The sequence below is a fragment of the Antechinus flavipes genome, chromosome 4 (assembly GCF_016432865.1).
Source record: "Antechinus flavipes isolate AdamAnt ecotype Samford, QLD, Australia chromosome 4, AdamAnt_v2, whole genome shotgun sequence".
Lineage (NCBI taxonomy): Eukaryota > Metazoa > Chordata > Mammalia > Dasyuromorphia > Dasyuridae > Antechinus > Antechinus flavipes.
In genome coordinates this window covers 8,204,808-8,340,186 of record NC_067401.1, presented here as the reverse complement: position 1 = coordinate 8,340,186, position 135,379 = coordinate 8,204,808, and the positions used below count along the sequence as shown (strand labels likewise).

Below are 135,379 nucleotides of genomic sequence, written 5' to 3'. Positions count from 1 at the left end.
AGAGTTCCCACTAATTCACTGTACAACGGTATTGGGACACACATGGAAGGAACCACAGGGCCAGGGCAACCCACGGCCCCAGCCCTGCAGAGCCCCAGATGTCCTTTCCCTCTCTGAGAGAGCATGTCCTCCCAGCACCCATCGGGCTCTCAGCGGGCCAGGTTAGGCAGGTTGCTCAATCGCCGGACTCTTCTCAGCAAGAAGTGCCTCTTCAACGGGCAGCTACGCATTCTCTTCGGCTGGGTAGTATGAATGTTCCAGCTCGGTTGGGGCGGACGCTTTTCTTTGACCCCTAAAAAGCTCAGCTCTGAGACTGTTTGTCAAGTCCAGTCCAAATACAAGAGCATGCCCTGTTCCACTTTATTTTTTCCCCGGCTTCAAAGCTCCTTCATTCAGTCTCTATCTGGTCTTAGGGTAAATTAGTTTACTTCCTATACTTGTTAAGGAATCATATGCAGGTAAGTTCCTGGAGGGGGAAAAAAGTATGAATGCTGACTTTGCTCTGGAGACAAATTCTGTCTTGCTGGCTCTGGCTAGGGAAAATCAAGGTATTTGAGCTTCCCATCCTTTCTGAATAGGGAATACCTATTTGGAGGACAGCCAGGTGGATAGTGGACAGAAGCAGACAGAAGATGCTTCCTGAGCTCAAATCTGGCCTGAGATCCTTACTAGATGTGTGACCCTGAACAAGTCACTTCATCTTGTTTCCTCAGTTTCCTCATCAGTAAAATGACCTGGAAAAGCAAATGGCAAATCATGCTAAAATCCCAAATGGAGTCAGGAGGAGAGACTCGAAACAAAAAAGGACTGACCAACAACAATATCTGTTTTGAATCTGAAGGCACTTCTGTTTTCAGGTCAATGTCTGTCTTTTACCCATGACTTTCAGCTTTTATTGAAATCTCACCAGGAGGGTCCTTCTTACACAAGAAAATACAAGGTAATTTCTGAGTGGAATAGAGAAAACCTATAGAAGAAAATATAGGAAATCTAGAAAAGCCTCAAACAAAATGTGGCACCTGCTCTGAGCTGGAAGGTTACTGAATATTCTGAGGAGAAGGTGAGAAGGAGTACCGGGAGTAAGCAATGCTAGCAACTCCATTTTAAGCTGAAGAAATCCTCCATGGGATGGATTGATTTATCTGAGATCAATGGCCAGTTAAGTAGGATAACCAGAGATTGTATCCAAACCCAAATTCTAAACCTACAAGCTAATTTTGTGTAATTTTTCTAACACTGAGGAACTGCAGCTGGGGGCAGAGGAGCTGGGATCCTTCACCAGCTCCCTTGTCCCTGAAGGGCCCTTTGCAGTGGACCCAGTCCTGTAGTCCAGTCTGGGTTCTGTTCTAGAGCTCCCGGGTAACAAGGTGGGGTTGGCAGAGAAAGCCGGAAATACTGATTAGATTTTGATACTCCCTTAGGCAAGTAGAAAAGGTCACTGATAGGAATAAGCTCAGCCTTACAGTCCCAACCCCGGTGGAAGTCTTGCGAAATCCCATCATACTGTATCCAGTCAGAAAGCCAAGTGGTGTCAAAATCCCCTATGCTGATGGGTTAGCCACTATAGTGTTCTGCTTCATAGTTCCCACCCCCACCCTGACACCCCATGCCTCATGTTGTCTCCTTGTTATAGCTAACTCTTAACCGTGCTAAGTCCCTTATAGGATTTAGAATGCCCGACACGCCCACCTCATAGTGGATTACTTTTTTTCTTGGTATTGGAACTCACTAAGAAGCTTCTCTTTTCCCTTAATTGTTTTTTTAAAAACCACACACCTTCCTTGATGCCCTCCCAAATCCATTTTGTATTTATCACTCCTCGTGTTTATTTCATCTCTTCATTTTATCCATAACCTCTTCTCATAAAGGTACAACAACAACAGCAAGATTATACGAGTATCATTTCTGATGGCTGTAACTTTCCAACAATGAGATGACTGAGGCCAGTTCCAATGGTCTTGTGATGGAGAGAGTCAGAGAGGACTGTGGGAAGTGAGTGTGAGTCACAAAGCATTCTCGCTCTTTTTGTTGTTTGCTTGCTTTTTATTTTCTTTCTCATTTTTTTCTTTTTGATCTGATTTTTCTTATGCAGCATGATAATTGTATAAATATGTATATATAATATAATATGAATTTAACATATATTTTAATATGTTTAACATATATTGCATTACTTGCCATCTGGAGGGTAGGTGGGAGAAAGAGGGGAAATTGGAACACAAGGTTTTGCGGGGGTCAATGTTGAAAAATTATCCATGCATATTTTGAAAATAAAAAGCTTTAATAAAACAAACAAACAAATAAATAAAGGCACATTTTGGCAAAGAGTAAATTCGACCCATGTCTTATGCCTATTTCAAACTAGGAATTTCTACCCCAATCCCATCATTTGTTGCCAAATCTCATCACTAGGGAACCTGGCCTCTGATAAGGGGTAGGGAGGTCATGCTCTTTTTCTCTCATGCTCTTTTTCTCTCATGCTCTTTAATTCATTAAATCCCCACTATATTATTTCAAAATTTGGGCCCAACTTCACATTGCCAATTTTCCCAAAAGAGAAAATTAAGCAAGTACTCATTATACAATATGATTCAGATATCAAATAGATATTTACAGTTATTCCTTCCATATCGTGAAGGTTAGGGGAGCAGCAACCCCATGATCTGGAAAATCTGTGTAAAATTTTTGACCCCCCCCCTTTCATACCAGAGAAGAAGTCTAAATTTTTTTCTTTTTTTGTTTATGAGATGTTTATTTTACCTTATTGTAAAATTTGGGTTGATATTATATAATACCATACATATATTTTATACATTTCTGAGTTTCTAAACTTTTCCTGCATTATCTGCTAGCTTTCATGTCTTATCTATGGCTTCCACAAACTCTCCCCAATTTCCCATTTAATTTTTTATGCCAAACTATGATATTTTGAAACCCTGATGAGGAAAGTCACAATGTAGAAGGGATAACTGTATTTCCTACACCCCAAAAGAATACTAAACATAGAACATTCACAAACCTACATTTGATCAAGACCAATTTACAACAGGATTCCAAAATGTAACTAATAACTCAAAATAAAAAGCACACACACACACACACACACACACACAAACAGAAAGCAGGAGGTATGACTGCTTATCAACAATGTTACATTTCACCTTGATTCTGCACTGTCCAAACAATTCTTGGCACATGGCTGCTGGAAAAACAGGCTTGGGCCAGTTTTTTTTTTTTGTTTTTGTTTTGTTTTTTTTTAAATGTGTCCTTTGCAGAAGCTTCAGCTGCCAACTAGCTTCTCTCATGGCACTCAGGAAGGCTCTCCAGGCCTCTTGAACTCAGGAAGGCAATTCCAAAACTGGACACATCTACCTCAAGGCTGACATTTGATCACCTGTTTAAAAAAGGAAACACAACTAAGTAAAGGCAGATGCCAGTGGGAGCAGTTGAGTCCATACTCCTTGGGGGAATAGCTCCCCCTCTTACCCCATTGTCTCTTGGAGACATTCCTTGTCACATCAGAGCATTAAATCAGCGACTGTGAGGGGAGATGCCTTGGAGTTACGAGAGTAGAGGGAGAAGAAGGGAAGGGACCCTGCCTCCCTTCCCCGCCCCCCCAGGTTTTGGACAAGTTGCCAAAACACCATCACTCAGTTACACATCAAGCTGAGCATGCTCTATACAACCCAAGTTCAGCTTTAGTCGGAAGAAATCAATCAGGCAAGAAGAGTATTCAGGTAGCTAGATCAATCATTGCTCACTTCTTGCCTGGGCAGGAGCAATGGCTTCGAAATTTGTAGCTTCTACTCTCGCTCTCCCGGACTCTCCTATTCGTATTCCACACAGCATCCAACATCATCTTCTTGCTCTGGCCAGGGCTTGATGGATTGGATGATAATTAATTAATGAAAGAGCTCTTAAGTGTTTACCATATATCATGCACAGTGTTAACCCTGAGGACACAGATCCCATTTAGCTCCAGATCCATTTGGCACATTTAGCAGCGGTAGCTGCAGATACAGTTGATGGCTGGACACTGAGATGACTCTGCTACTTCCCTGCATTTCCCTCTTGTTTCTAGGACAAAATGCAGTCAGCCTGGCACTTAACGCCTGGCTCAGTCTAGCTCTGGTGAACCTTTCCAGCTTAATTTTACCGCACTGCTGCGCCAGCCCCTGCTATCCCCGCATTTCCACCTTCCAGGATCTACTCCATCTGTCTTCCATCCTCTTCCCTTGGGAATCCTTCTGTTCCTTCAAGCCTTGGCCTTCCATGAAGACTTCCCTGGTCTCCCTCAAAGAAAATCATCCCTCTCCTTCCAAACTTCCTCCCCAATCTTTCTTGGTTTTTGTTTTGTTTTCCTGCGGCAATTGCGGTTAAGTGACTTGCCCAGGATCACACAGCTAGAAAGATTCAAAATCCTCCCTTCACCCTTTGCTCCCTCTAGGATGGTGAACAAGTCTCCTCCTATCCTGAATCTCTGGGTCCTCCCCAGAGAGACCCTCACCTCCTATTTGAGAGGTAGTACGGTATGTTGGATAGGGCGGTGGGTCAAGAGTCGGGAAGACCTGGATTTGAATCATGCCCCTGTGTGACCCAGAGCAAGCCATCTACCCTCTGTGTGCCTCATTTCCGTCATCTCCACTGGTCAGTGGTCTCCACTGAGGCTTCCTGCTGGGATGTTCTGGTTCTCCACCAGTGGAGTTCTTTCTGCTTACATGAGTGAAGGCGGGGGTCCATGTTTTCCTCATTCTGCCCACTGGGGTCTGCCTCGGCTCCTACAGGTCTCCCCAACTTCTCTGAGCCCCTCGGCCCGACTCTAAGCCTGACTCTAACCCCGACTCTAATCTGAACCTCCCAAACTTTAAATTTGGGGAAAAGATTGGGGAAACCTTTAGGAAAAGCATCCGGTGACGACCCAGTCTGTAGCAGGAGCAGAGCATCCCTCAGGCCTGAGGCTGTCTCCTCCGGCTCTGTTCCCAGGCAGCTCAGACTATGGTGGGAAGCGCTAACACTTTCACTCCCTCCCAGGCAGCGCTGACTCTCCCTGACTCCTGGGTCCTCTCCCTGACTCCTGGGTCCTCTCCCTGACTCCTGGGTCCTCTCCCTGACTCCTGGGTCCTCTCCCTGACTCCTGGGTCCTCTCCCTGACTCCTGGGTCCTCTCCCTGACCCCTGGGTCCTCTCCCTGACCCCTGGGTCCTCTCCCTGACTCCTGGGTCCTCTCGAGGACTTTCAGCCTCTTTCTAGCCCCTTTAGCCCAGAGAAGGGGGATTCACAGGATCAGGGATGGAGAGCCGAAAGGACCCATGGGGGCGCCAAAATACACCGGCTCCATTTTAGAGCTGGGATGAGGAAGCAGAAAAGTGAAGGGACCGCTGTAATAGCCCACAGAGAAAAAGGCAGGATTTGAATCCGTGCCCCTGGCAGCCTTTGGGCAGTCCCTCAAACCCCAGCATCCTTGTTTCCTGGCAAAGGCTGCCTGAACCTGAGCCCGAACCAGCAGCAGGTTTGTTAAAAGGCCTCTTGGGAGCCATTCCTGCGGGGGGGACACTCCGCACATTAGGGAGGACAGGGGGGACACGCTGCACGTTAGGGGGCACCGCATGTTGGGGGGACACCACCGGGCAGTAGGGATGGCAGCTCTCCGCTGCCTGGCCCCCGCAACCCCTCACCAGGGATGCAGGAACCGGCCGAGCCCCGACGGCTCGGGGAGCACGGGCCCTCGCCCGGGCCGGGTCTGCCTTGGAGTCTTCGGGATCCGTCTGCGGAGCCAGCGGAGGATGCGGCAAAGTCTCCTCATCCGGGCCTCCAGGAGCCGGCGGGAGGCGAGCGTGCAGTGGCCAGCCGCGGCCACCAGGTGGGGCAGTTACCCTGCGCGCAAGCGGAGGGGGTGTCGGGGCTCGGAGAGGGGGGAGGAAGGAGGGGGAGGAGCCCCGGGAGACTCGGGGGATCTGGGGGATCCGCGCGGCTTCCTGTCAGCCCTGGCCGGGCCCGCCCGCTGCGGCCTGTTGGCTTGTGAGCCCGCGTGCGTGTGAGCGTGTAAATGTGTGTGTGACAGGGAGTGTGTGAGCGTGTAAATGTGTGTGTGACAGTGTGTGTGTGTGAGAGCGTGTAAATGTGTGTGTGTGACAGTGTGAGTGTGTGTGTGAGCATGTAAATGTGTGACAGTGTGTGCCTGGGAGTGTGTGAGCGTGTAAATGTTTAAGTTTATTCTGCCCACAAGGTTGTTCGCTGATCGGTTCTGACGGCTGCGGCTCTTTCCCTCAGGGAGGGGATTCGGGCCGGGTCCTTGTGAGGGAGAGCGTCCGCCCCCAGGGAGGACTGTGGGGGCTGCGTGGGGAGCACCGCGCGCACTCCCACTTGGTCACGTGCTTGCGGCTGGTTTTCTTTCTCATTTACTTTCTTTCTTCCTATTTGACTTTTCTCCCGCAGCGCAGTCACTACAAACTGCGCCCATCGGATTTCACGTACATTTCTACCATGTTTAGCATATATTGGACTCCTCGCCACCTAGGGGAGGGCGTGGGGGAAGGGGGGAACTGGACACGGGGTTTTCGAGGGCTAAGTTAAAGAATTGTCCACGTTCTGAAAACTCGAAAAGCTCCCAAAGTTCGTTCTGCATTAGTGACTTTTTCTCCCTCCCTTTAAGTGTAGACAATGACCACTCACTCAGCCAGCCCCTCCCCCGCCCCCGACGCTGATGGAGCGCGCTTTGCCGGGCACGGAGGGGGCCGGAGACAAAATGAATCCGTCCCTGTCCTCCCAGAGCGTGCTCACATTAAAATACAAACCCACACAAAGAACCCATGGGGAGCATTTCCTCCAGACGCTCCAGGCTTGAACCTGGCCCACAAAGACAAAGTGTAATTAAATACCCTGATTACACAAAGTCTTGGCTCCAAGTACCGTTGGCAGGAGCCTCTCCCAGCTGGAGGAGATGAGTCCCGAGGCTGAGCACCTGCGGGAGGGCGGGGCTGTGAGAGCCGGGGAGAGAGCGCCTCGTCTTCTGGCTCCTCGCTTGGAGAGACACGTGGGGCTGCGGACTCTCTTCTGGGGGAGAAAGTCTGGGAAGGGAATGGCATAGAGGGGAACCGTCCCCCCCCCAGCTGGAAATCTCCCCTTTGTGTGAGAGCTGACACTGTGTGTGTGTGTCTGTCTCTGTCCCTTCCTCTGTCTCTGTCTCTCTCTGTGTCCCTGTCTCTTTCCCTCCTTCTATCTCTGTCTCTGTCCCTCCCTTTATTTCTGTCTCTGTCTCTGTATCTGTCCTTCCCTCTGTCTCTGTCTCTCTCTGTGTCCCTGTCTCTTTCCCTCCTTCTATCTCTGTCTCTGTCCCTCCCTTTATCTCTGTCTCTGTCTCTGTCCCTCCCTCTGTCTCTGTCCCTCTCTCTATCTCTGTCTCCGTCCCTCCCTCTATCTCTGTCTCTATCTCTGTCTCTGTCTCTGTCCCTGTATTTATCCCTCCCTCCATCTCTGTCTCTGTCCCTCTCTCTGTCTCTGTCCCTCCCTCTGTCTCCATCTCTGTCCTCTTGTTCCCAAGGGGACAGTTTGTTCACTGTCTGTGGCCTCGTGTATATTTTCCCATGATGTGTTTTCTCTGGTTTCTCTTTTGCTTCCCTTTGGCCCAGTCCCTTTGTTGGCTGTCTGTCGGGCAGCCTCGCTGAGGGCACTTTTTCCCACGAAGGGAGAGTGACCAGAAAAACAGCTTGAACTTAAAAAATTATTCCCACCATTCAAAGGAGCAGAGAGAGTTCAGCTTGACTGTCTGAGGAGATGAGGGTGGCCAGCCTTTGACCTCAACTTCCTGTCGAGAAGGGGAGGGGGAGGAGACTCTAGAGATCTCGCTCTTCCGTGTGTCACATTTAGACAGACCCACGAGGACCTACATAACCTACATGGGCAAAACAACATGGAGCGTCCGCCCCTTACGTATGTAAGTCTTATTTTTCTTCTTGGAGCTTGATTTTATTGGCCTTGGGAACTCCCACTAAGGAAATGCTCCCAAGCAGTTTCTAGTCCAGGAACTTGGGCCTGTTAGAAGCCAGAACTCGCCCCCGTGGTTCCAGCGAAGTCCTCCTGCCTCTTGGGTGTTGGAGAACCTCGTGGGGACCATTGTAGAGCTCTCCTTTTCAGCCGGACCAGGAGTTCCCTCTGTGAGGGCCAATCTTGGGTGTGTTTGGGCCCCTTTGAAGCAGGTCACAAGCAGGAGAACAAACCGGCCCCTCAGCTCCATGCTGGGAGGAAGGGCAGAGACATACAGGGGATCTGTGTGTGAAAAGCACTAGGAAACCCCCAGGAGCGGAGGCTTTGGAGGTAATTGCCCAGGAGCTCCCGGCCCCAGAGTTCTTCTGGGATGGTTCAACAATTGTGTTTCCTAGTCCTAGACCTAGAGGTCAGGGCTCTGTCGGGCACTGGTCAATCAAGCTAAGCCCGCGGGAGCCTCCTCCCAGGGAGCACCAGCAACGAGCCCTGGTCCGAGGAAAGACCCCAGAGCAAACATGGACGAGGGATTTTCTGCACTGTCACCTAAGAGGGCGAAGTTCCTCAGAGCCCAGACAGGAGCAAAGCTCGAAGCTTCAGCAGATTCCAGACTGAGGGTCTTTCCGAAAGCACCGAGCGCCCGGGATGGGTTCTTGGCCTGGAAATGGGTCTACGGTAAAGCAGCCTTGTCATGGACCGTCCGGCTCGGCATGAACCTCGTGCCCATCAGGGGCCTTGGGAAGGACAATCCCAGAGAAAGACCCCCAAGGCCCCTGCAGCAGTTTAATTTGTGCCCACTGACATGCGGGGTGGTTGGAGGGTTTGCCCGTGTTTATGGTAGAATGTTATATAATTATTTTTGCTTTGCCTTCGGAGGAAAGAGGGTTTTTTTCAGCTGTTGTTGAGTTAATGAAGTCAGCTGACTGACAGGTTAATAAGAAGCCCACCGTGGGGGCTCAGTGTAAGGGCTAGTAGGAGCACAGCTTCCCTACCACCTTCCTCCTCCACCCCTGGGCTACCCCCAGGATCTTGGGAATGGATGGGAGCCACTCTCCCTTCCCTACCTCCAGCCCCAGTCTCAAAAGTAGCTGCAGGAAACTAGACCTTGACCCACACTTAACACCGTACACCAAGATAAGGTCAAAATGGGTTCACAATCTAGGCATAAAGAATGAGATTATAAATAAATGAGAGGAACACAGGATAGTTTACCTCTCAGACCTGTGGAAGAGGAAGGAATTTATGACCAAAGAAGAACTAGAGATCACTATTGACCACAAAATAGAAAATTTTGATTATATCAAATTGAAAAGATTTTGTACAAACAAAACAAATGCAGACACGATTAGAAGGGAAGCAATAAACTGGGAAAACAGTCAAAGGTTCTGATAAAGGCCTCATTTCCCAAATATAGAGAGAATTGACTCTAACTTATAAGAAATCAAGCCATTCTCCAGTTGATAAATGGTCAAAGGATATGAATGGACAATTCTCAGATGAAGAAATTGAAACTATTTCTTAGCCATATGAAAAGATGCTCTGAGTCATTATTAATCAGAGAAATGCACATTAAGACAACTCGGAGATACCACTACACACCTGTCAGGCTGGCTACAATGACAGGGAAAGATAATGTGGAATGTGGGAAAACAGAGACACTGATACATTGTTGGTGGAATTGTGAACACATCCAGCCATTCTGGAGAGGAATCTGGAACTATGCCCCCAAAGTTATCAAACTGTGCATCCCCTTTGATCCAGCAGTGTTTCTACTGGGCTTATACCCCAAAGAGACACTAAAGAAGGGAAAGGGACCTGTATGTGCCAAAATGTTTGTGGCAGCCCTGCTTGTAGTGGCCAGAAACTGGAAACGGAGTGGCTGCCCATCCATTGGAGAATGGCTGAACAAATTGTGGCATATGAATGTTATGGAATATTCTTGTTCTGTAAGGAATGACCAGCAGGATGAATACAGAGAGGCCTGGATGATGCTGAGTGAAATGAACAGGACCAGGAGATCATTGTTCACAGCAACAAGAAAATTATACAGTGATGAATTCTGATGGACGTGGCCCTCTTCAACAATGAGATGAACTAAATCAGTTCCAATGGAGCAGGAATGAACTGAACCAGCTACACCCAGCAAAAGAACTCTGGGAGATGACTAAGAACCACTCCATAGAATTCCCAATCCCTCTATTTTTGTCCGCCTGCATTTTGGATTTCCTTCACAGGCTAACTGTACGCTATTTCAACGTCCAACTCTTTTTGGACAGCAAAATAACTGTTAGGACATGTATGCATATGTTGTATTTAACATATACTTTAACATATTTAACATGTATTGGTCAACCTGCCATCCGGGGGAGGGGATAGGAGGGAGGAGGGGAAAAATTGGAACAAAAGGTTTGGCAATTGTCAATGCTGTAAAATTACCCAGGCATAGAACTTCTAAATAAAAAGCTATTAAAAAAAAAAAAAAGTAGTTGCAGTCTGGTGGGAGCTCCCAGAGAAGGATGAAGGCTCCATCCTGTATCCCCATCACCCAGCTGTAATAACCACATACCCAAGACCCAGGAGCCCTTTCTTCTCGTTACTATGGAACTCTGGGAAATGCAATTTCAGCTCTGCCGGGAGGCTGCAGAAACACTCCTGTCTGTTTAATCATTCAGAGTGTCATTGGTGAGTCAAGCTCAGCTGGAGCTCCATCCTCCTGCTCTCTGGGCAGCTCTGCCCGGTCCCCTGCCTGTGTCCCAGTTGGCCCAGCTCTTTCGCTGGCCCCGGCTGCCCTTTGTGTCCGCCACCCCAAACTCTGGTGCCTTCCTTCCTCCGCATCCTACAAATCCCCCGGATTCTCCGGCTTTCCCACCCTACTACAATTCTCTGGACTTCCCCACCCTCCCTCAGGGACCGCTCCATCCTGTATCAGTGTCCTCGGGGCTCCTCTGATTGGAGGGGAGAACAACAAGTTTTCCCAGAACTCCCATTTGAGGAAGGAGCCTGGACAAGCCATCTCCTGAGTCCCCATCCAGCTGTTCTCCCTTGGGCTTTTCCACCATCTCCTCCCAGGGGAAAGTTTCCTTTAAGAACAAAGGATGAATAGCAACAACAGCAGCAGCAGCATCCCCTCCCTTCCCCCAGACTTTCCCTGGCTGTCTCCCTCCCTCCCTCTTCAGCCCTTCTGTGTCTTTCCCCATTTAGACTTTCCCCCTTTCCCCATTAGCATCTTGAAAGCAGGAACAGTCTTTCTCTAATTGTATATCCAGTGCATTGCACAGTGGCCTGAATACAGTAGGTTCTTAATAATTGCTTATCGACTGGTTATCTGGATTTGCTGTGATTATTAAAGTCTCAAAGAATGGGGAAAAGACAATATAGTTTGTGAGAAGAGTCCTAATCTTGGAGGCAAGAGACCCTAGTTGGTGACCATCAGCTAATCATTCGAACTCTGAGTCTCAGTTTACTCGTCTGTAAAATAGGTCATGGTCAGTCAGTCAGTATACATTTATTAAGCGCCTGCTTTGTGTCAGGCAGGGTACTAAGCACTGGGGTTACAAGGAAAGGTAAGGAGAAGCCAGTCCCTGTCTTTGAAGAGCTCAGTTGGGAAGTGAACATCTCACCGGGAAGGAACCTGAGAGGCCTTCTAGTCCTTCCCCCCTCCTTTACATAAGGAAGCTGAAGCCAAGGGACCCCAAGTCCCACCTGCTTTCCCAACGCCCCTTGAGGTTCTTGTTCCCCCTCCCGTGGACTCTCCCCAGTTTGTCCACGAGCTGCTTAAATCCACACCACATGGTTGTGACTGGAGTAGCCCAGCCTGACTCCCAGCTCTTATATCCCTTGTCCGGGACCCTCTGACCCAATCATGGAGCCGGAAAGCAGGTTGGAAGTTCTGGTCTCCACGGCAGCCTGCAAGAAGCCCGGCCAGCTCTCCCACTCCTGGACCTACTGAAGCCGAGTGAAGGACTCCACGGGAACCTTCGGGAAGCAAACGTGGCCCGTGAGCTCACCATAGGGGAGCAGGGGCCGAACGGTTAGGATTAGTTATTAAATTAGCACATCATTACATCCGAATGCCGGAATTATCTGGACAGCACATAGTGGTGTCTGTCTTCGATCTCGAAGGGGATCCTCCGTGGGGGAAGGCCGGGCAAAGTCACCAGCCTCCCCCTCCCCCAGAGCTGAGCCCAGAGGCAACATCCAGAGCAGGACCATGGAGATGGCCTTGGAGCAGTAGGAGACGTTGCCCTCAAACTCAGGCCTTTAACTCTCAGATGGACGGAGGCAACTCCCAATCGGTGACTGAGAAATGAGGTAGATTTACCATGTTTAACATATATTGGATTACCTGCCATCGAGGGGAGGGGGGAAGGAGAGAACGCCAGGTTCTGCAAGGGTCAATGGGGAAAATTATCCATGCGTATGTTTTGAAAATTAAAAAAAAGAAATGAGGTAGAGAAGGGGCTCTTTACTAGTCAAAAATAAATAATAATCTGGGAGTGAACTCTCAGCATTTCTGGCTGAAGGAGGAACGATTGCTATTTACGGTCATTCTCAGCCTTGAGTGCTCCAACTATGAGTAAGTAGGGCTTGGCTGGGACCCATTGTTGGCCAATGGAGTTTAAGGCTGGTCCCTAAGGAAGCAGTATGATCCCAACAGCAGTAGGTGCTTAATGAATGCTGATTGATTGCTAAATAATGGCCCCCCGGGATAAAGGGTTCAACATGTAGTCAGAGGCTTTGAGTTCCAATCATTTTCTGCCACTTACTACCTGCATGACCTTCGAGGCCCTAGGCCTCAGTTTCCCTATATGTAAAATGAAAATAAGAAAGAAAAGAGAGTCATAGAAGTATTTTTTAAAAAGACAGAAGGAAATAGAGTCTAACAAAGCAGCTTCGAGGCTAACATGAATTGATCATTTATAGATGGAAAAAACGAACAGATTCTAAAGACTCTGCCTTTAAACCCAAAGCCCTCTGGCTCTCCGTACCTAATACTAGGCCTCAGCGGCTCCATGTTTGGGTTTTGATGGCTCAGAGAGAAGGTAAGTAACGTTTCTGTTCTCCGGGTCTTCCCCTCCCAAACTGGTTCTTTTGTGAAAGCAAAGTCATTTGATTCCCAATTGCCTCAGCAATAAGAAAGAGAGAGAGAGAGAGAAAGACAGAAACAGAGACAGACAGAGACAGACAGACAGAGACAGAGACAGAGAGAGAAACAGAGACAGACAAAGACAGAACCAGAGACAGACAGAGACAGAGAGAGACAGAGAGACAGAGACAGAGAAAGACAGAGAGAGAGACAGAGACAGACAGAGAAAGGCTTCTCTGCCTCATTTCTCACCTATCCTTGCAAACTGAGACCTGTTGACGACTTTAGCTTAAAAAGACCAAGGTTCCTCCCTCCCCCGCATCCAGGGCCATGTCCAGTCGTCTTGATCTGTGTTTGGCTACTGGACCCACACGGCTCCGGAGGAGAGAATGAGGCAGATGAGCCTGCCCAGCCCTCCTCACTTAAATCCCATTTATTTGTATTAGGGCATCACGCCCTCTCCAGAAGGACCACCAGCAACAACGTGGAGATTGAGAGTTTGATGTTTAATCCTTTTTTATTCTTTATTTATGGATATATTTGTGTTTGCAAAATTCCACCCACAAAATCCTAACAAATATAAAAACCACAAATACATATTTTTTCTTTCCATTTCTTTAAAAGAGGTTGGCCCCTCTAGGTCGTCGGGATTCCCTTCCACCTCTAACCCTGATTTTGTGAAGAGAAAGTCCTCAGCATCTCCACCAACTCTTCCAGTTTGGTGTTTTCTACAATTTCCCCGGTGGTACCTCGGGCCTCGCTTAGGCTTTCTATAAAAACGTGGAGCCGGCCAAGGACTTGGCCCTCCTGAACTGACCCAGTTCAGACTCTGACCTCTGGTCTCTCCGCAAGTTGATAGTTTGGTCCTCCAGCCCCTGGGTGATGGGCAGTTATTACCCAATATACAACTATACTGAAGAATGAATAAAGTATACGCCTGACAAGTGCCGAAATTATAAGGAATTACAGATTAATTTAAAGGTGTTATTGAATTCCTAGTAACTTCTTATCATCATGCATTTTCCAATCAACTATTATTTGTAGTACTTTTATCATGTGATAAAAGTGGGGGAGGGTCTAGGAAGTTGACATTTAAAAGGGGTTCTCAGACTCCAAAAGACTGAGAATCACAGCTCGAACCCCAAATTTTTCATCTCCTTTCTACAGTGTTAATGAGCTACATTCAGAGATACAGGGCTGGGGGCAGCGAGGTGGTGCAGTGGGTAGAGCACCAGCCCTGAAGTCAGTTCAAATCTGGTCTCAGACACTTAACACTTCCTAGCTGTGTGACCCTGGGCAAGTCACTTAACTCTAATTGCCTCAGGGGAGGAAAAGCCTTTTATTTTCAAAATACAGGCAAAGACAGTTTTCAGTGTTCACCCTTACAAAACCCGGTGTTTTAAATTTTTCTTCTCTTCTTCCCCCTCTCCCCTTGACAGCAAGTAATCCATATAGGTTAAACGCGTGATTCTCTACCTACTTCTACATTCATGATGCTTCGCAAGAAAAATCAGATCAAAAGAGGAAGAAAATGGAGACGGTAAAAAACAAGCAAAAAACAACAACAAAGGTGAAAATATGACGTCGTGCTTCACATTCCGTTCCCATAGTCCTTTCTGGATGTAGTTGTCTCTCTCCATCACAAGTCTATTGGGATTGGCCTGAATCGCCTCATTTTTTTAAAAGCTTTTTATTTTAAAACATATGCATAGATAATTTTCAATATTTACCTTTGCAAAATCTTGTGTTCCAAACTCTTCTCTCCCTCCCCCTACCCCCGCCCCTAGACAGCAAGTAATCCAATGGATGTTAAACATGTGCGATTCCTCTATACATATTTCCCCAATTATGATGCACAAGAAAAATCAGATCAAAAAGATCCAAAATGAGAAAGAAAAAAAGCAAGCAAACGACAACAAAAAGAGTGAGAATGCCATGTTGTGGTCGCACTCAGTCCCCACAGGCCTCTCTCTGGGTGCGGACGCTCTCTGCATCACAAGATCATGGAACTGGCCCCAATCGGCCCATTGTTGAAAAGTCCCGTCCATCAGAATTGATCGGTGTATAATCTTGTTGTCGCCGTGCGCCGTGTTCTCTTGGTTCTGCTCATTTCACTTAGCATCAGTTCCCGTCAGTCTGAAACCCGGAACTTGTTCCGCCGTCCCCCGGCGGAGGGGCAGCCCCTCAGTTTCCACTTCGGCCACCACAAAAGGGGCCGCCACAGACATTCGTGCACCTGAATCCCCTCACTGTTGAAAACAGCAGAGTCCGTCGGAGATGATCGATGGGCTCTTTCTAGGTGGAGATCAGAAATGATGCCTCATGGAATCTGACAGTTAGACGGGACCTCAGGGGTCCTGTGGTCCGGTGCCTACACTAATGGGGGCCTCGCTCCTCCAGCCCCTGAGAGGGAACTGGCCCGGCAGCTCCTTCCGCGTTGGGACAGGGACACTGACCTTCCTGCAGCTCTTCCCGGTGGCTCCCGATTCTGCCCTCAGAGCCAAGCCTGACCTCTCCCTTTCCACTTGGTTGGTTGTTGTCCTTTGGTTCTCCAAGAGACAGAAATGGCATCACTGGGTCAGCGTTACCGTGGGCCCGACGGTGGCTGATCAGACCAACGGGAGCCACCACGGTCGGGCACAAATGGCCCCTGTGAACGTTGGGGGGGAGGGGCTCCTCACTGCACAGCTCTCATTTCTTCTGAGCTAATTCAGTTCTGCTTTGCTCAGGGCCACGCGGGCTGGTCTTGATCCCTAGGCTAAGACCCATTTCCTTCAACTGACTTTTAAATGGGAAGAACTTGCTACTCTCCATCTCCATCTGTCACTATGCTTAAACTGCCTGTCCCGGGCTTCCAGATGGGTCCGAGCAGGACAGAGTGCCCAGGGCTTGCCGCCATCTTGTGACAGGAAGCTCTGTGTCTCTGTCTCTCTCTTTTCTTGTTTTGTTGCTGAGGCAATTGGGGTTAAGTGACTTGCCCAGAGTCACACAGCCAGGAAGTGTGAAGTGTCTGAGGCCAGATTGGAACTCCGGTCCTCCTGATGTCAGGGCTGGTGCTCTAACCACTGCGCCCCCTAGCTGCCCCTAAAAAGCCATTATTAAAAGAAAATGTTAAAGAAAAAAAGAACCTATCATCCCAAAAGACAATGAAGGGGGCTCTTCTTAGGGAGGAGTTCACCGCTTCCCCTGCAGATGCTGACAAACGTGCCCTGAGCAGACCTGTGCTGCTCCTGTTCCGCGGAGCCCTTTGGCCGGCGGGCCTTTAGCGAAAGGCCCAGAAGCCACCGGGGCATGAGCCGCGGGGGGAAGGGCTGTACGGCGGGACGGCCCGCACTGGCTGCACGGGAGGGTCGGGAGCACCCCCGGTCCCTCCGGGGACGAGAAGCGTTATAAGGGATCTTTATTAAAGCGCTTTCTGGGAGGAAGGACAGCAAGGCCGCGGCTCCCTCGCTCCCTGCTTTCTTCTGCCTCCCAGAGGCCCCAGAAGCGAGTCTCGCGCCGCCTTCCGTCGCGGACAGAGGTTCCCGGGGCCTCCGTCCGGGCGCGGCTCCTTCTCTCGCGGGGCCTCCCCGGGGGACGCCGCCGGGCTCTCATCTCTGCCCCTCGGAGGGAGGACGTTCTGCTCTGTACTAGGGCCCGGATTTGGAGCCAGAGAACCTTGACCTGCCCCAGGGCTGATCTGCGAGACCTGCCCTTTGTCCAGTCGGCTCCAAGGGTGAGGGGAACAGAGGGGGGCGCCCCGGCCCCCCCAGTTCGGAAAGACCCGCGGCCTCGGCCGCTTCCCGCCCCGGTGTCCGTGGTCAAGTCATTCCACCTAAGCTTTGTCTCAAGAGCAGCCGAGGGGAGGGGGGGGAGGCGGGGGGCGTGGCCGGGGCGGGCTCCGGCGCAGGCGGCGAGGCCTCCCGTGGCCGCCAGGAGGCGCCCCTCCCCCTCCCACGCCCGGCCCCGCCCCCACGCCCGGCCCCCGGCCCGGAGGAGGCGGAGGCGGCGCCGCGGGAGCAGCGGCAGCGGCAACGGCAGCAGCGGCAGCAGCATGGCGGCGGCCCCCGGGCCTCCCCCGCCGCCGCCCCGGCCCCCGGCCGCGCCGCAGGCCCCGGCCGCGCCCGGCCCCGGTCCCGGCCCAGGCCCCGGCTCCGGCCCCGCGGGCCCCGAGGACTCGTCGGACAGCGAGCCCGAGCCCGAGCCGGGCTCCCCGCAGAAGCTGCTGCGCAAGGTGTCCACGTCCGGCCAGATCCGGCACAAGGTGAGGGCCGGGCCGGGCCGGGCCGGGGGGCTGCGGCGCGCGTCCCCTCCTCCCCCTGCTCCCGGGGCGGCGCGCGCCCCTTCCCCCTTTCCGGCATTGTCCCCCTCCCCCGTTCCCCTCCCGCTCCGCACCGCATCCCCCCTGCACCGGACTCCCCTCCCCCTCGGCACCGCATCTCCCCCCGCCCCCCCCTCCCCCTCGGCACCGCATCTCCCCCCTCACCCGCCCCCGCCCCGCGGCCAGGCCTCCTCGCCCCGAGGGCCCAGACGGAGGCCGCCCCCGGGGAGCTTATGTTCCGCCCGGGACACCCACGAGCCGCCGCGGAGGAGATAGCGGCGGCAGAGAGGGGCCCGCCCTGGCCGGGGCTGCCTCTCCCCCTGCTCCCAGGAGCGTTTGTTGGGGCCCTAGCGGGCCCACGTGCTGCCGGCCCCCTCCGAGCCCAGGGCCCGCCCGGGGGGACTTGCCCCGCTGCCCCCTCCGCCCCTCCCGGGCTCCGGCCCCTGGCCTGGCCCCCATGATAACAGGGTGCGGGCGAATGGCCTAGAGCGCCTCCGATGGGCTTGGGCAGTGGGCGCTGTTACCATCCCACTCTGGGAAGGGGGAAACTGAGGCCCAGGGCCACAAGCCGGGAGGGCGGGGGCGGATTCTGGGGCCGCCGGATGGTGCTGCGCCCCCGGTCTCCCAGGAAGGGCTCCCGGAGGGGGTGACCCTGGGCCGGGCAGGGGGTCCCACGGTGCCGGCTCCAGGGGCCCGGAGCCCAGAATTACGCAGCCCGGAGGCCCAGATGAAGGGGGCTGCTTGGGCACCCCTGCCCCGGGCGCATCTTGTCGGTGACTGACCAGCTGCCTCCCTGGCGGCCCCGGTGCTTCCACTGCAGGTTGGCTTTTCCCTGGCAAGCACTTCCCCAGGAGGCCCTTCTGGAGGCCCCCCACGGTCCCAGAGGAAGGACGGGAAGGAGGCCGGGGCATGAGGGGCTGCCGGCCCAGGGGTGAGAGGAGCGAAAACGCGGAAAGGACCAGGGTTCATTAGCAGGAATCAGATTGTTCGGGGACCTTCATCCGCAGACCTTGACCTAAATGATTGCTCGTTGATTCACTGACTTGGCCAAAGTCTCCCAAGAGACTCGGATGTTGCAGCGTCCGGAGGGCGACTCAGCCTGGACTCAGGGGATGGGATTGATTTACCTGCGCCTCCCATCTGTAAAATGGGGATGGGAACAGCCCCGGCTCCTGGGAGGGGCAGAGGAGATAAAGGCCCGGAGCTGCCAGCTGCTCTTCGGGGCGGGGCTTCCTGCCAACTGCCCCGGGGGCGCAGCCTGGCACTGGCAGCCGTTTGGGCCTTAGAGGGGACCCAGACCCTGTGAGGTGAACCCCAAGCCTCAGAAGGCTCCGATTGAGCCTTTAAAGTGCCCAGGACTCTGTCTGTGTCCCTGCCCTCAGGGAGCTTCCACTATATACAGGGGCATGTGTGGGGTAAACTCCCCGAGGGCAGGGGACATATATATATATTTATATTTATACACACACACACTCACACACTCACACACTCACACACACACTCACAGAGAGACACTTACACTCACACACACTCACACACACACACACTCACAGAGAGACACTTACACTCACACACACTCACACACACACTCGGGTCCCAGAGGGTGCCATGGGTGGCCCCCGGGCACTGCCACTGGCCAGCACCCTCTGAGAGAAGGACTTGTGCTGCCTCCAGCCCTGGGCGCCTTCCCGGGCGCCGGCCCCGTCAGCTGTTCCCACTTGGCAGCGGGGCCTGGCAGGTGTGGAGCCGAGCCCCTGAGGATGCTGCCCGCCACACCTGCTCAAGCGCGCGCTCTCGGGCCGCCTGTTGGCTCCTGAGCTGTAGAGTGTGGGAAGGAGGCAGCCCCTGTGGTCTAGCAGGGCCCTTGGGGGGGAAATGGCCAGATGCGGAGGGGGAGGGACCCCGGTTCTGGCAGATTAGTCACCGCAGCTCGTATCCGGTGACGGCCCCTAGGAGCGCGGTGTTGGTCTAAAAGCCGCCCCCGGCTGCCGAGCAGGGGGGGGAGGTTAGGAGCCCAGGGCTTCCTGGAGGGTCGGGATTTCAGCATCGCTTTCTGTTGGCAGAGCCTCGTGCGGCGAACGTTCGGCGTTCCTTAAGTGCTCGCCGTGGGTCGGGCACCGTGCTCGCCTCGGGAGTGTAAGTGTGAGCAGGGAGGGGGTCGTCGTCCTCGGGGTCACAGCTAAAGAGGGAAGTGGGCACGTAAGAGGAAGCCGGGGCACAACAGAGACAGTCTGGGGGGTGAGAGTGGCACGGGGGAGGGGGAAGTGGGTGGCCTGGGCACCTCCCCCCCGCGGGGCTCCTAGGAGGAGGCTGCTGGGAAACGCCGGTGCCCAAAGATGCCCGAGAGGAGGCAGGAAGTCAGGGAGCCTGGGGGGCCCCTCACTGGCTCACGTGGCCCGGGCCTGGGAGGCCTGGAGTCCAGAAGGCTCCTTTCACAGATTAGGAAACTGAGGCCGGCGAGGTCACTGAGGAAGGGCTGGCACCCCCGGCCGGCCAGCGCCCTTAAGGCAGCCGCCCTGTGGAGTGAATGTTGTCGGAGTAGCCAGTGATGGTCCCAAAGGGACCAAAGAAAACCTAAGAAAACCTTCGACATCGGAATGAACACCAGGGGCTCCATAGAGAGTCCTTCTCTCTCCTTCTCCGGACCAGTTGCCCGGAGCGTCCTCCCGGACTCTCACCCCAGAACCTGCAGCAGCTGTGCAGCGGAGTCCTTCCTCGGGAGCCCCTCGGCAGGGGCTGGAGGTCGCTGCCCGACTGGGCCGGACGGGCGGCTCCCCTTGCCCACCCTGCTATGTTCTGAGGCTGCCGTTAGGCTACAACCGTGGGATGGGGAGACTCTTAGAAGAATCCCAATCACAATCACCTTCTCAGGCAACGCTTATTAAGTGCCCGCTGTGTGCCCGGTTTTGGAGACTGGAGGCCGAGAAGAGCCAGTTCCCCTCACGGGGAGCTCACGTCCTGTTGGGGACGTGAGCAAGACAGACGTGTCTGCGTGTGCACACGGAGACGCGCCCAAGGGATTGTGGGAGAGTCTCTGGGAGGAGGGGGCGGCGGTCGGGCTGAGGGGGACGCCGCAGGCGGGGCAGGCGGGCGCTCCAGGAATGTCGTGAGAAAAGGCCCGTGCCCTCCCAGTCATTAGTGAAGCCGGTGGCAGCGAGCGAGGAGCAGCACGAGAGCCGTCACCGAGGAGCCGGCCGGTCCCACCAGGGGAACGGCCGCTTGGCGTCTTCTCCACGTCTTCTGCCACGTCTCTGCTTGAGATCTCGGGGAGACCAGCCCGGCTTCGATCCAGTCCGAGGCTGGGGAACCATCAGTAACCGCCTCCTGAAGTCTTCCTCCCTAGAAGGCTGAGAATCTTCCGGTCCGGCCTCCTTTACGTACCGCCTTCTCCCGAGAAGATGGCGAGCTCCTCGCAGACATGGCCTCTGTTTTGTGCCCGGCACGGTGCCTGGCACCCAGGGGGCACCTGATGTCTGCTGGCCGTGGGCGTGGCCAACCCGGGGTGTCTGCATGTCGGGCGGCTCCCCTGGGCCCCGTGGGGAAAGGAAGAGGCAATTCTGCAAATCCCGCTTATCCATGAAGGGCCCCGGATCTCCCTGCCGAGCTTCTCCTGCACAGAGGCCAGGAGGGAGCGAAGAAGCGGGATTCTGGCGGGTCCCTTTCTGAAGCCGGATAAACACGTGGGGATTGTGGGGGCTCTCCCGGGGTGTGTCTGGTGGGGCGCCCCCACGCTCCGGTTCTGTGTCCCCCGCTCCCCACCCCATCTGTGGGCAGCCGCCAAGCAAATTGGATTAACGGGTTTGAAATAGGAAAGTCCCTAATGCCTCACACGCAGTTTGTTCCGTGGGAAAGGACATAGAGTTCAGACCTGCTTCTCCAAAGTGAGAGCGTCTGATGCTCTCAGAGAGACGTTGGGGGCCGAGCCCGAAGCCCCTCCTGGGCAGCCTGGCCCCGGAGTAAAGCTCAGAGTGGTTCAGTTAGAAGATGTAGAAGTGAGGCAGAAGCTCCGGATGATTTCCTGCTATCCTCAATCACTCGGGATTCACCCTCCCCTGGCCCCACTCTCGCCAACGCTGCTCCTACCTCCCACCTCACCGTCCCTTCGGTTCAGGTTCCTTTTGTGTGTTTCCTTGTATTAGAACGGAAGCTCCTTGAGAACTGGGGCTGCCTTTTTGCTTGTGTCGTATTCTCAGTACTTAGCCCTGTGACACAAAGTAATCTCTCCCTCCCTCCCTTCCTTCCTTCTTTCCTCCCTCCCTCCCTTTCTTCCTTCCTTCCTTCCTTCCTTCCTTCCTTCCTTCCTCCTTCCTTCCTTCCTTCCTTCCTTCCTTCCTTCCTTCTTTCCTCCCTCCCTCCCTCCCTCCCTTCCTTCCTTCCTTCCTTCCTTCTTCCTTCTTTCCTCCCTCCCTCCCTCCCTCCTTTCTCCTTCCTTCCTTCCTTCCTTTCTCCTTTCCTTCCTTTTGAATCTCCTTGTCTGTGTGTCTGTTTTCCTCTAGTAGAAAGCAAACTCTCCCATGGGGCTCGTGGCCCCTTTTTCTCTGCCATGAGCTTAAAGCTTGATCTGGTCTATAAAGCGCCGCCAGCTCCGAGATTTTCAGACTTGGGAGAAGCGCTCCGCATGTGTTTTTACCCTTATCCATATTTCCTTAGAATCCGCTGTCACTTGTGTTAACAGCCCGGTGCCCAGGGCCCAAGGAGGAAGGGATAACGACCAGCAACGTGGGGAAGGGTCCGGGGGCCTCAGCTGTCAAGTGAGAAGTGGCCCAAAATGTGTCATCAAAGGGGAGGGTGAAACACACGCAAACCCGATACACGTGACAGCGCCTCAGGAAGCCCCGTATGGCAGGACGGAGGCGGGGCCCTCGCGGTGTGAGGCACACAGTGGGCGCCTCGGGAGTGCTTGCTGACTGACTGACCCAGCTCTCCCTAAGTGGGAACATTTGTAGCCCCTTCTCCAGGCTGGGAGAGGAGCTGATGCCCATGAGGCGCTTTGCAGACCTGCTGGGGCCGTGGGAACGCGGTTATTACGGTCGCGGGAGGAGCGGAGCCTCCCTTGTGACGGAACGGCTGGGGTGCCAGGCCGTAGAAAGGCGAGAACTTGGCCCAGGACCTGACCCCCCCTGCTTCGAGCGTGTAGAGCCCCAGTGCAGGCTCGTCGGGGAGAGAAGCTGCGCTTTCCCAACATTAAATCTGGGACTGCGAAGGCAGGGAGCTGCGCCATCCCCGGGCAGATCCAGACAAACCCGCGTCCCTTCGGAACCGAATCTCGGCTGGCGGCGCTTCTTTCCTGCGCCAGCGCCGTCCGGGAGCTCCCCGGGTGCTGCCGACCGCAGCCGTCACCGAAGCGGGGCCGGGAAAGCGGGCCAGAATCCGGAGCTCGGGGTATCCTCCCCGCGTCCCCCTCCCTCCTTTCTGCCCGGGGGGGCCTCTGGGCCAAAGTGGCCCCCGTGGCCTTTCACCCTCTGGAGCTGAGGCTCCCGGCATCTTCTGCCTCTGTCGTCTCCCCGGCCTGGCTGCCAATCGTGCTCCCGAAGCCCGGACGGAGGCTCCCCGGCCCAGGGAGCCTCCGGGGCTGCCCGCTGCCGCTCTGATCGAAGGCGGCCACGGGGAGCAGCCGGCACTTCCTCTCTGGGCTCGCCCTCGGCCGCCAGCTTGCAGCAGAATGGGGTGTTTAGCGGCTCTGTAGAAGCGCAGGGGGCACAGGCATGTTAGCACGTGGGTTAGTCAGCTCTGGCCTCATAATGCAGTTTGCCCCCCCGGCCCCCAATAATCCTCGTTCTCCGGACCCCTGGTCTCTGGGAGGCCCCGGCCCAGCGCGGAGCCTTTTCCGGTGCCCGAGACACTTCCCCTCTGCTCTTCCTCCCCTTCCAGCCTCCCCCGCTGCTTTCTGCTAGGAAGCCAAGTCTCCACAGTGCCCCCCCCCCATTATTTCTCACTCTGCATTTATTTTCTGTTTCCTGATCTGGGGGCGCTTTGGTTTCTCCCAAGAGAATGGGGGCGGGGACTGGTAGGTTCTTCCCCTCCCAGCCCCGAGCCCGGTCCCTGCGCCCCTGGAGGCTCTTCTGCCATGTCCTTGGATGGGTGAATGTGGCAGCCCCGGGGCAGGTGCTCTGGCGACAGCCCGGCCTGGAGGGGCAGAAAGGGAGGCGGCCGGGCCTGGGTCCAAGTCTGCCCCCTCCCCCTCACCCCCCACCCAGGCGGCCCCGGCCCGGCCCCGGGAAGCAGCATCACACTGTGGGGCAGGCGCCGCTCTGTGGGCGCTTTGCAGACACGGTCTGATGTGCTCCAGTTCCAGCTTCGGCCCCTCTGCCGGCAATCCTCCCAGCCACAGGGGGGCAGAAAAGGGGAGAGGTCAGACACCCGCAGGAACTCCAGGACTGGCCCCTGTCACTGTTGGCGGGCGCAGAGAGGAGGCCGAGCTGAAGGTTTACTCCCAGTCCTCGGGTTCCGGGTTTCAGGCCTCGGCCTCTGTCTCTCTCTGTGTCTCTGTCTCTCTCCTGTCTCTGTATCTCTCTCTCTGTCTCTCTCTGTCTCTGTGTGTGTGTGTGTGTGTCTGTCTCTTTATCTCTCTCTGTCTCTTTCTCTCTCTGTGTCTCTGTGTGTGTGTGTGTCTGTCTCTTTATCTCTCTCTCTCTCTCTGTCTGTCTGTCTCTCTGTCTCTTCTCTCTGTCTCTCTGTCTCTCTCCTGTCTCTGTATCTCTCTCTCTGTCTCTCTCCCACTATTTTATTTTCTTCCCAATTACATAGAAAACAGTTTCTGACAGTTTTAAGACTTTTCCGTCCAAATTCTAACCATTCCTCCCTCTGTCCCTCCCGGAGAGTAAGCCGTCTGTCCACGCGCAATCACGTACAGCATTTCCATGTCAGGCCGAAATCACAGAAAAGGAGAAAGTGAGGCCGGGGGCTTCTGTGCATTCAGCACCGGCTCTTTCTCTGGAGGCCGACACCCTCAGTGGGAGTTCTCGGGATTGTCTTGGATCATTCTTTTTTTTTTTATTTTATTTAATAATAACTTTATATTGACAGAACGCATGCCAGGGTAATTTTTTACAGCATTATCCCTTGCATTCACTTCTGTTCCGACTTTTCCCCTCCCTCCCTCCACCCCCTCCCCCAGATGGCAAGAGTCCTTTACATGTTGATTGGGTTACAGTATATCCTAGATACAATCTATGTGTGCAGAACCGAACAGTTCTCTTGTTGCACAGGGAGAATTGGATTCAGAAGGTAAAAATAACCCGGGAAGAAAAACAAAAATGCAAACAGTTTATATTCATTTCCCAGTGTTCTTTCTTTGGGTGTAGCTGCTTCTGTCCATTGGATCATTCACGGTCTGGTACTGCGTTCTGGTTCTTCTCGTCGGTTCGTGTGAGCTCTCCCATGGTTCCCTGAAATCCTCCTGAAGCGAGCTGGGGCCCCTTTAAGAAACTTTATTCCCTATTATCTGTGATCTTTTCAGCCCCTCAGCCCCCCAGGCCAGGGCCTGTGATTCAGTGACAAATCCCTGTCAGAAGCTTCCCTTTGAATTCCCACGGGACATCGGGCTGTCCCAGCCCCCACCAAGACACCAGTGTAACAGCTTCCCTCAGCGAAGGCCTTTGCGCCTGGCACCGCAGCTCCCTTCCCTGCCCGGACCTTCTGTCCGCTGGGAACTGCGTCCCCTGGGGCCAAACTCCATTTCCCGGCATCCGCCTCCGGCCCAGCTGATTTCTATCTACCAAGAAACTTTCGTTTTCCAGCTGATGTTGGGGAATGAGGAGGTTCCTTGGCTCCTGAAGCCCCCGACCTGCAGACGGCCGGGACAGCATCCCTCCCACTTTCATTTCTCGGCCGGTGACACTCCGTCCCCTCGTGGACCGGGCCCTTCCCCAGCTGCCGCGGCCTCTTCCTTCCCAGTTCTTTGCGGGGGCAGAAAGAGCTGCCCTGCCTATCTCTGCACCCGCAGCCTTCTTCCCTTTCCTCAGATCTCTGGGCGGGAGAGGGAGCCGGGATTGTTGGGTCAAAGGGCACACACTTTAATAACCCCTTGGGCTTAACTTTGGGAGTTTTTTAAAGAGCAAAAAGCCCTGGGGACGCTTAGGCTCCCATTTCTCCAGGTCGGCTTCCGGGGCTGGTTCTGGGATGCTGGGAAACTCCACATCCTGGCAGGTGTGTCCCTGCCTGGGGCCTCCCACCTGGGTCCCTGCCGCTCCCCTCCCCCGCCAGTCTCTCAGGTGTTCTTTGCCCCAGACCCTTCCCCTGCCCCTTCTGCCGTGTGTGGGGAGCTCTGCACACAGTAGGTGCTCAGTTGAATCCACATGGGCCGGCTCCTGCTGGGAAATAGGTCTTCCCTGGAGTTGAATCCACAAAACCCTTGTTCTGTGTCCACAGCGTTTGTTGCCGTTTGTCTGTGCAATTTGCAAAGCCCCGGGAGGGTCTGCCTTCCCGCCTTCCGGCCTTCCTAGAATTGCAAATGAGGTTCGGGGGAAGTGGCCCTTAACCTTGGGGGCCTGGCTCGGGGACACAAGATGCAGCTCCAGCTTTTCGGGGCCCACTTAGCAAGAAAGGAATTCCCGGCGGGGGGGCCTGGTAGTGCTGGGCTGGGAGAGCGGGAGCGCCTGGGGTCAGCGGAGTGTGTGCCCGAGGCTCTCCGGCCGTGCTGCTGGGAAGGGGAGGGGGCACGGCGCAGTCAGCGGTTTGGGGGTCCCTGCACCCCAGGAACTTAAGGGGGACAGAGGTCGGCCGGGGGGCGGAGCTAATGCGGGGCGGTCTGTGGATGACTGGGATAAAGGCCTTGCCGGGAAGCTGGGAGGGAGCTCTCACATGGAGGAGGACAGGCAGAGAGTGACCGTGGGGCCCATCGAGCCTGAGGTCCCCGGTGCGGCTGGGGGGGGGGGGCGCCCGCTGGGAGCACATCCGGGCTGTGGTCGGGAAGGGCTCCGAGGAACGGGAGAGTCGGGAGAAGGAAGGCCTCGGTCCCGCGAGGGCTGCCCGGGGGCTGGGGACCTTCACCCTGGGCTGTCCAATCCACTTGGCATGTATTAAGCACCTACTGTGTGCTGAGCGCTGGGATACAATTGCTAAAAGATGGCTCTTTTCTCAGGGCACCCACAGGCTTCTGGGAGAAGGGGGGACAGGCAGGAGGGCAGCACAGCGGGGACAACCAGGCCCAGCCACCGATGCCCGGGGGACAGAGCGAGGGGAGGGCCAGAACCGGCCCCACCCAGCCTCTCCCACACTTGAGGATCTCAGGCCAGTCTGAGTCTCTCAGGGTCATAAAGTTCCCCACCCTGGGGACCTGTTCCTGCCTCTTCCTCTTCCCACCTTCCTCTTCCCTCCCTCTGGCTGGAGAGGGTCCAGGTGGGACCTCGGAGAGCTCCTCCCAAACCCCCTCCCTTTTCCCCTCCTCGCCCGCTGGCGACACCCTGGGTTTCAGGCTCTCGAGCCGGTTTCCCTCCGGACTCGGCCCCTTTGGTGCCCTTAGAGTGAGCGCTTCCTGGAGCCTCTCCTGTGTCCCGGGCTTAGCCAGGTCCCAGCTTGGGCTTGCTCTTAGGCCTGCCGAGGGCTGCCCGGGGCTTCCGGGGGGGCTGGTCACGGCGGGACCTGGGCCGGGTCAGACCCATGTTCTCACGTGTCTCCCCCGACGTTACATCCCGACTGTTTTCAGTGAAAATGAAACTTCAGCGTCACCCACTTGATCAGACAGGATCCCACTCCCCCGGGGGCCTCTAGAAGGTGAGACGGCGCCTGCGGGCGCTGCCCCCCTCGAGTTGGGCTCCTGGAGAGAGGATCCGTCGGCGTCTCCCGACCCCAGGGCAGTGATTTCGCTGAAGAAGGGGGAGTGAGAGGAACGGACACTGTCCGTTGTCAGAGTGTGGAAGTGGGGGGAGGAGGAGGAGGAGGAGGATGTGGCCTGGACTTCCCCAAAGACCCAAGAGCCCGGCCCAGGGAGCTGGGCAAAGGGCCACGAAGGGACTGGGAGCCAGGGGAGCGTGAGCCGCTCGGCTCTGCATCCGCTTCCCTTTTGTTCTAGGAGCTGGTTTGGGAGCCGGAATGGCTGGTACCTGGGCCGTGGCCAGCACCCGGGGCTTCATTGTGCTGACGAGAGCTCTGGGACTCAGTTTCCTCGTCTGTACAGCGGGGGCTCAGACCAGGGGGTCCCTCGGAGCCTGTTTCTCACTGGGGCGCTTGGGGCGTCCCTCTGTGCGGCGCATTTCTCGCTCTGTGAGGCAGCCCCTCGGGGAGACCGTGGTAGACTCTGTGACTCACCCTGGTCGTGGGACTGGCAGAACCTGAGGCGGGCTCCGGGCCCGGGGCGCTCTCCCCTTCGGGGGCTCTGGGACGGGCTGCCTGAGTCCGTCAGTGCCGGGGACTCGGGGGAATTATAGGCAAGGGGAGTTTGGGGGTGTCTGGTGGAGGCCGGGCCCCTCAGCTTGCAGGTGATCCCCCCGAGAGCAGGTCAGGCTCGCGCTTGGCGCACTGTGGGCGCTGGATACGCGCTCCTCCCTTCCCCCAGACGCACGGCTCAGAGCGGGCCGCCCCTGGTGAAGAAGCTCCCGGGATTCTTTAGGGAAAAGCGCAGACCCCTTGTCTGCCTCCCTGCACAGGCCCCGGGGCCTCCTCTCGGCCTGGCCCAGCTGCTCCCCCCGGGTGCTCGGGTGCCAGGCAGCGGCCCCGGGCGTCTTTGCCCTCAGGCCGCCTCCATCCTCACGGGGCATCGATGCAGCCCCCGGCCAGTCCAAGCCCACCGCGGGGTCCGAGGGGAGGCCCTGCAGAGGGGGAGGGGAAGGGCCTGAGCTCGAATCTCTCTCAGCTGCCTCCTGGCCGTGTCCCCGCCCTCCCGGGGCTCATCGTCCTCATCTGAGGAGGAGGAGGAGGAGGAGATGAGGGCCTGGGAAGGCAGCTCTGCCTCCTGGACCCCCGGGACCAGGTCCTCGTATTGAAGGCCGAGCCCCTCGGTCTTTCACCTTCCCCCGTCGGACGCCATTTCTGCAGCCTCCCTTGCGCTCATGTCAGGTCGGCCAGGCCGGGGGTCCCCCTTCGGCCACAGAAGAGTCTCCTCCTTCCCTCTCTGGGAGCTTGTTGTTGATCCAGAAGACACAAGATGGAAATGGCCAGTTCCTGTTTCTAACTGGGCCGGACTAACCAGGCCCATAACCTGACGCGCCTGCGAGACGTCCGAGCCGCGGCCTCGGGAGTTCTCTGCTGCCGGGGTCCCTCAGAGGCCCCTGCCCGGCCCCGCCGTGAATGACACTGGCCGGAGCCGCAGCGGGAGCCGAGGTCCCAGTGCTGGGGAGGCGGCGCAGTCCCACCCAAGAGAAAGTTCAGTTCGTGCCAACGCGGCAGAAAAGGGCTGGGGGTCGTCCACCCGCCGACGCGCAGAGGCCGGGAGCGCTAAAAATGGCGCCGCAGCTCCCTGGGTCTGGGGGAGCGAGGAGGTGGGAGCAGGGACGGCGACGCAGAGAGATGGAGACAGAGATGGAGAGAGAGAGAGAGGGAGAGGAGAGAGCCTTGGGGAGCAGGGGAGAAGGCCTTGGGTTGGACTCCCAGGGGGCTTTGCTTTTTCGTCAGAAACGTGCATCTCGGAGACAGGCGAGAGCCCCAGCACGTTTCTTCCTGTGGAGAAGGGTTTTTGTTGTTTTGGGGGCGGCAGGAGGGTCTCTTTGTTGCTCCTGCTTTAAAGGAGGAGATGGAAGAGCGAGTGTGTGTGTGTGTGTGTGTGTGTGTGTGTGTACGCGCAGGCCTCTGGTGTGAGTGACCCCACAGAATTTGGGGAGCGCTGTGAGAAGGGGGGGCCACTGGAGCTCACCAGACTGGGAGGAAGAGGAAGAGAGCTGCCCACCCGCTGCCCCCTGTGGTGGGCCCAGGCCCAGGGGCTCCTCAGACCCCGGCCCCTTGGTCCTGCCCTTGGGCTCCGGGTGCCGGCTGCTGCCCAGTCTGTTTCCCAGGCGCGCTCCCTCCGTCCGGCCTCTCTCCTGGCCCTGGGTAACTGGCCCGGGCTTCCAGAGGAAGGGGGCTCCTCCTCGGCCTGATCCCGTCCTGCTCCTGGAGTTTCCCTGGCACTCCTGGGGACGCCGCAGAAAAGGGCGAGGGGCGCCAGGGCCGCCGGAAGGGAACACGGACGGGAGGCTTGGCTTTTGGCGGAGGAGCGGCTGGAGAATGAAGGGGCTCCTCGGGGAGCGGGGCAGGCCCGGCGTCATCGGTGAGAGAGACTTTGTCTCGCACCAAGAAGTAGACAAAGTGCAGAAAGACCCGAGTTCAAATTCTGAGTCTGTCACTTAGCCTGTGCCATCTTAGTTTCCTCCTCAGTAAAATGGGGGTGAGTTTTGTCACTGAGGACCGTGGGCAGATAGAGCCTGAGATGCTCTGCCCGGAGGCCCCGTTCGCCTCGTCCCCTGTCCCGTAACGTCCCTGAACCAGGCGGTTGAGGACAGGAGCAGAAGTTGTTTCTGCCTGCGGCCCCTCCGGGTTGGGGCGATGGGGGAGCCACCGTTCTGCTCCCCCCCCTCCACTGTGAGGGGTTCTGGGCATGCTGCAGCCTCGGGCCTCTGGCTCCCCTCGAACACGATGAGCCTTGGTGTTAGCGGGGGCTCCAGAGGGGCCGCACTCTGTCATGGCGTCTCATTCTCCCCGACTTCTGGCTCTGGGCCTGCCCTTGTGGGGCCCAACAGACGGGACCCAAGCGTAGTTCCTGTGCCGTGGGCCTGGCGTGAGAAATGTGGGGGGCGTGGATCCCCTCGGGGCCGGAGCCACAGACAGAGCCCAGCCCTGGGAGGTGGCCGCTAGCCAGACAACATGGAGATGGCCCGAGCAGAGCTGGGAAGCCCCAAATGTTGGCCCCTGGGGAAAGCCTCGCTTCGGCTGCCGGGACGGGGGGCAGCACGCCTCCCAGGAGCCCACCCACAGAGGGGTACCATTGGACGGGCCCCTCAACATGCTCTCAGGCCTCGGGCTCCCCCAGGCTCCACATTGTCCCCCTAAGGAGGCCGGCTCTGGGGTCCCCCCTTTTTCCAGAGCTCTGACACATCACAGAGTCCACTTGGGATGGATGAGGGAGAGGGGGTCCCCGGGTCTCCTTGGAGCCCAATCCTCCTTCCTGCTCCGATGTCCTTTCCAGCTGGGCGATGGGGGGAGGGGCCGATGGGTCCTTGGTAACGGGGTCTGTTCTTGCTGCTTCCAGACGATCATAAGAGAGGGGATGCTGATGAAGCAGACGAGTTCCTTCCAGCGCTGGAAGAGAAGGTACTTCAAACTTCGAGGACGGACGCTGTACTACGCAAAAACGGCCAAGGTGAGAGGCAGGGCCCCTGACCCCTCCCCCAACACTCCCCCCCTGTGGGCAGGGACCGGTGATCCCCGCAGTCAGAGGGCACCACTGAGTCAGGGCAGAAAGGGCAGTGACTCCCAGTGACCGGCTCGGGCTGCGAGCTCAAGGTGTGGTCGCCAGTCCCTGCTACAAACTCCTTTTTTATTCACGTGACATTTCTTAAACGGCTCCCTAGGAGAGAGGAGAAATCATGGCTCCCAATCCCCCAGAGACGGGACGTTTAGTGTCTGTTAAAAGCAGACCGAGCGTCCTGGGGTCACCAGCTTCGCCCTGAGCCTTGCCCCGGCCTTGGGGATGAGCGGGGCTTCTCCGCTCTGGGACGGGGGTCTGGGCAGTGGCTTCCCAGCCGTCCCCCATCTCGTGGCCTTGGGCTCGTGGACCCCGGTCCTACTGCCGGCAGGCCGTCTTCTCAACTTTCACGACTGATTAGAGATTTCTGGGTGTCCCCGGGCAGAGGAGATGGGGCCGGCCCCGGCCCAGGCTCCGGCAGGAAGGAGAGGGCTCGCCCGGCCCCGCGCCCCTCCCTTGGCAGGGCCTTGGACCAAAAGGAGAAGTGAGAAAAGCTGACCTGACTGTGCAGGGCCTGAGCAAGGCCTCAGTCCCCCGGCCGTGGCTCTGCTGGCCGATGGCGCCGTGGGATCCCCCCGGGAAGCAGGGAACGCTGGGCAGGCTGGGGAGCCACAAAGGTGGGGGGGCTTGAAGGGCCCACCCAGCCAGGAACCCTCCCCTGCTCCGCCCAGCATCTTCCCACTGCTCCTTCTCTGGGGCCGACAGAGCAAGTCCCGCCCTCTTCCAAGTGACAGCCCTTCAGATCCTTCCCCAAGCCCCCTCCTTTCCTGCTGAGCAGCCCCCGTCCCTCTTCCTGGGGCCTTCAGCGGGCTCTGGGGGAGCTTCAGGTGGTAACCATAGTAACCATCATACTAAGAAGCCCGGCCAGGGAGGCCCCTGGGCGCACTCACGGGCTGCAGAGCGAGCCGCCTTTTGTGCTCTGACCAGAGGAGGCCCCAGTGGGGCCCCGACCTCCCTGCCCTGCACCCTGGGCCACGTACGAAGTAGCTCGGGGAGCTCGAAGGACCCAGACAGGCGCGTCGCAGACGGGCGCCCTCTGCGGGACTCTGCCCCTTCCGGGCTGTGCCTTCCCTCCTGTCCTGTCACTTCTACCCTTCTAGCCTGGGTGTGTGGCTTAAGCTGGCTTCCTGCTCTTTTTAGGCTGCTTTTCTACCTTGGCTCCTACTGGGGGCTTCCCATCCCTGTAGCCTCAGCCAGCGCCGGGGGGGGGTGCGGCTCCAGAGTGGTTCGGGGCCTGTTTTTGGAGGAAGGCGGGGGTCGCACTTGCCCCAGAACGAGCCGTGGGGATTTTTGAGGGAGAATTGAAGGGAACGCCAGAGTTCTTGCTGTTTGATACTGAACTGAAAGAGAGCCGGGTTACGCTCGGTCGCGCTCTCTCCCCCCTTCGTCTCACAGGCTCAGATGTAATTGCATCGAGTGCAAGGAGCCTTGAAACATTGAGTCCATTTTGCTAATCAGAATCATGTCATGAATTTAAAGTGGGAAGGGCCGGCCCGGGAGCAGAGGTGCCAGAGCATGGCGGCCTCCCGAGCCGGAGACCTTGAACAAAACAGCTACGGATAGACCGGAGAGAAGGCTAATTTGAGGTTCTCTGCAGCCCTCCACGTCCAGCCGGGTCTCTTTGGGCCTTTAATTGAGGTGCATTTGAAGAATGGGAGAGTGTCCCTGGGAGAAGCCGGGCCCCTTGCCCTTGTTTGGGTGAGCTGTTAGCAGCCCCGGAGGGAGGGGCCTGGGGGCTCCCAGAGCATCCTTAGGAGGTTCTTTCGATGAGAAAAGCAGAGGGCCCACCGGCTCGGGGCGCATCCGGACTCAGGATTTCCGTCTCTCTGTTTCCAGTCGATCATCTTTGACGAAGTGGACCTCAGTGACGCGAGCGTGGCCGAATCCAGCACCAAGAATGTGAACAACAGCTTCACGGTAAGCCCCCCGCCGCCTCTTCCTGCGTCTTTGAGAGACCTTCCGGCCCCTCTGGTCGCCCTCCGGAGTCACCTTGTACTCTTTCCGGCCCCCTCTGGTGGTGAGTTCTCACCATCAGTCTGTGGCTGCCGAGGAAGCGCCCGTGCGGGAGGACATGCTCTGACTCGGGGACTGCAGGGGCCAGGTTTGGCTCGGTGTTTGTGGTGTGGTAGAGGGCCCGGCAGGAGCGGGCATGGGCTTGGGCTCGGGCTCCCAAGAGCCTCCCTACCTGCTTTGTCCCTGGGCTGCCGCCTCAGCGAAGGATCTCCTAGTTATTACCTAAGTCATTGCTTAGTTGCTTCCCCGGAGGGAGTTCTCCCCTCTCAGATGCCTCCTGTTGATCAAATAAGAAATCAAACTTGATCCTTCCTTTGATCTTCAGAATTTCTTCTTTTGCTCTGGTGGAATTGTCAGTTTGTTAGTGCCGGGTTTATAAAAACACTGGGACGTTGGTTGTGGGCTTTCCCCTCTTTACAAGTGGGAGCCAGATGTCCCCCAGGGCTGGTCCTGCAGCCTTTGTCACGTGGTTTTGTTTCCTACAGCCATAATCATTTGTTGTTGTTGTTTTTTTTTAATAACTTTTTATTGACAGAACCCATGCCAGGGTAATTTTTTACAGCATTATCCCTTGCACTCACTTCCGTTCCATTTTTCCCCTCCCTCCCTCCACCCCCTCCCTCAGATGGCAAGCAGTCCTTTACATGTTGAATAGGTTACAGTATATCCTGGATACAATATATGTGTGCAGAACCGAACAGTTCTCTTGTTGCACAGGGCATTTGTTGTTCTTTGAGTTGTTCTTTTGTTCGATGGCCTACAGAAGGTGCCCCGAGCTGACCGTATTTGGTCCCCGAGGCTTCCATCTCTTCTCGTTTCCTTTTTGCTTCTTTCCACACTGTCTTGATTTCTGAGAGAGAAATGTGGGCGTTTCCTCCGGGGCTTGTCCGTCTGCTTTTGCGCCCCACTTTTCCTTTGTGGCCTTCGAGGCTCGCTGCGCCCATGTGGTTAATGCTGATGGATCTCTTCGGCCAGGCCTGTGGGCTTTTCCCGTTTCCTGATGTGTCTTTGTGGAAGCTTTCTCTGAAATGAGGACGCAGCCCTTGAAGTAGAATCCTTCTGGAAGGGGCTGAGAGGGCGTCTGGTCCAATCCCTACATTTCATGGGTGAAGAAACCAAGGGTAGGGAAGTTGTGACAAGATTCAGATCCCACAGAGGGTGGGATTTGAACCCGAGGCCTCTCTGGGATGTGAGTTTCTTGTATGCGGCAAATTGTTGGGCTCCATTTCCGATCTCTTCTGCTTTTCCCTTTGGTTTCTTGGCCAGTTTAGTCGGTCAGCTTTCACAGTCATGATTGTTTTCCCTCCTTCAGTTCCTCTTCCATTTTTTTTGATATAGCCAGGTTCTGAGTTTGTTTTGCCTTCAGCCGCCTGATTAGCGTCCTCTCCTGGAGACGCCTCCTCCCTCCCACCTTCCGCCCAAGTCCAAAATCCTTGATCTACCCTGATTTATTACTTTTTTTTTTAACGTGCTTCCCTTGTCCATCACAGAAAAGCAGAGGGCCGCTTCTCCTCCGTCAGCCCGTTTCACTGTGTTTGAATGTTCTTTGTCAGTGGAACCCCCTTCTAAGAAATATTAATTCAGTCTTTTCTTTTTTCTCGTACTTTTTTCTTATTGTCAAGTCCAATATTTGACACCCTCCCCATCTTGGACTTTGCCTCCAAATATTCTCTCTATTTATCATCTGTGATAAGATTTCCAGAGGACTTTAGCTTTGTTTCCTCCTTTAATCAGCCTTGATTAGCGTAGGATTTGGACAGCTGCCTATCTGTTTAATCGTTTACCACTTTTTTTTCTTTCTGCCGCCATTAAAAAACCAGAGAAAAACAAACCGCTCTCTGCATAGTCTGGTATCCAAAACATAAATGAGGTTAGTCGTGCCCCCTTCGGGTGATGGGGACCATTTCTCATCCATCCTCTAGAGCCAAAGTGGATCATTGTGTTGATCAGGACTCTCAAGTCTTTATTACGTAATTGTTGTAGAGCCGATTCCCCGGCTTCTGGTCGCTTCACTCTATGTCATTTTCTAAAGATCTTCCCAGTTCTTCTGGGGCCATTCTTCTTTTCTTTTTTTAAGAGCTCAATCCTATTCTATTCCATGATTTGTTCATATGTTTTCCATTTAATGGCTGGACCAGCTTTCAGCTCCACCAACAATGTATTTGTGTGGCTATTTCCCAGAGTTTCTCCCAGTATTGATCATTTGCCATTTTTGTTGGCTAAGAATCTCTTAGACGTGCGGTGGGATCCCAGAGCAGCCCAGAATTGTGATGTTCCGGTTATGGGGAAGAGGGACACGTGGACCATCCCCCTGGATTTTTCTCACAGAAATGACCCATTCATACTCTTTGACCGTTTATAAGTTCTCCACCCCCTGTGGTGCAGAAATAATTTGTTTACACAATGTGTTTACACAGGGAGAGGAGGAGAAAGTGGCCTACTGGTCCCGTCATCAAAGCACCCAAAGTTACCTGAGCCACTCAGGACCCCAACCTCCCAGCTGAAAAGTCAGGGAGTGTTTTTCTCTCCAGACTCCACTTCAGAATGATTCCTGTTTGTTGCATTTTCCCATTGGTGTCTTCTCCAGTATTCTCTCTGTTTTGTTTTGTTTTGTTTTTTGCTGAGACAGTTGGGGTTCAGTGACTTGCCCAGGGTCACATAGCTGGAAAGTGTTAAGTGTCTGAGGTTAGATTTGAACTCAGGTCCTCCTGACTTCAGGGCTGGTGCTCTGCCCACTGTCCTACCTAGCTGTCTCTCCAATATTTTCTTTTTTTTTTAATATTTTATTTTATTTAATAATAACTTTATATTGACAGAATCCATGCCAGGGTAATTTTTTACAACATTATGCCTTGCACTCACTTCTGTTCTGATTTTTCCCCTCCCTCCCTCCACCCCCTCCCCAAGATGGCAAGCAGTCCTATATATATGTTAGATATGTTGCAGTATATCCTAGATACAATACATATTTGCAGAACCGAACAGTTCTCTTGTTGCACAGGGAGAATTGGATTCAGAAGGTAAAAATAACTCGGGAAGAAAATCAAAAATGCAAATAGTTCACATTCATTTCCCAGTATTCCTTCTTTGGGTGTAGCTGTTTCTGTCCATCATTTCTCCAATGAAACTCAGTTAAGTCTCTTTGTCAGAGAAATCCACTTCCATCAGAATACATCCTCACACAATATCGTTGTCGAAGTGTATAATGATCTCCTGGTTCTGCTCATCTCACTTAGCATCAGTCCATGTGAGTCTCTCCAGTCCTCTCTATATTCATTCTGTTGGTCATTTCTTACAGAACAATAATATTCCATAACATTCATATACCACAATTTACCAGCCATTCTCCAGTTGATGGGCATCCTTTCATTTTCCAGCTTCGGCCACTACAAACAGGGCTGCCACAAACATTTCCTCCAATATTTTCTTAATAGCCACCAGCAAAGGATGATTGTTTTTCTTTTGCTCTGCGTCTCTCTCTGTCTCTTACTCTCTCTGTGTTTTGTTCTTGTTTTTCTCTCTGCGTGTCTCTCTTTTGATTGTTTTTATTTTTAAATTATTGAACATTTCTTTTCTCTTCCATCACTCACTTCCCTCCCCCTCAATTTCAAAGTAAAACAATTGCCTCCTTACGTGGCTCTGGTGTGGATCGAAGCCCAAGCGCCCCCACCCAAGGGTTACCTTGTTATCTGCTGATTCTCCCTGGGGCGTAAGGGAGCCGGGTCCGATGGGGCGTCTCCTGGCTGCCGGGGCTGCTCCCATTGGCCCGTGCCCGGGACGCCCTGGGGCGTGGGAGGGGGGCCCTCATGCCCTGCAAGGCTCAGGAGAGACGCGGGTGAAGGTAATCCCTGGGTTTGGGGAGTTTGTAAGGGCTTGGTCTTTTTTTTTTTTTAATAGCTTTTTATTTATGAGTTCTATGCCTGGGTAATTTTTCAGCATTGACAATTGGCAATCCTTTTGTTCCAACTTTTCCCCTCCTTCTCCCCACCTCCTCCCCCAGATGGCAGCTTGACCAATACATGTTAAATATGTTAGAGTATAAGTTAAATACAATGTAAGGATACGTAGGACTTGGTCTTTTAAGAGACTGAGAGTCCTCCCGTTAGACAGATTTCGCCCCAGCTGGGGACCGGGCTGGGGCGGGGCCTGTGAGCCTGCCAGCGTCATCCAGGGCCTCCGAGCCTGGCGGGCTTTCCTGCTCTGTCCGGGCTCCCCGCCAGCGCTGGGGCCGTCCACCTGTCACCCCCCCAGTGCCCAGGAGCAGCGGCTGCTGCCAGCTTCCAGGCCCTTCTGCTCTCGGCGCTTCCTCCTGCCCCTCCTCGTTCTCCTCAGGCGCAGCCCTGAGGCTCCGTGTGCCCCTGAGACTCCCCACGAGGAGACCCTCGCTGTTAGCGGGGTCTCTAAAGGCGCTCCCTGACACGGGGGATGGGAACATTAACCCTGCGGCTGCCCTCGGGAGCCTGTGTCCGGGGGAGGGGGGCTCGTTTCCTGTAAACGTGAGGGTGGAGAGAAAGCCCCGACAGACCCGGGTCCGGACTCGCTTCCTTTGGGCCATGGCCTTGAACCCCCCGGAAGAAGCGGGCAGAAGTGAGAGGGCTTTCGGGTGCCTGGAGCCATGGGCCCTGCTCCCCTGGGGCAGCAGCCTGAGCCCGGGCCGGGCCCCAGAAGGGCGAGACAGGCCTGGAACTCACGGGCTGTGCTGACGGGGCCTGTCAGGCCAGAGCATTTTCAGAAAAGGGAGCTTGGGGAGAGGAGGCCAGTGAGAAGCTTGCTCTCTGCACCACCCCCTGCCCCCCATATTCAGGGTGGCCCCAGAGCATCGGCCCCAACCCTCCCGGGGCCCTCCCCTGGGGCCAGCCGGCCTCTGGGCAGTCAGGCTCAAAGCCCCACAGGCGGCGCAAACTCAGCCCGTGGAAGCCCCCGCTCCTCCTTCCCTGCCCGAAGGCCGCCGTCCCGCTAGTGCGGGGGGCTCTCGGTGCGCTCCGTCACCACTGACCACCACACCCCCCGGGGGCCCGCCGTGTCCCCCTCAAGGCAGAAAAACCATTTGATGGACTCGCTCTGTTCTCTCCTTCCCCCAAGAAGTGCGTCTTGGGGCCTGCGAGCAAACGGCCTGAAGGGGGCGTGCGCCCTGTGCTGCGGTGACTGCCCCCGGCCGTGCCCTCGGGCCTCGTGCTGACCACTCGGGCCCCGGCGGGTCCTCCTTTCCTCGCCAAGCCCGCTGCCGAGGACGTGGGACTCCCTGAGCTTGGGGGGCCCCGCGCAGGCACAGCCACCAGTCGGCTCGGAGCCCTTTAACCTCAGAGACCTTAACGAGGTCGCCCAACTTGGGCCCCGAAAGCCTGCCGAGGAAGGCGTGGAGCGTCCCCCCGGGAGGGACCGCCGCTCTCCTCGTGTCGCCGTGCCTTCAGGGAGTAAGAAAAAAAGCCCAGTGGGCGGCCTCGAGTTCCTTTTCCTTCCTCCTTCCCCTCCCTGAGAACCAGCCCCTGAAACCAAAGAAGAAGGGGAAAGGAAAAAATCAGCCAAACAGATCAAGCCAGAAAATCCCAGCGGCGGCCGCCGGCTCAGTGAAGAGCTGGGGGGTCTCACCCCCGGACCTCCAGGGCCAGGCCTTGCTTTGTGATCCTGAGCGGTCGCTCTTCAGGGAGTCCGTTTTTAGTGAGGTCTCCAGGATGCGTGTGGGCTTCCAGAGCATCTCGGGGGACAAAGAAAACTAAAAAAAGGAGGAAAAAACCAGTGGAATCGGTCACTGCGTTGAGGAAGTCTGGAAACGTGCCCCTGGAGGAGCCCCGCAGAGGGACAGCGGAGGCCGGAGCCGCTGGGAGCGAGCGCGCGCCCCGGGGTTGCTCCAGGAGGCAGCCAGCCCGTCACTCCCCCTCACCCGCAGCCGGGCCCTGCCCGCGCCGCTCCTGACCAGGTGTGAAACTTGGGGCCCCTGGTCCCCCCTGGCGTGGCTCTCACAGGCAGCAGGGGCTGCCACGGAGGAAGACCTCGGAATGTTCTGAAAGGAAGTCCAGCCTTCTGTGGGGTCAGACCCTCAGCCTGGAGCGGGGGGCTGCCAGTTGTTTCATTTGTGCCCGAGTCCTCAGGACCCCATTGGGTTTTCTTGACACACAGTGGGGGTCTTGCCACTTCCTCCTCGGGCTCATTTTGCAGATAAGGAAACTGAGGCACACAGAGTGATGGGGAAACATTTGATCACCTCCGCTATCGCTAGCCTGGGGTGGGGAACTTCTGCCCCTTCTCATCCACGGAGCGAGCCCCGGCAGCCCTGGGCCGTCTTCCTGGGACCCTTCCCTGGGACGTCGCACTTTCCCCTTCCTTTGGCAAAGGCCTTACCTTGGCGAGTCAGAGAAAGCCAGGGGAGGGAGGGGGGAGGCGTTCCTAAGCTTGCTGGTGTGTTTACAAAAGGGGGGGGTCGGGTTCAGAGTTGGAAGGAGCAGAAGCGGGATTTCTATCTTGAACGGCCAGAAACGGGGAGCCTGGATCCGGGCTTGGCAGGGGCTCGGGAGCGGCGGCGCCTGTGTCGGTCCTCCCTGAGCGGGGAGCCCTTCCCGGGGAGCTTCACGTTGTGAGCGCGGCCTCCCCCTCAGGGGGCTGTGAATGGCCAGTGAGAGGAGGGAAGGAGGAGCGGGGAAGGCCCGGGAAGGGCAGGGAGGCCCCCTGGCTGCCGTTCCTTGGGCGAGGGCGACCCCCACTGGAGTCAGAGCCAGTCTTTGCTGACCGGGACAGGCCCCAGACCTGGGGGACCAGGGGGCTTGGGCTCTGTCCCCGTCCTGGAGCTGGGAGCCTCGGGATTCCCACCGAGGGCCGGGCTTCTGTGGCCCTGAGGCATTCGAGGTTCGGCGGCTTTTCGGGCCTTTTTTTTTTTTTTTTAATTATTATTATTATTATTATTAGTTTATTTTATTTTACTCGGCCTTTTTTAAAAGCAGAATTCCAAGGGGTTCCCTCCGACATTCCCACCGACTCCCATCGCGCATCCACGCGCCTCTGCTCCCCGCGGAGCCTCCGGCCCGCGGCGTTTCTCACGTTCTCTCTGGACGTGTTGGGGGGCGCACGGGGCGGCGGGGCCCAGCCTGGGAGGACGTGGGAAGGAGGGTGAAGACAGCATGAGGGCAAGAGGGAGAGGAGATGGACTGGGCAGGCAGCAAGGGCAGGAGGGCATGAGTCCCTTAGTGGGCAGCAGGGCACAAGCCCCCCAGTAGGCAGAGGGGCAAGAGGGCACGAGCCCCCCGGTAGGCAGCAGGACAGAGCAGGCAGGGCTGGCGGGAGAGCCGGGACCTCTTGTTTCTCGAAGGCCGGGGACCAGCCCGGGTCCGGGCTCCTCTGGAACACTCCCTCCAAGGAGGAGCATGTGACGCTTTTGGTTGGGCTGGAGAATACAGAGGCTTTTGTTGCCTCGTCTTTGCAGGAAGCCGCCTTCAGTCCTTGAGCCTGGGGAAGGCTGGGAAGGCGTCCAGAGAGGGCGGCGAGGATGCCGGGCCCTCGGAGAGCCCCGGGGGAGGACTCGGGGAGGACTCGGGGAGGACAAAGGCTCCGATCCCCCTCCAGAGTCCGTGTCTGCCCAGCCGTGGAGCTGCAGCCTCGCGGGGGGGGGGGGCGGCCTGGAGCGCTCGGGGGTCCTGAGGACGTGAGGTAGCCCTGCTGAAGGGCCGAGCTCAGGGCCTGGCCCCGGTAGAAACACTTGCCCTTGTCCCGGCTCCTCCGAGCCCCTTTTATTGCCCCCTCCTCCCGACTTTTTATTGCCCCCTTCCCTTCCCCGCTGGAGGGGGACTTCCTGCCATTTCCCGCTGCCCGTTTATGAGAGTGGATTTTGTGCCCATGGGGAGGGGTAATTGGCCCCTTCCCTGGAGAAGCTTCTCAGAGCCTCCGGCGGCCTCTGCTGCCTTTCCTGCCTCCCAGCCTCTCCCCAGTATCTGCACAATGCGTGCTGGGTAAACACGTCCGCGGGCCAATGTACACAGCGCCTCTCAAAACAATCCCTTTCCTGCTGAGAATTCCAGGACTTTAAACCGGCCTTTTGTCGGAACTGGGGCCGTTCCCCCACACCTGGGCCGGAGGAAGGGAGGAGGGAGCGGGGGCGGGGGCCCGACCCTGTCCAGTCAGCCTCCGCGCTCTCCCCGGAGCCGGGCGCCGGCCGCTTTGGGAGAGCCATCTGGGGCCGGGGGCCGGAGGCCGGGAACCAGGGGCCGGAGGCCAGGAACCAGGGGCCGGAGGCCGTCCCCACCGGGGCACCTGTGCTAGCTGAGCCCCCTCCCCGCAAGGAGCCTCGGGCGGCAGGCTGGTTCTCGGGTACCCGCCCTTTCAGGATCTTGGCCCAGAAGCCCCCCGGGGGGTGGGGGCCCGCTGCCACGTGGGCAGAAGCCCAGCCGGACGCCTGCCTCAGGCCAGGCTGGGCCGGGACCCCCAGGGAGCCGGAGCACGACTGCGTGGACCCGAGGATCCCCTCGTCAAGGTTGGTTCTCACAAGTCTCGCCCCACAGCCCGAGGACGTTTTTCTCTTGCCTTCCTTCCTGTAAGGGCAGGGAACAGGAGGAGACGGGACGAAGGTCGGGGCTGTGAATGGGGGGTGGGGTGGGGGTGGGGGAGCGTTTTCTCATGACCTCTCCGCCTTGGGATGGCATGAATGCCCGCGTCCCAGAAGCCCCTGGGGCTCAGAACGGCAGCTGGCACCGGGCTTGTCCCAGGGCGGCCCGGCCTGCCTCCGGTCCCCGGCCCCGGACTCTCCGGACTGTAGCCGCCTCAGAGGCAGCCTTCCTTGCCAGGCCGTTCAGCCCACTCAGGACTTCTCGCACCGGAAGGACCCTCAGCTCCGTGGGCAGATCCTCCCCATTTACCAAGTGTGCCTCCTCCCCTCCCCCCCTTTCTTTCTCCCATTCGGCTGTGAGTTGTTGAGGGCTGGGACTGTCTTCACAGAGCCCAGCAAAAGGCTGAGCATACACTAAGTGCTTAATTAATGCTTACACAGTTGGTAAAAAGAGAAACAAGCATCCAACTAGGAGCCTCCAACTCCACTGTCAAGCAGCAGACGGAGTCATGTCAACAGCAGGCACTTAGTCTATGCCTACTGTATGCCCAGCCCTGGGAATTGGGATAGAGAGACAAAGATGGGAGGAGCCACTAGAGCGCATACAAGTGTGCGCCAGCCGTGCACCCACCGTGGAAGCAGGATAAGGGGAGGGACCGGAGGCCCAGACCCAGACACAGTGACCTTTGGGCAGGTGCCTCAGCCCCTTCCTGCCTCACTTTATTCATTTGTAAAGGGGGGCCAGTAGATGAGCGAGCGAGAAATGATCTTTGTGGAGTTAAGGCATTGTCCGTCACTGTTTGTTTCCCCGACAAGTGCAAGGCGCCTGTGCGAGAGGCGTTGGGGGGGGGGGGCAGAGCGCTTCCCAGGATGTGCCCGTCAGAAGGGGCCGGGGCAGGTGGGCCTGCAGCCCTGAGCCAGGGGCGCGTCTCTGCTCCTGCCGCCTCGGGCCCGGCTCCCTGCTTGGAAAGGGGAATCCCCGGGGTCCCTGCTGGCTGCGGGGCCCGGTCGCAGCGCGGTGGGGGCAGGACGTCCCCGTGGGGCATGGAGGAATGTGACCCAGCAGGAGATCGGTCGTTTTCCCAGAGCTGACGCGCGGAGCAGCGGGGCCGGGGAACATGGGAATCCCCCGAACCGCGTTTCCCAAGAGGAGCTCTGGGCCAGTGAGAGTACTTACTTCCTGACCCGCCTCATAAACCCCAGCTGCTCCGGGAGCGAAGGCCCGAGTTGGGGCATCTCAGGGCCGTTTGGGGGGCGAACCTCGTCTGTCAAACAGAAAACTGTTTAGTCCCGAGCCCAATGAGCAAGATCTCCCCTTTCCCTCGTGTTCACAGAGGTTCTTGTCTTTGGCGTAGAGTGGGGCCTTCTGGCGGGAGGGCCGTGGGCTGGGAGGGGCCGTGCCCCCCACGTTGGCGGAGCGAGCCCCGAGTCCTCCGTGGGCTCTGCTCCTCCTTCGGCCTCCTCCTGGTTTGGTCGGAGGCGCCCGGCATCCTCACCTTGCGGTTAGCCAGAGCCCCGGCCCTTCCTGTTGGCGCTGGGCACCCAGTGTTTGCCCTGCCTCTCCCCACCCGCTCTCCCCGAGACCTTCCCTGTTGGAAGGTTCTTTCCTTGAAAGAACCAGAGGCCCCTCGGGCCGGTGGGCAGGGCCGCCGGCTGCTGGGAAGGGAGGGGGACAGAGGGGGCTCTCGGGCCATAGCCGGGCACGCCCCCCCCCATGGGAACACATCCAGAGAAAGGGAAAAGTGCCTCAGCTTTGCTTTTCTCCAGCCCTTGGGGTGGGGTCAGAGGTCAGAATTTGGGGCTCATTTCAGGCCCAGACCAGCAGCCTTCCCTGCGAGGACAGAGAGAGGAGCAGGCGGGTCCGAGTGGCCCACGGAGCACTTGGGACTCGCTGGCCCTGTGTCCCTGTCCCTGCTGTCCGAGCTTGAGCCGGTAATGTCTCTCTGCCTCAGTTTCCTTCTCCCCTGACCTGGTTCCTGAGGCTTCTGGGAGCTGAGACCCAGGAAGGGGAAAGGCCTTTCCCCCGGGGCTGGGCCGCCTTCTGTGGTGAAGACTCCGGCCTGGATTGGCCATGGGACCCTGCAGCCAGGGCGGCTCCTCGGGATTTCTCGCGGGCCTTGCCCGGAGCTGGCGCGCAGCAAGCAGTCATTAAGGGAACTGACTTGCACTAGCCTGGGCTGGGGAAGACCGGGACCCTGCAGGACAGGACGGGTGGTGCTTTCAGAGGTGGACGGACAGGTGGCACAATCCGGCTTCCAGGGCCGTTCCAAGGTTTCTCTCCTTCCGGGGAATTATCTGTAGGAAAGGAGGCTGGCTGCTTTGTCTCGTTTTTTTTTTTTGTTTGTTTGTTTTTAACATAAACACCCTTTTTAGCTTTCTCTGGGCCAGGGAGTCCGAGACTTGCGTTGGGGACACACTTCTTCATAGCCCGGTGCCTCGGTTTCCCTCATTTGTTCACCAGGACTGATAAGTTCTGCTTGCGGCTTGTTCCAAGGATAAAGCATAGGTTTGGGAAGCACGGCCGCCAAGAGGGCCTTCCTGGCCCTGCAGTTCATCCTTGGTGGGGAGGGCCCCCAGACTGACGGCAGCTCCCCCCGTGGCCCAGCCTCGGCCAGTCTGACTCTGTGGGTGCCGTGCCAGCAGCTCTGCCTGCTCTTCCTGGAGAACGGGCCCGTGTCCCCACATCCCTCCACTCAGTCTCGGCAGCTTCGCTTGGGTGACGCCATCGGGCCGCCCTCGCTCTGACTCCGCTGCCTCTTCTTCCCTCCTTCATCCTTTCGTCCATGTGGGGTTTTTATCTCATTCTTACCAGGAGCCCAACAGCGTCAGGTGTCCCCGAGGCTGGGGAGAGCCGCAGAGGGGGTCTAAGGGGGCTTCTGCAGGCGGCGGTGGCAGAAGCAGGAAGCCCTGGGAGCCGCTAACTCCCCCCCAGCCTCTCGGATTCAGCCTGTCCGGGACCAGACCCCTCGTCTTTCTTCCCTTCTCCCCGGTCTCTGAGGGGGCTGCTGCCCCCATCAGGGGTTCCCTCTGGCTTCTATGGTGAAAAGCATCATGGGGCACCCTGCCCACCCATGGCCTCCCAGAAACGTGAGCGAGTTCCTATTTCGGTTCTATTTGTGCTTCTTGTTAAAGTCTTTGGTCTCATCTGAGTCACGAGCCTTCCCTGTACTTGATCACGGTCATTGAATGACACCATGCCCCCCTCCTCCCCCACCCTTGAAGGACCCACCTGACTTTGATTTCTTGGCACCAGAATTATCCATTTTATTTCCCGTGATCCTTTCTGTTTTTTCTTTGATCATAAATGCTTCCCTGACATAGATCTGACAGGTAAAATTTCCCACGCTCCCTGATTTGCTTCTGGTGTCCCCTTTTTTATTTCAATCGTGTCCCCATTTGGACTCCTGTTGGTCTGGAGCTAGTTTCTGCCGAGCTGCTTTCCCGTTTTTTAACCGTTCTCGTCAGACAGTGAGCTCTGCTTCCGAAAGCTTTGCCGGACGCTCGATTCCTGCGGTCCTTTAAGGCCGTGGTTTTTCTGTCCGATCCCTTCCTCTTCTCCGCCGCTTTCTGAGCCAGGACCAGAATGCTTTGATGATCGCTGCTCTGTGATGCGCTTTGAGGCTTTTAGGCTGTCTCCCGTCACGGTTTCCCACTGTTTCCCATGGTGTTCTGGGCCTTTCATTCTTGCAAGCAAACCGTCTTCTCTTTTATAACCCCCTCTCAGCAGCCACCTCTTTTTTGAACTCCATTCCATCCAGAGTCAGGAAAGCCCGAGTTCACATCCAGCCTCAGACACTTAGCTTTGGCCCGTCTGCCTCAGTTTCCTCACCTGGAAGATGAGACCATCTACCTCCGAGGGCCATTGTGAGGATCACTGACATCATCAGCCCTGGCTGGACCTCCAGATCACTCCCTGCCCCCACTGGGCTCCTGGCTGGCGGTCTCGGTCTTCACCCTCTGCCCCTCTCGGATTCCTGGGTTGGCCGGCCCCTTCTGGGTCCCCCCGGTGCCAGAATCCCTGGTCTGTCTGCCCAGAGCGAGCGGCCCCAGGGGGGACTTTCTGGGGGCCGTCCAGTCAGCCCAGGGGCCCTGGCCCTCCCTTCTCAGCTCAGGGCCCAACAGAGGTCTCGAGTCATGCCTTTGTCATGCTCAGAAGGCCTGCAGGGCCGAAGCAGGGGCGGGCAGCAGTCTGCCCCCCCCTCCCCCCGGGACCCCTCGGGTTCCCCTTCGCCTCATCAGCAGTGTGCTAGCCCCTCCTGCTCCCGGGGGATCTTTGCCCTCGAGGAAGCTCACCGTGCACGTGCCCCCTGGTCTCCGGGCCTGGGGGGCAGCTTCAGAGATGTGCTTCGTGGGCTTCTGCAGCACCGGAGCGGCAGGATGTGAGTAATAGGAAGTGACTGCACTTATCAGATCCCGTCCCACGCCCACTCTTAGCCACCTTCAGAAAATAGCAAACCAGGGGAGCTATATTTAGCCCAAAATCATTCTGAGCGCCTTAATCTCTTTCCCTGACTCCGTCTCTTGCTCCTGCCTCGGGCAGGGAGAGGGCCATGTGACAGTGACCTCGTTTCTTTTCTGGCGACCCCTCAGACCTACAGAACTCCGTAGGGCACTGCCGGGCTTTCCCAGCTGGGCTCGGTTCTGAGACCTTGTGGAGCGGGCGGCGGCTTCGGGGCAGAGGTGGATGGGGGAGGGAGCCATCAGGTAAGGGGGATTCTGGGCCCGAAGCCCTGTCGGCAGCCTGGGTACCAGCTGGCACCCAGAGGATTCTCCAGAGAGGCGCGTGGGGGAGGGCGAGTGCTTGGGACGCCGGTGGGGCCGGCTCCTGGGGCTGGCCCGGGGCAGACTCGTTCAGGGTAAACAGCTGCGGCGTTTCAGACTTTCCAGCTGTAGCTTCAGCCAAGCGTGGCCTCGGAGCGGTCAGATCAGTTAAGATCATTGAGGTTTTCTTTGAAGAGCTTGGGCTGTCTGCGCTTTGCCACCGGAGGAGCCCATTTCCTGCTTCCTTCACATGAATGATAGGCGAGTGTCAGATTCTGTCCCCCCCACTCAGGACGGTGGCCGGGAGGACTCCGACTCCTCGTTAGGACTTCCCTGAGGGCCCCAGGCCCATGTAACGGTGGCTGCAGGGCCCTGAGCAAGTGCCCTTTGTGGTGGGCCAGTTTCTGGCCCAGGAAGGGACCGAGACAGCCCTGGCCCCGATGCTTCCGGCGTCTGAGTCCTGGGAATCCCACGGGGACAGGGAGATGGGACAAGAGAGCTTCATGCTTGGTCTTAGGTGGCCATTCCCAAGCCCAAGAAGGCTCAGAAAGGCCATGATTCTTCAGTGGACCCGTTGGGGTGGGCAGCTAACAAGCCCCGGAAGCAGCGCTTTGGGACAGGGTCCCTTCCCAGCGGATCCTAAATTCTGCTTGTTCTGGGGGCAGGGTTCCTGGCAGCACGTGGCGGGGCCCAGGGTGGGCCGGCCCAACAGGCAGGGCATTTAGGCCTGGGAGCAGGGGAGACCTCCCTCTGGAAGCCCTTAGGTGCGAGCCAGCACCCTGCTTCCTAGCCAATCTCCCAAGCCAGCTCGTGAGGGCGCTGACACAAATGATCAAAGGCCAGGCAGGAACGTCTCAATAGGGGATGGGGTCCCCGGCCCCTCCTCCCCCCTCTCTCTGGGGAGTTGGGAAAGCTGAATTTGGGGGCTTGCTCCGCCACTCAGTCTGGCTGACCTTGTACCCTGCTGGGCCTTTGCTTCCTGGGTGCCCCCTTCCTACCTGCTCTCCTTGTATTCTTACAATGGAGAACTCTTAAGTCATTCTTCAATCGTGTCCGACTTTGGGGGCCCACTGGAGAATTTGTTTAGCCAAGATCTCGGAGTGCTGCCCATTTTACAGATGAGGACACCTGCTCAGCTAGTATCAGAGGCCAGATTTGAATTCGGGTCTTCCTGACTCCAGGCCTGCTGCTCCATCCACCAGGCCATGTGGCTGCTTTCTGTAGCTGAAGGAAATGCTCATTTCAGTCAGAGCCTGGTAAAAATAGAGGCAGGAAGTTTTTTCCATGGACACAGCTTGAGGTCTAGTCTAGGCCCCCTCCAGGGCCTCCCATCTGCCCTCTGCCCTCCCACAGTAGAAGTCGCCGCTCGAAGCGTCTGTTGGGCACCTACCATGTGTGCTGAGCCCTGTGGACTCTGAGTAGGGAAATGGGATGGACGCCCAAAGCACAAATGCATAGTGACACACAGCAGATTCACCAGAGGGAGGGAAAGCGGTTCGCTGAGCAAACCACCAGGGGAGTCTTGGTTGTTCCTTTCTGGTTCCCAGAACCTCTTAAAAAAAGATCCCCGTCCGGGCATCCAGCCAAGGGCCATTTGCCGGAGCTGCCCTCATGACTCTTCCTTTGGATCAGCCCTTTCCCCTTTCTTTTAAAAAAATATTATTGGTGCTACTTTATATATCTCATAAATATTTACCCTTTTTAAAATAATGTTTTTTTAGCATTTAAGAACTTTTGAGTTCCACATTTTCTCCCTTTTCCTTCCCAAGAGGGTTAGCGATATAGGTTATGCGTGTTCAGTTTTACAAAGCATATGCCAAATATTGTTTGTCCATTCTGGGAGCGCACCATACTAGTCATGTTGTAAGAGACACAGACTCATTGGAAAATTTAAAACATTTTCAGAAAGTGAAAAAAAGTTTGCTCCAGCTTACATTCAGACTCCATGGGTTCTTTCTCTGGAGGGGAGAGCATCTTTCCTCTCGAGTCCTCTGGGATGTCCTGGATCATGATATTGCTAAGAATAGCTAAATCGTTCGCTCTCGATCATCCTATCTCCTAGTTCTTCACTTCACTTCACTTTCCATCAGTTCACGCAAGTCTTTCTGAGTTTTTCTGCTCATCATTTCTTATAGCACAGTAATATCCCACTGCAGTCATATAGCCCATGTTCAGCTATTCCCCAATCGATGGGCATCCCCTCAGTTTCCAATATTTTGCCACTACAAAGAGAAGTGCTAAAATACTTTTGTACAAATAGGTCCTTTCCCACCCTCATCCCTTTTAATGTCTTTGTGTTTCGGTCCCATCAGAGGTATTATCGGATCAAAGGGTACTTGCAGTTTTATAGTCCTTTGGGCCTATATTGGTTCACAGTTCCACCAGCAGTACATGTGATCCAGTGTTTTCTCATCCCCTTCAACATTTATTATATTCCTTTTCTGTCATATAAGCCAACCCGGTAGTGTGAGGTGGTATCTCAGAGTTCTTTTAATTTGTATTTCTCTTATCGATAGTGAGTTAGAACATTTTTTCATGACTATAGATAGCTTTGATATCATCTTCTGAAAACCGCTGTTCAGATCCTTTGACTTTATCAATTAGGAATGACTTACGTTCTTATAAATTCAACTCAGTTCTCTGTGTATTGGAGAAAGGAGATCTTTATCAAAGAAACTTGCTATAAAAAAGGATTTTGCATCTTTTTCTTTTCCTTTTAATCTTGGTTGCATTATTTTTGTTTGTATAAAACCTTTTAAATTTAATAAAATGGAAGTTATCTGTTTTATATCTCATCACGCTACCTCTTATTTTGTCATATGTTCCTCATTTCTCCATAGATCTGGCAAGTAAGCTATTCTTTGCTCATCTAATTTGCTTATGGTATTACCCTTTATGTCTAAATCTTGTACCTATTTTTACCTTATTTTGGTGTAAGGTATGAGAGATGTTGGTTTATACCTAGTTCATACCCTACTGTTTTTCAGTTTTTCCATAAGTTTTTGTCCCAAAAGTTTAGATTCTGGGGTTTATCAAACACTACGTTATTATGGTCATTTACTATTATGACTTGTGTACTTAATCTATACCACTGAATTACAACTCTGTTTCTTAGTACCATATGGTTTTCAGCATTACCACTTTATGATAGAGTTTGAGATCTGATACCATTAGGCCACTTTCCTTCAAATTTTTTCCCCATTAATTCCCTTGATATTCTTGGCCTTTTGTTCTTCCAATTAAATTTTGTAATTATTTTTTCTAGCTCTGTAAAATAATTTTTGGTAGTTTGGTTGGTATGGTACTGAATGAGTGCACCGATTTAGAATCGCCATCTTTATTATTGTCGATAGTTTTTCAGTTGTTTAGATCTGGCTTTATTTGTGTGAAAAGTATTTTGTAATTATTTTCATAGAGTTGCTGGGTTTGTCTTGGCAGGTAGATTCTTAGGTATGTTATATTGTGGACCGTTATTTTAAGTGGAATTTCATTTTTTATCTCGTTGCTGGACTTTATTGGTAATATTTAGAAATGCTAATGATATGGGTGGCTTTATTTTTTATTCTGCCATTTTGTTAATTATTTCAACTAATTTTTAGTTTATTTTTTAAGATTCTCAAAGTACACTATCATATCATCGGCAAAGAGTGATAGTTTTGTTTCCTTGTTGCCTAATTCCTTCAGTTTCTTTTTCTTTTTTTATTGTTATAACTTGCATTTCTAATAGAACATTGAATGATAGTGGTGATAATGGGCATCCTTGCTTCACCCCTGATCTTATTGGAAAGGTTTTTAGCTTAGTCCTATTATAAATAGTGCATAAAGTACGATGATTTTTAGGTCAGGGGTGGGGAATCTTTTTTTTTTTTCTCCAAGGCCCATTTGGATATTTATAATGTCGTTTGTGGGCCATACAAAATCATTAACTTATAGAATTCAAGCAGTGGCAGGTTGTAGTACCTTTCAGCTTTTAGCTCATCATTACCTGCAATTGAATATGCAGTTTCATAGGCCTTATATGGCCAAAGATTCCCTATCCTTATTTTAGATTGATGCTACTTCAAATTGAAAAGAAAAAAGGTTTTATGTTCTCTAATGTTTTTAATAATAATGAGCGTTGTGTTTTGTCAAACCATTTTTATGTCATAAAAGGAATTTGGTAGGACTCCTTTGCCTGTTTTTCCAAATGGTTTATATGATATTGGGATGAATTGTTCTTTAAATGTTTAGTAGAATTCACCATGTGAATTTGGCCCTGAGCATTTTTTCTTAGAAAATTCATTGATGGCTTGTTTGATTTCTTTTCCTAAAATGGAAGTTATTTAAATATTATGAATTAATATTAATATTGTTTCCTCATCTCATCTGTTAGTCTGGGAAATTTATATTTTTGTAAATATCCATCCATTTCATTTAGATTGGCAGAGTTGTTGACATACAGTTGGGCAAAGTAGCTCATTATTGCTTTGAATTTCTTCATTGGTGGTAAATTCACCCTTTTCATTTTCAATTTCCATTTCATTGTTGATGCTGGTAATTTGTTTTTTCTTTTTTAAAAAAATAAATTAACCAATGGTTTATCTATTTTACTTTTTTCTTTCATAAAAATCAATTTTTAGTTTTACTTATTAGTTGAATGGTTTTCTTACTTTTAATTTTATTAGTCTCCCCTTTGATTTTCAGGATTTCCCATTTGTTGCTTAATTGGGGGTTTTTAATTTGTTCTTTCCCCAGTTTTTTTCTCATTGCATGTCCAATTCATCGAGGTGTTTTCTCTTTTTTTATTGCTGCACACTTTTAGAGATAGAAAATTTCCCATCAGTACTAATTTGGCTGTACCCTATAGATTTGGGTATATTGTCTGATTGTCATTTTCTTTAATAAAATTATTGATTGTTTTTATAACTTGTTCTATAATTGATTTCTAATTAATTTTCATCTATCTTTAAATGAATTTTTTTGCATCATAATCTGAAAAGGATACATTTAATATTTTCGATTTGATTGTGAGGTTTTTATGCACTGATACATTGTCATTTTTGTGTAGATACAATGCATTGCTAAGAAAAAGATAGATTCCTGTCCACCCCCATTCACTTTTCTAAGAGGTCTGCCCTATCTAACTTTACTAAAATTCTATTTGTCTCTTCAATTCCTTGCTTATTTTGTGTTCGACTTTCCTCTCAGAAAGAGATAAATCTAAGTTCCCACTAGTACAGTTTCATTGTCCTGTAACTCAACTATTTTTCTTCTTTAGAAATTTTGATGTTATGCCATTTGGTGCATATATATTTATTATTGATATTACTTCATTGTCTGTGGTAACTTATCTCTTAGACTTATTTTGGGGGGCAGCTAGGTGACGCAGTGGATAGAGCACCAGGACCTGTGTTCAAAATGTGATCTCAGACACTTAACACTTTCCAGCTGTGTGACCCTGGGCAAGTCACTTAACCCAATTGCCTCAAGGAAAAAATATTTTTGCTTTTGCTTTGTCTGAGATGAAGAATGCTATCTCTGATTTTTTTTTTTTTACTTCAACTGAAGCATTACTATATCCTGCCTTTACTCTCGGTGTGTCTCTCTGCTTCAAATGTATTTCTTATTGCAAGCAATATATTCTATAATATATATATCCACCATCTGCTTCTGTTTTATGGAAGAGTTCGTCCCATTCATATTCACAGTTAAGATTACTGTGGATTTCCCTCCCTGTTTTTGCTTCTCTTTATTGATGGTTTTCTCTGTCTTTCTCGGTCTCTCTCCATGTCTCTTTCTCTCTCTCTCTCCCTTCTCCACTGGATCCCCTCCATTTTTGCTTCTTTCCCCTCCTTCTTCCACATATGACAAGATTTCTCTACCCAACTGGATGTGTGGGTTATTCCCCCTTTGAATCAAATTCATTGAGAATAAGGTTCAAGCCTTGCTAAGCCCTCTCCCTTACTTCCCTCCCCTGTAATAGATCTTCCATCTCTCCTCACGCACAATAATTTACTCCCTTCTGCCTCTCTCTTCTCCCAGGGCAACCTTTTTTCTTGCCTCTTTTTATATTATCACATTAAATTCAACCTAGCCCCTTACCCTCTCTAGATGTATACTCCTAAATCCCCTTGATAGCAGTATAGTTTTTTTTAAATAACTTTTTATTGACAGAATCCATGCCAGGGTAATTTTTTACAGCATTATCCCTTGCACTCACTTCTGTTCCGATTTTTCCCCTCCCTCCCTCCACCCCTTCCCCCAGATGGCAAACAGTCCTTTACATGTTGAATAGATTGCAGTATATCCTAGATACAATATATGTGTGCAGAACTGAACAGTTCTCTTGTTGCACAGGGAGAATTGGATTCAGAAGGTATAAATAATCCGGGAAGAAAAACAAAAATGCAAGCAGTTTATATTCATTTCCCAGTGTTCTTTCTTTGGGTATAGCTGCTTCTGTCCATCTTTGATTCATTGAAACTGAATTAGCTCTCTTTATCGAAGAAATCCACTTCCATCAGAATACATCCTCATACAGTATCGTTGTTGAGGTATATAATGATCTCCTGGTTCTGCTCATTTCACTCAGCATCAGGTCGTGTAAATCTCTCCAGTCCTCTCTGTATTCATCCTGCTGGTCAATTCTTACAGAACAATCATATTCCATAACGTTCTTTTTTTTTTTTTTTTTAATTTTTTATTTAATAATTACATTATATTGACACTCGTTTCTGTTCCGATTTTTTTCCCCTCCCTCCCTCCACCCCCTCCCCTAGATGGCAAGCAGTCCTTTATATGTTGGATATGTTGCAGTATATCCTAGATACAATATATGTTTGCAGAACCGAACAGTTCTCTTGTTGCGTAGGGAGAATTGGATTCAGAAGGTATAAATAATCCGGGAAGAAAAACAAAAATGCAGATAGTTTACATTCGTTTCCCAGTGTTCTTTCTTTGGGTGTAGCTGCTTTTGTCCGTCATTTATCAATTGAAACTCAGGTCTCTTTGTCAAAGAAATCCACTTCCATCAAAATATGTCCTCATACAACATCGTTGTCGAAGTGTATAATGATCTCCTGGTTCTGCTCATTTCACTTAGCATCAGTTCATGTAAGTCTCGCCAGTCCTCTCTGTATTCATCCTGCTGGTCATTTCTTACAGAACAATAATATTCCATAACATTCATATACCACAATTTACCCAGCCATTCTCCAATTGATGGGCATCCATTCATTTTCCAGTTTCTAGCCACTACAAACAGGGCTGCTACAAACATTTTGGCACATACAGGTCCCTTTCCCTTCTTTAGTATTTCTTTGGGATATAAGCCCAATAGAAACACTGCTGGATCAGAGGGTATGCACAATTTGATAATTTTTTGGGCATAATTCCAGATTGCTCTCCAGAATGGTTGGATTCGTTCACAACTCCACCAACAATGCATTAGTGTCCCAGTTTTCCCGCATCCCCTCCAACATTCATCATTATTTTTTCCTGTCATCTTAGCCAATCTGACAGGTGTGTAGTGGTATCTCAGAGTTGGCTTAATTTGCATTTCTCTGATCAATAATGATTTGGAACACTCTTTCATATGAGTGGTAATAGTTTCAATCTCATCCTCTGAAAATTGTCTGTTCATATCCTTTGACCATTTATCAATTGGAGATTCCATAACGTTCATATACCACAATTTACCCAGCCATTCTCCAATGGATGGGTATCCATTCATTTCCCAGCTTCTGGCCACTACAAACAGGGCCGCCACAAACATTTTGGCACATACAGGTCCCTTTCCCTTCTTTAGTATCTCTTTGGGGTATAAGCCCAGTAGAAACACTGCTGGATCAAAGGGGATGCACAGTTTGATAACTTTTTGAGCATAGTTCCAAATCAATAGCAATATAATTATTAAGAGTTACAAGTACCATCTTTCCTTGCAGGAGTGTAAGCAGTTTCACCTTATTAAATAAATAACATATATTTTCTCTTTCCTCTTTACCTTTTATGCTTCTCTTGAGTCTTGCATTTGAAAATTGAATTTTCTATTTAGCTCTGGGCTTTTCATCAATTATGCTTAAAAGTCTTGTGTCTAAAAGGTTATGCTCAGTTTTGCTGCGTGGGATTGTTCCAGGCTCCTTTGCTTTCCACAGTGTTATATTCCAAGTCACCTGATCTTTTAATGTAGAAGCTACTAAATCCTGTATAATCCCGACTTTGGTTCCTCAAGATTTGAATCATTTCTTTCTGACCATTTACAATATTTTCTTTTTTATTCTGGAATTTGGCTAAAATATTCCTGGGAATGTTCATTTTCTGATGTCTTTCAGGAGGGGCTGGGTAGCTTCTTTCAGTTACTATTTTGCCTTCTGTTCCTAGGTATCAGAGAAGTTTTCCTTGATAATTCTTTGAAAAATGTTATCTAGGCTTCCAGGTGATCTATAATTCTAAAGTTATCTTTCCTGGGTTTGTTTTCCATATCAGTTGTTTTTCCAATGTCAAATTTCATATTTTCTTCTATTTTTTTTTATTCTTTTGACTTTCTGATTCCTCATTAGTTTTCACTTGCCCAGTTCTAATTTCTAAGGAATCATTTTCCTCAGTGAGCTTTTTGTACCTCCTTTTCCATTTGGCCAATTCTACTTTTATGGGGCTGTTTTCTTCAATGATTTTTGTGCATTTTTTTTTTTTTTTTGTGCTTCCTTTACCAAGCTATTGATTCTTTTTTCATGATTCTTTTGCATAACTCTCATTTAATTTCCTGGTTTTTCTTCTGTCTCTTATTTGATTTTTAAAGTCCTTTTTGAGCTCTTCTAAGGATTTATTTGGACCTGAGACCAATTCGTGTTTTTCTTTGAGTCACTGCTTTCCTCCTTTGAGCTGGTGTTTTGATCTTCCCTGTAGCCATAGGAACTTTCTGTGATTGGGGCTCTGGGTTTGTTTTGGGTTTTGTTTGTTTTCCATCCTATTTCATAACTTTTCAAGTTGGGCTCTGCTTCTTTTTTTTTTTTTTTTTTTTTTTTTTTTTACATTATCTATTTTATTGCATTTTAATTTATTTTGTTAAATTTCCCAATTACATTTTAACCTCATCCCCTCCTTCCTGAAGAGTTAGAGCTTGAGTTTGATAGTTCTTCTCTAGACTCATAAAGTTGAAACAATCATCTTACATAAGCAAAACATTCAGATATTGACCTTCTCTCTTTGGGCTGTGCCCTCTTCCCTCCCAGCGGGCCCCATCTCTCGTCAGGAGTGTCAGCTGGGCAGCAGCTTGTGAGGCTGCGGGGGGCGAGGGTGGGGCGGGGGCCCCCGAGAAGACAGTGAGTCCAAGAGCTCGAATGTGACCCCGGGCAAGTCCCTCTCCTGGCGGCCTCTTGGACTTCTTCTTCCCTTTTCTTGCACCTGTCCCATTTGGCCAGGCTGGAGCCAGGAGAGCTGACATAGAGAAACCAGGGCCAGCGCCCCTTCTGCCAGCTGGGATCGCAAAGGAAGGGGGAGGGATGGCGTAGGCACGGCGCCATGGCCTGGCACTGGGAGGCCGGGGCATCCCAGGGTTCTCAGCCTGCCAGAGCTGGGCCGGGCACAGGGACTTCTGTCAGTGGTCTTCGGGAGGCGAAGGCGGAAGATCACCAAGGGGTCACAGACAGACAGTCGCCTCGGGGAGGTTGGCGCACATGGTGCATGGACATGTGTGTGTGAGTGAGTGTGAGCGAGTGTGAGCGAGTGTGAGTTCCCTCTTTGAAACCGTTCCCATGAAAATGGGGCTCAAGCATTGCTCGCCCCCCAAAGAAGACCACCCTCTGTGCTTTGCAGACGCAGGCCGTCCTGTTCCTTACTAGAGTTCTATTTTTCTTTTTCTCCTCAGAATTTGGGAACAAGTGGGAGGGGAGGGGCTCGGGAGCGGGAGGGCAGCCACGATTGTTGTACTGGAGGAAGAGGTGGAGGCGAAGGAAGAAGGCTCCTCATTTATATGGCACCGACTGTATGCCAGGCCTTTAACTTTACAAATCTGATTTCACTGGATCCTCACAACAGCCTTGGGGGCTCTTATTATCCCCATTGGATTGTTGAGGAAACTGAGGCTGACCAGCAGCGGGCCTCGCGCGGGGCCCGGCGCTCTCCGCGCTGTCGGCAGGAGCCACGGAGGCTTCGTTGTGATGCTTGCCTTGACCGTGCGCCCCCAGGGCTCCCTGTGTTCGGGCTCTGGCCTCCTCTCGCTCGGCCGCCTGCTTGGGTTCTGCTCGTTTTCCTTCCTGTTGACGTCATTTTGGCGATCGTGGTGTCCGGCTTCTGCTGACTCTGCACCTGGCTCCTCCAGGGACTTCTCTAGAGGCTTCTCTAGGGCGTTCTCTGGGGGCTTCTTCGGGGTCTTTTCTGGGGGCTCCTTCAGGGGCTTCTCCAGGGGTTTCTCTGGGGGCTCTTCCAGGGGCTCAGGAATGGCCCTCGGCCCCCCAGGGACAGTTGACTTGAGCCTCTCGTGTGCGCCTCCCGGGGAGGCCGCCTATGGCCGTGCTCCAGATTGGGCGGGAAAGGGGGCTTTGGGGGCGGCTCCCACGTTCCCTTGGAGACGGCCAGTGGTCAGCCTCCCCCGGCAGGTGGACGGTCGCTTCCTGACGGGCCGGTGTCTGCGTCCTCTGCTGTGGGCCTGGTCCTGACCGGCTCTTGGCCGAAGGATGTAAACAGGATGCTGAATGTTTAAACTCGGATTTAATTGTGGGAAAACGGAACCAACGGTGGCAGGCCCGGCCAGGTGGGGGGGGAAGGGGGGATGCAGGAGGGCCTGCTCCCACCCAAGCCTTGTGGAGGGACACGAGCTGCTGGCGGCCCCGGGAGTCCAGGGCCTCTGTTAGAGGATGAGCAGCTTTGGCTCCTTAGCCAGAGAGGACGTCCGAGAATGGGCCCGGGAATAACGGGCCTGGGACTAACGGGCCTGGGAATAGTGGGCCTGGGATTGGTGTCCTCCGCTTGCAGCTTCCGCGCCTGGCCTCCTCTGCCAGCTCGTGCCCACACTCTGGGAGCAGCCTCTGAACACCCAGCCTGGTCCTCCCCCGCTTTTACTTGCTGACCTCCCAGCTCCCATGAGGGCCCAGATTTGGCCTTTGGGCCGAACGCCAGCTGCCTGGACGCTCCCAGAGGCTGCCCTGGCCGGGAGCCCTTTCCCAGGTGTGCTGCCCCGGCTCCGTCCTTTATAAATGGGGGTGGGGTGAGGGAGGCCCCGGAATCTCTTCTCTCCTCCGTGTGCGATCCGCGCCCCCAAAGTCCAGCTCTCACCTGGTGCCCCCCGCCACTGGTGTAGTGGACCTGGAAGTTTCCCCGTTTGGCGTTTTGAGCTTTCGGCCCCTTGTGGCCTCCAGTCCGTCTCTCACCTCTGCCCTGGCCTGGGTCCCCAAGTGGGCAGTGCCCCCCTTCCTCCTTTTGGACTCCCTGGCTTCCTTTCTGCATGAGTCTGCTCTGGGGCTGCCTCTCGCAGGGTCCGCTGTGGGGGAGGGGCCTGAGCACGCTCTTCCCCAGTGAGGTGGAACCAGAGAGGCCCCTCGAGGCAGGTCCAAGCCCGTGCCGGGTGCAGCTGGACGGGCAGAGAAGGCCACGGAGTAGAAATGAAAAGCTGGGGACTCTGGAGCCGTAATCAGACCCTGCTGTGGGGGTGAGGCGGGAGGAACACTGATGTGCCCACAATCCAGTTCCAGCTTGGGGGGAGGGGAAGGACGCCGTGCCTGCAGCCCCTGGGAGGGGCGGCCCGGCGGATGGCTTGGTGCCCGCCGTGCCCAGCGTGGCTTTTCAGCAGAGCTTTCTCTTTTACACTCATGAGTTGCAGGAGGCAGCCGCACACGGGCCCTTGCCCACCAACTTTCCCGGCGATCCAGGGGTGGGCATCCAGGATGGGCCCCCCCTTATTTTTATTGATCAGTATTATTTCCTACAGCCTGCGATTCTGTAGGTTCCGGTTCTTTGGAGGCCCGACCCAGCCCTGGCCCTCTCTCTGCTTGGCCCACAAACGCTCTCTCCCAGCCCGGGCCCGGGCCCCCAAGCCAGGGAGAGCTCCCTGCTGGGAGCGGCATCCCGGGCATGGGCTCCGCCCTCGAGTGCCCGGCTCGGATACCCCCTTCCATGGGAAGCCCCCAGGCTCCTGAGCCAACGACTCACTGACCCTGACTCCCACCCCCTCCCCCAGAGTGCCACAGTGCACGGAGCATCAGCCCAGATCCAGCCTCAGACCCCCAGCAGCTGCCTCAGTTCCTTCATCTGTAAAATGGGGACAGTGATGGCCCCTCCCTCCCAAGGTAGCTGTGAGGCTGTTTGTGAAGTGCTTGGCATAGAGCCTGGCACGAGGCTCCCGCCTCGGCTCCCCTCCCATTGTCTCTGGTGCCATGGCACAGGGGTGTCCAGGCCCCCAGAGCTCCGGGCGTCCCCACGGTGAGACCTGGCGGGCACCGCAGGCTCCTGGCATCCAGACACTGGGCAGCCAGAAAAGCTCGAAACCACCCCAGCGTGGAAGCTGGGCAGGGGAGCCGGGCTGAGCCTTCGGTGCCCAGAGCCCGCAGGGCCCTGGCTCGGGGACGGGCCAGGGGTGGAGAAGGGGGCGCTGAACGGGGAAAGGCTGCCTGCTTTGGGCAGGTTTGGTCGAGAAGTCGGTGGTGAAGGCAGAAAGCAGGAAACCTCGTGTTTCTTTGCCAGTCGGCGATAAACAGGAAAAGGAAGGAGCTCGCGGGGAAGATGGCACGCGACTAGGTCCCTGTTCGCGGCCAGCTCAGGGGCTTCACGGGGGAAGGGGGGGCAGGACTGCGTGGTTTGGAGCCCACGGACCCCGTGGGGCGGAACAGACCGCCAGAAGTTGCTCTGCTCATTGGAAGTTTCAGGGGGTTGGGTGGTTTTCCCCCTTCACAGGTCGGGGGCGGGGCAGATGGTGGGGGGAGGGGCAGGAGCATTGCTTTGGCCCACCAATTTCCCTGCAAATGCCCCCCTCCCCCCGTGGGTCTGCACATGGAACCCGAGGAGCAAGGGAGCCTCCGAGTGACCCTGAGGGACCATTTGTCCAGCTGGGGAGACGGAGCTCTGGCCCGGCCACTCGGCTCCTGAGCCTCTGTCCACCTCAGAGCCACCCCCCCACTTGCCAGGAGCGTCCGATGAGGTCACGGTGGCTGCGCGCACAGTAGGACTTGAAAGGAGCGGGTGTTGGCCTGGGAGTCTGACACCTCCCCTCCCCCCCTCCGGCCCAGTTTCCTTTTATATAAAAGAAGGGGCTGGGGGAGGGGGGTCCTTGAGGACTTGTGGCCAGAACCAAGAGCGCGTTGGGGCCTGGGGGCTGGCCCAATGAGGGACTCCAAGGCCGGGGCAGCGATGGCGCGAGCGTCCCGAGGGGCGGAGGCGGGGAGGCCCCGCCCCTTTCTGAGTAGAACTTGCGTGTTGGGGCCTCTCCGGGGCGCGGGAGGGTCCGCCCCCTCCTCCAGCCCCCCCTTACAGAGCACACAGTAGGTGCTCAGGAAGTGCTCCTTAACTATGTGGCTGCCAGAGCCTGCAAGAGAGCATCTTTCCTGGGGAAAAGCTTCCAGGTACTGAAGCTCGAGGTCCAGGTCGCCGCGCCCCCTGCCCCAGCGCTCGGTCCGGTGCTGACCGGACCCCTCTCTCCCCGCCCCCCCCCCCAGGTGATCACTCCGTGCCGCAAGCTCATCCTGTGCGCCGACAACAGGAAGGAGATGGAGGACTGGATTGCCGCCCTGAAGACCGTGCAGAACCCAGAGCACTTTGAGGTGGGAACCTCCGACCTGGCTCTGAAGGGGGCGGGGCTTCCTCGAGAGGGCGGGGAGGAGGAGGGGCCCCTCCTTGGCCCCGCCCCAGGAGCTCCTCCTCCCCCCAGGGGCTCCTCCTCCCCCAGCCCCCACCGCTCCCCAGTGACCACCTTCCTCTCCCCTGCAGTCCACCCAGTACAGCATGGACCACTTCTCGGGCATGCACAACTGGTACGCCTGCTCCCACGCCAGGCCCACCTACTGCAACGTGTGCCGGGAGGCGCTGTCGGGGGTCACGTCCCACGGGCTCTCGTGTGAAGGTGCGGCCCCAGGGGGCGCCCCGTGAGAGGGCGGGGCCGGGGAGGCTCCCCGTGAAGAGGGCGCGGCCAGGGTGGGGCCAAGGAAAGGAAGGGGCGGGGCTCCCTGAGGAGAGGGAGGGGCCGGGGGAGGGCCGCATCAGGGTCTCCCCGTGCCCCCAGCAGCCCTGGGAGGGAGGACCAACCCTTCCCCTCAGGCCCCTTAGGCTAAGAGAGGGCCGGGTTGGCCTAGGACACCGCCCTCCACCTCAGTGCCGGGCAGCCCTGCCCCCCACACACTTGGCTGCCCCCTAAAGGGCGGCGCAGTCGTCTTGCTCAGAGAGAAGGGCGGAGGTCAGACAGTGCAGGGCACCCAGAGTGGGCCAAGGCCTCCCCCAGCCCTCAGACACCCCCACCCCCGCCTGTTCCTGGCACAGGAGCCTCGGACCCCTCCCCGGCCTGGGGCTGGCCCTTCCTCCCTCCCCAAGCAGAGCCCCCGCCAGGTGGCGCCCCCGGCCCCGCTCACGCCCCCTCTGACTTCTCCCCCGCCCCCTCCCCGCAGTGTGCAAGTTCAAAGCCCACAAGCGCTGCGCCGTTCGGGCCACCAACAACTGCAAGTGGACGACCCTGGCTTCTATCGGGAAGGACATCCGGGAGGACGAGGACGGGGTAGGAGCCCGGGCGGGGGGAGGGGGAGGGGAAGGGGAGGGGGGTGCGCGTGCTGGGGCCCTCGAGGCCCCGGGGGTCCCGCGGCCCCTCTCCGAGGGGAGGCCGGGCTCCGGCCGCTGGGGCCCCAGGGCAGCCCCCTGTGCCTCCGCTTGCTCGCAGATCTCCATGCCCCACCAGTGGCTGGAAGGGAACCTCCCGGTGAGCGCCAAGTGCACGGTGTGCGAGAAGACGTGCGGCAGCGTGCTGCGGCTGCAGGACTGGCGCTGCCTCTGGTGCAAGGCCATGGTGAGCCGGGCGGGGGCGGGGCATGGGCGGGGGCGGGGCGGGGGCGGGGGCGGGGCCGGGAGGAGTGCTCCCCCCCATCTGCTGCTGAGAGCGCCAGTCACAGGCCCTTGTGACCCTCCCCCCTCGGTGCTCCCCGTCCCCGAGGCCTTTCCCTCTCCCAGGGACACGATGGCCGCCCGGCTCCGGGTGCCTGAGCCCGCCTCTTCACTCCTGCCTGCCTCAGTTTCCTCACCTGTAAACCGGCGGGTCAGGTGAGGTGGGCGTTGGAACAGACGCTGCCAGTGCGCAGCAGGCCCCGGAGCAGTGGTTGTCCCGTCCTCCTCCCCCTTGGCTCTGACTGCCGAGCTCTGCTCCCGGAGGGATGTTAACGTGGCGGTCGCCGAAAGGGGTCTCGGGATTCACCTCGTATCTTACCGATGGGGAAACTGAGGCAGGAGCACTGGAGGGAAGCTGGGGGCCGGTGGCTCTGACCTTGGGGACTCCCGGGGCGCCTCGTGTCTGCCCTGGCCCGGGACCGGCAGCGTGGCCCGGGGGCTGCCCCCGAGTGAGCCCCCGGTGGTCCTGGGAAGCGGGCAGGCCTCAAGTCAGGGACCTCCCAGAAGGACAAAGGGAGAGGTCGCGGACCTTTGGGGAGCGCCCTGGGGGGCACGGAGGGAGGCGGGCGCCGCCAGGAAGGGCCTGGAGGAAGCGGGGGGGCCACGGGGCAGACGCTCATCGGCCGTGTGACCCAGGCTGCCTCTGTGCTCCCGAGATGGGGGTAATGGTGGCACCTGGGCCGTGGGGAGGCCCAGAGGGGCTGAAAAGCCTTAAGGTGCCACCTACGTGCCAGCTGTTGTTGGCAACAGAGGAAGGGGCGCGGGGGGGGGACATGGCGAGACTTAGGCAATCCCCCCCCCCAGTGCAGAGGGGGAAGGGGCAGCCGGTCACCGACGCTGTCGTTTCAGGTCCACACGTCATGCAAGGACTCGCTCCTGGCCAAGTGCCCCCTGGGCCTGTGCAAGGTGTCCGTCATCCCCCCGACCGCCCTGAACAGCATCGACTCGGACGGTGGGTGCCGCGGCCCCGCCCCTTCCCGCTGCCCGGGTGGGCCCCAGGGGGCGGGGGAGGAGACCCAGAGACCCCCGGTGCCGCCCTGGGCCACGGCCAGCGACAGCACCTCCGCCTCTGGGGGCCCCACGGGAGGCTCCCCGGCCACAGGGCCTGGGACCGGGGCCCGTTCGGTTGTGAGTTAGGGGGAGGCTGAGAGGAGGCCGTGAGCATTCAAAGCAGGGGCCCAGAGCCTCCGAGGGCGGGCGGGGGGAGAGAAGGGGCCGGGGGCGCCAGCCCCAGAGAGACCCCCGTCCAGGGGAGAATCCGGCCCACAACTGAGACTGTTGGGAAAGCGGGAAAAGGCACTTGGGCAGAAACAGGGCGTGGGGCAGCACCCAGACGGAAGTGTCGGGGGTGGGGGGCGTCAGAAGTGGGCCTGGCAGGTCTGGGAGCAAGGGGGAGGGAGGAGACCCCCAGAGGGAGGGGCAGCCCCCTCCTCCCAGCTTGGCACAAATGACACAGGGCAGCTAAAATTAGGGCAAAGCAGGAAGAGGGGGCGGGGTCTTTGCGGATCCTAGCTGAGTTTGGAGGGGCGCGACTGGCCACGTGGGCCCCAGAGCCCCTCCCCGAGACCCGGCCAGCCCAGAGGTGCCCCCGCCCCGGGGCTCTGACCGGTTCTCTTCTTTGCCCCAGGGTTCTGGAAAGCCACGTGCCCCCCGTCCTGCACCAGCCCCCTGCTGGTCTTTGTCAACTCCAAGAGCGGAGACAACCAGGGCGTGAAGTTCCTGCGCAGATTCAAGCAGCTGCTGAACCCGGCCCAGGTCTTCGACCTCATGAACGGAGGACCCCACCTGGGGTAGGGGCGGAACGGGGGGCGAGGGCGCGGCTCCCCCCATCCTCCTCGCTCCTCCCTTCTTTCTCTCCCCCCTTGTCCCTTTCTCTCGTTCCCTCCTTTCTTTCCTCCCCTTTGTCTTCCCCCTCCCTCCTGCCCCTCACAGGGAGGGTCTCAGTTGTTCTTGTTTGCCCAAGGACACAGATGTGGAAAGGGGCAGGGGGAGCTCTGAGTCCGGAGCCCGTCCTGCTCATCCGGACCCTCCCCCGGGAGCACTCCGGTCCGGGTCCTCCGTCCTCCCTCTGGCTGAGGCTCGTGGCCCACGCTGGAAGGGGGGCCCCCTTTGGAAGGTCCGAGACCAGGATTCAGAGGAGCCCGGGCGGGGGATTGGGTCTGAAACGGCCGGGCCAGACCGGCTCTGTCCCCGGGACTCGGCCGGCAGTAATGGAGGATTCCGTGCTGGGAGACGGGCCTCTCACGGCCCGGGTCTCAGGACGACCGAGCCCGGACGTGCCCCCGAGGGGCGCCCACCCCAAGGCCGTCTGGTTCTTCTTTGCACCAGAAGTCACTGGGGTCACTGGTCTGCAGCTCTGCTCGGGCTCCTCCTTGCTCAGGTCTCAGCCCATAATTGGGGTCAAGACCCCTGTCCTTTCCCCGGATTGTGGTTTGGGGTGGGGAGCACCATTGGAGTTGATTTCTTTTTTTTGAATGGACATTTCTTTATGAATTGTGTTGGGGGAAAACCAGGAGAGCAAACAGACGGAGCTCGGCGCGCTGGGTCTCGTTCTCTCGGCACGTGAACACCTTTGCCCACCCAAGTCCGTGGGGGTTGCTTTGGGGGACACCGGGGTTTTGGACCTCAGTTTATCCTTCCTGCAGGAAGGGCCCGTTACAAGGTGTCCACCCTGAGAACCGCCCAAAGCCCGGGAGCCGGCCTCTGCTCTCAGAGGGGAGGGGGGGAGTCACCCCCTCCCCCCCGGCGTGGGCGCCAGCCCCGTGTTGGCAGGAGAGCCGGGTCTGGGCCCTCGGGCCCGTCCAGCTCTGCCTGTGACCCCTGGGTCATCGGCCCGAGTCCTCGGAGCCTCCCCCACTTCCTCCTCCATCTGCCAAGGGAAGCCTGGGGAGCAAAGGGCGTCGGGCCCCTAGGGAAGAGCTGCCCAAGTCCTTGTGACGGGGACGCCTCCTGGCAGCCGGGCATGGAAAGGACCTTGAGATTGCTTCCGTGCTGGTCTCCCTGGAGAAGCTCCCCAGGGGCAGGGGGGCGGCCAGCGGGCAGGATGGGCACCCAGGGGCAGGATGGGCACCTAGGGGCAGGGGGGCGGCCAGAGGGCACAGAGGGTACCATGGGGCAGGGGGGCGGCCAGAGGGCACAGAGGGTACCATGGGGCAGGGGGGCGGCCAGCGGGCAGGATGGGCTCTCAGCATCAGGCCAGGGAGCGTGGGGATGGCCCTTGTCCCTTGGAACCCCCATAACAGAGGACTTTCTCCCCTCCCCAGACTGCGGTTATTCCAGAAGTTCGACACTTTCCGGATCCTGGTGTGCGGCGGGGACGGCAGCGTGGGATGGGTCCTGTCTGAGATTGACAGCCTCAACCTTCACAAGCAGGTGCGTTGGGGGGTTTCCCCCCGTGGGGCAGGCGGGGCCCGGGAGCGGGGTCATGATCCCCGCCGAGCAGCTTTCTTGTCCCCTGTGCCCCCCACTTTCTTGGGCCCTTAGAGATGCCTAGAGGGAAGCTCCCAGAAATGTTTTACGGGCTTGGCTGAGAAGGGGAGGGAGCCCCGGGAGGCGGCTCAGAGCTTTGGGGAGTCCAGGGGCCCTCCCGGCGAGTCACTGCGGCGCCACCTGGCGGTGGATGTTGAGAAGTGCGCTCTGCCCATCTCGGTCCCAGGGCCTTGGGCATTGCCAGGGGCCCGGTGGGTGGCAGGTGCGCCCCCTGCCTGGGCACCCGTGAGCCTGAGACGGGCAGGGCAAGCTCGGGGCCCCAGGTTCCGGCTCCCTGAGGATCAGGGGACTCGATGGCCTTTGTTCACTAAGCGCCTACTGTGTGCTTGGCAGGGCCATGGCGCAGACGGGAGGGATGAGGGGAGGTGGGGGCTGGCACAGTCGTAGCCGGGCTCCGGGCCCAGACGCAGCCAGCCCGGGGGGCCCCAAACACGTGGGGAGCGGCTTTGACGCGAGGCCTCTGGGGTCAAACCCAGGCTCTTTAGGCCAGCTCAGGTGGGCAGCAGGGTGGGTCTGGGAGGAGCCCCCAGAGGGGCCGGGCTGTGGGCAGGAGCGGCAGGAGTGGTCAGGGGGCGGGGGGGGGCGGGCAGAGGGAGCCGCCCCCGCTCAGCTTCTCTGGGTCCTCGCGCCCCGTCCCGCGTCCCGGTGACAGCGGCTCCACCCGGCATTTAACGCGGGTCTCGTTGGTGGCAGTGCCAGCTGGGAGTGCTGCCCCTCGGCACCGGGAACGACCTGGCCCGCGTGCTGGGCTGGGGCTCCGCCTGCGACGACGACACGCAGCTCCCCCAGATCCTGGAGAAGCTGGAGCGGGCCAGCACCAAGATGCTGGACCGGTGAGTGTGGGGGGAGGGGCCGGGGCTCGCGTGGTGCTGGGGGGGCCCGTGCCCGCTCTGCTGGGGGCGCACTGCCGGGCAGACTGAGGGGTCTGGGAGCCCCCCCACCCCACGGCTGCCAGCGCTGGGTCTCGGTGCCAGGGAGAATGGGCAGGGGCGCCCCCTCCGTCCGGGAGCACTCCTGCACCAGCCGGGCCCGGGAGGCCCTCGGGGGAGGGGCGCTGCTGGGCCTCGGGGCCCTCCCCCAGAGTCACGGACCTGCCCGGGCAGAGCCGCGGCTCACCGAGTCCCTGTGGGTCCCAGGTGGAGCATCATGGTGTACGAGACCAAACTCCCCCGGCAGGCGTCGTCCTCCACGGTGACGGAAGACTTCAGTGAGGACTCGGAGGTAGCAGCCCCACCCCCACCCCCTGCTGCCATTTTGAGATGTCCTCTCCGGGCCGTCCCTCGGCTCCCTCTTTCCTCATGGAGGAGTCTCGGCCTTCAGTGGAGAGGAGTCTCGGCCTTCGGTGGGGAGGAGTCTCGGCCTTCGGTGGGGAGGAGTCTCGGCCTTCGGTGGGGAGGAGTCTCGGCCTCGTTTTCCCAGAGGGTGGGGCCGGAGGCTGAGAAGGCCGCCTTGACTGACCGAGGCCGGGGCTTCACCAGGGAGGGCGGCCCCAGTGGTCCCCAGCCTGGGGGCCCGGCTCATCCTGTCTGTGCTCCCCCCCCCCCCCCCAGGTCCAGCAGATCCTCTTCTACGAAGACTCGGTGGCCGCGCACCTGTCCAAAATCTTGACTTCGGACCAGCATTCTGTGGTCATCTCCTCCGCCAAGTACGTGCCCGAGCGCGGCCCCCGGAGGCTTCTGGGAGAGGGGCTTCTGGGCCGGGGCTCGCCCGCCTTCTCCCCCAGGCCCAGCCTCCCCTCCTCCTCTCCGCAGGGTGCTCTGTGAGACCGTGAAGGACTTTGTGGCGCGGGTGGGGAAGGCCTACGAGAAAGCCCCCGAGAGCTCCGAGGAGTCTGAGGTCATGGCCAGGAAGGTGAGCGTGGCGGGGGGCACGTGGGGGGGCAGAGGGCACAGAGCAGAGGGCACGGGCATGAGGAGGCTGGTGGGCCCACGACGAAGGGCCTGGGCACGTGGAGGCCGGCATCCTCCGTGACCTCGCAGCCTCCCCGTCGCCTCCCCGCAGTGCTCTGTGCTCAAAGAGAAGCTGGACTCGCTCCTGAAGACGTTGAACGACGAGTCCCAGGCTTCCTCGTCGCTGCCCAACCCCCCTCCCACCATCGCGGAGGAGATGGAAGATGGCGACGGCTCTGGCGGCGTCTGCGCCTCCATCGCTTCGGCCTGCCCCGCGCGGCCCCAGATCTTCCGGCCTCGGGAGCAGCTCATGCTGAGAGCCAACAGCCTGAAGAAGGCGATCCGCCAGATCATAGAACACGCAGAGAAGGGTAGCCTGCCGCCCCCTGCCCGCCCTGGGGAAGCCGGTGGGGGGGCCCTAGGGGGGACCAGGTGCGTTGGGAGGTTTCCCCCCGTGGGGCAGGCGGGGCCCGGGAGCGGGGTCATGATCCCCGCCGAGCAGCTTTCTTGTCCCCTGTGCCCCCCACTTTCTTGGGCCCTTAGAGATGCCTAGAGGGAAGCTCCCAGAAATGTTTTACGGGCTTGGCTGGGAAGGGGAGGGAGCCCCGGGAGGCGGCTCAGAGCTTTGGGGAGTCCAGGGGCCCTCCCGGCGAGTCACTGCGGCGCCACCTGGCGGTGGATGTTGAGAAGTGCGCTCTGCCCATCTCGGTCCCAAGGCCTTGGGCCTTGCCAGGGGCCCGGTGGGTGGCAGGTGCGCCCCCTGCCTGGGCACCCGTGAGCCTGAGACGGGCAGGGCAAGCTCGGGGCCCCAGGTTCCGGCTCCCTGAGGATTGGGGGACTCGATGGCCTTGGTTCACTAAGCGCCTACTGTGTGCTTGGCAGGGCCATGGCGCAGACGGGAGGGATGAGGGGAGGTGGGGGCTGGCACAGTCGTAGCCGGGCTCCGGGCCCAGACGCAGCCAGCCCGGGGGGCCCCAAACACGTGGGGGGTGGCTTTGACGCGAGGCCTCTGGGGTCAAACCCAGGCTCTTTAGGCCAGCTCAGGTGGGCAGCAGGGTGGTCTGGGAGGAGCCCCCAGAGGGGCCGGGCTGTGGGCAGGAGCGGCCGGCGTGTCAGGGGGCGGGGGGGGGGGGCAGAGGGAGCCGCCCCCGCTCAGCTTCTCTGGGTCCTCGCGCCCCGTCCCGCGTCCCGGTGACAGCAGCTCCGCCCGGCATTTAACGCTGGTCTCGTTGGTGGCAGTGCCAGCTGGGAGTGCTGCCCCTCGGCACCGGGAACGACCTGGCCCGCGTGCTGGGCTGGGGCTCCGCCTGCGACGACGACACGCAGCTCCCCCAGATCCTGGAGAAGCTGGAGCGGGCCAGCACCAAGATGCTGGACCGGTGAGTGTGGGGGGAGGGGCCGGGGCTCGCGTGGTTCTGGGGGGGCCGTGCCCGCTCTGCTGGGGGCGCACTGCCGGGCAGAGCGAGGGGTCTGGGAGCCCCCCCACCCCAAGGCTGCCAGCGCTGGGTCTCGGTGCCAGGGAGAATGGGCAGGGGCGCCCCCTCCGTCCGGGAGCACTCCTGCACCAGCCGGGCCCTGGGAGGCCCTCGGGGGAGGGGCGCTGCTGGGCCTCGGGGCCCTCCCCCAGAGTCACGGACCTGCCCGGGCAGAGCCGCGGCTCACCGAGTCCCTGTGGGTCCCAGGTGGAGCATCATGGTGTACGAGACCAAACTCCCCCGGCAGGCGTCGTCCTCCACGGTGACGGAAGACTTCAGTGAGGACTCGGAGGTAGCAGCCCCACCCCCACCCCCTGCTGCCATCTTGAGATGTCCTCTCCGGGCCGTCCCTCGGCTCCCTCTTTCCTCATGGAGGAGTCTCGGCCTTCGGTGGGGAGGAGTCTCGGCCTTCGGTGGGGAGGAGTCTCGGCCTCCGGTGGGGAGGAGTCTCGGCCTCCGGTGGGGAGGAGTCTCGGCCTCATTTTCCCAGAGGGTGGGGCCGGAGGCCGAGAAGGCCACCTTGACTGACCGAGGCCGGGGCTTCACCAGGGAGGACGGCCCCAGTGGTCCCCAGCCTGGGGGCCCGGCTCATCCTGTCTGTGCCCCCCCCCCCCCCCCAGGTCCAGCAGATCCTCTTCTACGAAGACTCGGTGGCCGCGCACCTGTCCAAAATCTTGACTTCGGACCAGCATTCTGTGGTCATCTCCTCCGCCAAGTACGTGCCCGAGCGCGGCCCCCGGAGGCTTCTGGGAGAGGGGCTTCTGGGCCGGGGCTCGCCCGCCTTCTCCCCCAGGCCCAGCCTCCCCTCCTCCTCTCCGCAGGGTGCTCTGTGAGACCGTGAAGGACTTTGTGGCGCGGGTGGGGAAGGCCTACGAGAAAGCCCCCGAGAGCTCCGAGGAGTCTGAGGTCATGGCCAGGAAGGTGAGCGTGGCGGGGGGCACGTGGGGGGGCAGAGGGCACAGAGCAGAGGGCACGGGCATGAGGAGGCTGGTGGGCCCACGACGAAGGGCCTGGGCACGTGGAGGCCGGCATCCTCCGTGACCTCGCAGCCTCCCCGTCGCCTCCCCCGCAGTGCTCTGTGCTCAAAGAGAAGCTGGACTCGCTCCTGAAGACGTTGAACGACGAGTCCCAGGCTTCCTCGTCGCTGCCCAACCCCCCTCCCACCATCGCGGAGGAGATGGAAGATGGCGACGGCTCTGGCGGCGTCTGCGCCTCCATCGCTTCGGCCTGCCCCGCGCGGCCCCAGATCTTCCGGCCTCGGGAGCAGCTCATGCTGAGAGCCAACAGCCTGAAGAAGGCGATCCGCCAGATCATAGAACACGCAGAGAAGGGTAGCCTGCCGCCCCCTGCCCGCCCTGGGGAAGCCGGTGGGGGGGCCCTAGGGGGGACCAGGTGCGTTGGGGGGTTTCCGGATTCCGGAAACAGGCAGGCGCCGGCGTCGCCTCGGGCCGTCACTCCCAGGGGGCTGAGGGCACCCAAGCCCAGCCTCAGATGCCAGCGGCAACCATGGCAGCCACAGGAGCCGTCCTGGGGGTCCCAGGGAAAGCACAAAGCGCTTTTCGGGGTCCATCCAGACGGGCCTTGCATGTGAGGGCAGCACAGCCCGGGCCCTGGCCCACCCTGGGTCTTGAGATGCCAGCCAGGTTTGGCAGAGGGAGGGCATTCCTCCTTGCCCCTTCTGTGCCCGCCACACCCAGACGGTCCCCGGCTCCCCAGGGAGCATCCCCCGATCTGAGGATGAGGAAGTGGGGGCTCAGGAAGCGAGGGTCCCACAGGTACAGGATTGGGCCCCGCCAGGAGACTCTCCAGCCAGGGGCGCTGTCCCAGCTCGGGCGCCAGGCTCACTCCGGCCCCGTTCCCTCCCCAGCTGTGGACGAGCAGAACGCCCAGACCCAGGAGCAGGAAGGGTTCCTGCTGGGGCTCCCCACCGCTGAGGAAAGCAAGGGCCCCAAGGCAGAGGATAAGCCTCCCCCGCAGACCCCTCCTGGCGGCAACGGCGGCGTGTCCCGAGGGAGGAGCCAGCGCAAAGGTACCTTGTTGGGGGGGCGTGGCTGCTTTCGGGGCCAGGCTGCTCACGTGGCCTCCAGGCCTTCCCAGGCCTCTGCACTGAGCCTGGACGGGGGCCCTGGGGCTTCCTCCCACCTTCCCTGGCATCTCCCGGAGCCCCCGGGGCCCTCAGACACCTCCATGTGTCCCCGGAGAGGCCAGAGGCCGCGCCTGCTCTCTGGAGCCCCACAGGGGTCCCTCCCCTTGGCCCCAGCCTGGGCTCCCAGACCCTGTGCCCTTCCACAAGTGTGGGAGGCATCTCATCTGCCCACAGCTGGTCCTTGGGTCACGGGTGACTGTGGGTCTCCAAGGAGAGGGACGAAAGGGGGTCAGCTGGGGGCCTTTGCCCATCGCAGGGGTGGAGGTCCTGGGCCTGTCCCCGTGCCCGGAGCTCCTCAGGGAGTGCAGAGCATCCCCGGGAGCTGAGAGCGGCTCCACTGGGCCGGAGGAGACAACGGCCTGAGCCCTGTTGGGATCCCCGTCCCGGGCTCCTCGGGGGGGATTCCCGCAGCCTTTGAGCAGAGCCCTCACTTTATTTCTCCCAGTGTCCAAATCCCCCTGCGAAAAGCTCATAAGCAAAGGAAGTTTGTCCCTGGGCAGCTCGGCGTCTCTTCCTCCCCAGACGGGAAACCGCGACAGCTTGCCCATGCTGAACACAAAGATCCTGTACCCAAGTGAGTGTGCGCCCGGCCCAGGGTGGGCAGGGGGATGTGGGGAGGGGGAGCCCACCAGCATGGTTCTGGCTGCCCACTGCCCGCCCGGGGGCTCCGGGGTCTGGGAAAGCCTTGTCCTTCTTGTGCCCGCCTTCCTGTGCCCGTCAAAGGGAGAGTCTCAGAATCACTTGCATGATGTGGGATATTGGCCCGGGCTGCCCTAGGAGCCAAGCAGGATGGCACCGGCTCAGAAGGAACGCGGGATGCTCAGAGGCCCCCGATGTGCGTGGGGAGCCCCAGCCCATTTGCACCAGAGCTCGGCTCTCACAGTGACGTCATCTTGTGCTCCTCGAGAACCAGCGAGGGTTTGGGGGATCACAGGCAGCGGGCTCTTCCCCTCCCCCCAGTGCTGCTCTGGGTCTTTAAGCTTTGCAACAGCGCGATCCCAAGAGACCTGAAGTTGTGGTGGACGCAAGGGAGAGTGGCAAGGATGCCCTGAAAGTACCTGGAGACGACCTGCCTGTATCTGGGGGCTCTGTGAAGAACGTGGGCATGGTGCCCCCCGAATAGGAGGAGGAGCGGGAGGGAAAGATGGAAAGACCAGGAAGGTTGTGACTTCCATTGGCAGCACAGTAAAGCCAAGGAGCCTCCTAAAATCCCGTGTTCTCACAAAGTGTCTTTGAGGATTTAAATGGAAAAAATGTATACCCCCCCCCCTCAAAAAAATGGACTCTCCCCAGCACGCCACCCAGAAAACAGAACGCTCAAGAAATCTTTGGGAAATTTTGAGTATTTTTAAAAAGAAAGCTTTATGGGGACTGTCAGGCTCACGGTTTTAGGCCCGGACGTGGGTTAGAAGTCCTTGTGGCCCGTGAGTCTCGGCCCGTGAGTTTGCGTGGTCTGGAGGCGCGTGTCGAGCGTCCCTGTCTGTTTCAGATCCGTGAGGTTGCCGGTCCCCCAGACTGAGAACGTCCATAACGTGGACCCGTCTGTCACCGTGAACGGAGGCCACGTGGGCTGCGTCTCGTGACACTCCCTCTTCCCCCTTGCAGATATTCGGGCCGGGATGTCCGGTTCCTTACCTGGAGGTTCGGTCATCAGTCGTTTGCTCATCAATGCGGATCCCTTTAACACCGAACCGGAAAATTTGTGAGTATGGGAGGGGGGACCAGCTGCTGGGCCAGGGGTGGTCCCGGTGCCTGGGTCTCCATTCCGGCTTAGGAGAGGGCCCCTGGGTGGGGAGGTGCTGGGGAACTGGGCTCCGATGGAGAAACCTCCGGCCCAGGGCGCCCGGAACAAGGCTCCCATGGCTCAGGTGTAGGGGGTAAGTGGGCAGGAGGGAGAGACCCCAGCTGGCAACAGCAGCATCCCAGGCAGAAAAGGGGAAGTAGAGGCGGAGGTCTCGGGACCCCACCTGTCTGCAGCCCGTGCACATGAGCGGGGGAGGCCCCGGGCTCAGGAGGCCACCAGCCTCAAGTCCGGGGGAGACTGAGCCTCGGGGCTTCAGGAATCAAAGGCTTCGCTCGGGAAGCTGTTTAGTTGCCTTCTCCCTGGCATTTTCAGAGAGTGCTACACGGAGAAGTGCGTCATGAACAACTACTTCGGGATCGGGCTCGACGCCAAGATCTCCCTGGATTTCAATAACAAGCGCGACGAGCACCCGGAGAAGTGCAGGTGGGTGGTGTCTCCTGCGAGGCCGCGGCCGCCCAGAGCCCGGCTCCTGCCAAGCGGCTCTGAGGGACTCGGGGGCACACGAGGGCGGCTGCACAGGTGTGGGAGGGCCCGCTGCAGCCGGGCGCCCCGAGCCCACGCGTGCAGGAGCAGTCGGAGCTCACTGGGGGACGATCGTGACAGCCCGGGCAGGCGTGGAGCGGCCCTTCCCTCCCCACAGCAGGGCTCCGAGAGCGCCCAAGGGCCAGCCGTTCCTCTTAAAGCCATGGGGAGTGAGGTCTGGATAGAGCCAGCAGGGTCCAAAGCTGGAGTTTCCTGTTCCAGGACTGCTTAGAGCCAAAGGGCACTTTCTGTCCCAGTTTTAACGGATCTCTGAGTATCTGAGGCCCGATCTGAACTTGCATCCAGCCTCCCGTACTCTGGCTGCCTGGACAGGGCTCCTGATCCAACGCTCCCCTCCCCCCCACTTCATACCCGATACTGCGCCTTCCCTGCTTCCAGAGGGGCTCGTTTCATACCCTGCAGTCGGAGAGCCGCTCGCAGGAGCCTCGATCCAAAGAAACGGGGTCCAGTTCAGGGCATGACTTGTGACGAGCACCAGCCGTGGGCCTTGGAGGGAGTCCCTACAACTGTAGCAGCAGCAGCTTTAGCAGTTCTCAGGCCAGAAACAGTGAGGGAGTTAGATAGTTGTCAGAAAGAAATTAGGGGATCCCTTGCTGGCCCTGGGATCAGCTGGCACTGATGGGCAATTCTGTGGCCCATACACAGTTTTGTGTCACGGTTTCAGGACAGAGAGGAGCTCTGGGGGTCAGTCACAAGGGAGCAAGGCTCTGGTCCCAGCTGCTGGGCAGAGTGGAGCACTGGCACTTGTGGCTGCGGAGACCAGAGACACTTTCTGGGTAATGATCAGAGCAGTGACCATACTTCTCCCTAAATCGTGCCATCTTGGAAGCACAGAAGCCTGGCACAGTGCACTCCCAGAGGAGCAGAGCCCAGATTTAGCATAAAGTCCAAAATGAAGAAACAGATCGGAAAATGAGCAAACAACGAAAAAAGAACTTGATCATAAAAAGTGGAAGAAGAGACCAAGACACAAACTCAGAAAAGGACGACAAAGCAAAGGAAAATGCCCAATAAACATTCTTAGAAATGAGGGCGATGCAAGAAAATTTTAAAAAGAGAATTAAGATTGGTAAAAACACACACACACACACACACACAAATGCTAAAGCCATTAGCACCTTAAAAAACAGAATTGGCCCAATGGTAGAAGAAGTACAAAAGTTCACTGAAGAACTCCTTAAAAAGCCGAACAGGCCAAGTGGGAAAAGAGGAACAAAGTCCACTGGAGAAACTAATTCCTTAAAAAGATTCTGGGGCTGATGCTCTAGCCAGTGTGACATCTAGCGGTCTTTTCCTGGAAGTGGTTCAGAGAAAACAGTCTATGTATGTGTATACATACAAACACACAGTTATATATAGAAATCTATCTTGCCTAATGGGAAGTAAAAGAAGGAACACTAAGGGAGGTGGGGGAATGGTGGAGGCCCCGCTCAGAAGCCAGATGAGCAAAAGAGACAGCCCGAGTGGTCACTGAATTCCTTATCCAAGCGTTTGCAATTCTGGGTTGTGGCAATAAAAACAGACAATGGACCCGCATATACTTCTAAACATTTTGCACACTTTTGTGCACAGTATCAGATTTTACACACCACTGGCAAACCCTTTAATCCTCAAGGACAGGCAATAGTAGAGAGGAGAAACAGAGACATTAAGTTGCTCCTCCAAAAACAAAAAAGGGGGGAGCCACAGGCAACCCTAGAGAATTTCTAAATTTAGTTGTGTATACCATTCATTTTTAAATTTTTGACAAAGATGCACTGGCTCCAGCAGACAGGTTTTATAACCCACCAGAAGGGCAGCGTCCAGTGCGAGCGGCTCCGCTTTCTTTAGATAATCGCCAGGTGGTGTGGAGAGACCCAGAGAGTGGTGAATGGAAGGGATCAGATAGGCTCACTGCTTGGGGGAGAGGGTTTGCTGGTATCTCTATCCTGGAGAAGGAATCAGATGGGTGCCAACGAGCCGTATTCGCCTTGTCCGTCGCAGAGAGACAGAAAAAAAGAGAAAACTCTGGAAAGAAGAAGACCTAAGAACAAAAACAAGCAGGAATCATTGGATTCCCTGCGATGAAAAATTGCTGATAGAGACCGTTGCAGGACTTGAAAACCAGCAGGAATCATTGGAATCTCTAAACCAAGATGAGACTATTGCAGGACTTCCAAACTTGCAGGAATTAGTGGATTCCTGGCACATGAACTAATGGACAATAGATTCCTTTTGGACTATTTCTGGGACTTCTGGGCATGTATAATTTCTCATGTTGTTTCATGTTATTGGTTATATCACTACTAGCCTGTGTTATATTGCTATGTGCTTATGTAAATTATGTGTAATGCCTCCCATATTGATGGATTTATGTATACCATGTGTATCTGTTGCAAGTTCTGGCCCATATTGATGGATTTATGTGTACCTGTTTCAAGTGAGCCCCGTCAGAAACCCGCTACTCTAATTTGACTTCCTATTTCCTTTGGTGTCTTCATCTCCCTTCCTGAGACGTCAGGGAGGGTGTGACCACCTTCTTTTTATGGTGTTTTCGCTCCTTTTTTTGAGCAGTCAGGGAAGACGTGATCACCTTCTTTTGGGGGGTTCTCACCTCCTTGAGAAGTCAGGGCGGTCGTGACCACCTATGTTCTAAATCAAAAGAAAGCGGGAGATGTTATGGGCCGGAACTTGAAACAAGGTGCTAAGTCACTGGAATTGATAGAGACAATGCTTATGTACTTAGTTCACACCTTTAGAGCTCACACCTTTAAGAGAGTTCACACCTTTGAGAGAGTTCCCACATTAGAGTTCACACCTTTAAGAGGTGATATATAAGGACGAGCTCCCACAAGCACTAGAGACTTCAGGAGATTCACAAGTCAGAAGCCCACAGTCCCATTCTCGGAGGAGGAGTCAGATTTCATTCCGACTTCCAGCTGGCTGGAGACTTTGGATTCAGAGAGAGCTGGAGGCTGAAGGACTAATGGCAAGAGATCTCTGAACCAAGGAGAGAGAGAGGTCTCTAAGAAAACTAAGCAGGCTATTTTGGAAGAAACAATAAAGGATCTGGACTTTAAGTCCTGGCTGCATTTTGATTATTACTTAGAACTGAAACAAAGGCTGCATCCAGAAGCCCCCCAAGAAACCTGCTCCCAGAGAACATTATATTTCAGAGAAGAAAACATTACAGACTCTTAAGGAGGAACAGGATTAAAAAAAGATAAAATGAATAAACAGAAGGAAATGGGATGGAGGAAAGTGCAGTTAGTAGTCATAAGTGGGAATGGGAATGGGATGAACTCCCCGTAGAGTGTCAGCGGATAGCAGAATGGTCGGAGACCAGAATGCAACAATATGGTGGACGGTCTGGAAGCAGAAAGACACCCGGGGAATTAAAATAAAATTGGACAAATCTCACGTGCTTCAGCTGAAGTGAAAAGGGCAGAGCTGGCGATCATGGGTGCAGACAAACTACAGAACAATAGAGCTAATGAAAGGAGAGAAAATTGGGGAAATTACGTTTTTCTAAACACTACCATAGACAATGAAATGTCCTCAAACATCCTACGGCAAGTTTCTCAGATGTACAGGGTGAAAGTCACGAAAATAGGAATGGGTAGGGGCCATAATCAGGCCGGCTGAGACAGGTGTCTGTGGTCATGTGAGAAAGGGCTCTCGGACGGCTCGGGCCGCTCACACTCTCAGAAATGACGAGTGTGGGAAGGGGAACCAGGCGCTGGTGGCCGCAGGGGCAGGAGCGAGCCGGCCCGGCCCTTCCGGACAATAACCTAGAACCATCATGGCCCGCAGCACCACCGGTGGGCCCAGGGCCTAGAAGGAGCAAAGGACACAGAGCGGCTCTAGCTTTGGGGGCAAAGAGCAGGTGCTCGGCCGCTGGGAATGGCTGAATAGTGGGCATGGAGTGCGGTTGGGCGGTTTCAGAAAAAAATATGGCAGGACCTGCAGACCCTGATACAAAGTGAGGCAGGGCAAGTAGTGTCCATGGCAACGGCCATCGTGAGGCTGGTCGCCTGGGGAACGGCTCGGCTGCTCTGATCGACGCAAATGACCCGAGAAGGCTCCAAAAGACCTTGTCTGGAAACTCTCCTCCCCTTGGAAATCAGGAGTGCTCCATCCCAGAGGAGGGAGGGAGGGAGGAGTCTGCTCAGGGTGGGCCCTTTCTCTCCTTTGTCCTCCCAGGCAGGAGATGAGATACAAGGGAAGCCTCCCCTTTGGCCAGTGGGCCTCGGGCCTAAGAAGCGCCGCTCACTCTTGTTCTGTCTTCTCCTCTCAGGAGCCGAACCAAGAACATGATGTGGTACGGGGTCCTGGGGACGAAGGAATTGCTGCATCGGACCTACAGGAACTTGGAACAGAAGGTCCTGCTGGAGGTGAGAGGGAGGCACTGGCCCCTGGCCCTCTGTGTCCTGTCCCTCCATGTCCTTTTCCCCAGTCCTCTGGGCCCTGACCCTCTGTGTCCCGGCCTTCTGGGCCCTGGGCCCCGGCCCTCTGTCACAAGCTCCTGCCCGGGCTGTCTGGCAGATGACTGGGCTCTGGGTCTGTCCCGGCAGCCCCTTGCCCCATTTCCCCCTTGGTGGGCCTGGGGCTGATTTGTCCTCTTTCTGTCCCCTCGCGGCCCAGTGTGACGGGCGTCCCATCCCGCTGCCCAGCCTTCAGGGTATCGCCGTCCTCAACATCCCCAGCTACGCTGGGGGCACCAACTTCTGGGGAGGCACCAAGGAAGATGACGTGAGTGGGGGGTCCTGGCCCCTCTTGGGTCTGTGTCCCAGGTCTCCTCTGCACCTTCAGGCCCTTCCTTGTCCCTGGTTGACCCCAGCACGCATCCCCTGAAAGAAGCCCCGCCCCCACCTGCCTGGGGCTGCCCTCCTGTAGCTCAGCCAGTCATTCCACCTCCCACAGAGGCCCTGGGACCCCGGGTTTGCTGCCAGGAGCCCCCCCCCCCAGCCTTCAGCGTGAGGGGGCTTCTCGACATATCGGGGCCTTGCTCTGCGATGGTCTCTGGGGGACGGTACCCTTCAAGGGAGTGAGGCCATAGGGTAAGGGGGCTCTGCCTCACTGCCTCAGAGACCTGCCCTGCCCGGAGGGAGCTCGGACAGGACCCCGGCCCGGGGCAGGGCCGGCGGGGCCGTGTCCAAGGGGCGCCTCCCGGCCCCGACCGCGGTCCCTGACCCTGCATCCCCTCCGCTCTCAGACGTTCACAGCCCCCTCCTTCGACGACAAGGTGCTGGAGGTGGTGGCCGTCTTCGGCAGCATGCAGATGGCCGTCTCCCGCGTCATCAATCTGCAGCACCACCGCATCGCCCAGGTAACCGCGCCAGAACCGGGGCTCTCCGAGCGAAAACGCTTTGGGTCAAAGGGCGACACCCAGAAAAAGTCACTTTGTAAGGGGATCGGCGAGACCGACAGAGCGGGACGTGAGACGTGGGCGGTCAGGGGCGCTCGAGGGGCCCGAGAGCGACAGGCAGGCCTGGGGCGGGCCAGAGCTCCTGGGGCGGGGGGCACAGCCGTCTCTCCTGCGCACTGGGCCCAGCTTGACCTTTGGGGGTCTCAGAAGCCTCCCGCCAAATTGGGGCTGATCTCGGGCCCCAGGAAGCTGGGGACAGGGGAGGAGCAGCGTGCAGCTTGGACCCCCGCTGGGCTTCGTACCCCTGGGGTGCCGTGATGTCGAGTCTCCTGCCTCGTGCTCCCCCCGAGGACTGTTTGGGTGGGCTCCTCCTCCCTTGTCACGGGCACCCGAGGGCAGTATTAGGAGCCGCTGCCGGGACCTCGGCCCCCTCCTCGGGTCCCCGGGCCCCTCTTCAGTCTGGCCTTTTTAATGAGAACCGCCCCAGTTTTGTCGAGGATTGTCTCCATTTTAAACATTTCTAAAAGAAAATCACGTGAATTCCACCTCAGTTCAGACCAGAGACACGCGCCCTCGGCACGTTGGCTAGAGCCGCAGTGGGCGGCCAGCCTGGCGACGTGGGGACCCCGGGGTGACCGCAGGCTCGGGAAAACAAGCTGGACCTCCCCGCAGGGGTGGGAGGGGTCCCTGCCCAGCCGAGCTTGGCCCTTGGAGACGGCCGGAAGGAGGGAGCCGTGGGTCACACACCGGGGCCCTCCCCGGCCGTGGGCAGGCACGGGGGCTCAGAGGTCCACATTCTCCCCTCAGTGTCGCACGGTGAAAATCGCCATCCTGGGCGAGGAGGGCGTCCCCGTGCAGGTGGATGGAGAGGCCTGGATCCAGCCCCCCGGCTACATCCAGATTGTCCACAAGAACCGGGCACAGACCCTGACCAGGGATCGGGTAAGGCCCCCGGAGCTGGGGGGCACCCTCCCGTCAGCACGTGGGCTGAGTCCCAGGGTGGGAGGGGTCCGGCCAGCTGGTCTCTGCCCTCTTGCCCCCTTCCCCGCGTTCTCGGGGGCCTGTGGGCAAGGAGGGACGAGAAGGCCAGAGGCACGGCCAGGGCAGGGGCCTGGTCTTGCCCCCGAGCAGCGCTCACCGAAACCCCTCGCGCCCCAGGCCTTTGAGAGCACCCTGAAGTCCTGGGAAGACAAGCAGAAGTGTGAGCTCTCGCGCCCGCCCTCCTTCTCCCTGCACCCGGAGATCATGTCCGAAGAGGAGTCCACCCAGATGCACCAATTTGGCCAGGCGGCGGGGGCCCTCATCCACAGGTGGGCGCTGCCCTCTGAGGACAAAGGCAAAGGGGAGCCCGTCCTCCTGGGGAACGCACAGGCCCGGGACACGGGGGGGGGGGGGGGGGGACAGCCCCACTGCCCCCGCCCAGTGGTCTCCATGGGGGCCCAGGGAGGCAGGGGGCCCGAGCGAGGAGCGGGAGCTGCCGTGACCCGGGCTCTCCCTGACTCTGGCTGCCCTGGGTATCGCCCCCGGCCCAGCCCCCGTCTGGTCTGCTCTGGCCAGCAGGGAGTGCGGGAGCGTCCGCCTGCCCGCGCCCAGCTCGGGCCTAAGGGGCGCCTGTGGCTCCTCTCTCTCCGTCTCTCTGTGTCTCTCCATGTCTCTCTGTCTCTCCAGCATCCGGGAGATAGCTCAGTCCTGCCAGGACATGGAGCAGGAGCTGGCCCACGCCGTCAACGCCAGCTCCAAGTCCCTCAATCGAGTCTACGGGAAGTCCAAGGCCAGCGAGGTGAGCCCGAGGCCCCGCCCGCCGTGCGCAGCCCCCACCCCCCGCTCCCCCCACCCCCGGCCCTCACGGCGCTTTCCTCCTTCCCAGGGGCTGAACTGCACGTTTGTCCTGGAGATGGTGAACAACATCCGCGCCCTCCACAACGAGACGGAGCTGCTGCTCACCGGGAAGATGGCCTTGGTACGGGGGCGGGGGGGCTCCCTGGGCAGGAGCAGGAGACAGAAGGGCTGGAAGCTCCCCCACGTCTCTGAGCAGCCTCAGCCGTGGGGGGGGGGGGGTCCTCAGGCTGGGCTGGGGGCAGAGCTCGGGGTCTACAGCCCCCGGCCCTGGGGCCGATCCCCGGGGACGCCGAAGTCGTTTCCCCCGCCCCGGGCTCTGGCCACCCTGTTACCTGAGAGGGCCCTGACGGGGGCGCAGGCTCTCGGGGGCTCGTGCGCTTGGCCACCTGCCCTCCCCCCCCCCCCGGCTAACGGGCGTCCTTCCTCCCCCGGCCGCGGTGCAGCAGCTCGAGCCGCCCCACAAGGAGCAGCTCGGGGCGGCCCTGGCGGACATGGACCTGCAGCTGAGGCGGCTGGCCGACATTCCCTGGCTGTGGCAGCTCATGGAGCCCAGTGATGACGAGGTAGGGCCGGGAGGGCGCCAGTCACCCGTGACCCCGAGTCCCCCCCACACACACGGGCCGCCAGTCACCCCGACGCTCCCCGTCTGCTCTCGCCCCCCAGAATCCCACCGCGCTGGACTTCTCCAAACGCAGCCGCAGCGGCAAGTTCCGCCTCGTGACCAAATTCAAAAAGGAGAAGAGCAGCAAGAACAAAGAGCTCCGCGCCGGCTCCGGCCTCCCTGGTAGCTAGCCCCCCTCACCCCCCGCTTCCCTCCCCTCGTCGGCCAGACTCTGCTCACTAACATTTCGTTTCCAGGCTGGAGACCCCGTAGGTTGCCTCCCGTGCGCGCGGTCCGAGGGGTCACGCCCTGCCGCGCCGGGGACCCCCGAGCCCAGTGGAAGGGGGCCTCCTGAGCTTCCCGCTGTGGTTCTGCCCGGGGGGGTCACGGGGGCTTTGGGGCACGGGTCCGCGAGCTTCCTTCGGGCCTTCTGCCGCTCTCGCCGCTTCTCTCGGGATCCACGGCTTGCCTGAACGAATCACTGGGCCCCAGCAGGGCGGGCGCCACCGCGCTGGGAGAAAGGGACCCCGGGGGGTGAAGTGGCGTGGCTGCCCCCCCTGCTCCTGGGCTCTGGGCAATCGGGTCGAGGGGCTTCTCTCCCGACGATTGGGCCTTCCCGACTCCCCCTCAGCGCTCGTCCCGAGGCCGCGATCCCGGCCTCCCTCGGGTCGGCTTCTGGAGCGGGGGCCGGACGAGGCGGCGCTGGGGGGGCGGCTCTGCCTCTGCTCGGGCTCTGGGTGGCGGGGCCTCCTCCGGGCGCTCGGGCGCGGCCCCCCTCTGGCTCTCAGCGGCTCCCGCTTTTCCGTCTCTGACAGCTCACCTCTGGGGCACGGAGGAGGTGGCCGCCTGGCTGGAGCACCTCAGCCTCTGTGAGTATAGAGATATCTTCATCGGCCACGACATCCGGGGCCCTGAGCTGCTGCAGCTCGAGCGGAGGGACCTCAAGGTACATCCCTGCGCCTGGGACGTCCCCGCGGTCCTGGGGCCGGCGCCAGCCCAGGCGGCTCCTCGAGGCGGTTCCACTCGGGGGGAGGAGGGGGTGGGGGGCTGGGGCTGCCGCCCTGGCAGCGAGGGGGGGGCGCCCCAGGGGCTCGCTGGCCAAGGTGGCCTGGCACTGGGGGCCTAAGGCAGAGCCGGGCCGGAGCCTGCTGCCCCCGCAAGCTGTCTGGCTTATGTAGCACAGCAGCCCAGAGGGACCCAGGCCCGCTGCCCGAGCTCCATGGCATGGGTAAGGCCCGGGCCCGCTGGCGGTGGGGCGGGGGTCCCGGGGGCCGCTCGGGGGGCTGACGGGGCGGGGCACGCTGCACGGCTGACGCTTTTCCAGGGTTCCCGGTGTTCTCCCTGAGCCGTGGGGGCCGGCCAAGGTCCCCATGAGCCCGGGCTGCTCGGGCCGGCCCTCCGACCACTCGCCCCAGTTTCACGGCCGCTTTTCCTCTTGGCTTTCAGGACCTCGGGGTGACCAAGGTGGGCCACATGAAGAGGATCCTCCACGGAATCCGGGAGCTGAGCCGGGGCACTCCCGCCGCCGAGGCTTAGCCGGGGTCCTCGCCGCCTGCGTCCGCCCCTCTTCCGCCCGCTGAAGCCACGGCACCCCCCCCCCCCACCCACAGAGCTCATGTCATGGTGCTACTCTCCCCCGTGGGCACAGCTCGCCAGCAGGGCCCGCCCCCACGGAGGGCTCCTCACCGCAGCTACCTTCCAAACGGCCCGGGCCCCCGGGGGGCGCTCCTCGGGCTGGCCTCCCCGCTGACCGGACGCCTCGGGAGGAACCCCGGCCCCTCTGGTCCCCGCGACCCGCTCCGGGGGGATCCGCTGTGACCGTCCCCTTTGTACAGGCCGGGATCTGAGGTCGACCCAAGGGCAGCTGGATCGTCTCCCATGAGCATCTTAGGGAGCATCCTCGGCCCTCCTCCCCCTCCGGCGGAGCCCCCAGACCATCACGCGTGCCCCGCCCCCGAGTGTGTTTGTGGAGAAGGCTCGAGGGACAGAAGGGGCACCCCGATCAGCCACACCCCCAGGGGCGAGACCGGCGGCGGCCCCTCGAGAAGGACCCCGGCAGCCCGCCGTGAGCCGGAAGCGCTGGGGGCTCGCTCTCCACTCTGTTGTGATGGGGCAGAAATCCTTTGTTTCCCGACAGGAGCAAAGAGGCCGTCCTCCCTTTGGGGGCTCTCCCTGCCCGGCCACGTCTGACCCCAACCCAGGGTCGCTTTGCCTCCATCTTTTGTGAGATCCCGCTCTCGGAGGGGCCCGGGCCCTGGATCCCCCAGTGTAGCTTCTGCCGCCGCCGGGGGCTGTGGGGGGGGGGGCAAGAATCCGGCACAGGGGCCACGGAGGGGGCCACGTGGCTCGGCCAAGCTCCGCGCTCACTCCCCGGCGCGGCCGGTCATCCCAGACGGGGCGTGGAATCGGCGGGCGACGAGCGGAGGCCCCGAGTCCTGGGCCCCGGAAGCTCTGAATGCCAGGGACAGACGGGGAGGGAGGAAGCCAGGCCAGAGGCAGCAGCCCCAGAATGTTCCACGGCCTCCACGAGCCCGAAGGGAAGCAGCCCCAGGGAGAAAGGGCCGGGGTCCTCGTCCCACCGCCCCAAGGATCCCCCCCCACCCCCCGGAGGCTGCGCAGCCTGTGCTCCTGAGGGCGGGGCCAAATCTGTCTTTTCTAAAACCTGCTGCGGCCAAAGGGAGGAGGAACCTGAGACCCAAACCTGAAGGAGGCGCTGCGGTCCCAGACTAGGCAGCGTGAGGGGGCGGGGCCGGCCCGACGTCCGTGGGCCCCTCCCCCACCCCCCTCCCCTGGCGGCGGCGCCTGGGTTTTCTCCCCTTGTGCAGTCAGCCTTGGGGCTGGGGAAGGGGCGGCTCCGCTTGACGGCCCTTGTGGGACTGACCAGGAGGTTCCAAAGTGAACTTAGCCCCTGAGCCAGGACCTTCCATCCAATCCGCCTCTTTGCTCTTGTCCCACGTGGGCTTCCAGTGTCTGTGGGCACTGTGCCCCCCTCACCTCCCCCCCATCCCCCGCGCGCTCGTGCCCCCACCCTGGGTCAGACCCGGCCCTTTGTTAGGGAGCCCTGGGGGCTCTGAAAAAATCAGGATTTCAAGCATCCGAATCCTAATTTGGTGACGCAGCCGCCTCTGACGCCCCCTCCTCGCCCGCGGCCGCCCATCGAGCTCCCTCCTACCTCAGCCGCTTACGGGAACCCTGCGTCCAGCTTCCGTGCCCGCGGCTCCCCGCGGCTGACCTCTGCCCTTCCCGGCCCTTCTCCGTGGCCAAGCTCGGCCACTAGAATACCAAAGCCATCCGGCCTCGGCCCAGCCTGGCAGCCGCCGAGCCCCCGCCTGAGCTTCCTCCCCCCGGCCTGCTCCCCACCCTCTGGATCTTCCCGGCTTCTCCGAATCCCTGGTTCGCCACTTCTTGGGGAGCGCCTCGTGTCCCTGCCCTTTGCTCCCGGAAAGCTGTGGCCTTGACTCTTTGGGGTGTCTGACCCCCGCCCTCCTGCCTCTGACCCCCGCCCCGAGTTGTGATGGTTTGTGCTTTTGTCCGTGTGGCCGCCCCCCTCCCCCCTCCGCCCCTGTGCGGTCTCCACCCGCTGCTGAGCTGTCTCTGCTCCGAGGGCCGGCCCAGCCCGAGGTTTGGCCAGAGGGAATCCAGGGAAGAAGCCTGGGGAGTCTGTTCCCCAAAAGACTAGGATTGGGGTTCCAGAAGTGCCCATGGGTGGCTACGGTTCCAGCGTTTGCATGGCACTCTGCCCCCCTCCCCTCCTGCCCCTCCCCCCAGCAATGCCCCCTCTTTACAGATGAGAACCGAGCTCGCCAGGTGACTCAGGTAGGGACCACAGCCGGGGCGTGCCCGGTGCCAGAGGCCTTCGAAGGCTGGGGCTGTGGGACCACCTGCCCAGGAGCGCCGTCGGCGAGGGCCCCCCTCCCCCCACGCCTCAGGGTCCCTTGGGCCTTGTCCTCAGCTCACAGGCCCGGGACAGGCCGGATCAGGGGGCCTCCCTGCCCCCCCAGGTGCCCCAGGTGTTAGGATTTATGTGGATGGGAAGCAGGCGGAGGCTTTGCACGTGCACTCACACACACACACACTTGCTCCATCACTAGTGACCCCCCCCAGCCCACCTAGAAGCTGTGACGAGCCGGAGCCCCCCTGCCCCTCCCCTCCCCAAGGTCCAGCCGCTTTCTGTTGAGAGTGTTCTTTTCCAAGCGTCTCAGCCGGGGTCGAAACAAGACGGATGCGGGTGTTTACATCGAGTCGCGTGGGTCCCTCTCCAGCGCTTGTGTGTCCCGTAAGCAGCGAGCGTCTCCTGCAGAGGCCCAGTGGCTGCCGGGGTCCGCGCGGTCCGGGCAGTCGTCGGGGTCCGGGGCGCCCATGGTGGCCGCCGGGTCTGCACTGTCTGGGGCGCTGCGGCGACCGCTCCTCGGGGGCCCCGAGCACCTCGGAGCCGAGGTTTCGTGCCTTAGCTTGGGGCCCCCGCCCCCTCCTATTTATTACCTTAATTTATATGGCGAGCCCACGCCGCGCCGCGCCTCTGGATGTTTGTGTACATAGCCCCCCCCTCGCTTGTTGTACATACGTCAGTCTTGTATATAAAGGAAGCTCGTTTTCCACCCTCCGCTGCCTGAGCCTTTGTCTTTTTCCAGCCCTTTGGGCCACAGGGGGGTTGGGGGGGACGGAAGCATGGGGACGGGGGGCAACAGGTGCCGGGACCAAAGCCCGAGACCTCCCGGCTCATTTCCTGGGGCGGAAGGCCAGGGCTGGCCCACGGGCCCGGGTCCGAGCGAGGGGGAGCCAGAGGCACGGAGGTGGGACCCGAGAGGATCCGGGGGCTTAGGAAGGTTCCCCGCTGCTGGGAGAGGGGGGTCTAATCAGTGGGCGGACCAGAAGGAAGCCGCCGCGGCTTCTAAGAGTAGGGGGATGGCCCAGTCGGAGCTGCTCTTGGCCACAGCAGTGCAGGAGGGATTGGAGGCAAGGAGGCCCATTCGGAGGCCCCTGGAGCCATGGTGGCGAGGGCTCGAATTGGGGTGGAGGCTGTGGCAGCAGAAGGAAGGGGATGAGTGAGGGTGTGGGGGGAGAAATGGTGGATTTGTCCGGCCGGGGACTAGAGCTCAGGAGAGCTTCCCCTCCCCACTCCCCCCAAACCTGCCAAATAGAGCCTAGAGTTCTGGGTTAGGGACCCGTGGGCAGCCCCTGCCCAGAACCCACCCCCTCATCGACGGGTCTGGAGTCTGCCGAGGCGCTCTGACGCCCAGTCCTCCCCCAGTGGCCACTGCTGTCCTCCGGCCTTGGGGCCTGAGACCCCCCAGCTCTACAACAAACACCCCCGGCTCCTCCGCCCAGAGGCAGGAGCCGCAGGCGAGCTGTGTCCCCCCTCCCAGGAGACGCGTCCGGCCGGAGCCTCGTGCCCAGCTCTGTCCTGGGAGGACACCGGGAGCCTCAGCAAGGCTTCGAGCAAATCAGTGTGAGCCCAGCTGGGACTGCCAGGAAAGGGGGCGGGGGCGGCGCTCCGGAGCCGAGTTCAAATCCTGGCGAGCTCCCTCCTGCCTGTGGGAGTCCCAGCCTGCTCCTTGCGGGACAAAGGCCATCGCCGTGGTTCCCCGGGTTCGAAATCCCAAGGCCAGGAAGACTAGTGAGGGGGAGGAGGGCAGAGAGGGAGGAGGGAGAAAAAGGATGGGGGACTGATGGGGCGACAGGAACAGGCTCCTCCCTGCCCCCCACTCCTCCCCTTTCCCCCTCCCGTTCTTAGAGTCGTCCTGGAAGCCCCCACGGGGGGACGGCCACCTGGATAAAGGACTCCCCAATTCTCCACCGAACGGGTCCCAGGAGGAAAACGACGGCCTTCTCCCTGAGGGTGACCGATGCCCCCACGACCAATACTGGCTCGGGGCCCTCCCCGCCCCACAGCACGCGCTCATTCTGGCCCCTGCCCTCGGACCCCTGCCCCTCCCGCTCAGTAACCGCCGACGGCAAGCCTGGGGCTGCGCCCTCTGTGACGGGATCCAGGCCGAGGAGCGCGGGGAGGGGCAGAGAGAACCCCCCGGAGCGCGAGAGACCGGGACCGGGATTCTGGAATCTTTATTGGATTTGGAACCGGGTCCAGAACAGGACTTGGGCTCATCTGGAAACGTTCTCTCGGGCGCCTTGCAGGCCAAAACGCAGACGTACTCGAGGGTCAAGGCCAGCCGGGTTTCGGGAGAAGATGCCTTCATGGTCTCCAGGAACCTGCAGAAACAGACGGTGGGGGGAAGTGGCCGGGGGGCTTGGGGGGCTCCTGTTGGGATGGAAAGTGAAGCGAGGTGGGGGAGGAGGGACCCCGGAACGGAGCCCACCGGAAGCCCCCTGCAGGAGAGGAAGATGAGCCCCCACCTCCCAGGCCTGCCTCGGGCCGTAACCCCAGCGGGGAACCATCCGGCTCACGGCAGAAAGTCCAGGTCGGCTCCTCCCTGACGATCCTCCAGACCCCCCCCCACCCCCCACCCCCCACCCCCGCTCTCCGTCCCGCAGGACCAGGGAGCACTTGTTGGACCTTTTCCCCGCCCCCGTGCGTGTCCTTCCCCTCCCCGTACTCTGCCACGTTCTGCCCATGACGCCCTCAGGGAAACAGCATCAGGTGGCTGGGCCACAGGAGGCCCGCGGGCAGCAGAAGATGGAGAAGCGGGTGGGGGCGGGGTGGGACAAAATGGGGGCTTCTCCCTGCGCCCAGTCCCTGAGGGTTTATGGGAAAATGTTGGAGAGTTCGTGATTGGAAGGAGAGGGAGAACAAGAGGGAGAGACTGGCTCTGAGGTCAGCTCCATCCTCCTGGATTTGGGGAAGGACCCGAGATGGACGGGGGGGGGGGGGGGGGGGGGGGCGCACCTGGGAGGGAAAAGGGAGGGGAGATTACATTCTGGATTTCTTTTATCTCTGAAATTTAACATTTCCCTCGATTATTGAATACGATTCTGAGAAGGGGTGAGACGAGGCCTGACTCTGGGGGACAGGAAGCCTGGGAGTCCAGGGACGGATCGGGCCGGGCTCCATCGCACGGGGCCGAAGCCGAAGCCGGCACCTCCGCGCAGCTGCTCCCGGAGTCCAAGGAAAGCGCCACCTGAGCGCCCGGGGCCCGGCGGCTCTCACCTGGCTTGGGTCTGGCGCAGGAGGGCCGCCGCTGCCTCCGGTTGGGCCTTCTTAAACGTCTGGAACATGGAAAAGGACTGGAGAAATCCCATCAGGCCGGCGACCGTAAAGGAAATTTCACTTCCCTGGAGAATGATCCTGCCATGGGGGAAAAGGAGTCATTGAAACTGAGGTTCTGTTTTCTGTGGAATAATCGACGTGGTCCAGATCTTCCCGTCGGAACATTGCTAGGGCTCCAGGACTTCAACTTGCTTTCTCATCCATCCTCTCCTCTGACCTTACATCTCTCCCACAAGGTACATCCTGGAGATATAATTAGCCCCATTTTCCAGATGAGGAAACTGAGGCTCAGAAAAGGGCCATAAAAGAGCCCTCGAGTCAGAGGACCCGAGTTCAAATTTCACCTCCACTGTTTGCTGCCTGTTTGACCATCTCATTGTGCCCAATGAAAGGGCTGCATTATGTGGACTCTGAAGACCTGCTTAACCCTAGAGAAATAGTGACTCCAATCGTGTCACGGGCTTAATATAAGAAGTGAATCAGGAGAATGATTATTCCCCCCAGTTCCAAGGCAGCACGTGCGGCTCACGGCACCCCGGACAAAAGGACACAGACGTCTGGCTCCTTCTTCCGATTCTTCCCCCAAATGCTCCAGTAGCAGCTGATCGGGTGACATCCCCTCTCTGGGCTCATCCATAAAAGGGACGTGAGAGTCTGGAATCTAGAATTCTCTTTTAAAGGTTCAGCCCGACAGCGCCTGGGTAATAAGGCCTCCACTCTAACATAAATAGGATTTGGATTCGAGTTCTCCCAAAGAGGTTTAGGAGATTCAGGAACGATTCGCATTTATAAGCCAGGGACCAGAAACCCTTTTTGAGAGTTCCTTCCCTCAAGGAGATTTTTTTTTTTTTTTTGTGGAAGGCATTTTTAAGATCTTTAGTGTTTCCCATAATTCTAAACACACAAGACTTGTGGGAAGTTTTAAGTCATTAAAACTTGTAGCTACTAAATCCTTAAAACTTAAAGCTACTAAAATATGTCGATACTAAAGGTTAAAGCTTATCGTGAAGATGTTGGGGGCGCCTCATGTAAGAAAGGACTTTGAGTTGTTTCCTCACCTTTTTTTGTCTGGAAAAGGCACAAGATCAAATATCTCTTGGTATTCGGAGAGAAGGACCTGCAGTTTCTCATTTGCATACTTATTAAGGACAGCTTGCGTCTGCGATGAGAAAACTTCATTAAGAAGAGAGGAAGGGAGGAAGGGAGGGAGGGAGCTAAAGGGTTGGACCCAAAGAGAAGGCCCGGGAGAACTAATGGCTTTGTAGGGAGGGCGGCCACAAAATGGCGCGGGGCAGAAATGGCCCCACCAGGGTCTCAAGTCTGACCCCCGGCTCCGCCCCCGCGCGGGCTCCCGAGAAATCAGCGGGACTGGGATCTATGCGGCTTAAAGGAAGATCTACACGGGCGAAATCAGGGACCCCTGAGGAAGTGTCCGGAGGCGCTGAGCAAGCGCGGCCCTGACTCCCGTCACCCCGACGGCTCCTTTATCTTTATTAAAGGGAATGAGGAAACCGTGGGCGGGCATAGTAACTAACACCAGTTACTGTAGCGGACACTGGCGGTTTCCACTGGCATCTCAGCGCCGCGGGGCGGACGCCGCTGTTACACCCCCTTTGGGGGGGTGGGGAAACAGAGGCAGCGGAGGTTAAACGCGCAGCTCTGAGGGAATCCGTACCGAGGCTCCGGTGGGATGCACTAGGCCTCCAGAAGCCTCGGGTATGGGTCCTCCCTGCGGCTCCTCCCTGGGGCTCCTCCTCCCAGGGACTCCTCCTCCCAGAGACTCCTCCTCCCAGGGACTCCTCCTCCCAGGGACTCCTCCTCCCTGCGGCTCCTCCTCCCTGGGGCTCCTCCCAGGGACTCCTCCTCCCAGGGACTCCTCCTCCCTGCGGCTCCTCCTCCCTGGGGCTCCTCCCTGCGGCCCCTCCTCCCTGCGGCTCCTCCTCCCAGGGACTCCTCCTCCCAGGGACTTCTCCTCCCTGCGGCTCCTCCTCCCTGGGGCTCCTCCTCCCAGGGACTCCTCCTCCCTGCGGCTCCTCCTCCCTGCGGCTCCTCCCAGGGACTCCTCCTCCCGGGGGTTCGGGGCCAGGCTTTGGGGGTTCTCACCGACCTCGGGGGAAATTTAGCGTTTCCTTCGATTGTGAGTTTTGAAGGCCTCCATTATTGTGGGCTGGCCTCCAGAGCGGCCCCGGTACAGAAAGTTCCAGTGCCTGCCGCGGCAGCCGGGCCTTTGGGGAGGAGGATTCTGGGGTCTCCATGAGCTCCTGGAGCCGCAGGGGGGGGAGGGGCAGCGCGTCGGGGAGGGATTTCCCATGCCGGGAGCTCCGCCGAGAAGCCCCGGCCCGGCCCGGCCTGCGCACCCACCTCCTGGAAGATCCGGGTGAGCGCCTCGGAGCAGGCGCCGTAGCGGATCCCCATCCGCGGGGAGTAGGAGCTGAGGCTCATGCAGCCCCCGGGCTTCAGCACCCGCGCCAGCTCGCTCATGAAGGGCTCCAGGTCGAACCAGTGCGCCGCCGTGAAGGCCGTGAGCAGGTCCACGGAGCCGTCCTCCACCGGGAGGGTCTCTGCGGGGCACACGCTGCGGGGGCGCCCGGTCACTGCCCGCCCGAGGGCGGCTCCCGGGCCCTCCCGCTGCCTGGCTGCTCTCCCCCACTCTGCCTGTCTCTGTCTCTGTCTCTCTGTCTCTGTCTCTTTTCTCTCTCGCTTTATTTTTTCTCTGTCTCTCTCTCTCTCTCTGTCTCTCTGTCTCTCTCTGTCTCTCTCTATTTTCTCTCTCTCTCTCTGTCTCTGTCTCTGTCTCTCTCTCTCTCTCTGTCTCTCTGTCTCTCTCTGTCTCTCTCTATTTTCTCTCTCTCTCTCTGTCTCTGTCTCTGTCTCTCTCTCTCTCTCTTTCTCTGTCCCTTTGTCTCCCTCCCTCTCTCTGTGTCTCTGTCTCTGTCTCTATCTCTCTCTCTATTTTCTCTCTCTGTCTCTGTCTCTGTCTCTCTCTCTCTCTGTCCCTTTGTCTCCCTCCCTCTCTCTGTGTCTCTGTCTCTGTCTCTATCTCTCTCTCTATTTTCTCTCTCTGTCTCTGTCTCTGTCTCTCTCTCTCTCTCTGTCTCTCTGTCTCTCTCTCTGTCTCTCTGTCTGTGTCTCTGTCTCTGTCTCTCCACCAGTCATTTCCTGACTTGTCACACGACCCCATCCATTCCCTTCACTCCCACCGTCAGAGAGAAGCCCCTTCCCACCAGAAGTTCCCAAGCCCTGAACTTGAGTCCCCAAACCCGAGTTTCCAGCCCAACTCTGCCATTTCTCTGACGTTTTTATCCCAGTAACAGCTCACTTAGCCTCAGTGCCTCATCTGTCTAATGGGTGCCCCAGAAGCTTGGAGGGTGGTCCGCCATGACAGGTTCATGTCACAGAACGGCTTTCCGGCCTCCTGCAGCAGCCCGTGGGCCCGAGCCTCTTTCCCTCTCGCTGCCGATTCTGAACAGGAGATGGGGAAGGGCAGAGGGCCGAGCAGCGGGTGATGAGCCTCTGGGCAGGCTCGGGACTTAGGTGGGAGATGCAAACTGCAGCAAACAAGGGGGGGAGGTCCGGGCCGGGGAGCCGCCGGGGCCTTTGTAGTCCCGCAGAGGCCGACTTTGTGCTCCCAGGCTGGGACCAGACTCTCTGGGCAGCCACGGGATTAAATGCTCCCCCTCCCCCAGCATTAATGGAGCACTTGCTGTATACACGCTGCCATGACGTGGAAGCTGCCGCCATCAGGGCGTGAGAGGCGCAGGGGGCTGGTGGGACAGCACTTAGGGCATGATGGGAGCCAGGACGAGCTCCAGACCAGTTACTCCAGGAAAACTCAAGAGAAGCATTCGGGGGAGGAGGAGGGCAAGCAGGGAGGATGGGAGTTAGGGAGAACTCATGGGAAACATGGCCAAGCCCCAGACGGGCCGAGCCTGTCGAGGAAGACGGGAGGATTCTCAATGTCCAGGGCTGGAGACAAGGAAACAACCTGATGCGGTCTGGGTTGGCTCAGGTCCCCCCGGGCTTTACACCCGCCTGTGGCCACCAGGTCACCTTCCTGGCCGTTGGCTCGAGCTGCCCCTTGGAGCCCTGGGAAACCGTCCCACTGAGGCACGCCTGGCCCCCCACCCCCAGGGGCACAAAGCTTTCCATGAAAAGAAACCGTCTGGGGCAGAGGCGCGTGTGCTCTGTGAACTGAAGAGACCAGACCAGGCCCTGCCGGGGCCCTCTCAGGCAAACTTACCAGAAGGACACTTGGGAGGAGCTGTGCGCTTGCTTGGCCTGCTGGACCTGAGCCTCACTGATGTCTGTCCCCAGGACCCTGGCAAAGTGGGGGACCAGGACCTGGGTGCTCTGGCCCGAGCCACAGCCAACGTCCACGGCCAGGTCATAGGGTTTGCCTTTCTAAGGAGAGAGAGGGCGTTAGTCGGCCTCAGCCTCCCGCTTACGGGGGCCACAGGGCGTCCTGGCTGAGAGAGGAGGGCCAGAGTGGGAGAGAGCGCTTCCCACGGACATCCCCTGCGCCTTCTTGTGGGCGCGGACCCGGCCCCGTGGCCACCTGGCAGAAGGAAGGTCCCTGAGGTCCCCAACGTCAGCACCGCGCTCGGCCGCGGCGAATGGACGCTCGTTGCCTCAGTGCTCTGAGACCGCGGTGAGGAATGACGGCCTGAGCGCCGGCCCATCCGAAGGGAAGAATGGGAGAAACAAGGAAGGTGAGCCTGGCCGCGCTGGAAGCAGCCTGGCCGGGAATTGGAGGAACGGGGCAGGGAGAAGCTGCCCCGTGCTGGGCACTGTGCTACGTCATCACAGCAACCCCGCGAGACGACGTTTTTATCCCATTTTTACATTAAAGAAACCGAGGCAAGCAGAAGTTCAATGACTTTCCAGGGGAATAGGGATGTTCCCAGCCCAGGAATCTGAGGCGGAATTTGCGGATCTTCCCAGTCCCATATGCAGTAGTGTGTCTGCCCACTGGGCTACCCAGCTAACCCAGGGGAGAACCGAGTTGGAATCCTGGTTCACATCCCCCCAGTGCAGTTTATGATCTACGGGACGTCTCCTTTCCAAGGTCGTTGTGAGGATCGTTCCGTCTGTCGCAGGGCCCGGAGAGGTGGAGGCGCCTTCAGCCGTGACCCCCTCCCGGGGAAGGAGTGAAGGTTCTTTCCTCTTGGAGCTCTCCCCCTCGCTTTGCCCCTGCCCCCCAAAGCACTTTGCCTATTCTGTGGCTGGTCGGAACAAAGCCCTCAAGCTTCTTACCTTTTCTTCTAAATAGGAGAAAATGATGCGAAGGAGCTCCTCGGGGGGAGGGAACCTGTGCTTCTGATAAATGGCTGCATGGTCTTGCCCTTCGAACAGCTGGGTGGACATGGCTGTGAGAGAAAACGGGATTGGCTCAGCCACAGATCAGCCCCGACGAGGACTCCCACCGGTCTTTGCTTATTGCCAAGGCAGGGGTTTGTGTCAGCCCGGGGAACTCCCACAGAGGGGAAATGAGCTGAACGGGTGGAGTCTGGGGGCTCGCCCTGGGGAGAAAACAATCCCGTCCGATTCACCGTCCTCCCAGAAGCCCTGACGCTTAGAGACCCGGTCCACTTGGAAGAACTCCACTGGGCAAGTTCCTTCCTCTGAAAGCTTCTCTTACACCTGACTCACGCATCAGTAATTCAGTCTTCCAGGGGGGTGGGGGTGGGGGGTAAGAAGGAAAGACAAGACTAATTCCTTTTCCATAGGAGCTCCTTCGAGTGTTTAAAAAAACAGCAATTGGCTCCCAATTCACTTCCTGTTCCTTCTCCCTGTCCTCCATCCAGCCCTTATTCCTCTCTTTGTACGTCCCCAGCACCTTCTTCTACAAATACTCAGTTTGTCTCTACTCTTCATCAAAGTTTGATGAAGTTCAAAGTTCAAAGACTGAAATCATTTGTAGCCCTAATTATCGTCATGGGAAACAAATCATAGCAGGGACATTTTCAATTTATGACTTGTGTATTTATGTACTAAAATAATGAATGAAAATTTTAGAAAACCATGTTGTAGAGAGGAGTAGAACCAGGAGAACGCCGGGCATGAGGATGGCAATGACACTTTGGGGGAGACTTTCAAGCAATCATTTCTATGCCGATGATTCCCAGACGTACACAACCAGCCCTTCTCCCTTTTCCGAGCTCAGCACATCACCAGTGAGTGTGACTGCCTGAATTCTTGGGTCTGGGATGCTGCTGGACAGCTCCACTTGGAAGAACTGTAAGTATCCTGAGCTCAATACTTAGTTGGTTAATAAATATTATTATTTTTTTATTTTTTATTATTTTAGTATTATTAATAAATATTAAGAGTTTATTAAAGGACCATCCCTGATCTCCAGGAGATTTCAATTCAAAAGGAAGACAAAGAACAAAAGAAAACTAATAAAGGGAGGAGGGAGATAGAAAAAAAGAAAAGAAGGAAGGAAGGGAGGGAGGGGAGAGAGAGAGAGAAGAAAAAAAGGAAGGAACGAAGAAAGGAAGGAAGGGAGGGAGGGAGGGGAAAAAGGAGGAAGGAAAAAAGAAAGAAAGAAAGAAAAAGAGAGGGAGGAAGGAAGAAAAATGGCACAGTGGATGGAGTTCTGAGCCCTAGAATCAGGAAATCTCAAGTTCAAATCTAGTCTCAGACATGTACTAGCTGGACAAGTGACTTCACCCTGTCTGCCTCAGTTTCCTCCTCTGTAAAATGAACTGGAGAAGGAATTTGCTAAGAAAATCTCCAATGAGGTCACCAAAAGTCCCACAGAATAGAACAACGGAGAAATACATGTCCTCCCGAGAGGTCAGGGAAAGAGTGTGGTCAAGAAAGGCTTCCTTGGAGGAGGCAAGGTCGGAAGTGAGCTTTAAAGGGAGGGAGTTAGAGACTCTGTCCCCAGACAGGAAGGAGAACATTCCAGCCCCTAGGCCCGGCAGGGTAAGCCAAGGTGAGGAGATAAGCTAAGTTGTGGACAAAGAACAGGTAAGGACCTAAGGGCCCAGGAAGTCCTAGAATTTCACTGTGACCTCGAGGGATCCTGACAACGCCCTTGGAAGGTAGGGGCTGCTCACCCCACTCTACAGATGAGGAAACCGAGGCAGAGGTGAAGTGGTTTGCCCCAGGCCACACAGCTAAGGGGGTTTCGGAGCAGGGGGGGTGAACCGGTCCCAGCTGATTTCAGCAGCGAATCAACTGCCTGCCCAGAAGGGGAAGCGTCCCAGAATCAGACCAGTCTCCAGCCTCTGCTGGGGATCGCTCTGGCCCTCCGGTCCTTTGAAGGCAGCTTGCTTCAGCTCACCAATCATATTAGATGTGGTGGCCAAGTGGCCAGAGAGACAGTCACTGCCCTGGGGAATCGGGAAGCCTCAGACACTTCCTAGCTGTCACCTCTGTCTGCTTCAGTTTCTTCATCTGTAAAATGGGGCAAATAGCACCAATAACCTCCTAGGCTATCGTGAGGCTAAAATGAGACAACGTGTTTTCATCTTGCAAACCCTAAAGTGCCAGTTGTTAACAGCATCAACCTCCACGCCCCCGGCTGCAGGCTCTCAGGACCTTGGGACGCAGCTGCTGCGTGCTTGTTGAGGGGAGCGAGAAGCTCTTACTGAAGCTTCCCCTCCCTGGTCCCCTCACCCCAGGGGTCACTCCCCTCGAAAGCGAAAACACAAAACCGGAGCCGAGCGCCCCGTCCTTCTGTCCCTTAGCATCCCGGCCGGCCGGGGTCCCAGCCTTTGGAGGGCTCCTCGCCCCCAGCGTGGCTGGCTCGGCGCTTTCTCTTCTCTCCGTGGCCAGGCTCGGGTCTTGCGGCAATGTCTGACATCAGAGGGACAGCCTGGGTCAGTAACCGTATCCTCCATCCAGGGGACGCCCAGGACGCGCGGGACTGGGCCACAGGGAGGTGCAGGGCTGGGCCAGGAGGACGCGCGGGGCTGGGCCAGGGGGATGCATCGGGGTGGAGAAAGGAGAGACTTCTCACTCAGAAAGACCCATGCTGCCCAGGCCCCCTCTGAGGAATGGAGCCGGCTTCTTGGTGGGGAAGAAGCATTCCCGGCTTGGTTAACCTCGGCCCCTGGAGGGCAAGGAGACCCCAAAAGGTTGGAGGCCACCGAGGCATCTCAAAAGAACCTGCAGGCTTGAGCCCATCTCCAAATCAAGGGGCAAAGTTTCTTGTAATTGTGATGCCAGTTCAAGTGGGCTAATTCCAAAAGGATTTGGCAAAGAACCGGGAGCAAGAAGAGATTTATGGGAAAAGATGCGAGATCTGGTTCTTCATGCCACTGATCCGCTAATCTGATGGTGAGGAGGGAGAAGGGAAGAGTGCTCTGCCAGGCGGCTCAGCCTCTGTCTCCGAAACCGGCGAGAGCGGCCCTGGCAGCCGGCACTCTCCGGGGCCTCCCCTGTAAAACCAATGAGCTGTCGCGTCCCGGAGTCAGCTCACAGTAACTCTGGAGCCACTTGTTAAATTTCCAGAGTGAGCCCGAGCACTTTGGAAGAGAGGAGGTGCCCTACACCAGAACATGGTTCATTATTTGGCCGATTGTCTATATTTATAAGCGATGAGCAAACGCTAAAGATGAAGATCAGACTTAAAAATATCCCCGGCGTGGTCGGTGGGAAGTTGATTGTGAAATATTTGGCCACACGTTCCAGGCACTTTTGCGCCATAGAGGGGTTGCTCCGAGTGCTCAGTGACTCCCCTTCTCTCGCATTCTTTGCCTCCAAACCCCCATCCTGTTTACTTTGACAATCAGTTGGGTCTGTGACCTTGGGGACACGGGTCCTCCCTCCTAACCCAGCCAGATCTCCCAGCCAGTGGCTCCTGTCCCTAACACGCCCACAAATCCTCCCGAGGGGACGGGCCCGGGCGAGGGAAGGGCCTTCCTCTGGCTGACAGATATGCCACCCGAGCCCAGAGCCGCTCCTGGGAGTGAAGGGCGTCCCAGCTGACTCACGCCCACCCCGGGCCTCTTCCGTGGCCTCTGGGAGACCAGCAGCAGTTTCTCTTGAGACTATTTGAAGCCACATGTAGTGAGCACCCTGTCCTGCCCTCCTCCCTACCTCCCACAGTGAAGGCAGGACTCTCTCTTCGGCTTTCTATTCCCCACTGCTTAGCCCAGGGCCTGACACAGCAAGTGCTAAATAAAGGCTCCCCCCGCCCTCATTCATTTGTTCCCGTCTCATCTCGGCTCTCTGATGTAAGCTCGGACAGAGAAAGGATCAAATCCCATCCCTCTGCCCACACGAGCGTCGAGTAGAGAACTTCCGAGTCCCTGCCTCCCAGGCAGGCACCTGCCTGTTTTCTGTGTACACAAGGCGGCTCCCCCGACGCCCCTCAGCGCCAGCCAAGGAAGGCCGGACTTTGCTCATGGCGGAGCCGGAGAAGTCAGAACACGTCCCGGCCGAACAAGAGCGAGGGCAAGGGAACCTTAGCCATCAGCGACGCAAGAGCTTGGAGGACAAGTCAGGTCAGTGGTGCATGCAGGGGAACAGTCATCCTTGAGGGCCTGCCACCTTCTTTAATAGTTTGTGCCCATTATTCTCCTCATTCTCTCCTCCACAAGCACTTTATATCTATTTTCCCTTCCTTCCTTCCTCTCTGTCTCTCTTTTTTCTCCCTCTTCTCTTTTCCTCTCTGTGTCTCTTTCCCTTCCTTCTTTCTTTCTCCCTCTGTCTCCCTCCTTTATCTCCGTCTCCCTCCCTCACTCTGTCTCTATCTCTCTGTCTCGCTCTCTCTGAGCACCCTTAAAACTTGCCCCAGTTCTCTGTGGCTTCTCTAGTACATTGTTATACTAATACCGTAGGTAGACAGATATTCACGAGCACAAAGGAAATGAGGGTTTGGGGGGTAGTTTGGTTTTTGAGAAAGAGAAGGGGGGGAGGGGGACACGGGGCAGAAAAAGGAAAGCAGAGAAAGAGACAGGAAAGGAGAGAGGGATGGAGGGAAAGAGCAGAGACAGAAATAAAGAGGAAAGAGAGACAGGGAGGAAGGGAGGGAGACAGAGAGGAAGGGAGGGAAAGAGCAGAGACAGAAATAAAGAGGAAAGAGAGACAGAGAGAGGGAGGGAGACAGAGAGAGAGGCATAGAGAGAGAGAGAGAGAGGGAGGGAGGGAGAGAAAAACAGAGAGGGATAAAACAGAGACAGATAAAGAAGAGAGAGAGATGGGAGGGAGGGAGAAGACGGGGAGGGGCGGCGGAGGAGGACCGGGGAGAAGGGACAGTGGGGAAGGGCGTCCGGACCCCGGAGCTGGTCTCGCGGTTCTCCTGGATGTCCTGGGGGGTAATTCACCCTCCCCCCCATCCCCACTCCCGGGCACTTGACTGGCGGCCGAGGCGCTGCCTCAGGACGGGGGCCGTGCCCGGTGCCCGGAGAGCGTCCGAGCCCGGATCGGGGCCCCGGGGAAGCCGGGAAAGCAGAGGGAGGCCGAGCCCGCGGAGCCGATACCTCTGGGGCCGCCGCCGTCCCGCCGGAACCGAAGCTGCTGGCCGGGCCGAATGTCGGGGTCTGGCCGCGGGGGCCGGGTTGGCCGGGAGGGCGGCGGCTCCGGGCCGGCCCCGGCGCGCAGATTGGAGGCTGCAGAATGGGCGAGAGCCGGAAGGGACCTGGGGGGCGGGGAGAGGCTGGTCCGGGCGCCTCCTCTAATCTACCCGGGAGGGTGCCAGGGCGCTCGGGGACGCGCACCAGCCGGCCCGCTTCCCTGTTGGCTCCGCGGGGCGGGCACGGCTCCTGTGCCCTCGTCCCTCGGCTCCGAGACAGTTCCATCCCGAAGAGTCCAGCCGGGGGAAGCAAAGACTCTGAGCAAAGCGCGCGTCCCCGGCCTCCCCCTCCCGGGGCCGTCCCCGGCCTCCCTCTCCTGGGGCCCGAGCTCTGCGCTGACCCTGAAGCTGGCATGAGCCGGTGCCATCTTGGGCCTCTTCATTGGCGCCCGGTCCCTTTGGCCCGTATCCCTAGAACTCCGGGGGAGGGCGAGCCCCCCTTTAAGCAGCTGAGTTTCTCCCCGGGTTATGAATGGCGGCCGAGGGTGCACCCCAGGGAGCCCAAGTTTTCCTCTCCAGGGGCACCTCGGGCGCCTGGGGCACAGCCTGATGGGATTATGCAGAAGGGGTGAGCGCCCTTGTTTCTTCCCTATGATGGAGGCACTTAGCCGGAGTCTCAGTCAGCGAGTATTTATTAAGCTCCTACTATGAGTCAGGCACCGTGCTAAGCACTCGGGGCCACTTGGGACCGCCTCGTCCTATGGAGGAAGAAGAGGGGAAGATGCAGGGAAGGAGTCCAGAGCTGGCTCCTCGTGGCCCTGGGACTGGAACTCAGCTTTGCAGATGCCCCCAATCCAATGCTCTCCAGAGCAAGGCTCAGGCCAAGCTTGGGGTGCAGGGGGTCATTGGTCAAGCCTCCCCCCACAGGAAGGTGTGGGAAGGGGGACAGTAACCTGAGATCGGGTCTGGCCATCTCAGGGGAAGAGAAAAATCCCAACCCAGATCTACGATCTTAGACACCTTGTAGTTGGCTATTATGTCCTAGATTGGGGGGGAGGGGTCAGCTCCCTGAGGGTCCATCCTGAGCACCCAGTACAGAGCCCAGCAGTAGTAGGTGCTTAATCAATGCTTGTGGAGTTAAATGGGTCTTTAGGAGACGGAAGAGGAAGCCGAGGAGAGCTTCACAAAAATCTCTGAGCCGAGGACGCTCCAGGGATGACACAAAGCGGGAGGAGCAATAATGAAAAGTTCGAGTATCCAGGGAATCCAACACCTTCATGCACAGCGCTGGTGCTGGGCGTACAAAGGAGGATAGAGGGGGGAAACTGAGGCAGGAGGGAAGAAGGGGGTCAGGGAAGCTACAGGACGGGAGTTCTAGACAGAAGTAGCCTTCAGTGAGAACGTGCGGACGGGCTGCCCTCTGCTCCAGTGGAGGGTCTTCATGAAGGATCCCCTGGGATTCCCCAGAACACATATAATAAAATGAACAGTAGCTGGTATTTAAGTAGCTTTACACACTAATCTCATTTGAGTTTCAAACGATCCTGGGAGGAAAGTGCGATTGTTACCCTCATTTTACGGAAGGTTAAACAGAGAGAGGCAAAAGAATATTGACTTGGTCAAGATGCTTCTTAATGTCTGAGGTTGGATTTGAACTCCTGTCCTCCTGACTCCGGGTACAATGCTCTCACTGCTCCACCTAGCGGCCGATTCAAGAAAAACACCGTCTTTCCATAGTGCGCAGGTGCAAATCGTCCCTCTAGCAAAAGAAAAACTTGGAGCCTTCTGGGAGATGGAGTCCCTTCGGCAGTGAGCCTGCGCAATGGGATAGGACTGCGGGACTCCATTTCCCAGAAGGCTTTCGGAAGCATTAGTTTTTCTAGCGGGTCTCGGAGAGGAATCATCCTTCCAAGGCTTAGGCCTCAGCCCCAGACCAAGGGATGGCGGAGCCCCGGGTGAGTGTAGAAAGGAGGGACAGAGAGTGCTCAGGCGCCTCCTCCAACCTGCTCTTTCCTACTTCCCTCCAGGCGCGCGACCCAGAGGGTGGACCAACGAAAGGGCGGGAGAGGAAGGGCCTGCGCATGCGCCTTCTCCCCCTCCCTAGAGTGGGCAGAGCGAGGAGATGGGAGGGAGTGCGCACGCGTAGAATGTGATTCCTTTCCTCTCATTACTCTGGAAACTGTAGCTGCTCCCTAGTACCCCAGAATCAAATCACAGCGCGCTCAGCCTCAACTACCCACTACCCGTGTGACCCTGGTCAAGTCCCTTCACCACCGCATGCCTCAGTTTCCCCATCTGTAAGATGTGTACCCATCGCACCCGACCCCCTAGGATTATTGTGAGGTAATATGTGTACAGCACGTAGCCCGGTGCCTGGCGCCCCACGTGGGGACAGGCTTCTGAAGTCCTCTGGCTTCATGGGGAAGAGACCACGATGACGGGCGCCCCCTCCCCAACCCCCCTGACGACCACCACTCCTTACCTTGTGAAGGGGGAGGCAGGACCTGCTGAATCACCTTTCCCCCACTGATTAAAGGGAACGCAATTTACATCAGATAGATTATGTTCTAAGGGTTTTAAGAGAGAAAAGACGGTGAGAAAAAGGGAATACATGGAGCACGGAGGAATGAGAATAATCGGAAGGGATGCTGACAAGCAGCAGAAATTTACAGGTCCTGAAAAGGAAAACAAGGTGGGGAAAGACAGAGAGGAAAAACCTCCAATCCAAGGAGTGATCTTTGGTCACCTGGGGCAACTGGGGCACAAACTGTGGCCCATGAAGGTAACGGGATATTCTTGCAATGTGAGAAAACACAAAAGAGAATTTTCAGAGAATCCTGGTTTGTACAAATGGATAGAGTCAAGTGAGAATTCACCTAAGGACGATATTGTAACAACAAACTAAAATACGCAAAGACTGAAGTACTCAGGCCAATGCCATGGCCGGGCCTGGAGGAAGGAGGCAGCTGGCCATCCTCGGGTTCCAAGGTGCAGAGAGACGGTCATAGATGCAGGTCATGGCCCCTTTTGGGGAGGGGCCTTTTTTTTCTTTGTTTGTTTTAAAGCTTTTTTATTTTCAAAACATATGCAGGGATCGTTTTTCAACGTTGACCCTTGCATAGCCTTGTGTTTCAGATTTTCTCCTGCTTCCTCTACCCCCTCCCCTAGATGGCAAGCAATTCAATATATGTTAAGCATGTTAAATCTGATGTGTTAAACATATTTATACAATTTTCTTGTTGCACAAGAAAAATCAGATCAAAAAGGAGAGTAAGAAAACAAAATGCAAACAAACAACACAAAGAGTGAGAATGTTATGTTGTGATCTAGACTCAATTCCCACAGGCCTCTCTCTGGGTGCAGATGGCTCTCTTCGTCACAAGATCATTGGAATTGGCAGCCATCATCTCATTGTTGAAAAGAGCCACGTCCATCAGAGTTGATCATCATACAGTCTTACAGCCGTGTACCACGATCTCCTGGCTCTGCTCATTTCCCTCAGCATCAGTACATGTAAGTCCCTCCAAACCTTTTTGAAATCATCCTGCTGGTCATTTCTGGTCAGTACTTACATTAGTATTCCATAGCATTCATATTCCATAACTTATTCAGCCATTCTCTGATTGATGGGCATCCACTCAGTTTCCCGTTTCTGGCCACTAGAGAGACCTGCCACAAACATTTTTGCACATGTGGGTTCCTTTCTCTCCTTTAGTATATCTTTGGGGGATAAGCCCAGTAGAAACACCACTGGATCAAAGGGTATGCACAATTTGATAACTTTTTGAGCATAGTTCTAGATTGCTCTCCAGGATGGCTGAATCCATTCACAATTCCACCAACAATGTATCAGTGTCCCAGTTTTCCTACATTCTCTATTATCTTTTCCTGTCATCTTAGCCAATCTGAGAGGTGTGTAATGGTGTCTCAGAGTTGTCTTAATTTGCATTTCTCTGATCAATAGTGATTCAGAGCACCTCTTCATATGATTAGAAATGGTTTTAATTTCTTCATCTAAAAATTGTTCATATCCTTTGACCATTTATCCATTGGAGAATGGCTTGAATTCTTATAAATTTGAGTCAATTCTCTATATATTTTAGAAACGAGGCCTTTATCAGAACCCTTAAATATAAAAATGTTTTCCCAATTTGTTTCCCTTCTAATCTTCTCTGCATTCATTTTGTTTCTACAAAAACTTTTAAAATTAATATACTCAAACTTATCTATTTGGTGTTCAATTATGAGTTTCAGTTCTTCGGACACAGATCTGAGAGGGAAACCATCCTTTGTTCTTCTAACTTGCTTATAATATCACTCTTTATGTCTAAATCATGAAGCCATTTTGACCTTACCTTGGTATGTGGGTCAATGCTTAGTTCTTGAGATTGTAGAAAGTAGATGTAGCTTGTGGCTCACTGGATATGGTACAGGGCCAGTTCAAATGCAGCCTCGGATACTTCCTAGCTGTGGGAACTTGAGCAGGACACCTGACCTCTTATTGTTTGACAAAAGGATCCAGTCCATGGGAGATGGAATTGGCAAATCACACTAGTATGAGAAAAACCTATGGAAAATATGGCCCATGGGGTCACTAAGAACAATAATAAAAACTACAGATATAGTATTACCTGGTCTTGTTAACCCTTTCAAATAAGGAAAGAAGTTCTGTTAAGTTTGACCTGTCCTTTTAAAAGTTAACATTGATATTTTACTTTTACATCACTTTTCTTTCCAAATTCTTCTCTCCCTCTTTACTCCCAATTCACGCCTTAATAAGAAAAGAGAAAAAAAAACAGTTCAATTGTCTTATTTTATTAACTTTAAAAATATAAACAAACATTTTTACATACAAAAAACAAGAATGTACCCAACACTGAATTTCTATTAAATACTAAGCTGTTCTTTTTTAAAAGTATATATTAAACTCAATGCAATCATATTGACATTGCTCTTATTCAGTCCCTTTCTGAACTTCTAGTTGTCTTCTTCAGGGCATTTAAAAACATTTGATCGCTCCATCTTCCCTCCTCTGTTCTGTTACCATCTCTATCCATTCCTTTCCCCCCTCCGACCCCTCCCCCCCAACTAAAAGTCCTCCCTTGTAACAAATTGGTATAGTCAGGCGAAACAAATTCACCAACTTATACCTCCACAATACATGCCCTCCTCAAATAATAACCCACAGTTATGCTGGATTACTATAATTCCAAGCATTGTTTGTTTTCTGTTCTTTACACTTATCTGCTAGCCCTCGTATACGTTGGGTTCCTAATTCAGCTTACTTTGCTATTATTTTGTATCAGGCTTTTTTTATATCCCAGACTTTTCAGATTCGTTATTACAGCACAGAATCATTCCATCATATTCCCGTGTCCCAGTTACTTTAGCCATTCCCCATTTGACAGGCATCTACTTGCCAACAGATGTGGATGCTGATGTTGCATTCAAAATGAGCCAATGCAGATGTTTTCTGATACACATCCCTTAAGACTGGTCCACATGAGCTTCAAAAGACCTCTTTCTATCATGAGCTCTCTGGTACATTCAAGCACCCCGCGGGCATCCCCTCTCAATGAAAGCTTTCCCACATTTATTACATTAAAAGCTTTTTGGGATGAGTGAGCTGATGAACACTAAGGTCAGTCCAGTGGCTGAAGCCTTTCTTATTCACTATTTAAAGGCTTTCATTTCAAATCAAATGAGATCTTTGTAAAATTATTTAGCACAGCAAATGTTGGCTGGCACATAATAGGTACTTAATAATAATGCTTATGCCCTTCCACTTCCCTGGTATAAATGATCTGCTGGATTCTGAGTAACCTACTTTCACTGAAGAGTCTCTCACATTCACTGCTGGCAAAACTTTAATTGTACACGAGTAACAAGGATTACACACAGATAATAAGGATCCTCTCCAACTGAGGCCTTTCCCACGATCATTAAAAAAATAAAATAAAACCACTATTTTCTGTCTAATATAAGTTGCTGGTAGAAGGAGTCTCTTCTGAAGGTGGCAAACAACTGGAAACAAAGTAGATAACCAACCTTTGAGGGGGGAATGGCGAAACAGGTTATGGTACATGGATGTAATGGAAGTATTAAGGTGCTATAAAAAATGGTCAACATGAGAAGTATAGGAAGATTTACATGAATTGAAGGTAAAAGCAGGAAAACAACCTACAGGGAGACTACAAGGATGGAAATGGAAAGAAAACAATATCTAAACTAATTTATATGAAATTATGACCAGTTTGGCCTTGAAAGAAATGAAAGGGTATCTGATTCTTTACAGTAGTGGGGAACTATGAGTGTGCAGTGTTGCATTTAATGTCAGATTTTTCAGGTGTTGTTTGACTTTGCTGGATCAGTTTTTTCTTTGGTATAGGGAATGGCTCCCTGGGAGGCCAGGAGAAGGTGACACATTGAGAAATGCAGAAAAACAAAACTCGCAATACAATTTTTAAATGATGTCCCCTCCAGGTTAAACCTTGCTCATATTATGTTTAAATGGTTATTTTATTATGAAGTTTCTGATGTGTAATAATTCCTCTGCCTAAAGATTTTTCTCAATCATTATATTAAAAAAGCTTCTTCCCAGTATGCATTCTCTGATAGGTAATAAGTTTTGCCCATTGGCAAAGGGTTCCTCCCCAGGATAAATTCTCTGGAAAATAATAACTTTTTGATATCTTGCTGAAATATTTTTCACATTCATTACATGGAAAGAATAAATGAGAAGGCTTGCTCTCTGGGTTCACCCAGAGTTCTCTGATGGGTGATGAGATTTTTCCCTTCACTGAAAACTTCCTCACATTCCCACATGCAAAGAGTTTCTCTTCAGGACAAGTTCTCTGAAGGGCAATAAGGTTTCCCCTCTGGTTACAGTCTTTCTCACATTCATTACTTTTAAAGGTTTCTCTTCCCTATGAACTTTTTAATGATTAATGAGGTGCTCCCTCTAGTTGAAGTTCTTCCCACACTGTTTAAAGTCTTTCCTTGATAATTAATAAAGTGTTCCCTCTGGCTGAAAGCTTTCCACACTCAGTATATTCAAAGAGTTTTTTTTTTTTTCTCCTTCCAGTATGAATTCTCTTATGTCTATTCAATCTTCCCGATTACTGACGTAATATTCATTAAATTTCTCTGGAGTATGAGTTCTCTGGTGTATAAGATCTGACACCAGACTAAAGTCTTTGCTACACATTACATTCAAGGGGGTTCTCTCCAATATGAGTTCTCTGATGACTAATAAGATTTCCACTCTTCCCAAAATCTTCCCTACATTCATTACTTTTAAAAGGATTCTCTCTCGTATAAAATTCTGGGTGATTAATGGGATGTCCCCTCTGGCTGAAGCTCTTCCAACACTGATCATGTTTAAAGCTCTTCTCTCCACTATGAATTCCTTGATGATTAATAAGATGTCCTCTCTGGCTGAAGGTTTTCCCACACTCACTACATTCAAAAGGTTTCTCTCCAGTATGAGTTCTCTGATGGGTAATAAGGTTTCCCCTATGACTAAAGTCTTTCCCACATTCCTTACATGAAAAGGGTTTCTCTCCAGTATGAGTTCTTTGATGAGCAATAAGGTTTCCTCTCCGTCTAAAGTCTTTCCCACATTCGTTACATTTAAAGGGTTTCTCTCCAGTATGAGTTCTCTGATGAGTAGTAAGAGTTCCCCTCTCCCTAAATCTTTTCCCACAGTCACTACATATAAAGGGCTTATCTCCATCATAAATATGAATCGCTTCATGATAAATGAGGTGTCCCTTCTGGCTGAAGCCTTTGCCACATTCACTACATCGATAGGGTTTCTCTCCAGTGTGAATTCTCAGATGTCTGTTGAGGCTTCCCCTGCTACTGAAGGCTTTCTCACATTCATGACATTCAAAGGGTTTCTCTCCAGTGTGAGTTCTCTGATGGGTATTGAGGGTTGCCCTCTCACTGAAAGCTTTTCCACATTCATTACATGTAAAAGGTTTCTCTCCAGTGTGAGTTCTCTGATGGCTGATGAGGCTTCCCCGCTCACTGAAAGCTTTCCCACATTCCTTACATATGAAAGGTTTCTCTCCAGTATGGGTTCTTTGATGGGTACTAAGACTTGCCCTCCAACTGAAGCCTTTTCCACATTCTCCACATTTAAAGCGTTTGTCTCCACTGTGAATTTCTTGATGTCTGGTAAGGTGTCCCCTGCGGCTGAAAGCTTTCCCACACTCAGTACATTCAAAAGGTTTTTCTCCACTATGAATTATCTTATGTCTGTTCAGTCTTCCCCTTATACTGAAGGATTTTCCACATTCATTACATTTAAAGGGTTTCTCCATAGTGTGAGTTCTCTGATGTATAATAAGGTTTGACACCAAACCAAAGCCTTTGTCGCATTCGTTACATTCCAAGTGTTTTCCTCTGGTATGAATTCTCTTATATTTAGTCAAGATTTCAGTGTAGCTAGTTTTCCTACATTTATTACAATTACAGTATTTCTTTCCAGTATGTGTTATCCTATGTTCAGTCAGATTTGATCTTTTGCCATAGGCTGTCCCGGCCCCAATGTGTCCATGTAGTCTTTTTCCAGCATGTATTTTATGAAAGGTAATTAGGTCTGAGTGGTAACTGAAGGGCTTCTTATACTTGATATATTTAGAGAGGTTCTTCTCTAAGGAGACTATATAGCATATAAAGTGGCTGGGAAAATCTTTCAAGCTTTTTCCAAGTTTCTTATCTTTATGGAGACTTTTCCCCATAGTGCCTTTCTTCGGTATAACAAAGCCTGACGCCAAATCAAAACTTCTCCCCATTGTATCATGATGAAGAACATGCATTTTATTAGGGTCTTTGCCGTGACTAGTTACTAGTCTGGGTTGTCTCCTCTGGCTATTTTTCTGTTTCTCTAAATTGACTTTAAATCTCCTCATTTCTCTTTTCTTAGAAGGCTGAGGACTATCCTTTGGCAGGCTTTTTTTATATGATGTTCCTGGGTAAATGCCTTGTATCAGACTGGGATCCTTTCTTTCACACCGAGTCTCTTCAATAAAGGAATCTGAAAGAAACAAATTGTCATTCCCCACTATTTGCTAAGCTGAGGGAAAGGAATCCTCTTTAAAGGAAGTTCTAGTTTCTGTCTTTTATTAAAAAGAATGATGCTCAGCTTGGATCAGGGAGAACAGTGTCTTCAGGAACTGAATCTAGAATGGATTCTATTCATCATATTGTATTCTCTGTTTAGTTCTCAGCTGCCCCATTAAATGAAGGGCATTGATGACTAGTAGGGCATCTATAGGATCAGAGGCAGCACAGTCTGCACCTCAAATCTGTGGAGAAAGGAGGAATTTATGGCCAAAAAATCCCTAGAAACCATTAGCCAGTCAGAGGAATTAAGGTTCGTCCTCAGATATAGGCTTGCTCTGAAGGATCGTGTATCTTCAGATGACGGTTTGCTGCTCTCTCGTGAGGAGAGGATAAAGGTCTTCCTAAATTGCATTATGAAATGCAAAATCTATCGTTTTGGATTACATTAAATTAAAAAGGGTTTGCACAAATAAAATCAATGCAACCAAGATTAGAAGAAAAGCAGAAAGCTGGAGGGGAAAATGTACAACCAATGTTTCTGATAAAGGCCTCGTTTTTAAAATATATAAAAATTGACTCAAATTTATAGGAATATAAGTCATTTCCCAAATGACAAATGGACAAAGGATATGAACACAAAATTTTCAAGTAAAGAAATTAATGTCATTTCTAGTCATATGAAAAAATGCTCTAAATCACTATTGATTATAGAAATGCATAGTAAGAACCCTCTGAGACACCATCTCATACCTCTCATATTGGCTAAGATGACAAGAAAAGATAACCAATATTGGAGGTAAACTAGGTAAGTTGAGACAATAATACGTTGTTGGTGAAGTTGTGAAATGATCTAACCATTCTGGGTTTTTTTCTATTTTTGCTAAGGCAATTAGGGTTAAGTGACTTGGCCAAGATCACACAGCTAGGAAGTATTAGGTGTCTGAGGCTGGATTTGAACTCAAGTGCTCCTGACTTCAGGCTGATGCTCTATCTGCCGAAGAGAGGCCCAGAGGGACAGTCACCCCAGAGGCCGCCTCCCTCTCAGGCACAAAGGGGCCGGGGCTTGCCCCAGGACAGGCAGCCGCCAAGCTCTCTGGCCAACCCAGCTCCGCCCTTCCCAAGGGGCCGGCCGCACTTACCCACAGAGACCAGGTTCTGGAAGTTCTCCAGCATCACGTCCCTGTGCAGGGCCCTCTGCGCCGGCTCCAGGACCCTCCACTCCTCCCAGGTGAAGTCCACGGCCACGTCCCGGAAGGTCACCGGCTCCTGAATCAGACACAAGCCGGCCTCGGTGTCCTGCTCTCCTACTTGGGGGGCACAGGAGCCTGCACACGCCAGGTTCCCCCCGACAATCCTCGCCAAGAACCCCCGGGGCCCTGGGCCCTTTCCTCCTGACGCCCCAAACCTCCCGGGAGAATGAGCCCGACACTGACCCTGGCGATCACGGTCCCGATATGGCCGCCCTCTAGCGCCCGGACTGATCCCTCTCCATTACTGACCCAGAGGGAGGGCCCAGGGCCGGGGCCGGCCTCCCTCGGCCTTTGTGTCCCTGCTGACCCAGCGGGAGGAGAGAAGGGGCGGGAGGAGCTGGGACTCACCTGAAAGGCGGCCATGAGGCAGCCAGAAGTCGGGCCCTCCTCGGCCTCCATCTGCTGCCGGGGAAGGGCAGGGTCTTTACAGGGCTGAGCTGGAGGAGGAAGAAGCTGTGAGGGGCCCAGACCGGCTCTGCTGCGGCTCCCGGACAAGTGCCCCCCCCCAGCCCCTCTGCAAGGGCGAGAGTGCGGGCGCCCCCTCCCAGAAGGGCCTCCCCTGTCCTAGCCCCGCCCCAGGGGCTTTCCGGCCTGGGAAGGGAGCCCGGCAGAAGGGGAGCAGGAGGCCGGGGAACAGGCCCCAGGAGCCGGCCCGGGGAGACCCTGGCGGAGGGGGAGGAAGCAGGAGCCCGATGGCGGCCGTCCTTCCGAGGAGGTGACTCACTAAGGGCAGGTGAGAGCCAAGGGCGTCGGGGGGAGGGGAAGGATGTTGCAGGGTCGGGGGCACCCGCTGGGGTCTGTGCAGGCGACACCGAGGCCCAAAGGAAGCAATCGCGGCCTGGAGGAACCGGGGGAGGTGGGAGGGGGACAGGAAAAAGTGCTACACACAAGGTGCAGGCAGACAGAGACACACACACACACACAGACACACACACAGTCACACACAGACACACACAGACACACACACAGTCACACACAGACACACACACACACAGTCACACAGTCACACACAGACACACACACAGTCACAGTCACACACACAGACACACACACACAGTCACACACACAGAGACACACACACAGTCACACACACAGACACACAGACACACACACAGACACACACACACAGTCACACACAGAGACACACAGACACACACACACACAGACACACACAGACACACACAGACACACACACAGTCACACACACAGACACACACACAGACACAGACACACACAGACACACACACAGACACACACAGACAGACACACACAGACAGACACACACAGACACACACACAGTCACAGTCACACACACACACAGACACACACACAGTCACACACACACAGACACACAGACACACACACACACAGACACACACAGACACACACAGACACACACACAGTCACACACACAGACACACACACAGACACACACACAGACACACACAGACAGACACACACAGACACACACACAGACAGACACACACAGACACACACACAGTCACACACACAGACACACACACAGACACAGACACACACACAGACACACACACAGACACACACAGACAGACACACACAGACACACACAGACACACACACACAGACACAGTCACACACACACACACACACACACACACCGTATACAGCAGCTGCCAAAGGAGCCGCAAGTTTAAGACCTTTGGTGCTTTACACTTTCCAGGACACTTTCACTTTTTAAAAGCTTCCCTTTTGAGCTTTTCTAACAAACCCGCGTCCGCAGTCACTGTCTGAGCCGTTGCCTGGGACTCCCTGGGATTCCTCTGTAAGATCCATCACCTCAGGGACTATTCCCTCAGACGGGCGCCCCTCGCGCTTGGAGACCCGGTTCCCGGCCCAGGGGGAGGCGCAGGGGCCCCGGGGCCCTCAGGCCGCTGCTGCTCTGGGCAGGGTCTCGGCCCTCCGGGACCTCCTTGCCGCCACCTGAGCCCCGCCCCCCTCCTCGGCCGGCCCCCAGCGGCCCCGGGGGCTCTCCCTGTCGCACAGGCCTGAGGGGCATCAGCCTCCCCGGGAGCAGCCCCAGGCTCGGTCCAGTTTTCATCAAACTTTTCGGGGCAAATTGAAGAAAATCAACACAAACACAAGTGGAGGAGACGAGATGTCCGTCAGCCTCGGGCTGGGCCTGGCTCCCGCACTGGGAACCTCCCACCGGAACCTCCCACCCAGGGTCAATCAAGTTTGACCCCAAGGGTCCTGCTTCTGGGAGGGAAGAAAGACGGGCTGGGCGCGGCCAGTAAAAGGGCTTCTGACGCTGCACAGAGGATACAGAAGTGACTCAAGAAAGATTGGGGGACATGGGGGAAAAGTGGGGGTGGGGGGGGCGGGGAAGCCGAGCTGGGAGACAAAAGCTGGAGCAATAAGGTGACGCCCCACGGGGGAGGAGCCAGAGGACAAGGAGAGGAGGCGACTTGGGTCCAGCTGCAATGGGGGAGGGGGGGGGGTCTTGAAAGGGGCGGAGGCAAGGGCCGACGGAGTAGGAGAGCCTGAGGGAGATTGGGGGGGTGTGTGCGCGGGAATATTGACAGCCTATAGTTCCGCAGACCGACACACACTCACAAGAACCCTAACAAGCACTTGCACTGGCACACGCTCAGGAGTTAACACCCACCCACTGCGTGCACAAGGACACAATCACAGACTGGGTGCCAAGACAGGGGGCTCAGCAGCAGACTCACGCGTGCGCACTGTCAGGACTGAAGCCAGCCGACCCTCCTTCTGCCTGAGGCTCACACAGCAGCAGCACAGGCAGCGCGTGCGCAATGACACTAACCGCAGGCGGGCACCAGAAACTTGGCGATGAGGGGGCGGAGTTGAAGAAGCACGTGCGCGACGACCCGCCCTCTTTGCCTGGCGTACCTAAGAGAATAGGAGAGCAGGGCAAGGGAGGCAGGAGCAGGAGCCGCGAGTGCTCACTCAAACTTCCGCGCTCACCTCGGTGGCTCCGACGGAGCTGGAAACGGGGAACGGGGAGCGAAGAAGCAGTGAGACGGCGCTCTAGCTCCTTTACTCTCCGGGTCAGCGAATCAGGTGCACTCAGAGAGGCGGAAGAAACATTCCCATGATGCATTTTACTCGGCGGGAATATTGACAGCCTATAGTTCCGCAGACCGACTAACCGCAAAACCTTATGGGAAGTAGAGTGCGGAAGGGGAAGGCTCCGTCCTGCACGCGAATGAGAATCGTTGGCTTGGACTACATCTCCCATGAAGCGCTGCGGCCCTTTCTTGGAATGCGTTGAGTCTGCGCACTGAACATTCTTTTCCTGGTGTTTGATTTCACTGGATACTTTGCCGGTTCTATCGGCCCTTAGGTCTCTCCACAATGACCGCTTTGTCTGACCCTTATGTAACAGATAATTGCATGATTCAGTGTCCCGCCCCTCCCGCACAAGACTCCTTGCAATACCAGGTGCAGTTTTGGAGGTGATTTTAGTAGTTCCAGAACCGAGAAGAGCAGTCCCCCGCACTCTCAACCCTTTGCGGGGCACTGGGTCTCCCTGGGCCTCCACCAAGACCCCCGATCCTTTTCCCTTGAGCTTTGTGTAGGGCCTCCACCTCCGCCTCATGGTATGCAGTTAGGTCTGAGGACTAAGGAGAGGACGAATTGCTGTCCATGGTAAACCTAGGAAAAGAGGTGGGGCTTGCTCTGGGGCCCCTTGGGGACTTGTTCCAGGGCAGTCAGGAGGGGAATCTCTCTGGGATTCAGGAAGAACTCCCACTTGGACCCTGTGGCGTAAGATTTCCTCTTATCCGCGCCCAGGTCCGGGTCGAGGGAGGTTCAGTGGGGAGCTCCTCCGGGGACTGGGTGCAAGAGGAGCGTCACCCCTGGTTTCTGCTGCCCAGCTTTCCTGCCCTTCCTTGGGCTCCTGGAAACTGCGGGCCAGGTCGTTCCCTTCTTTATGTCCGGATTCGAGGCACAAGACGGGGGAGTCCCCCGAGTACTGGAGGGCCCTTTCCTTCTGGTTCCATTCCTGTTTTCCTCCCCACAGTGGTCACTGCAAGTCTGGGCGCTGGCCGTGATCCTGAGTGGGTCAATGGCCCAGAATTGAGCTCTTACCCAGGTGGGCGTGGCCAGATGGGCAGAGACTGGCTTCTCCGCAGGGATTGGGGCTGTTCTGAGGGGAAGCTGGGGTGGGAGTAGGATGGAGATTGGGGCTGTTCTCCAGAGGGGAGAGGAGGATGGGTGTGTAGTATGTGTGTATTTGTGTTTCGGAGCCTGCCTGGGTGTGGGTGTCTCTGTGTGTGTGTGAGTGAGTGAGCCCACGTGTGTGTATCTGAGCCAGCGTGTGGGCGCGAGTCTCTGCCTGAGCCTGCGGATGTGCACGTATGAGCCGTGCGCGTGTCTGTGCGTGTTTGTTTTCTCTGTGTGTCTGAGCCTGCATGTTGCGTGTATTGGATGTGTGTATGCATCCGCGTGCATGTGTGTGTGAGCGTTCCTGTGTGTCCTTGTGTTTTGGCAGTTATATATGATTTATGTCATTCTATCTCTATCAATGGCGGCATCGGGGGAGACTCAATGCCCCCTAAAGGGTTGGGAGTTCGGGATCTGCTCTTCTTGGTCCTGATCCCACTACAAGTAGTTGAGATCCCAAAACGAACGGGGAGTTTCAGGGCCACTGCCGGAGGTATCGGGGCATTGAATCATTCAATTATTTGCAACATAAGGGCCACAGAAAGCGATCATCATGCCCCAGAGACCTAAGGCACCACAGAATTGCATTAATACCCGGTGAAATCCGCGCAAAGAATGGCATCTCCTCCAGCTTTCTTCTAGTGCGCAAACTCAACTCTTTCCAAAGGAAAGTCGCAATTCCTTATGGGAGATGAAGTCTGGGTTAACCACTGTGAAGTGCGCGCAGGAAACCTTCGGCTTCCGCACTCTACTTCCCAGAAGGCTGTGGGGATGGTTGGTTTGCCGCATTATAGGCTGTCAATATTCCCGCCGAGTGAAATGCTTCATGGGAATATTTTTTTTCTGCACCTCTGAATGCACCTCTGATCCGCTGACCTAGAGAGGTTAAAGCAGTAAGAGCGCCAGCGTCGCAGGCGCTCCCTCCTCGTTCCCCGCTGCCCGCTCCCTCGGAGCCACCAAGGTGAGCGCGAGAGGACAGTCGGATGGAGTACGTGCGGCCCCTGCCCTTCCGCCCTTCCCCCTCACTGCCCTTAGGTATGCGCTTCCTGCTGTTGCGGGGAGTGAGAGCGGGGCACCGTGCACAGGCTTCCTCAATTCCGCCTTCACCATCTTTGCAGCCCGGCCTTCTGTGTTGAGCGCCTGCGCGACCTGGGCTCCTGCTGTGGGAGCCTGGGTCAGAGCGAGTGTTAGATGACGTCAGCTGTGATATTGCGCACGCGCGGCTCCGGTTTTTGCCTAGGTCCTGGCAAAATGAGGGCGGGATGACATTAGTCGTCGGGATACTGCGCACGCGCAAGCCGGTAGTTGCTTCCCTGTTACTGGGACTTTTACTGTGACTTCGGATGTGATTAAAATGAGCTCTTTCTAAAGGTTGTCTTTTAAAATAAAGTTCACGTGTTAATTCCAAAGACACTAAGGTAGGCTAGGGTTCGTCCTGTTTAGTTTGGTAAAAGTGATGTCCTTTATAATTCAGTTATTCATTAAATCGTGAGCATCCAAATTTCCCTCGGACAAACACCCTGAACAAAAGTGTGTCTGTGTAAGTGGTGAATGTGTGTGAGTAAGTTTGTGGGCGCGTGTGAGTATGTGTGTGAGCACTTGTGAGTACGCGTGTGAGTATGTGTGCGGGGGCATGTCAGTGTAGATGTTAGTGTGTCCGTGCGTGTGAGTGTGAGCGATTGTAAATGTGCATATATGTATATGTGTGTATAAATGTGAGTGGGTAAGTTTGTGGCCGCGTGTGTGAGTGTGGATGTGTATATGTGTATGTAAGTGTGAGTGTGAGCGATTGTAAATGTGTGTATGTGTGTGTATAAATGTGTGTGTATGAGTGAGTGTACACATGTGTGAGTGTTTATGTGTGTGAATGGGATGAAGTGCAAGAATTGAGGATAAGAGAGCTCCTCTGCCCCATGGCGAAGGTCCCTTGGAAAAGAATTTGCAAACCCAGAGTCTGTGTGGCAAAAGGGGATTGATTTTAACTAAGAAGAACTGTCCCAGTGGGCAAAGTGCTGCCAGGAGTGTTGCAAAGATGGGTTTGCACTGAGAAGAAAATACCCTCACCAGTGGGCAAAATCCCTGCAAAGATGCTGGGCATACGGCGCTAGATACATTGGGGCTGCTTTGATCTTGGGCCCCAAATCGGGGCCTGTCACCCCATGCATCTGGGAGACTGATCTTCAAAATTGAATGAGATCACTCATCTGGGTGTTGCCCTTTGGACAGAAGGCTGTGTCCCTTCTAGAGGAGGGTTTGAGACCCGAATCACCCTCCTCCCACAGATTAAAGGGGATACAGTTTCAGGGCCCCCCAAAGGTTAAAGGGGACAAATTTACATCCAATGTATGTGTATATTTGTGAGTGTATGTATGAGGGTATGTGTTGTATGTATGTATATGTGGGAGTGGGAATATGTGTGTATGTGTGCAGGTGCCCTCTGCCGGGCTCCCTTCCCAGGCCGGAAAGCCCCTGGGGCGGGGCTCGGACAGGGGAGGCCCTTCTGGGAGGGGGCGCCCGCACTCTCGCCCTTGCAGAGGGGCTGGGGGGGGCACTTTTCCGGGAGCCGCAGCAGAGCCGGTCTGGGATTCTCACGGCTTCTTCCTCCTCCAGCTCAGCCCTGTAAAGACCCTGCCCTTCCCCGGCAGCAGATGGAGGCCGAGGAGGGCCTGACTTCTGGCTGCCTCATGGCCGCCTTTCAGGTGAGTCCCAGCTCCTCCCGCCCCTTCTCTCCTCCCGCCGGGTCAGCAGGGACACAAAGGCCGAGGGAGGCTGGCCCCGGCCCTGGGCCCTCCCTCTGGGTCAGTAATGGAGAGGGATCAGTCAGGGCGCTAGGGGGCGGCCATATCTGGACCGTGATCGCCAGGGTCAGTGTCGGGCTCATTCTCCCGGGAGGTTTGGGGCGTCAGGAGGAAAGGGCACAGGGCCCCGGGGGTTCTTGATGAGGATTGTCGGGGGGAACCCGGCGTGTGCAGGCTCCTGTGCCCCCCAAGTAGGAGAGCAGGACACCGAGGCCGGCTTGTGTCTGATCCAGGAGCCGGTGACCTTCCGGGACGTGGCCGTGGACTTCACCGGGAGGAGTGGAGGGTCCTGGAGCCGGCGCAGAGGGCCCTGCACAGGGACGTGATGCTGGAGACCTTCCAGAACCTGGTCTCTGTGGGTAAGCGCGGCCGGCCCCTTGGGAAGGGCGGAGCTGGGTTGGACATGGGGGTCCCAGTGTTTCCTCCACAGCCTGACCCGCAGTGATGGAGAGCCAGGGACAGGCCTTCCTCCCCTAGCCCAGGATGCAGCTGCTGGCCTGGTTGTCCTTCCAAGCCTAACTCAGACCTTGACCGGTCCTCAGACAGATGTGGGATTTGGAAGTTCCCCCCAGTGCTGCCGGGGGGAGTCTCTAAGGCCCCCCTGTCCTTTGTGCCTCTTGCCATTGTTCCCCCTGAAATGGAGGGTCCAGGATGTCCTTGGGCACCTCCTGCCGGGCTTCTCCGCTGCCCCTCGCCAGGTCCTCTCCTCCCCTGTTCCTGTTGTTTGGGAATCCTCCTTATTTATGTTATGGGGCCTGCTCGGTGCAGTAGGGAAACCTTAAGGTCCTCCTGGGGGCCGGGCACTCTGCTGAGAACTGGGCCCCCGAGGAAAGGCCCGGAACCTTCCTGCTCTCAGGGAGTCCCGGTCACACGGGAGGGACAAGATACTTCGGGACAAAGAAGACATGGCAGAGAGAACTGGGGATAATCCAGAGGAAAAGCCCCGGAGTCAAGGGGGAGTGGGACTGGCTTTGGCAGGAGGTAGGATTTTGGCAGAGAAGAAAACCAGGAGACAGTGAGGGAGCCGAGAAGTGCAGGGGTGAGGGAGAGCCACTGAAAGGGCCATCTCTGATGGGCAGATGGGGCGTCTTGTTCTGGGAAGCACATGGAGGTCAGTGTCTGAAGTTCCCCTGATGGGCTTGTTCCTGAATCCTTGAAGACCTTGTGTGTCCTGCTCTCCACCCCACTGTGCAGTTGTGGCTGGATACTGGAGTCAGGGCACAGCCAGGGGGAGCTGGGCCTTGGAGGGGCTTTGTAGCTTCCTCCAGGCAGCCCGGCCTGCCCACTTTCTCCATCTGCCCCCAGTGGAGCTCAGCCCTGGGACTGCGGAGATCCAGCCCCGAGTCCAGGGGGAGACCGGAGTCTGAACATGGTGAGGGCTTCTGGGTGTCCTCCTTGAGGGCAGCGCTGTTGTGCTTGTGTCAGAGCCTTGACAACTTGCGAGTCTTTTGTGAAGCATCTGGGAGTAATCTGAGCAGGAAAGTCCCAGTGGGGAAGGAATTGCTCTTGCCTGGATTGAAGATGCTCTTGGATGAAGAGCTTGTCCCCCAGTGAGCGTGTCTGGGACAGACATTTTAAAAGAAACACAAATTAGCAAGAAGCACTAGGAAAAGTCTTTTACCTCTTCAAATTTCTAAAAAAGACAAATGACACTTTCTCTGAAATAGAATGTCAAATGCACAAAAGTATAAAACAGATGGGAGAGAAATTGGAACTAGGGTCGGGGCCCCTGCTGCATGGGGAGACAGAGCTGAGAGCTTCAGAGCCCTCTGGGCATCCTCCCCACCAGCTTATCCCTAAGTAATTAAGTTCCGGATGTTCTGTTCCTGTGTGCAGGGATTCCTGTTTCCAGACTGGATGTGATCTCCCTGTTGGAGAAGCCAGAAGGAGCCTGGAGTCCTGAGAACAGAGACTCCAGTGGGTCTCATCAAGGTGGGTGAAAAGCAGGCAGATGCTGGGAGGTGGCCTCCTCTGCCTCATTCTCTGTCCTGTCCAATATGTCAGTGCCATCCCTGGCTCCAAGGCAGGAGAGCTTGGCTGCTTGTGTTTGCATTGTGGTAGCCCACTGGGCATAGCTCTCCTGTATTTGGTTTTATACTTTTGTTACTTTTGTGCATTTGATATTCTATTTCAGAGAAACTATCATTTGTATTTTTTAGAAATTTGAAGAGGTAAAAGATTTTTCCTAATGCTTCTTGCTAATTTGTGTTTTGTTTCTTTTAAAATTTTTTTTCTTTCTTTTTGTCTTTTTCTATTAATTTGGCCATTTACATTAATAATTTTGCTAAAATATTGAACTTGTCTTCATTCATCATATAAATTCCACTTAGTCTTCATGTAGACTCTTTTAAATATGTTGCCATAGTTCCTTTGCTAATATTTAACACTTTTGCATCAGTATTCAATAGAGACATTAGTTCATAATGTGCTCTTTTTGTCTGTCTGGTTATCAAAAGCATATTTCAATCATAGAACTGTATTCCCTCATTATAGAATGGAGCCAATTAGTCTTTGAATATTTCATAGAGCTCACCTGTAGAATTATCTGACCCAGAATTTTTTCCTTTAAAATTCAGTTATGACTTCAGAGTGATTTTATCGTCTAGATATCCCGCCATATTCTTTTCTTTACTTTTGTTGAGCTTCCTAATATCGTGGCATTTTTTATATCATCTATAACTCCCTCTGTGACACTTGAAGACCTTAAGGCTCCCAACAGATATAGGACTCTTCTCCGTCTAGTAGAATACAAGCATTTCGTTATCATCTAGTCCCTTCCTTTTGCCCAAATGTAGTCACCATTCTAGATTTCCCTTGTTTCCTGTGATTGCATTTCATAATATTAATTCAATTTTGATCTTTTTATCAGCAATATTTAAAAATCCCTGTTTCATTAAAGATCCATTTTTCTATTTTATTGAATTTTGCAAGATAATAATTTATTCTTAGTTGTAAGCCAACACCAAAATTTCCACCTCATTATAGTGGTAGCTTCTTGTACTTGTGTGGTGCTGAGCTCTCATTTTGGGCTGCTTAAAGGTAGTTTTTCTTTGACAAAGCTCTGGACTGTGGCCAAAATGTTCTTTGGTGTTTGCATTTCCAGTTTTTTTCAAGCAGGGATGATTGGATTTTTTTTTTCTACTTTCACTTTGCTTTCTGGGAGTTATTATTTGTAATTTCTTAAAATATAATATTCATTTTCTGTTTTGTTGGGGAGTTTTTGTCACTGCTTTTAGGTAACCTCAAGCTAATAAAGCTTAAAACTGTACTGAGTTGTTTGGTAAGCTTTATAGTTGATATTTATTGTCTTTTATGCTTACTTATTTTCAGTGTCATATTTCCTCCTAATTTCTTCTCTCTAAAAAATTTTTCATAGAAAAAACATACTAATTCTCCATAGTTAAGATAAATGTCTTACTTGAGATCTGTCAGAGAATCATAAATGTTAATAGTTGAGTAAACCTTAATGGGCTTATCTAACCTATACCCAATGGCTGACAAATGACCTTGTCATTTGTTCTCTTAGGGCTCCAGTGAAATGAAAATCACTGCTCCCAGAGATAGCTCATTCTAATCATTCAGAAACTTCCCCTTCCATCAGGCCTAATTTTCTCCTTTTGCAATTTGTCCCCATTATGAGTCATTCTTCCCTTTTGACCATTTCCGCATAATTCTTTGAGAGGCAACATGATGAATAGAGAATTGTATTTGGAGCCTCTCAGTCATATTTAACCTCTCTGGGGACCAGGTGTCTCTGAGTCAGTAGAAGAAATTCCTCACCAGGAAATCCATCTGGAGATTAAGTCTAGATCTGGTACGTAAAAGATTTTTCCCAGCTAAAGGCTGTTTCTTTTTTTAATGGCATCTGAGGCTGTCTGCCTTGCTGGAATGGCGCATTCAGTCCATTTTATATGCTTATCTGGGAAGTTCATTGAGCTTTTGTCTTCTGAATGCTTGATCTTCCTAAGGATCGTTTCTGGGTATCTTTATTGTCCAGATAAACAGCCATATTCTTTCCTTTATTTATACTGAGCTTCCTAAAATCCTGGCATCTTTTGAAGATGACCTGTTTTCTAGCCATATAACACCTTTGCATCCCCCCAATTTTGTATCTGGTAAGTGAGTTTCTACACCAAAATGTAGGACTTCATAATTATTTCTTACATTTCTTATCAATTTCAATCTATTGATTTAGTCTGTTGAGATCTCTTTGAATCCTAATTCTCAGAAATATTGTTAGCTATTTGTCCAAAGTTTGTTATTTCCATATTTCACTAAATTATCATATGTACCTTTATTCAACTCACTTATTAAAATAGGTTGAATTTTAAAGAAAAATTTTTCCTTATTTTTTTGTATGACTATATATATTTGCAAAAATATCTGATTTTTCTTGTCTTCTGAAGGGATAGGAAACAGGGTGAGAAAATTCAGAGCTGAAAAAAACCGAAATTTTTAAAAATGAAGATTTAAATAAAAATGTAATTCCCTATTTCATTGAGGAAAAAAAGTTAATCTCTTCACATTTAGTATGTAATATTTAGGGGTTTTAGTCCTTTTTTCTTTTCATAGCAAGTCAGATTGCTCTTATTTGATATGCCATGCCCTTCTTGGTTATTTAAAAAAACTGTAAGTTAATTGTTGCAGATTGACATTTATGGATCTTTGTGAATTTGTCATTTTAGTTTGGGAGTGTATAAATTCTACGTTTAAATATCTTTTTTTCTTCAAGATTTTTGGTAACTTAAAATATTTATACACATATATACAAATATGTACATGTTCCTAAAATATATTAGTTCAATTCTTTTTATTTTCCAATTTGGGGAAAGTTTAGTAATTCTTAAGATTTCTCCAATTGCTTATTGTCGTCTAAATCTGTCACTTTTACCTATTTAGATTCTGAGTTGCATATATTTTCACTTGAGTGATTTTTCTCTGCTAATTTCCCCTCTCTTGTGTGGTTTTCTACTCTTTAAAGATACAAAAAATAATTTAGCTTTCCATTAAATGTTGTTATTCTTGACATCTATAATTATTTGAATGCTCTTAGTCCTAGGCAACTAAGGGCTCTTTTGTTTTCTTTTTATCTCTCTTTGGCTTCAGTTCAGACAAACAGTGCTTTTTCTGCTTGGTTCAAAGTGAGCATAACTGTCTTTATGGGCAGGGACAAAAACTAGAACTTGCTCTAAATAAGGTTCCTTGCTCTCAGTACAGAATCAGTGACTAGTAATGTTTTTTTAAAAAATTTTCAGATTCCTTTAGCCACGAAATAAAATTTGAAACAAGGAGCTCAAGTCTGATGCAGAACATTTCTGTAGCTATCAGGAAGTTACAATCGAAGGGCACAGCCTGGCACCGCAAGATGGAGAAATCTGAGGAACATGATGTTGATTTAGAAAAACCAAAGAGCAACTTGGAGAGAAGATCCAGACAAATAGCAGTCACTCCCAGAACAATGTTTAATAAAGAAAGTGGAGTTCAGAGTAATATATTTGGGAGAAGTTTTATCTTTGGACCTGTCCTTGTTTCATTGTGGAGAGAAATAATGAGGAATCGTCTCTATAACTATAAGACACTTGGAAATGATGTCAAAGATTTTCCTGCCCTAATTACTGGTAATACATTCTTCTTAGGGAAGGAGTTTTCTGTGTATACCAAATGCAAGACACCCTTTAGGTACCACTCAAATCTAACTAAATATCATAGAATACATGCTAGAGAGAAACAACATAAATACAAAAAAGATGGCAAAGCCATTGGTAGAAGGTCAAATCTTACTGACTGTCAAAATAGAGACCAAAATGAGTGTAAGCAAGATGAGAAAGCCTTCACCTATAAGAGAAGCTTGACTAATCCTAAACAAATTCATATTCAAGAGAAATCTTTTGAATTTAATGAATTTGGAAAAGTCTTCAGTGAGAAGGAACGTATTGCTCATCAAGGAATTCAGACTAAAGAGAAACCCTTTGAATGTAACCAATGTGGGAAATCCTTCCGTGAGAAAGGAAGCTTTAATAAACATCAGAGAGTTCATACTGGAGAGAAACCATTTCAATGTAGTGAATGTGGAAAGGCCTTCAGCGAGAGGGGAAACCTCAATGTGCATCAGAGAATTCATACTGGAGAGAAACCTTTTGAATGTAATCAATGTGGGAAAACTTTTAGACAAAAGGAAAATCTTATTCACCACCAGAGGATTCATACTGGAGAGAAACCTTTTGAATGTAAAGAATGTAGGAAAACCTTCAGTGTGAGGGGAAGCCTCAACAGACATCAAAGAATTCATACTGGAGAGAAACCATTTACATGTAATGAATGTGGGAGAGCCTTCAGTGAGAGGGGAAACTTTGTTAAACATCATAGAACTCACACTGTAGAAAAACCCTTTCCATGTAATGAATGTGGAGAAGCTTTCGGTACAAGGAGAAGACTCAATAGACATCAAAGAATTCATACTCAAGAGAAACTCTCTGTGTGTAATGAATATGGGGAAGCCTATAGTGGGAAGGGATATTTCACTAAACAGAGAACTCATACTAGAGAAAAACCCTTTCTGTGTAATGAATGTGGGGAAGCTTTCAGCACAAGGGGAAGCCTTAATAGACATCAAAGAATTCATACTGGAGAGAAACCCTTTACATGTAATGAATGTGGGAAAGCCTTCAGTGGGAGGGGATACTTTATTGAACATCAAATTACTCATACTGGAGAAAAACCCTTTCCATGTAAAGAATGTGGAAAAGCTTTCAGTAAGCAGGGAAACCTCAATAGACATCAAAGAATTCATACTGGAGAGAAACCCTTTTCATGTAATGATTGTGGAAAAGCCTTTAGCCAAAAGGTCAAACTTATGACCCATCAGAGTATTCATACTGGAGAGAAACCATTTGAATGTAATGACTGTGGAAAAACTTTTAACAGGAAGGACTCTCTCATCAGTCATCAGAGGACTCACACTGGAGACAAACCATTTGAATGTAATGAATGTGGGAAAACTTTTAGCAAAATGGGAAAGCTTAATATCCATCAGAGAACACATTCTGGGGAGAAACCTTTTGTGTGCAGTGAATGTGGAAAAGCCTTTGGCCAGAATATATACCTTATTTATCATCAGAGAACTCATACTGGAGAGAGACCCTTTGCTTGTAATGATTGTGGAAAAGCTTTCAGTTGGAGAACAAGCCTTATTATTCATCAGAGGACTCATGCTGGAGAAAAACCCTTATAATGTATGAATGTGGAAAAAGTCTTCAGCAATTATATTCAAAAACCATCAGAGATTTCAAAGTTATACCAGAGAAGAGGCTTTTGGAGTGAATATAGAAAAACTGCTGGAAGGCAAGTCTTACCACACATGGGAAACTCATGCAGGAAAGAAATCATTTGATTATAATTGGAAAAGGCTTCATCAAAAACCTCATGCTAGAGAGAATGAAATACAATAAATCAAGCATTAAGTGCTTACAGGTAATGTGCTAAGTTTGAGGATACAAAGGTAAAAGAGAAATAATCCCTTCCCTCAAAGAGGTTACATTCTAATGAGGTAGACAAACTCATGTACAAAATGTAAGTCAGTTTAGGAGGGTCCTAATGGCTGGGAGATCAAGAATCCATGTATAAAGTTGCACTTAAACTGATACTTGAAGGAAACAGGAATTCTAATGGTGGAGGGAATGACTTTCAGACATGGAGAAGAACCATCTCGAAGCCAAAGACAAGAAATAGAATAGCTCAATGTGACAGCCTTGCAAAGTTTGAGAAGGTAAATTTGCAGATTTATCTGAATACAAATGACATTTGAATCAAGGAGCGCTATTGAGATCACTAAGTAGTATGATGTAGAGCAAAAAGAGAGTTTTATGTACACATTTAATGGTCATGACAGGAAAAGTCATCAGCAAGGGAGACTGAGGAGAAGCATCGTCCAGAGAAGAGAACCGGTGTTATGGAAACCCAGAGAGAATAAAGTATTCAAGAGGAGTGTGGTAGTATGTCAAATGCTAAAAAAAAGAGCAAAGATAAAGAGTGTATTGACCTTGCCAATTTTAAGCAATCACTGGCAACTTTGGAGAGAGCACTTTCAACTGAGTAATGAAGTCAGAAAGCTTTTTACAGAAGATTGAGAAGAGAGGGAGAGGAGAGCACATGAAACCTCTGAGAAGAGAGAGCTTTTTCCAAGTTGTTTTGCCAAGAATGAAAAGAACTCTATGAGAATAGCAGAAGTGCCAATATCTTGGGGAAGGTAATGTTGCTTAGTGGGACTTGGTCATGTGTGTGGGCAAGAGGAAGGAACTAGTAGATAAGGAAAATGAGAGAATGTGGGAAAGTCGTCAGTGATTGGAGAAAGCTTATTAGAGAACTGATCCTGGAGAAAAACTCCTTTGAATAATGAATTAAAACAGGTTATATTACAATCAATACCATGTGATTACAGGATGATGAAACAAATTATGACATGTGGATATGATGCAATATCCTATGTGGTAAGAATACAAAAAATTTAAATATATAAAATATGAAAAAGAAGGAATAATTTACATAATAGCTACAGGAACATAAGTAGAAACAACAAAACAACTCAGTGCTGTATAATTATAAAGACCAGGTTAATCCCAAGAGAATGAAAGAACATACCTTCCTCCCCTAGCAGGAAAGAAGGAGAATGGATGGTTAAATACATTGCATGACTCTGGCCATCTTCCTGCCATGTTTCTTTGCTACATCTTCACACTTTCCATTTTAGAGCCAGGAAATACAAGTCCATCAGTAGCCCTATGGTCTTCTGTATCTATCGCATTTTAAAACAAATCTTGCCTCCATAGCCACCATTCTTCATAAGCATATTTGCATATTAGAATAAAAGCTCCTGAAAGAATATATGGTATTGCTTTTTGTATTTTTATCCCAAATGCTTAACACAGTGCCTGGCAAGTAAGAAACATTTAATAAATGGGTTTTTCCTTCATTCGTTGCATATGTTATACAACTTGCTAGATGTGGCGATGGCCTAGAAGTGCAGAACCAGACATTCTTTTTCAGTTGTGACATTGTGGAATTGGTTAATTGTTAATGAGTTATGCCTATTTTAAGGAGGACTTTTCTTAGCAGCAATAGCTGTAAGAAGAATTGGGTGAGTTTTATACCAAAAAAATAAGTAATGCCAGGAAAGAGCAAAAGAACATTGAAAAGGGAGATATACATCAATGGCGAACTATCCAGCTAAATTAAACATATGCACTTTATTGAAAAAATGTACATAATAAAGATCCTGTTTTATATATGATCCTCTTTCTCTGTGTATGTTTTTTTTTTTCTTTTTGGAATATCATGTTTGTTGTTGCTGTTAAGTTCATAATAAAAAAATAATTGAGGGCAGCTAGGTGATGTGTGGCACGCAAAAGACCCCTACCTTACTCAGAGTTCACTCAAAGTAGAAAGCAGAAAAGGATGTTTATTATAGCAACTCATGAGTGTTGGAGCAGACTCGCTTCGAGATAAAGAGACTAACAGTAGGAGGGCCCAACACAATGGATACACAGCGTTTTAATGGGGTTTTTGTTATAAGAGATTACACCACAAATTAGAAAGCATTGAGAAGCCTGGGGCCTCCTAGTTGGATATCGCTACAGCAAAAAAAAAAAAAAAAAAAAGATGGCATGGGAATGGAATATTTCAATTTCCCTGAAATTACCTGCTTTTTAGGAAACCACAAACCAGCAGATTACTGAGCTGATAGTGTTTAAACTAATAGACTAAATAATGTCAAACATTGATAAAGACTACCAGTTTAGGTTAAGTAAATATGTCTGTAATTGATCTAGGTTTAAGTAAATAGAGACTTGCACATAAGTCATAGGGAGATTCAGAAATAATGAAAATTAAAAAGTATTCCATTGTTGGTGGAAATGTGAACACATCCAGACATTCTGGAGAGCAATTTGGAACTATGCTCAAAAAGTTATCAAACTGCATACTCTCTGATCCAGCAGTGTTACTACTGGGCTTATACCCCAGAGAGATACTAAAGAAGGGAAAGGGACCTGTATATACAAGAATATTGTGGCAGCCCTCTTTGTAGTGGCCAGAAACTGGAAACTGAGTGGATGCCCATCAGTTGGAGAATGGCTGAACAAATTGTGATATATGAATATTGTGGAATGTTATTGTTTGGTAAGAAATGGCGAGCAGGATGATTTCAGAAAGGCCTGGAGAGACTTACACGAACTGATGCTGAGTGAAATGAGCAGGGCCAGATCATTATATCCTTCAACAACAATATTATATGATGATCAATTCTGATGGACCTGGCCATCTTCAGCAATGAAGTGAAGCAAATCAGTTCCAATGGAGCAGGAATGAATTGAACCAGCTATGCCCAGCGAAAGAACTCTGGGACATGACTAAGAACCATTACATTGAATTCCCAATCCCTATATTTTCGCCTGCCTACATTTTTGATTTCCTTCACAGGCTAATTGTACAATATTTCAGAGTCCGATTCTTTTTGTCCAGCAAAATAACGGTTTGGTCATGTATACTTATTTTGTATTTAATTTATACTTTAATATATTTAACATGTATTGGTCATCCTGCCATCTAGGGGAGGATGTAGGGGGAAAGAGGAGAAAAATTGGAACAAAAGGTTTGGCAATTGTCAATGCTGTAAAATTACCCATGCATATAACTTATAAATAAAAAGCTATTAAAAAATAAAATAAAAGTATTCACACATCCCTGTCAATTCTTCATCTCATCTTTCCATTCCACACAGAGCACCAACCCTGAAGTCAGGAGGGCCTGAGTTCACATCTGATTTCAGATACTTAACACTTCCTAGCTTGTGACCCTGGGCAAGTCACTTAATCCCAATTGCCTCAGCAAAATAATAATAATTGAGCCCTTAATTTCCCCTCTTAAATGTTATAAAGGATGGCTTTCTGTCTTAGTATGGGAAAGGTACTATGAAATTAAATATCCATAAAACATGTGAAATCAATTCAGATACATCTTAAGTATTGATTTTTTTTTTGACCAAACACTATGCTAAATGTCAGAGATTCAAACACAAAGAATGAAACTATTAGAAATTATATTCTGAAGTGGGAGGCAAGTATATATACGCGTGTGTGTGTTTATGTATAGATAACAGAATGAATGTAAAGTTGACTATACATGTAAATACAAAGTCCTTAAATTTAACATAGTGTTGGAGGGCATTTGTCATTCAGGGGTGATCTTGTAAAAAATGGCCCCAAGCTCCATCCTAAAGGGAAAGACTGACTCGTAAACAGAGATAAGGAGGAAGCTGTTTTCCAAGCTTGGGGTGATGATCACTTGTTAAGGACCACACCTAAGTGAAACCCAGAGCTTGTAGCAAGGGTCCTCAAACTACTGCCCGCGGGCCAGATGCGGCAGCTGAGGATGATTATCCCCCTCACCCAGGGCTATGAGGTTTCTTTATTTAAAGGCCCACAAAACAAAGTTTTTGTTTTTACTATAGTCCGTCCCAAACAGTCTGAGGGACAGTGAACTGGCCCCCTATTGAAAAAGTTTGAGGACTCCTACTATAAAGGGTTAAAAGGTTTGCATCATTAAGGGGCAGGGCAGTCTCCATAAGCCCCCACAGCTGTGAATTATTACACACTTAAAGGAATTGGAAATCAGCCTTTTCTGACTCAGATGTTGCTTGTGGATTGGGAATAAAATAAATAAGAGGGAAGAGGAGAGAGGTCAGAGAACTGCCTCTCGGTCTCTTTGTATTGTTGTCATCCTCACATGAAGGGATCTATTCTGCTGGTCGGAATTAGATCCCCAGCAGCCACTGGCAGGTGGCTCTCATAACAGGTGACATTACTTGTAAGTAGCCCAGTCTTTGCGGTTTCACAAGAGGTCTAAGCTATACAGTATTGTGTGTGAAGAACAGGGAGAAGGTCAAGTTGGTGAGATTTCAGAGTGGGAACAATGTCTAAGAAGGCGGAAAGGTAGGCTAAGTCTAGGCTTTAAAAGCTAGAGGATGAGATTGTATTCTAGAGGCAGTAGGAAATCACTGGATTTGTTTCAATACAGGAATGATAGGATCAGAGCTGGGATTAAGGAAAATCACTTGAGCCGTTGTGGGTAGATTGGGCTGGCATATGGAAGACTTGGAGTAGACAGCCATGTAGAAGACTTGCAATAATCTAGGTGAAGGAATGAAAGCATTAACTAGGATAGTAACTGAGTCAAGCGAAGTACTTGGATGTAAGTGAATTTGTGTAGATACAACAAGATTCAGCAACTGGATATGTAGAGTAAGGCAAAGTCAGGAGTCAAGAATCATGTCAAGTTGAAAAATCTATTTTGGAGGACGTCGGTGTCTTTGAGAGGAGTAGGGAAGTTTGGAAGAAAGAAGGCTTTAGAGTTTAAAATGGTAAATTCAGTGTTAAGCACATCGAATCTAAGTTGTTTGAAATGTCTGAACAGACAATTGGTGATACAGTACTGGAGTTTGGAGGAGAGACAGCTGAACCTGGAAAAACAGCTGCGTGGATATGATAGCTAATGGACCCATGGAGGCTCCAGAGGTTACTGAGAAAGACAGTACAGAGAAAACAGGAGTAGGCCTAGAGTAGAACCTTGGTGAGTTAGAAGATGTGACATGAATGATGAGTCAGTAAAGGAGACAGAAGTAATCAGAAAGGCAGGTGATGAACCAGGAGAGGTTAGTGTAAGAAATACCCAGAGTATCCAGGAAGAGAAAGTAGATAAGAGTTTCCTTTGTTACAAAGCAGTTTAGAAAGATAAAGATTAAGAAAAGATTCAACAACAAAGATCATGGGTTACTTTGGAGAAAGCAATTTCAGTTGTTACAAAATTGAAGGCATTAAATGAAAAAGAAAAACCCATGACACTTTCAAAATTATAAATTTCACTGGCCCAAATTGATTTCTTTTCTTTTTTCCTTCCAACTGGAAGATCAGGACAATATGGTGACCAATCAAACTTACATAAGTTCTGGCAAAACAATTGACTAAGTTTCATGATAATGCTCATAAAACTGATTTAGACAAATAGATCCCCAAATGGGTTTAAGGTCAGTCCTTAAGAGCCACTAATGATTTAATAAATTATATCGAAAAGTTTGCATTTAAAAAGTCTAGGAAACTTCACTGTTAGAATATTTTTTCTAAGTGACTTGGCTGAAAACATAAATGAACTTTGCTTATCCAATTTTCAGACGACACAAATCTGGTGGAGAGAGTGAACATAGCTACTGGTAGTGTCCAGAACAGGCTAAATTTCGAAGAAAGAATTTAGCATGGATAACTGTTAGGTCTTACACTTGGATTTTAAACAGATCTTCAAATATCCAAGTTAGAGTTTAGGGGGAGAGTCAGTGATTGATTCAACAGCAATTGGAGTAAGATTTGGAGGTTTGGTTTAAATCTCTATTTGAGACTAGCATAATATAGCAACCAAAATCTATGGCACTCTTTGCATGTCTTAAGAGTTATGTTTTCCAGAAATAAGTAAGTTTCACTTTTCTCTGCCCTAGTTCAAACATATGTGAAGTCATGTGTTCCATGCTGGGAAACAGCAGGGTGTTGCTGGGCCAATTTTTTTTTTTTTCCTGAGGTGAGCAGCTTAGAGTGATCTAGCCTAGCCAGAGGAACTTCTAGTCATTTTCAAAGTATCTGAACGGCTGACACGTGGAGGAGGAATTAGTGTGATCTGCTTGCTCCCCAAAAGTGGAACTAGGAACAATGGGTTCAGGTTCCCAACTTTAGACTGGATGCTTAAAAAGAAATCCTTTCTCGGAAAAGCGATCTCTTTAAAGCTCTTTTTATATGGAGAATTTAATGAAGAAAAGGGCAGGGGGAAAAGTCCTTTTTTGTAAATGAAGTAATTTGTACTTAGTGTCAGAAGGTATGGGACATTGTCTCTCTTGTGGATGAACATTGATATGTGAGTAGAAAAAGAAGCACATTAGGGGCATCTAGGTGGTGCAGTGGGTAGAACATGAGCCCTGAAGTCAGGAGGACCTGAGTTCAAATGTGGCCTCAGACACTTAATACTTCTTGGCTGTGTGACCCTGGGCAAGCCACTTAATCCCAATTGCCTCCGTCAAAAGAAAAAAAAATGGTGTTTTAATATGAACTCTGTGTATGAAGAAACAGCTTTCAGGTGGAGAAAAAGATCATCTGTGGTCTAGATTTGAGGAATTGGATCTTGGTGTCAACAAAGTTGGAGTGAGGCTTTATTTATGTAAAAACAGTTGACCATAATAAAGAACTAGAGAATGGCTTTTTATTTATAAAATTATTATTTTATTTATTAAAAACTAGAGAAATGTGAGTATAAAGAAGTATTTTCTAAGATACCAAAGAGATCAAGTGTCTTGCTGCAGATTTCAGAGCTGTTGGCTGCCAAAGGGAGAAGACGTCCTTTTCTGAATGAGTGAAAATCAAGCAACAACTTCTCCTTAATCTGTTCCATTTCTGTGTCAGGAGGCTCAGTGAAATGGGCGCTGCCCTGGAGTCGGGACCAGATTCTACTGCTGATCATTGTTACCTTCATGACTCTAGGTAAGTCTGTTAATCTCTCCAGGTCTCTGTTTCCTCATCTATAAAATGGGCTGAAGGAAATGGCAAACCACTCCAGTGTCTTTGCCAAGAAAACCCCACATGAAGTCATGAAAAATCTGAGAAACAAGTGAACAACCATGACAAGGTGGGAGTTGCCTCAGTGGTCCCTGATCTTTTGTAACATCATCTCTAGGTTCAAAGGGATGAACCGATGTACAGATTTTATGGCTTGTCTCTGCTCCTTTACAGAAGAATTACACTGGTTTTTTTGTTTGTTTGTTTGTTTTTTCACTCTAACAGTTGTAGATCATAGTGTCTGCTTCTCCACAGACCTGCCAGCAGCGCTCACTGAATACATCTCAGTGGATTTCTTCGATTGGAGCTTGTGTTTGAGAGTTTCTTTTTCATTTTTGTTTACATAGTTGTGGAGAGTTTGAACCATTTTCATGTAGTTTTTACTGATGTAATATACATACCTGTTATTATTTCAATATTTCAATTCATTTTCTTTTTTTTTTTTAAGTAAATTTGACTACATCCTTTGTTTTCACATGACCTATGGTTCCTATTGTATTTTTCCTACTAACCCCTCTCAGAAAGCCATTCCTTAATTCTGAAGAAAAAAGTTCAGCACAATGAACCCACAAATAAATGGAAAGTCCCAGGACAAGTTTACACCTTTGATCCCCTCTCCCTGCAAAATCTCACGGCTCTTCAGAGCCAAGTGCAGTCACTACAATTTTAAACCATTAGTTTGATTGTTTTCTTGTCCTTTCAGTTTGTTACTATAGAAATTGTGTATATTGTTTTCCTGTTTCTTATTTTACCCTGTGTCACATCATACATACATCCTTCAACATTTGTCATTTCTTATAAATTCCTTATGTTTCTTATATATTCCTTGTTTCCTTATATGTTTATATATTCCTTATATGTTTCTTATATATTCCATGTTATTCACATGCCATGATTTGTTTAGCCTTTCCCCAGTCAGTATAAGTTATTTTATGGAGAACTTACCCAGGGCAAGCTTTCACAAGTGTCACAAGAAAAAGTGTCAGGTCTCTCTCTCTCTCTCTCTCTTTTTTTTTTTTTTAAGGGAGGTAAGGGAAAAATCAGAACAGAGACAGGTTTCTCTTAAGAACTCTAGAATTGATTGTATGACATGGGAGCCACTGGCCCAGGATCGCCCAGCATGGCGAGCCCTTCTCAGAAGGGGCTGGGCTCCATGAGCCAAGCAGGATTGAATAGGCCCAACTTTGTTTCTGGTTGATTGGTGTTTGGAAAAATCCTGTTATGAATTCTTTGGTGTATGGGACATTTTCTTTCATTTTTTACCGGCATTTCAGAGTCAAAGGACATGTACACAATAGTCACTTTCTGTGAATAAGTCTGAATTGGTTTCCAGAATGGTGGAATCGGTTCATCAATCCATCACCAAAGCACTGCTGTGGCCAGCGTCTCCCGACCCTTCCTGTCCCCACTATTCACACCTTTTGTCATCTTTGTCCATGGTAGCTTGGGAGATGAAATTTAGGTTTGACCCTTTGGATTGTTTTAATTTGATTTTTTTGGATTCAGCTTCCCTTGTTCTTGGTGACTTGAAGCATTCCCTCATATAGTTAAGTGTGTGGCTCTTCTTTTGAGAAAGTAACCTGAGTTGCACAATAAGATAGACTCATTGTCCTTGGAGTTTGGAATTGCTCCAGTCATTCTGAAATGCAATTTAGATTCTATGTTTAGTTAGGGCTCTCTTTATGGGGAGGGTTACAGTCAAGTCAGCCTGCTCTTGCATCCACTTCACTATCCACTAGGGATGTTGTTGTGATCAGTAAGCTGTCCCCGACCACCTCCTCCCAACCATTTCTTTTCTCCAAAGACATCTTGGTCCTCTTGTTCATACACATCACAAGGACTAAAGTGATTGGAGAAAATTTAAGTCTTATGACCTGATTCTAGCCACCTTCAGCAAGAAACCATTGCTGTCTCTTTTTTCCCATTATAGAGAACATTTACATTTTTAATTGAATGATTTTAATTTTCTTTTATGCTAATGTGTTGTCTAAAATCAAATTTGCCTACTTCATTTTACTGAGTAGATCAAAATATATCAGTTCTCCATCCTTAAGGTAGGTGCATCAAATTGCACATCTTTAACCTATATTGGATTGCTCACAGTCTGGGGGACCGGCTGGTGCTCTATCCACTGTGCCACCTAGCTGTCCCTATTTAAGATTTTTGCATCAATATTCATTAGGAAAATTGGTCTATAATTTTCTTTCTCTATTTTCATCCTCCCTGGTTTAGGTATCAGTATCATGTCTCTGTCATAAAGTGAATTTGGTAGGAGTCCTTCATTCCCTATTTTTCAAATAGTTTATATAGTATTGGAGTTAATTGTTCTTTAAATGTTTGGTAGAATTTACCTGTAAATCCATCTGGTCCTGGGAATTTTTCCTTAGGGAGTTGATTAATAGCTTTTTCTAAAATGGGACTAGTTAAATTAGCTTTTCTGTTAATCTGGGCAATCTATATTTTTGTAGATATTCCTCCATTTCACTTAGGTTATCAAATTTATTGGCATAAAGTTGGGCAAAGTTACTCTTTCCTGCCATCTTATGTACCCTAGGTTATGCTTTTCTCTTTCCTATCCCCGCTTCCCTCCTCCCCAGTATTTTGCTTTTGATGACCACCTCCCTCAAACAGTCCTCTCCCTTTTTTACTCCTTTTCCCTAATTCTTCTGTTTTCCCTTCTATTAATCTTTCCTTTCTTTTCCCCCTTTCCCTTCTACTTCCCTATAAGGTGAGACAAGTTTCTTTATGATACCAAATATATCTGATATTCTCTCTTAGAGCCAAAACTGATGAGAATAAGATTCACACAATGCTCATCCCCATCCCTTCTTTCCTTCAATTATAATGGGTTTTCTTTGCCTCTTCATGAGATGTAATTTCCCTTATTTTGTCTTTTTTCCTCTTCTTTCTGTATAATCCTCTTTCTACCTCTAGTTTCTTTTTCATATTATCATAATAAAATGAAATTATACCCACATTCTCTAAGTATACCCATAACAGAAATATAGTACTTAAGAGTTCTTTCCTTTTTACCTTTTAATGCTTTTCTTGAGTTCTATGTTTGGAGATCAAATTTTTTGTTCAATTCTGGTCTTTTAATTATAAATAGGTGAAATTCACCTATATTATTGAATGTCCATCTTCTTCCCTGAAAGATAATGCTCATTTTAGCTGGATAGCTTTTTCTTGGCTGTAATCCCAATTCCTTTGCTTTTTGGAATAACAGATTCCAGGACCTTCAATCCTTTAAGGTGGAAGCTGCTAAATCCTGGGTAATCTTAATTGTAGCTTCTTAGTATTTAATTTCTTTTTCTTTCTAGCTGCTTATAATATCTTTTCCTTAATATGATAGTTTGAAATTTAGGCATGATATTCCTTGGGGATTTAATTTTGGGGTCTCTTTCAGGAGGTAATTGGTGGATTCTTTTGATGGCGATTTTACCTTCTGATTCTAAAATATCAGGACACTTTTTTTATGATTATCTGGAAGATAATGTCTAGGTTCTTTTTTTCATTATGGCTTTCAGGAAGCCCAATAATCCTTAGATTGTCTCTCCTAGATCTATTTTCCAGGTCTATTGTTTTTCCTAGGAGATATTTTTCTTTTTTCTTTTGGTTTTTGTTTGACTGATTCTTGAAGTCTTATTCAGTCATTCATTTCCTTTGTCCAATTCTAATTTTTAGTGTATTATTTTCTTTAGTTAACTTTTTTAGCTCCTTTTGCAATTGGCCAATTAAATATTTTTATTCATTGCATTCTTTTTCCATTTTTTCCATTCCTTCTTGCAATAATCTCATTTCATTTCCCTATTTTTCTTCTAACTCTCTTTTTAGATCCTTTATGCAAGTCTTGTGAAGTGAGGATTAGTTCATGTCTATCTTTGTGGCTCCTTCTGGAGTTGCTTTGCATTAGGAACCTCGGGATTTGAGGTTCTGTTTTCCCTCTCCATAAAAGTTGTCTATGGTGAGAGTTCTTTTTTGTTTTTTATTCACTTTTTTAAGGCTTGAGATCTGTTCAATGCAAAGGAGCAACAGCTGTTTTAATTTGCCTTGGGGCAGTTCTGCTGATTGATTTCCAATGTTAAGTAATGGCAGCTAGGCCCAGGGCTCAGTGTTTTACAATTTGTCTTTTACAAAAGGCAAATCTGCCAGACCACCTGTTTGCAATCAGGACAGCAGTCTAAAAGGCTCACAGAAGATTCCCAGGTGCATGGAAGCGACAATGTTCTGACTCTCCGCTCCAGCTTCTTAGTCCAGTCTTCCTATGCTGCGATCTTCGTTTGACAGGCTGTCCCCCTGCCCAGTTGAAATAGACCTGTTCTGAACTTCTTCCAAGATATTTTCTTCTAGAAATGGATTGTACTCCAAATATTTGTGGATTCTTTAATTTCAAAACCAGTTTTAGAGGCTTAATCTTGGTTTGAGAGGTTAGACGAGGTTATAGAAAGTGGTGTCTGCTCTCTGTCATCTTGGCTCTACATCAATATTCCTTAGGGAAACTGGTCTATACTTTTATTTCTCTGTTTTAGCTCTTCTTGTTTAGTTATCACCATATTTGTGTCATAAAAGGGATCTTGTAGGATTTCTTTGCCTATTTTTCTAAATGGTTTATATACTATTGAAATTAATTGTTTTGTAAATGTTTGGTAGAATTCACTGTTAAATCCATCTGGCCCTAGAGATTTTTTCTTAGGGGGATCATTAATGACTTATTCAATTTCTTTTTCCAAAATGGGGCAATTTAAGTATTTTATTCACTCTTCTGTTAATCAGGGCAATTTCTATTTTTGTAAGTATGCAACCATTTCATTAGATTGTCAGATTTATTGGCAAAGAGTTGGGCAAAATAGTTCCTAATTTTTGCTTAATTTCCTCTTCATTGCTGGTTAAGTTCACCCCTTTCATTTTGATACTGGTAATTCCTTTTTTCCTTTTTCTAAGCAAATTAAACAAAGATCTATTTTGTGAGTTTTTCATAAGACCTACTCTTTGTTTTATTTATTAGTTCAATAATTTTCTTGATTTCAGTTTTATTAATCTCTCCTCTGGTTTTCAGAATTTCTAATTTGGTATTTAGTTGGGGATTTTAATTTGTCCTTTTTTCTAGCTTTTTTAGTTATATGTCCAATTAATTGATCCCTTTTTTCTCATCTGAAGATATAAAATTTCCTCTAAGAACTTCTTGGCCACATCCCATATGTTTTGGTATGTTGAATCATTATTATCTTTCTCTTGGATGAAATTGTTGATTGTTTCTATAATTTGTTATTTGACCCACCCATTCTTTATGATTAGATTATTTAGTTTCCAGTTAGTGATTTGTCTGTTTTTTCCTTGGCTCCTTATTCCATGTAATTTTTATTGCATCATGACCTGAAAGGGATGCATTTAATATTTCTATCTTTTTGCATTTTATTGTGAGGTTTTTATGCTCTAGTATATGGTCAGTTTTTGTGTGAGTTCCATGTATATACTGCTGAGAAAAGAGTAAATTCCTTTCTATTCCCATTCAATTTCTCTAGAAGTTTATCATACCTAACTTTTATAAAATTCTATTCACCTCCTTAACGTCTTTCTTGTTTTGTGGTT

The 135,379-nt window shown here is 53.7% G+C and overlaps 4 protein-coding genes and 1 long non-coding RNA gene across 11 annotated transcripts in view; 3 read left to right on the top strand and 2 right to left on the bottom strand.

Moving 5' to 3' along the window:
- Window positions 1-17,194: 17,194 nt before the first annotated feature.
- Window positions 17,195-84,831, top strand: DGKD (diacylglycerol kinase delta). 7 transcript variants are annotated; one of them, XM_051999289.1, is made up of 30 exons: window positions 17,195-17,308; window positions 30,525-30,635; window positions 32,577-32,657; window positions 59,667-59,771; window positions 59,938-60,070; window positions 60,609-60,715; window positions 60,875-61,000; window positions 61,945-62,047; window positions 62,723-62,885; window positions 64,359-64,467; window positions 65,278-65,417; window positions 65,721-65,805; window positions 66,135-66,229; window positions 66,336-66,435; window positions 66,586-66,844; window positions 69,816-69,977; window positions 70,540-70,668; window positions 71,700-71,796; window positions 72,211-72,321; window positions 76,718-76,814; window positions 77,065-77,172; window positions 77,636-77,749; window positions 78,596-78,730; window positions 78,947-79,098; window positions 79,457-79,568; window positions 79,656-79,748; window positions 80,071-80,190; window positions 80,291-80,411; window positions 81,044-81,174; window positions 81,675-84,831. In XM_051999289.1, the coding sequence occupies exons 2-30, from the start codon at window positions 30,543-30,545 to the stop codon at window positions 81,762-81,764; spliced, it is 3,471 nt and encodes a 1,156-aa protein (XP_051855249.1). In that variant the 5' UTR covers window positions 17,195-17,308; window positions 30,525-30,542; the 3' UTR covers window positions 81,765-84,831. The 7 variants fall into 7 exon arrangements, with proteins under 7 accessions (XP_051855249.1, XP_051855247.1, XP_051855245.1 ...); XM_051999287.1 differs by lacking the exons at window positions 65,278-65,417; window positions 65,721-65,805; window positions 66,135-66,229; window positions 66,336-66,435; window positions 66,586-66,844 and adding exons at window positions 67,713-67,852; window positions 68,156-68,240; window positions 68,569-68,663; window positions 68,770-68,869; window positions 69,021-69,279 and having other exon boundaries at window positions 17,220-17,308; XM_051999285.1 differs by lacking the exons at window positions 65,721-65,805; window positions 66,135-66,229; window positions 66,336-66,435; window positions 66,586-66,844 and adding exons at window positions 68,156-68,240; window positions 68,569-68,663; window positions 68,770-68,869; window positions 69,021-69,279 and having other exon boundaries at window positions 17,220-17,308.
- Window positions 84,832-85,672: 841 nt separating this feature from the next.
- On the bottom strand, window positions 85,673-98,291 carry LOC127561187 (uncharacterized). Its single transcript, XM_051996474.1, has 8 exons — window positions 98,263-98,291; window positions 97,830-97,987; window positions 92,647-92,759; window positions 91,634-91,794; window positions 89,755-89,968; window positions 88,452-88,552; window positions 87,334-87,471; window positions 85,673-86,438 (listed from the first exon to the last, which is right to left on the bottom strand). Exons 1-8 carry the CDS (start codon window positions 98,274-98,276, stop codon window positions 85,673-85,675), a joined length of 1,665 nt encoding a protein of 554 aa, XP_051852434.1. The 5' UTR covers window positions 98,277-98,291.
- A 4,364-nt stretch (window positions 98,292-102,655) lies between these two features.
- Window positions 102,656-111,784, bottom strand: LOC127563076 (zinc finger protein 135-like). Its single transcript, XM_051999304.1, has 4 exons — window positions 111,151-111,784; window positions 108,532-108,620; window positions 108,073-108,199; window positions 102,656-106,904 (listed from the first exon to the last, which is right to left on the bottom strand). Exons 1-4 carry the CDS (start codon window positions 111,782-111,784, stop codon window positions 105,061-105,063), a joined length of 2,694 nt encoding a protein of 897 aa, XP_051855264.1. The 3' UTR covers window positions 102,656-105,060.
- A 3,642-nt stretch (window positions 111,785-115,426) lies between these two features.
- LOC127563078 (zinc finger protein 260-like) lies at window positions 115,427-124,434 on the top strand. Its single transcript, XM_051999306.1, has 3 exons — window positions 115,427-115,507; window positions 116,985-117,080; window positions 120,404-124,434. Exons 1-3 carry the CDS (start codon window positions 115,474-115,476, stop codon window positions 122,377-122,379), a joined length of 2,106 nt encoding a protein of 701 aa, XP_051855266.1. The 5' UTR covers window positions 115,427-115,473; the 3' UTR covers window positions 122,380-124,434.
- A 5,201-nt stretch (window positions 124,435-129,635) lies between these two features.
- The window catches only part of LOC127563091 (uncharacterized), an 11,385-nt gene continuing 5,641 nt past the window's right edge, over window positions 129,636-135,379 (top strand). Inside the window, exon 1 of the long non-coding RNA XR_007953889.1 lies at window positions 129,636-129,715. This is a non-coding gene — a long non-coding RNA (uncharacterized LOC127563091). The remainder of the gene's footprint in view (window positions 129,716-135,379) is intronic.

Coding starts and splice junctions, on each gene's coding strand:
- DGKD (XM_051999289.1), top strand. CDS start 30,543: ATGCTGATGAAGCAGACGAGTTCCTTCCAGCGCTGGAAGAGAAGGTAC. Junction 72,322..76,717: donor GAGCACCCGGAGAAGTGCAG/GTGGGTGGTGTC, acceptor TTCTCCTCTCAG/GAGCCGAACCAAGAACATGA. Junction 77,750..78,595: donor AGCACCACCGCATCGCCCAG/GTAACCGCGCCA, acceptor TTCTCCCCTCAG/TGTCGCACGGTGAAAATCGC.
- LOC127561187 (XM_051996474.1), bottom strand. Junction 88,553..89,754: donor TCACCCGGATCTTCCAGGAG/GTGGGTGCGCAG, acceptor TTCTCATCGCAG/ACGCAAGCTGTCCTTAATAA. Junction 86,439..87,333: donor CTGCGCCAGACCCAAGCCAG/GTGAGAGCCGCC, acceptor CTGTTTCTGCAG/GTTCCTGGAGACCATGAAGG.
- LOC127563076 (XM_051999304.1), bottom strand. CDS start 111,784: ATGAGGCGGAGGTGGAGGCCCTACACAAAGCTCAAGGGAAAAGGATCG. Junction 108,621..111,150: donor GCTCCGTCGGAGCCACCGAG/GTGAGCGCGGAA, acceptor TTCCTCCTCCAG/CTCAGCCCTGTAAAGACCCT. Junction 106,905..108,072: donor CCAGAACCTGGTCTCTGTGG/GTAAGTGCGGCC, acceptor TGTTTCTTTCAG/ATTCCTTTATTGAAGAGACT.
- LOC127563078 (XM_051999306.1), top strand. CDS start 115,474: ATGCTGGAGACCTTCCAGAACCTGGTCTCTGTGG. Junction 115,508..116,984: donor CCAGAACCTGGTCTCTGTGG/GTAAGCGCGGCC, acceptor TCCTGTGTGCAG/GGATTCCTGTTTCCAGACTG. Junction 117,081..120,403: donor CTCCAGTGGGTCTCATCAAG/GTGGGTGAAAAG, acceptor AAAAATTTTCAG/ATTCCTTTAGCCACGAAATA.